The sequence below is a fragment of the Cuculus canorus genome, chromosome 3 (genome assembly GCF_017976375.1).
Source record: "Cuculus canorus isolate bCucCan1 chromosome 3, bCucCan1.pri, whole genome shotgun sequence".
In the NCBI taxonomy this organism is placed as follows: Eukaryota; Metazoa; Chordata; class Aves; order Cuculiformes; family Cuculidae; genus Cuculus; species Cuculus canorus.
Window position 1 is genome coordinate 90,133,387 of NC_071403.1, and position 129,035 is coordinate 90,262,421.

The following is a 129,035-nucleotide window of genomic DNA, read 5'->3' on the forward strand; positions in this document are numbered from 1 at the left end:
AGAATGTGAGGCACTGTTTTCAAAAGTTGTTTGAATAAGTGTTAGTGAACTGCACATGAATAATGACATCTTTTTGTACTTGGATGTGAGTTATAATTTCATTTTAATGTGTGTAATGCTTTAGGTTTTTTAATGCTGCCGTGTATGGCAGCTTTTAAGGTTTTAAACAAATTCTAATTTAAGATAAATGTAGAAATACATCTGCTTTTTGTTTAGTTTGGGTGTTCAAGTTTTGGGTTTTGGTTTTTTTTGCTATTTAATTTTAGACTGAGGAGAGAATGAAGAGAGAGAATCAGCAGCTTGCTAGCTTCTCTCTCACACTGTGAATGCATGTAAGACTGCTTCATAGAGGATGACGTATCCACTTTGCTGTGATAGATCAGATTTGTCAGTGACTGCACCCCAAACAAAACATAAATCCAAGTATTTCATAGAATCATAGAATAGTTTGGATTGGAAAGGGAAATTAAAGATCATCTGGTTTCAAACCCCCTGCCATGGGCAGGACACCTCCCACTAGATCACGCTGCCTAAGGCCCCATCCAACCTGGCCTTGAACCTGTCCCAGTGCCTCATCACTCTCATAGTGAAGAAATTCTTCTTTATCTCTTATACCCATTGCCCCTAGTCCTGTCACTACAAGCCTTTGTAAACAGTGTCTTTCCAAAAGAGAGGGACTGCCAAAAAAGGAAGTTATTCCGTAGCTTGCTGAGTTTTCAATATCAAACTTACCATTCCACAATTGATCTTGTTCATTTTCAAGAGAGACTAAAGCACTTTCAGACTTGTCTCAAGACTTAAGTATTTGTAGAAGAGAATTAATGCAGCAAGCTGATGTCAGAGCTGGTATCTTGGAATCACCTTCCCTGAAGGTGTACAAAAAATAAGTAGACATGGCACTTCTGGACACGGTTTAGTAGGCATGGTGATATTGGGCTGACAACTGGACTTCATGATCTTAGAGGTCTTTTCCAACCTTAATGATTCTATTCTGTGATTCTAAACATGCTTCTGTCTTGTTTTCTTCTTCTGGTAGATCATTTCTATGAAAATAAGCACATAATCATTCCTCCCACAACTTTCCTTCTCATCACAGTCAGACTTTATGAAGAGCATGGAATTTATGCAAGACATAAGCATAAACACTCTAATGTGATTTGGTTTTAATGGATTTCCTCCTTCTACAGTTTGTACAGGATTGTACATTGTTTCTCCTACAAATACTGTACAGTGGTCAAGTATTTCTTCTGTTATGCATAGGAACTTTCAATTTACTGGTGGCTATGCACAGCATTTATCTTACCAATCTGTGATTCTCGGCAGTTGAGCATGATATGCTTTTTAGATGTACTTTTCATGGAAATGTCCACTCATGGATTCTCTGAGCAGGTAGCAGACTCTCAGACTTCCTTGATGGCCTCAATGGCATTGCCCACTGTGTTTCTGCTTTTCTCTTCACAGCTGGAGTCTTCCTGTAGATTCTTAAATAAGTCAATACAACATCATAGAAAAGTAACAGAAAATTAATTATTATAGTCTCTGACAAACAAAGCTAGCAGCAAACTTTCCAGCAGAGAGCAGGACTATTCTAAATACCAAGACAATTAAGCTAGAGAGACACAATATCACAGCATTAATCAGGTTAGTTTCTTAGAATGTAGCAGCTCTTCCGTTGTACAGTTATTGACAATAATTACACCTGAAAACCGAGAGGTAAGAGCTTACAATAACTTCAGGATAATTATCACAGGGGGATATGTAATGTAACAGAGGTGACAGAGATACTGCAGAGGCTGAAAAGAAAGCCACTTAGATCAGAAGACCTATGATGCTGACTTCCAGACACATGCCTAGGACTGTGCTACTTAAAAAGGCAGCCACATATAGCAGGATACAGGGGCATTCTGCTTACAAGTTTCTGTGTTCAGCTTCTCACACTGCAGTTCAAACAGATCTAAACCAACTGATGAGAGCTTAGAAAAAGGCAAAGAAAATGATGAAAGTTCCAGAAAAAATGACCTAACAAGATAATGAAGGAACCAGGAAGATTAAAGTAAGACATTGTAGCAGTCTTCAGTTACTTTGCAGAGAGCAGCTGCAAAGATGGTGGGAATAATCTATTTTCTACAGCCACAGTGAATGGCATAAGCTTCTGCAGGAAGTCACGGAATCACATATCAATGATCCAGAAACCTCTCAGAGGACTTCTTGTAGTTCCTTCCAGCCCTATTTTCTATGATTGCTAGAAGCAATGTGCAGGTGTTTGAGATCATCCTCTTTCCCATCAGTAGTTAGCTACCGTTTTGCCACCTTCAGAGTTGGCTTAATGGTAGTTTTCCATTGGAGTAACTCTAATCCTTTATGGGGAAGTTCCTGATTTGCTGTGCTGTTAGGAAGATCAGAAGCAACTTTGTATTCCTCCTTCTTTAAAGCTATTCAAGACCTTGCTTGATCAGAGTTGAAGTGAAATTGGTGCTGATGTGAGCGAGCAGCACTGTGAATGGGGCTTAGGAAAAGGCTAAGGCTATGAACAACTTTTTTTTTCTCAAAGAACCAAAGTAGACATCAAATTCAGCAGCAGCTAAAACCTTGCTGTTGTACAGTTAAAATTTTAGATCTGTGGGCAGTGTTAAATGGGGGTATCATTCCTTGACAGTTTTAAACAGTATAGCACAACCATGACAATGATGAGATAAGAGGCAGATATGGGTGACAGTCTAGGAACTCAATCTGCTCTAATCTACTTGAGTGTAAATCCACTTATTTCAGCAGCATAGCTCCAGAGAGTGATTCCGGGGTGAGAAAAGAGAATTTCACCCACTGCATTCCTTTTTCTTGTTGTCGTGTCATTTCTATACAATTTGCTACCTCATAAACGCAGCAGAGCACAGATAAGCTGAAACTGTAAATTCTCCATTCTCAGCCAGGACTTTTATGTTCAAAAAGCTGGTATGTGTACTTACCTGTGAACAGGCATAGGAGGTATATTCATCACCATGACCTGTATGAGTACAAACAAGAGCAAGCAGATAGCCTAAAGATTTCAATAAAGATCCTTTAACTACTGAGGTCAAAGATGAATTCCCATGAATTACAAAGTACATGTGATCTTGGTCTCCAGCAGGTGCCTAAAGCAATCATGTCAGACCTGCCTTTGCTTGGATAGCAGTGAGGATAAACAGACTTCTGAAGGCATCAGGAAAATAAAGACTCTGTCCAACAGGACAATTAACCAGATATTTCTTTGTTTGTGCATGCTAGACTTACAGGTAGAGCCCATTGCAAGTTTGGTGTGGCACCAGTGGCAGGGACTGCTGAAGGAGGCAAGAGATGGAATGCCTGGGCTAGGAGGGGATTTGAGGGACTGGATGCAACACTGGTCCCCTGTTCACAGAATAACTTGTCCAATAATTATAACCATTGTATTATATATACTAAATAGCCCAAAAATTCTTATGAATGACATTTCCCTAGTCAGCACTGCAGCATGTTAGCATTAAATCATCGTGGTAGGTAATCCAGAGGGTAAAACCTTTAAATCTTTTGGAATGTTTGCTCTTCTTACTAGTAACTTAACAGTCTTGTAAGATACTCATATAGAAGAGCTTTCTGGCAGACAAATAGAGAAGGCACGGTGAAAAGAAAAGTCACATACTCTTCTAAATCTATTGTAGTGTCTAACTTAATGTTTCTAATGAATTATGAAAGGTGAGATGACGTATCTCTTTTTCATTTAAGCTAACCTGGTACCAGATACTGTGATTAAATCTGTACAGAGCTCTGCTCTCTTCCACCTATTTTCTGTGGGTTTTGCAGGTTTTTTTGGCAGGACAAAACATATATAAAATCAGGGCATTCATATAACACACATGCTTTGTTGCATGTGTTTTCCATGCCCTGTGCATGCTTATGGACATGACTGAATGATTATCATTACTTGATGAGCAAGTTATTTTCAATGCGCCCTTAAGAGTCTCTCTGGCTTTGCTGTTTGGGTTTCTCACTGATTTTGAGGATCATAACCTAAAAGCTTGATCCAAAGCCGAAAGAAATAAATAAGCATATTTCTTTGGCCTTGAACAACTGAAAGACTAGACAACAGGCTAACTCTGTACAGCTCTTGGGTCAGGCAGCTTTTAGTTTTGCTTTTCCTATGCTGATATTTTCCCTCGGGGAATTCAGTAAATGTTGCCTAGAAACATCTGTGCCTCAGAAACATCTGACACACTGCAAAATAGCCATAGAATCAGGTGTGTGAAAAAGCCCATCTGTTCCCATCAAAATGACTTTGGGGAGACAATTCCCATAAATATATTTGTACTAATCAAAATGCTGTTTGACCATTTTTCTCCTCAAAGCTTTTTAAGTATGGCTTGCATCGCCCACAAATTTACTAGTGAGGTTTAAAAATTTAATAAGTTCAGCTTATCAGTATAATATTCTGCTAGCTCCTGAATCAGTATAAGTAAAGGTTTTAATTACTAAAATTATGCAGTTATGAAAAAAATAATGAAATTATCCTTCACATTTGCATTCATGGGCTGCCTGCATTCAGGCATATGAGACGTAAATTGCACTGAACTGTGGTGAAATAATTCTGAATGCTGTAGCTCCACTTGAGGATGGTGCACCTTAATGGTTTCAGCTCCTAGTGAAATCAAACCACACGGAAAAGCATAAGTAAGGAGGATTGAATATAACGTATGTTTTTTGAAACCACCACCCTTTGTGTTTTGTGGATGGACCTATGACCTAGGCATATGTAAATTTATTTCACTGTCATAATCTAAGAGGACCAGTTTCTGCTTTGAGTGAAGTCCTTTGTGTAACGTCTTTTGCTACCATTGGTGCAGAATATGTGCCTTGCAGATGGAAGTTTCTGGATGATGTCTTAAGTAAAGTCTCCTCTCTAATCTGAAATGATATCCGTTTATTTCACAACTAATTACTTCATTCTTTTTTCCTCCGAAAAAAAAAAATCTTTGGTGCCTGAATGAGACTGCAAATGCTTTGGGGCAAAGACCACATATAATGAGATAATATTATGTTTCATAGAATCGCAGAATCATAGAATGGTTTGGGTTGGAAGGGACCTTAAAGGCCATCTGGTTCCAAACCGTCTGCCATAGGCAGGGACATCATTCAGTAGATCGAGTTGCTCGTAGCCTTATCCAATATGGTCTTGAACACCTTCAGAGGTGGGGCATCCACAACATCGCTGGGCAACCTGTTCCAGTACCTCGCCACCCTCAGTAAAAATGTCTTCCTAATATTTAACCTAAATCTTTCTTCTTTCAGCTTAAAACCATTACTCCTCATCAAAATACTGCATCCCTAATAATGTTTGCTAAATAATGTATTAAGAAGGAAGCTTGTGAATAAAATATAGGCTGAAGCTTTGTGATTCAGCTTCAGGTATAGGCAAAATTTTGCAATTTATCCCACATTTGCCATCATAAATAACCTTTTCCCTCGGATTCATACATAAATCATCAGCTGAAATACAACCTGTTACTCAAACAGTCTCAACTGTTAGGAAAATAATTTCTGATTTCACTATGATGGACCAAAATAGGACTCCTGGATTCAAATCAGCTGCAACAAAATTTCGCATACACAATTCCATTTTCTTCACAAGCTTTATGTATGGAAAGAACTACAATATCCTCTAAGACTATTTTGAAGGCACTTTTTCCTAAAACTCACATAGGTAACTGCTTTATTTCAAACACCTACCCTACATCAGATCTGTTCTGGATCCTTCTGTGACAGGTAAATCTGAGTGGGCAACGATGGAACAGTATTCACTGCTTGATAGTATTCAAATAGGGCAAAAAGAGAACAGATTTTTACACATTTTTAGTGTTTCAGAAGGACTAGTTTCTCAAAGATGAAGGAAAAACAGTGAAACTGATAGTGAGAAAAAAAAAAAGCAGAAGGCGCAAATGTGATGGAGAACTGTGAGCTCTTTCAAGAAGAGCTCATTAAACAGCCAAAAAGCTGTGATTCCAGTGCCAAGAAAGATGATAGCATTCCCTGAAAGGCCATCCAGAAACTGTGAAAAAATGAAAGCAGCAAATACCAATAAGCATTGATGTACGATCAATAAGAAAGTGTAATATATAACAATCAATTATAGATGAGAATTTGTGAAATGTGGGGAATAGAGAAGGGACAAAAAGGCTTGATAGTAAATAGTTTCAATTCCTTTCTCAGTAGTCATGGGACAGTTCGATCTTTTCGTTAGGAGCTTTGTAGGGAGTTACCACCGTGTAAGACAGTCATAGCTCCCTGCAAAGCCAGTATTGGGGCTGGTGGCTGTGATCACCCAGGACGGAGTGGTCCCTTTGAAAAGGGTCTTGGGCTACTACAGGCTTCTCAACAGTGAAAGCAAGCCTGAAGTTTTGTGCTCCAAAGAAGAGAAGGAACCGCTTTCCAAGAGACGACTGCCCATTTCTTCCTGCCCTTTCTCCCAGGACTGGGCAAAGCCTTTTAGAGCCCAACACAGGTTTCTCCCTCCCTTGCACAGGAGTTCAGCAGAGCCAAGCCAGAGGCAGTGGCTAGCAAGGGTGGGGACTCAAAAGCCCCCATCTCCTGCTGCTCACAGGGCAAGAGCAAGCTCAGCCAAGACCATCTTTGCCCTTACAGCTACAGCACTGGGGAGCGCAGTGGTGGCTTGAAAAGGTCCAGATTACACGGACCACCAGCTCAAGCAGCTGGAATCATGAAGCTTGGTGTGTCCCTGTCATCTGGGGGTCCTGCCCCTGTTCAGCCTCCCTGTGTTCCAGATGTCCCACACCTTGAATACTGTGTTCAGTTCTGGACCCCTCACCACAAGAAGGATGTTGAGGCTCTGGAGCGTGTCCAGAGAAGAGCAACAAAGCTGGTGAGGGGGCTGGAGAACAAGTCTTACAGGGAGCGGCTGAGAGAGCTGGGGTTGTTTAGCCTGGAGAAGAGGAGGCTGAGGGGAGACCTTATTACTCTCTACAACTACCTGAAAGGAGGTTGTGGAGAGGAAGGAGCTGGCCTCTTCTCCCAGGTGACAGGGGACAGGACAAGAGGGAATGGCCTGAAGCTCCGTCAGGGGAGGTTCAGGTTGGATATCAGAAAAAAATTCTTCACAGTAAGAGTCATTGGGTACTGGAACAGGCTGCCCAGGGAGGTGGTCGAGTCGCCTTCCCTGGAGGTGTTTAAGGAACGGGTGGATGAAGTGCTTAGGGACATGGTTTAGGGAGTGTTAGGAATGGTTGGACTCGATGATCCAATGGGTCCTTTCCAACCTTGTGATTCTGTGATTCTGTGATTCTGTATATAGTGGGACAACTCAAAGAAAAGCAAAGGTTAGAGACACATAGAAGGTCTGATCAGAAGACCTAGCCTGTTAACTGAAGCCCTTGCCATCATCACTACCATACATGGTCCCATCCATGTATATAATAACTGATGTTTTATGCACTAAAACTTTTTTTGACATTGCTATACCAGAGAAATTAGGATTCGTTTCAGTTCGTGTTCTACACTTTAAAGAAAGCAATCACCTCATACAAATAATATAACCTAACACTTTTAAATGGCACTAACCTTAAAAAAAAAAGGAATAATTAATATTATAACAACTAACCTGTTGATGAAGCCTAGACCTGGATGGATTCACTTTTCATTAGCAAGCATGAAGAATTAGATGACTCCCATGGGGAAGTCAATTTACTCAGAAAGAAAAGACAGAACTTCTTCCTCTGTGTAGCTAAGTGATGTTTCAGCCCTTGCTCTGGGGAGTTGTTATGGGAGGGTGCACTAGACCTTGTGTGGAGAATGCAGGAACACGAAGAGGAAGACAGCACTGTTTCAGAGGCTTTCCCGATCCATGCTATTGACATATGCCGTGTCATTGGCAGACTGTAGCCCTCTCTTTCTCCAGATGTAGAAGGCTTGCTCTCTCTCACTCTCATGTCTTCCATTACCAAACAGATTGTCACAGGGTTACTCACCCCAATTCCAGCTATGCCCTTTTACCTCCCTCCTGCCCTGCCGTCCTGCCTTGAGTTGCCCAGTGTTTCTTGACCCACAGACCCTTTTCCATGGACTACAGAAGGGAGGAACAGCCACCAAAGTCACATACCCTGACACATAGCAGCAGGGATAGCGTAGACTTACTGTGGCCGTGTAAGCTGAATGCAGGCAGAGTGCAGGAACAACCACAAAGCCACAGATAAAATGAAAAAGATTTATTTCCATTACCTGACAATCAGGGACAACAATAAAACAGCACCTGGACAGAAGATATGCAAGCAGAAACACAGGCACTGTGGGGCTTGGTCCTTGTTCATGATCCAGGGCACCTCTGAGACAGCGTCCAGGCAGAGGAAATGCAAGTGGGAACACAAGAACCGCAGAGCTCAGTCCTCTCTAGAAAAACTGCATGTGTAGCCTGCCACTTTGCCTGTATTTATCAGGGGAAAGCAGAGTAGTTTTCCACTGTGCTTTGCTCTTTCTCACAGCAAGGCTGGAATCTCAAGCATGTTTTCTAGGATGGCACTGAGTTTCCAGGCCTATCTTACCTAAACACAAAAGGTTCTGCTTGTTAAGCACCCGAGACTAGGCAATTATAATTATTTTTGTGTTTTTCTGCATCCCAGCTGCAAGACCACTAGAGCATGCTCATAGTTCCTCCTTGCCAATCTTTCTGTTATATTCCCACAGAGAACTTCTTGCACACTCCTCCCCCTTTTCAAGAACTGCTGGTATTCTGTTTGTTTGGGGTTTATTTTGTTTTGGGGTTTTTGTTTGTTTCAGGTTTTTTTTTGTTTTGTTTTGGTTTGGTTTTTTTTCCGGGTTTCGTTTGGTTGGTTTTTGCTAAAGGAGAATAACTAATCCAACATAATCTAGTTTAGTTTTCTCTTCAGTTCAAGCTAATTTATTGAAAATAAATTTTCAGGTGGCAACAGTGCATAGTAATGGTGATCATGTTTTTTCTAAACAGCTTTAGACTTTTTATCATTTCACCTGATAAAAACTGACAGATATTCAACTACAGAAATCCAGCATCAAAAAGGAAAAAAAAAAAAAAAAGGATCACATGCAGGAAGAAACCTGAAAGAACCTGAATTGTTGCCTGTGTTGAGAGCCAAATGAACAGCTGATACAATTGGCACAACTCAGTGGTAATGTGGCTACAGCTGAATCAAATTATTTTTGTAGCTATATAAAAAAACTAGAAAATAAACATGGAAATTAGAGATAAGAACAGCTGAAATTCAAATCTCTGCTTCTTCAAAATGTGTTAATGCTGATCACTGTCTAGTAGCTTTTTCTTTTTGATTACTTTTCTATGAATGCGCTAATTCACACTGTATGGCTGTTGCTTGAGGGTTCTTGGAAAAGTTTTGCATCTTGATACAGCGTTTTTTTACTCAGAACACATGCCAAAGTAAGTTGCAAAAATCCTAGTGTAACAATGATGCAACTATACTTTTGTGGCTTTTGCATGTCTTTGCTACAAAATAAAGTTAACACACCTCCATCTGTCAAGAAACAGAAAAAAATGTGTGGAATATATAAGATGCATGTAACTGAGTTCTTACCAAATGCATACTTGACTATGAGTTATGGAGCTAAGGTATTGCATGGCATTTGGTTAGGACCCAGTATTAAAAATCTCAACAACTTAGCCATCATGTAGTGCTGTAAAATGGTGACATTTTATCTTTTTCTGTTATCCTGCTCTCAGGATTGTAAAGGTACAGGTCTTTGCGCTGGAAGGGTTCTCAAACAGCAGTTCTATTCACACCATAGCCTTTCAAAAAATACAGGTAAGCACACGTGCTTCAACTCTTTAATTTTCCTCTCTCACAGGGACTCCACCTGGATTCCTCCTTCTTCTTTCCTTGTGTCCTGAAGGAATATATAAGGCTGCTCTTTATGTGAAGAAAAAGGTAGAAAAGGTAGCACACTTTTCCCCCTCCCTCTCCACTTTTCTACATAGTTATTGAAATGCTTCTAGGCAAACACACTGTGTCTATACAAACCATGCAAATACATGAGATGCAAGGGCCTGAATCTCCTGGGCCATGGAAGCAGATTTATTCTGCACCTGGGTGGAGAGCTCAGCAGCTTGATTTGGACAAGAGAAGGCACGTGCATTCCAGTTTGAAAGAGACCCTTCTTCTGAGAAGCACCTTGCTATCTAACATGGTCCTGTCAATCCAGCACATGGAGGTACAATACTTCCTAGGTAAGCACAAGATCCCTGCTGCCAAGGCTGAGCCCGCACCCAGAAACAAACCTCAAACCCCTGGGATTTTTTTTTAAGAAAGAGTGAAGTTAAATTGCGGCTGAACAGGGGTCTGCAGATTGCAATTTCGAATTTAATTGCCCCTTTGGGGAGCTGAGTCCAAGGGTCTTGCTTATAGCTGTGAGTTCAGGCAGAGATAGGAAGGCATTTGTGTCCCTATGTGGTTCCCTGCATAACAGGCTGTGTGCCCACCCTGAAGGTGCAGTGGCATTCGGATGTGTGCCTCCTCATGCTGCTCTTTGCTGCCTCTGCCAGATGGGTTAAAAGGGCTAGGGAGTGTGACCTGAGAACTTTTCCACTGGGAAAATGGGTGGGGCTGGGCACCTTAGTTTACCCAGGCCAACCCTGGGTGAGTAATGAGCTGGAGGCAAAAGACACAAAGTCCTCTTGTGCAGAGCCTCAGGTATCATAATACAAAGAAAATTAACTCCGTCAAGTGTGCTTTGAACATAGAAAAATTATTAATGAATTTATACTTAAGGGTGATGAACACCATTCATGCTCAAAATGGTGTTGCAAATCAAACCTTGCATATTGCACTTTGTATTTGTTAGCCTCTTCCTATCCAAGGGGATGAAAACAAAAGCACTGATAACTGATTTAAATTATTTCAGGTCCTGGAATTGTTTTTGTTCACATTATTCTGCTAGAAACTGTTGTCTAATGGAAAGCAAGGGCCAAATGTAGTCAAAGGACCAGTGGCAAGTACAATTCAGCTGTAATCAGAAAAGTACAAAAATTTTCACGTATTTCAGCTGAAGAACAGACCTCCCACTAAGGGCAATGTAGTCCAATTCTCCAATTAGCCAAGTATCATTTCTTTTCTGTACTCTTTTCTAAACCGTGTTGATGGAAGTGAAAATAAAGTATACTTTTCTGTTAATTAAAACTTTTCATTAGTTATGTAGGTCATTTGGAAACAAGAAATTAGTTCAAACTCTACCTTCCCTCTGCTGCCAGTTTTTCTAATGAAATGTAATTAGCACTAATGGGTAAAACTACACTGATGGCTGGTTATTAATGTTTGTGTATTTGTCCCAGATGTGGTTTTGTGACTGTCAGTGCTAATGGCTCAGTGAAGGAAAAAAGAATTATTCTTCTGTACTCCTGTCATTCCCTTTCATCTTCTCATGCCCCCTCCCACCCCCCACCCTCCCTCAAACAAGAGTGTTTGGGGAAGGGAAATGTTTATAGAAGAGAAAGCCTCCTCTTAAATTCTGGTTTTCTGAGAAACTGAGTGTCTTCAACTCTCATTTGAATTTGCTAGAAGTTGAAAGCAACCAGCACTTGGCATCTGCAGAATTATTTTAGGGCTGCTTTTCTTTCTTTTCATGGTAATTGTTAGTGGTCCAGTATTTATCAAAATAATTATTCTCCTAATTGCATACCTGTTCTTTAAAGCACACTTATGAGGCAAGCGTCTCTCTAAGCAATCACCTTAAAGTATTTTGTTTAGAATAATTTCTTTCCTGCAATCCCTGTAATTACTGGATGGATGACAATCACCTTCTCCAGGCAGACATTGGCGAGAAAGCTGCGTTTTTAGATGGGCATGAACTGAAGTGATGAAGTCAAGATTTCCAATATAAATCTACCCAGAGAGGTGTAGGGAGTAGCTTCTTGCAGAGTCAAGCAAAGGCAATGTCACAAGGAAGAGGAGGATCACCAGGCATGCTCTGGCAGGAAACAAAGCACACTTAGAAACCAATTGAAAAACACTCGGGAACTCATTCACTTCTGAATCAACATTAACATCTAAGAAGATAAAACCTTTCTTTGAAAAGCATCTTCGTATTCTTAAATGTTTTAGTAAGGTTCCCCTCCCCAGGTCACCCATGCACACCTTATTTTTGTTAAATCTAGGCTTGTTAATATTTCTGAGTTAAAACTGAAATACAGCATACTCTAGGTGTGCTTGAATGGTTTATCTCAATTATAGAGGATAAAATTAGCAGAGTCACGTGTTTGTTTGAAATGTTTGAAGACGTGAGCCTGTTACAAGTAATATCACATATCTTAGGCTGTTATCTGCAGTAAGAATATGACAAGGTCATTATTAAACTTAGCTCTTGATACTTTTGTGCCTATTGTGCAGGACTCCCCTTAGCACTTCCCTGCATTTCATTGGATGGTGACCAAATTATTTTTCTTATTTGTACATACAGAATTGTCTATAATAACATGATACCTGTGGGCTGGAGGTGAAGGGAAGCAATAGTTCTTCCCTGTGGCTGATGAAAAAGAAAGGTGATCTGTAGCCAGGAGGTCTGAAGGATGTATTGCAATGATGTATACATAGAGCCTGGAATGAAGTTCTGGCAGCCAAATCTCAGTGCTAGTCATTGCCATTTTATACTTAAAAATAATGAATTGCAGGCTTCTGCATAAAGCTGTTTTTTCTCCCCTGTGGACTGACCACCCCGAAACTCATTCAACTGCAACTAACCTGTCTTGATGGCTTTTTTTACAGTTTCTCAATGCCACAAACAAATTCTCTCACTACCCTCAACTAAAATCACTACTACACCCTTTTCACCATAGTCAGAATCTAACTAAAGGGGGAAACCTATCGACCCAGCACCTGCATGACTAGGACAACTTTTTTTGACCTTGCTTTTTAGCAGATAAAATCTGGAGAATGAATATCTTAATAGGTTTCATAAAATTAAAAAGTACTTAATCACACAAAGACAGTACCTAATATTTTGGATTACATTTTTGCTAGCAAATTAAAGGTGCCGATGGGATTCTCATGAAGTGAGACTAACTGGCACAGAACAGTTGATGTCTATATGATTCTTTGCTTTTGGAAACTGAGAAGCTGTACAAAAACCACCTAAAAAGAACAGTGTCTGTCCTGTAGCATCTCCTCAGCCAGGCTTAGAAGAGCCTTACGTAGCCCAAGCTAATGGTGTGATAACATTTTAAGAACACAGAGAAATCAGATTTGGTGTCCTAGTACCATTTAATGTATGTACATAGATGGAGCTTCAGCATTTATAGTGTCCGTACACTGACAAAAGCAAAGAGATACAGATTTGAGCTCCTTTGGACTAAGGAATTTGGTTTCCCAATTCCTGGATGAGAGCTCTAACTGTTACATTGTCCAGCAAACGCAGGCAGAACCAGATTACTCCAACCTTGTTTGCAGTGTTTGCTCTGTGGAAAGCCTGAACTGGCTGGTGTGGAGGAGTGCCCTGACAGCGCATGTCACACATAGCCCCGCGTGTGTCTCCTGATCCTGGACAGCCTCAGGTTCTTGAGCTGCTGAGCATAGGACACTGTGGGAATAACTGCAATAGTGGGTGTCTAGAGGCTTCAGGTAAAAAGGGAATAATCTAATGAATTTTGTCATATCCCAGAATACAAAATAGCTGTTTCAGTTACAGGAGTAGAGCTGTATTGCAAATTCTGATTTTAAAGCCTCTTTTCCATCTGACTCCTACCTTACATACTGAGCAGCTCTTTGGGTGTTGTATACTCTGTTTTCACTCACAGATTGTCCATGCTGCACTCATCTGAATACATTCCCTAGCTCTTTTGGGGAGTGAATGGATTTGTTCCCTTTGAAACAATACCTGTCTGCAGTTCTGGAAATAACTCAGTCCAGAGAAGCAGTGGGAATCAGACTACGCCAGATTTGACGGCCCCTGTCCTCCTTTTGTCCTAGCTTTGCATCCTCAAGCATCCTCGAACACCTTTCCACACCACAGCACCAGCTGTGTAACACCTACCATCAGGTTCACACTGCAGGAGTACCATGGGGACTGGCAGCAGTACGATGTGTTGTCTTGGATGCTTTAAACAGCACTTCCTACACACAGAGAGGAAATGATTATATTGTATTAAGGACTCGGGGTAAAGTCATGTGTAGGGTGGGCATGGTCTTCAAGTTCCCTAGTCCTGAGCAGAGTCATTATGACTGCTCTTGTCACTTGGCCTGCAGGGAGGGACTGCTTTTGGGGTTGGATGCATTTAGCTGCATTTTCTAATGCAGCTTCTTCTCCACCATGGATCCCAAAATAAGATAATGAAATAAATGAGTGTGCATGGGAAGACAAAAAAATTAGTGAATAAGATATGTATGGCAAGATAAAAATAAAATCCTGTAACTTCAAATACAAACAAAATTGTTTTACTCGTGAGGAAGATTACAAAGCTTCAGAAGAGAGACACTGTGAGCCCACAAACGGCCAAAATGTAGATGGGAATCCCACCCTACACTTACTAGAAGCAGCCAGGAGCTTGCTGTGCACACCAGCTGGAGGGGAGCTGAATCCCTCTCCCTTTGATGCGGGCGAAGCCAGCTTGAAATGCCTCTCACCACATGGCAGCATCTACGACCTGCTACAGGGAAAGGGAGATCTCCCCCGTTACTGGCAACTCTTTGGTGTTTACATGCCCAGGCAATAGGAACCTGCTTTTGGTGGGTGCAGAGAAGGACTGGTGCTTGTTTTCTTGATTCTGGTGGATGACTGCTTATGTGAGGCAATTTTAGCCACAGAAGCTGTGCAGGGAGATGGAAGCAGCTCTTTGATGACCAATTGAGAAGAAAAAGGTCACATCATATTTCTGACCTGTTTTCACCCCATCTGCGTCAGCGCTGGTGTCTGGAGGCAATTCAGGGTCAGACCCTACAAGTCTGAGGCATGGCTGAAAAACTTGCTTAAAATAAATAGCAGAGAGCTGACCAGGTGTAGGAAGGCACGAAATCACAAATTCTGTGGCTGTGAAACACTGGGGGCTGATCGTTAGGGGACAAATCCTCCTTTATTTAACAGTCTGTATTGTGTAACAGCAGCTCAGTGCTTCAAGTCCAGCCTGTCGATCATTGCTCTGCCCCAGCTTCAGCTTAGGGGTATGCTCTAAAATAGATTACAGATGTCAGTTCTGGTCACTGAGCTGTTGTAGCCTTTCAGGCAATCTACCCCTTCCAGAAAAAAGTACAAACCAAAGTGGAGCAACTCCTTCCCCTCTATCTCTCTGTGGTTGGGCTTGCCTCAGGCTCCATCCTCCTCCACCTCCTCCCGATTCTGACTCAATTTGGGCTTTTCTGGGCTGCAGGAGTCCTTCACTGCTCTTGGCTGACAGGAATGTCCACCAAACTCCTTCATTCCCGGGGAGCCAGCCTCCCTCAGCCCTTTGGCCACCATCTCCATCTTACACCCTACATCCATACACAGCTCAGCAAGAGGTGAATTTTTACAATTCATTAAGATTTTGAAGAAAAGCCACTGCACAAATGAACATTGATTTCCTGGTGTTGTTTGGAGCTGTGGTACTCTGACTCACCCAGGGTGGCTGCTGGACACCCAGAGCGGTTGGTTGTCCTTCCTCAGGCTAAATGGCATCAGGAGCACAGCAAAAAAAAGGGTAAAGAGCAGTAAGGAGGATTAAGTAGTAGCTGTTAACACAGACTAACATTACTTCATCTATCTCTTCCTCCATGGAAGGCCAGCATGTATCTGGGCATAATTCCCCCATCCACATTGAACACAGACTTAGCAGCCAGCCCTTTGCATTTCAAACAGTGTAAAATAGAAACAGTGCTAGCTGACTAGGGACAGCATCCTTTGTTATTTTGATTTAAAAAATTAAAGCTACCAGTGACATCAAAATAAAGATCCCTCTATTACAGAAAACAGGAATTGCTGCATTATTGCTCTGTTCTGCCACTTGTAGTAGCCAGCAGCTTATTGCCTCAGAAGAACCACCTCCATCATGTGATTGGACCTGTACTTGTGCTGCTCATCTTAGAAGAGCTATTACTAACCTAAACTTTCTCTTTGGGCTGGACTGAGAAGTAACTCACCTGGTCAGTAAATGATGCTTGGGTGAAAATATTTTCCAAATTTTCCTCTTTAAAAGAAGCACCAAAGGCACCCCAGAGATAAAACACACTTCTACCTGAAAATTGGCCACACACTTTTCCTTTCTTAATGGAAGACTTGTATTTCACTCTGAGATGCCCATTTTCTCCAGCGAAGAGTAAAAAGATAAAGAATGACACTTCCTACACTGCTCTTTGAACTCATACATGATGAACTGATTTGACCTAAAATCTGTCTTGAATAGCCTTACATTAGAACTGAGAGGAGAAAGCATCAGGTAGGTGAGACACTTGAAAGCAATTTCATCTGTACGCACAGATTTACCAGTACTGACTCTTAACTTTGAAGCATCAGGGTATACTGTTTCCACATGCTGTTAGTAGAAGCCCATGTATATTTGGGTATGGTTTTGCACTGAGACCAGATACGTTTTGTCACAAACATGTCTTCTCTTGTCCCCAGTTTTCTTCCCCTTGTAGTGTCCCAGGAGGGTGCCACACACTTCAGTCTGCTTCACAAACACCATCTCTGCGACCTTCTCAGCTAGAGGACACACTCCATCTGAGTGAGGGAAGGCCTGCAGTGCCCAGCTGAGGGTAAAGGGTAAAGTTGCCCCTAACTCAGTGTACTAAGGAGGAAATATGGAGCTATCCCACAGCTGTTCAAGCCATGAGGCAGTGTCCTATTCAGTGATTAGTTGCAATGAATCTCACAGTTTGACTAAACCCAGCTGAGTGCTGCTTCCTAACAGGCAAATTGCTTCAACTGGCAGGCCAGGGCATCCTCCTGCCTTCCCTCCACAGCAGCTGATGGGCAAGAGTGCTTTGCAATACACCTTCTCACTCCCACAAACTGTGAATAATGTGGCATGGGCATTGGTGTTGATAAACGTATCTCATACATAACGTTATGTGTACCTGATGAAGCACGGGGCATCCTAAAGATCACAGAATCATGGATAGGGTTGGGTTGGAAGGGACCTGAAAGCCCATTTAATTCCAACTCCCCTGTGATGGGCAGGGACAAGTCGCACTAGACCAGGCTGCTTAAGGCCCCATCCATCCTGGCCTTGAACACCTCCAGGGATGGGGCATCATGTTGTCCCTCAGGGGTCCTTATTGGGACTGGTGCTGTTTAGTTTCTTCATCAATAATACTGACAGTGAGATTAAGTGCACCCTCAGCAAGTTTGTGGATGACATCAAGCTGAGTGGTGTCATTGCCACACCAGAAGGATGGGATGTCGTCCAGAGGGACCTGGACAGACTGGAGAAGTGGGCCTCTGAGAACCTCATGAGGTTTAACAAGGCCAAGTATAAGGTTCTACACTTGGATCGGGGCAATCCCTGTTTTCAGTACACGATGGGGGGTGAAGTGATTGAGAGCTGCCCTGCAGAGAAGGACTTGGGGGTGCTGGTCGATGAGAAGCTTGACATGAGCCGGCAATGTGTGCTCGCAGCCTAGAAGGCCAACCGTATCCTGGGCTGCATCAAAAGAAGTGTGGCCAGCAGGTTGAGGGAGGTGATTCTGCCCCTCTATTCTTCTCTTGTAAGACCTCATCTGGAGTACTGTGCCCGTTCTGGAATCCTCAATGTAAGAAGGTGATGGAGCTGTTGGAATGGGACCAGAGAAGGGCTACAAAGATGATCAGAGAGCTGGAGCACCTTCTATATGAGTACAGGCTGAGAGAGTTGGGCTTGTTCAGCCTGGAGAAGAAAAGGCTCAGAGGAGATCTTATAGCAATCTTTCAGTACCTGAAGGGGGCTACAAGAAAGCTGGAGAAGGATTATTCATAAAGGCTTGTGGGGATAGGACAAGGGAGAATGGGTATAAACTGGAGAGAGGCAGATTTAGACTGAGCATTAGGAAGAATTTCTTCACCATGAGAGTGGTGAGACACTGGCACAGGTTGCCCAGGGATGTTGTGGATGCCCCATCCCTGGAGGTGTTCAAGGCCAGGCTGGATGGGGCCTTGGGCAGCTTGGTCTGGTGGGATGTCCCTGCCCATGGCAGGGGGGTTGGCACTTGATTATCTTTAAGGACGCTTCCAATCCAAACTATTCTATGATTCTATGATCCATAACTTCCTTGGGCAACCTGTGCCAGAGCCTCACCACCCTCATCGTGAAGAATTCCTTCCCAATCTCAAGCCTAAATCCTCCCCCCTCTGCCCTCTCTGAGTTGCCCACCCGACCAGAAACAGAGAAAGCCCTGACCTCGCGTTTCTCCCCGTGTGAAGGCTCTCCGTCTCCCCCTCGCAGTGCAGCCGGCTCCCCCCGTCCCCGTCCCCGTCGGGACCCGCCGCGGTGCCGCAGCCCGGTGTGTGCGCGGTGCCGGGGCTGCCGGCGCTCCCGCAGCGCAGGGCTCCCCGCGGGCAGGTGCGCGCTGCGGCTCCGCGCTGCCCCGCTCCCAGGTAGGGCCGCCTGCGCGTGTCTCTGTGTGTGTGCGTGTGCGTGTGCGCGGCTGCCGAGCCGCAGAGGCAGCGGCACCAGCCGCGGAGGTGCCCGCCGGCGCTGGCGGGGGGGGGGGGGAATCCCCGCAGGTATCGGCTGTGAGGGGCGACCCGCGGGGCCGGCGCGGAGCCTGGGGGCAGCGGCCAAGCGGAGCGGCTCGCTCTCTCCCTCTCGTTGCAGGCGGCGGCGAACCGGATGCCTTTGGCGGACAGAAGATGTGTCATGGGAAGCGGGCGAGCGGCGGCGGTGCCCTCCCGGCGGGCGCTGGCCGCGGCGCTGTGGCTGCCGCTGGCGCTCAGCCTCGGCCCGGGGTCGGCGGCGGGCGGTGAGTGAGCAGACACGGGCACGGATTCTCCCTCCGACCCGGCCGAGACACCCCCTCCCCCGGCAGCGGGGAGCGAACTCCATACCCCTGCGTACGGCGCCCTGCGAGGGGTGCGAAGCGCCGCTCCGTCCCGGCTCACCGCAGCCCCCAGCTCGCCCACCCCTCGCCCTCCCGTTCGCCCACCCTTCGCTACCCCAGCTCGCCCACCCCTCGTCCCTTGCTCACCCACCCTCAGCTCCCCCAGCTCGCCCACCCTTCGCCTCCCCCAGCTCGCCCACCCTTCGTCCCCAGCTCGCCCACCCTTCTCTGCTCCGGCTCGTCCACCCCTCGCCCCCAGCTCTCGCCCCCGCCTCGCCTGCCGCGGGGTCGCGCAGCCTCCAGCACCCTGCGTGGGGACCCCGGGAGCGGAGACCCTCGCCCCGGCTAGGGAACAGTGGTCCCGTGTAAGTACAGCGTGATTTTGACACGGTGTCTCTCCCTTTTTTTTTTTTTAAATAAAAACAAAAAAAGAAGCCTTCCCCCTTCTGCGGTCCAGTCAAACATCTCTCAGCTGACTCTTAGTGCTAAATCCCCCTGCAGCTGGGGAAAGCAGACGATTTGGGGCTGAAAATGCAGTGTCCTTCAGCCCTCTCCTCGCCTTATTTGGCATTTTTCATTTTAATTACATTTTTTACACTATCGTTTTAAATTATTGAGGCTGTGAGATATTTTCAGCAGGTACATTTAATTACAAAATTGCTTTAAATTGATTCCATAATTAGACTTGGATTGCTGGAAAAGTCTTAAAGTAAACTGTGTTGCTGTAAAATTAACTTAGATGTGATGATGAGAGCAGCTTCATGTTTCTGCTCCGGCATGGTATAATGTTGGGGGAATAGCCATTTTATGATTGAATTGCATCACTAAGGCAGAGAGAGTCCAATGTAAAAATGGCCTGGGCTTCTTCTCATGCCAAAGACTTACGGCAAAATTTTCTAACTTGAATACCTAAGCCCAAGCAGCTCCGATATAGATGTGTTTTCTGTCACTGAAGATAGACTTAGAGGAATACCGCTGGAGAGTACCTCAAAAGGTCATCTTTTCCAACCTCCTCCTGCTGTGATTCAGTCCTAATTTTCTATCTGGAGATGATAACGCTGTTTTCCAGTAGAAATTCTGTGACTGCCAATGTGATTCCAGCTTAACAAGCTTTTAAACTGTTCCAGTCTCTACGAACCCCTCTTTAGGAATCAATGGCTTTTCTTTTCCTGCAACTGCGTTACACTCAGTCCCTGGACAGCTCACGTTTCAGCGTGATGATGCCATTCTGCCTCTCCTGTGCCTTCCTTACAACTGGAGTTGAGTGAGCTCCTGTCCTTCTCTACCCTCCTTCCTATGGCTCCATTCATAAAAATGAGGCTGTTCCAAGGCCCTCTTCTCCCTGAGGCTGTGTATGCCCTGCAGTTTGGTTGTTGGCATTTATTTAGCTTATTAGTGCAAGAGGTTCTTCAAAATATGGTTTATGTCTTCCTTGAACACTGTAGTCTTCATCACAGCCTGCAATAAATTCCTGTGTGATGTTGATCGTTATTAACACCACTGCTTTTCATCTTGGTATAACTAAATCTATATAAAATTCCATTCATAAGGCATTTTAGGATCTTTCAAGAACTTTTTTTTTGGTCCATAGTCTAGGAAACAGTAACACACTGAACAACTATGCATTGGTAAAATAGCCAGCAAAAGGTATTTATTGCTGGTCTTAAGTTCTTATTGCTGTTATTTTCTACTGTGGTTGTGCCTGTAAGTTAGGCACTATATAGATACCTGTAATAGCTCTTTCGTGTGGTATAGTACATGGATGTTGGGGTTTTTTTTTCGCCCTGAGTAATTTGAGTGGAGAAAAATAATGAGCTTTGTAATTAGAGCAGAGGACTGTAAATTAGGATCTCTCCTATTTTGGGCTCTTTGTATCTCTGAGAGAGCGTACTGTGCTTACACAGCTTGTGACCCAGAGTTTGAGAACTTGTAAGCAGCTGTTGACATGGACCAGAACTGTGGTTTCCTGGGACCTTTGAAAGTATTGTTTCTGTGGGACTCTTGTCTTATGGGTTTTTATATCCAGACAAAAGTCACGTGGCGCTACTGATTGCTTTGGAAAATGTAGCCCCAATCTCTTTCTATCTTCTCATTATCTGTTAAATAAGGATAATCATACTTCTCTCAGAGACGTGAAAAGGGCTTTGATGACATTTAATGAAAATACTATGGAGGTGGAAAGAATTTGTTTCAAAAGCGTTAGAAAAACAGCAGTAACAATATGCTGAAATAGAAACTACCTTATTAAAAATGAAAAGGAATAGTTTAAGGGTTATTTTTTCTATAAAACTATCCACAGCTTACATCTTGGATCTCATTTATAGCTTCTTCCCTTCCTTAGCTAATAGCAGGATTTGGCCCTTGTAATAATCCTGTCATGACTTGTGTGACTCCTATTTTATATCTGACTAAGCTCTATTGATTATCATGTTCTACCATTTCACCCCAAATCAATACTACTTATAACTTTTTTTTTTCTTGTCAATAACCCTACAGAGAATAACTCTGTTTATTACATTCTGACTTTCTCAGAAGTGGATCTAGCAGAAAATTTGCTGTAGAGGTGAACTCAAATGAACAAACCTTTCAGTTATCCATATCCCTCATTCCTCCCTGATGTATTTAACTCTGCTGACACCAAGGATAAAATAAATCTCTCATACTTTAGGTTGTGGCTTTCATCTAATCATCTTTGTTTATCTTGCTTTTCACTATAATTCCTCAGTGTAGGGAGAAAAAAAAGAAAGAAAATAAGAAAGTAGAAGCAGGGTGGGAAGGCTAGTAAGAGGAAAAATGAAATGTGCAAGTGGATGGAGCCGATGACAAGTTATTTCAGAGTTTTAAGGCAATGTACAGTTCACTATCGAACCTGTAGTATTGAGATAATAGCTCTAAGAATATAGTTTTACATACACATCAAATTCCTGGAATTATATTAAAATTGTGGAGGGGGAGGGAATCTAAAAGGAAAGGGAGAAAAGAATTTTGGTAAGCTTCTAGTTTTGAAGTTGGTTATGTGGCCACCATTGTACTCGGATGTCTACTGTGCTCATATCTGCTTTATTGTCCTCGGTCGGTTGGGTAATCTCTGTTCTTCTGCAGTGTCTACTGTACGGCCCAATGGAGAGCCTCAGAGCTACAACATGCATCTCCATTTGATGGGGACATGGGCTGTCACTTCATCTTGCCTCCTGACCTCAAGCAGGGTCAGGTGTACTCCTGTTCCTCTTGCATTTAATCTTCTTCTTAAAAATTCTCCACCTCTCCTTTAAGGACCCTCTGCCAGTGCTTCATCACATCAGCCTTCATACTGGAAATTTTTTACTAAGATCTAACCTGAAGCATCCTTGCTGCTGTTTAAGTCTACCATTTCTCATCTTGTTCATGGCGGATGCCCAGCAGAGCTGCTGCTCCTCAGCTTTCTGGCTGCCGTTCATGTTCTGTTACTTGTCTTCGGTCTTGTGCTGCAGAAATGCAGACTCCAGTTCCTCCAAAGACTCCAGTTTCTTCAAACTTTTTGTAAGTCTATATCACGTTTTGTAGGTTTCTTGTCATTCAGACCATGAGCTTGCTCCCGTGAAGTCGTGTCTTTGTGGAGTACGCTGCCCAGCAGCCTCACCAGCACTGAACAGAGCTGAGGGATAACTGTCCGTGCATTAGAGGCTCCATGGATATAGTGGCTACCCAAAACACATCTCTCATGTTTCTGAGGATGGTGGACTAGTTTCTTTGGGGTTTTCATGTGTGCTGATGGTGCGGGCCTACCATTATGCTTATTTTTTGTTAATCAGCAGTTGTTTTTGCAAGAGAAGACAGCCAAAGATTCCCCCCAATTGCCTTGCATACACTTTTGAGATTATAAAATTTTTCTGAATCATCAAAATGTTTTCTGATACCCTCTTGCTAAATTTGTAGTTATTTTCCTCACACCCTCTGTGTGTCTGCTTCACTTGTCAAGCAAAACAGACATTTCAGCCTCGAGTTCTGATATGGTCAGTTGTTTTGCAGGATTGTTGTTAACCTCCAGGTTATTGGAGAAACTCAGTATTTTGGAAGGAACAGATTTTCCCCACCGCGACACGATCTTATTCTCAATCCCAGATCTGCCTCATACAACCTCTGTTCCACTCTCTGCAGACTTGAGATAGCAGTTAAGTACCATTTTGTAACATTTCTGACTGCAAGTGGCAAGGCCAATGACATCTTAGGATGGCAGCTTGTCATTTGTCTTAGTGGCACATCATTCTTTAATTGGTTTCTTAGCACCCTGCAGGAAGCAGGTTTATCCCTCATTTGCCTTGTGATTTGGAGACTGCAGTTAACTTTCCTTCTCTGTTTTGCTCCCTTACTCCCAGAATTACAGTCGAGTATCTTTGATCTCTGTAATAGGGATGATTACAACTTTAGAAGAATGAATTAATTACGCTTTGCTTGATTTTCTCATCTGTAAAGTAGATAAGCAATGTATTTCACGGGCATGTTATAAGGTAGTTTGAGAACCTCCCAAAGAAAATGTTACAGGAGTGAGAAACAGGGATTTTAAGAAAGTATAAACGGAAGTTTACCAAAGTAGTACATCCTTGAACATTCGTTTTTATTGTCGTTGTGTGGGTTAATAATTAAACATTATCTCCAGACTAGGAAGATGTAATTAATTTTTTTTTTTTACTTTCACAGTTTATGGATTTTTGCTATAATGTTCATCATGTACTCTATTTTTTCCCAAGTATTGCCTACCTCTGATTGTGATCCATGGTTTTTATAACAAAACACGTTATTATAAGAAGAAAAACTTGCACTAATGCTGTGAATTTCAGTGATGTTTTAAACATGAAAAGGACAAGAAAGTGTAGCCTGAATTCATATTTGCTATGTGCTGGTGCACATGTGAATGAAAAATGGGCTGCATTTAGTGGTAAACGTAACTTAGTCAGAAAATGAGCTCGAGGGATAAAGCAGTGTACAATTTCATTCAGTAAGTGTAAAAATTAGCTTTGCTAACATATTAAGGAGATTGAAGGTACATGTATCTTACCAAATTCAGCAATTTAACTGTGAAACCAACATCTCCTCACTTGGTTTTACATCTTCTCAGCTACTTTCTTCGATGTGGCACAAGCATAGCACGATGAAACCAATTACAGGCTGTACATCTACTAGATTTCACAGTGAAGAAGTTTATAGCAGCAGTTTTAACATCCATGCTTATCTTCTGACTCTCTTAGCCCATTGCTTCTGTTGACAGAGTTTGGCTGTCTCTTTTCCAGAGGGGGCTCCCAATGGCTTTTTCTGAACAGCTGCGCTGCTGATGGGATTTATCTGAATCGCGATCTTTCTGTCTCTGCATACTGAAAACAGTGGAAGAAGTTGTTGGTGCCAACTGTGCTAACTAAGCTCCCCTGGGAACAATGTGTTGGATGTGTTTACACACTTGTAACACATGGGTGACTCCTGAATCATATCAACTTTTAATTTCGGTAGTGTCCATACTCGGTTGCTTTTCTGCTTGATACTAAGGGGTTATACAAAGCTTTTTCACTGCCAGGAAGTTCCAGGTGAAGATAACCAGGTGATCAGGCCCAGTGAATATGGGTTTATGAAAGGCAGGTCCTGCCAAACTAACTTGTTTGCTTTCTATGACAAGGTCACCTGCTTAATGGATGAGGGAAGGGCTGTGGATGTGGTGTACTTGGACTTCAGTAAAGCCTTTGAAACCATTTTTCACAGTATTCTGCTTGAGAAATTGACTGCCATTGTCCTGGACGGGCATACCCTCTGCTAGGTAAAAAACTGGCTGGATGACCGGGCACAAAGAGTGATGGTAAATAGAGTTAAATCCGGTTGAAGACAAGTGGTGTCCCCCAAGGCTCGGTATTGGATCCAGTTCTGTTCATATCTTTATCCATGATATGGATGAGGGGATTGAGTGTACCCTGAGTAAGTTCGCAGATGACACTAAACTGGGCGGAAGTGTTGATCTGCTTGAGAACCGGAAAGCTCTGCCCTGAGACCAAGAGGAGGAGGTTCATCAACGCTAAGTGCTGAGTCCTGCACTTGGGACACAACAACCCCGTGCAGAGCTATAGGCTTGGGGAGAGTGGCTGGAAAGCTGCCTGACAGAGAAGGACCTGAGGGTGTAGGCTGACAGTCAGCTGAACATGAGCCAGCAGTGGCCCAGGTGGCCAAGAAGGCCAAGGGCATCCTGGCCTTTTTCAGAAACAGCGTGGCCAGGAGGACCACAGAAGTGGTTGTGCCCCTGTACTGGGTGTTGGTGAGGCTGCACTTCAAATACTGGGTTCAGTTTTGGGCCTCTCACCACAAGAAAGACATTTAGGTGCCAGAGTGTGTGCAGAGAAGGGCAAGAAAGATAGTGAAGTGGCTGGAGAACAAATCTTATGAGGAGCAGCTGAGGGAACTGGGACTGTCTAGCCTAGAGAAGGGGAGGCTGAGGGGAGACCTTATCACTGTCTACAGCTACCTGAAAGGAGATTGTAGTGAGGTGGGTGTTGTTCTCTTCTCCCAAGTGACAGGTGATGGGACAGGAGGGAACGGCCTCAAGTTGCACCAGGGAAGGTTCAGATTAGACAGGAAAACTTTATTCACTGAAAAGGTTATCAGGCAAAAGAACTGAGGCTGCTGAGGAGGGTGTTTGAGTATATACAAGAAATATTTTACCAGGGTCTAACCTGGAGCATCCTTGCTGCTGTTTAAGTCTACTATTTCTCATCTTGTTCATGGCAGATGTTAAGCAGAGCTGCTGCTCCTCAGCTTTCTGGCTGCCTTTCATGTTCTGTTCCTTGTCTTTGGTCTTGTGCTGCAGAAATGCAGACTCCAGTTCCTCCACAGACTGGATGGTTCCAGTTTCTTCAAACTTTTCCCTAAGTAAGCATCATGCGTCCCTGGACGTGTTTAAAACATGGGTAGATGAAGTGCTTAGAGATATGATTTAGTAGTGGACAGGTATGGTTGATCTTGGTGATCTCAGAGGTTTTTTCTTAATCAAGCAATTCTCTGATTCCAGAATTTATCAGCAGGGGCATTTCTGTGTTAAACAAGCCTTGTATTTCTCAGTATGATGAACTTTAGGAACTAGAATATGGAGCTTTTTTCCCAGTGTTGCTACTTACTTTTGATAAGCATGAAACCCATCACTTGTCAAATATTCTTGCTTGTGTTGGTTTAATAGTAACAATGGTGACAAAAATGTGAGTTTTTTTTAAATACAGCCCTTCTCATGTATAGAGTTCAGAGCACTTCATAAAGAAAAAGTAAGTTTTATTATGTCCCTTTGTAGATGGGGAAATCACTATGGAAAGATTAAATACTTGAAGACGTTTCACACAAGAAAGAGATTTCAGCATAGACTGGGAAGAGATGCTCTGAATCTTTGTCCAGTATTTTATTCTGTAAATAGAATTTAGGGAAATTCCTAATCCACATTTGTATGATACGGCCTTCATTATAGGATTTTTGGCTGTAACTCTCTCCTGACTGAAATGAGCAGAAGATTTCTATTCACATAAATTGCCAGTCCAATCACAGAGGGAGTTTTTCCAGTATAGTTTATTTGCTTTACTCCCTTATGTCTGAGACAGCACGTGGCATGTTTCCAGACACTGAAAACATCATCCTCTGAATAATGAAAAAAATAAGAAAATGTTATAAGTTAGAGTTGAGCCCTGAAAAACAGTATCATGCAGTTTCTCATAGTGCAAAGCACGTATGAACAGGACTGATATTTCTGCCTTGCTTGATCACATGGTCCGTGATTATAGTTTACATGAAAGGGAAACATTAGAATAGTATTGCATGTGATTTTTAAATAATTCTAACATACTTACGCAGTTAGAAAGAAGAGCATTACATGAGCAGGTAGCTCCATGCAGGCTGTAGCATGAGTGCCGTTGCCTTATACCACCCATCACAGTTTAGAAATCAGTGCATTTAATGCGGTCTTGTAAAAAAATAGTTCAGCTTACAACTTGTTGTTCATAAAAACATAAGGTGTAGTGTAAACGACATAGAAGGATGAAATGGGTACCGTGTCTTGTCCTTAGCTGTTTTATTTGCTTCCTGCAGGTGGTAAAACAGTGCTAAATGCAGAGCTGAGAAGCCTCTCAGGGCTAGGGGTGCAGCAGAGTTTCTGTGTAATGCCAAATTCCTTAGTAAAAATTTACAAAAACTGAAAAAAAAAGAATTGCTTAGAAACTGTAAAAAGGATACAGGGCTTACAACAGGCTAGAGAAGAAAATAGGTTAGAGTTACTAAGGGTTAGATTATGTAGAAGCTGGGTTATCAAGGTTATCATGAGATAGTATCCTAAAAATAAACTCTCTTGTAGACTGCTAAAGGAAAAGCAGGGTACAGCATGCACATGAATTGGGGGAATCATTATATCACTGGACTCCCATTCTGGAGACCTAGAGAATACACTAAAAAGAAGAGGTTGTCTTTGAAAGTGCAAAGTCTTCAGATCTTTTTCTGGTACTGCAGAAAGGCAGCAGCACACATAGCTGTTGATCTGTCAGGAGACTGGAGAGCACCATACAGATTCAAGAGAAAAGCTCCCATACATGCTGGGAGGGAGAAGAACAATCTCAGAAGTGGAAGCCTGCATCCTGTTCTCACTTCCATCATTAGCACCTAAGGATGTGTAAACTGAAAAAAACATAGAATAAAACATTCATGTCCACCTGTCTGGAGATGGGACAATAGACTTGAGAGCAGAGTCACAGGACTGGAAAAGACCTCAGAAGCACCTGTAGTTCATCCTTTTGCCCAGAACAGGACTCTCGACCATACCTCAGGGAAGTTGATATCCAAGACCTTATGATGGAAACTCTACAGTAGTTTCCCTGAGTATCTGTTCCAGTGCGTCCCTCTCTTAACCATTAAAGAGGTTTTTCTGAAGTTTAATTTGAATCTTCCTCACTGTAACAAAGGGCTCTGCAAGGATTTATGTCTCTAGCGTGGGATTCCCAAATGTTATGTTCTCCGTGGTGCTGCCTGTCTGTGCAAATCTACCAGTGCTGTGTCTTTGACCATCCTGATTGCTGCTACCTCTTCCCTGGATCTGGGTGGGAAGAATCCTGGCTACTCCCACTCAGGAAAGTGTTCCTGAAAAGTGAGATATTAGTTAACAGCTAGAGAACTAAGGTTTAGCTATAACTGCCTCACGTTCATAAGTTGCTGACAATACAGAGGGAGTCTTTGTGATTCTTCGTGGTGGAACTTATATTTTTCTAGTTTACTTAAGGTCACAACTGAGTTTGTATTTAACACAAAATCAGATATCTTAGCAGCAATCAAAAAAACTCAGCTTTGCCCTGCTAGTTTGGAAGGGCTTGCAAGGATTTTCCAAAGTCACAATCAGAAAGAATCAGGAAAAAATCTCAGAGCGTTCTTATAAAAGATCCTTATTTACACTCTGTTCTCCTTGGGGATATTAGATCAACTCTTTGTACTTGATCGTGATATAAACGGTATGGTTATTGCCACTCTAAATTGCACCCAAGTGAATTTGTGTTTTAATTCTGTAGACTGAGTGAAGTTGTATATATTGAATAGCCCTGTGGTAATAGATTGCATCCACACAAAAGCCAGTCAGTAACTTAAGAATTCTGTGTGTGTGTATGCAAACAAACAATTTTAACAGGAATTTTTAGAAGCAGCTACTTACGGCTGTCACTTCCAGTACCTGAATCCCATTCCCAGTAAGATGGGTGCTAGGGGTGGATATCCAGAAAGATTGTGTCATTCAGGAATCTGGAGTGGCACAGGGAGAGGTGGGAGATGTTAGAACATGTGTGGGGAAAATTTGCTTTTCTAGGCTAAAAATGGAATTTTGAGAGTTTTAGAGCAATGCTAAGCTGAATTAGCAGGAGGAGAACTGTGATTGTGTGGGGATTGCTGTCAAAAGAATACTTGTTTAAGTAGTTTTTGTGGCTATAGCCTTCATGGCATAGTGTATGTCTTTTATTTATTTCCAATAGTCTTTGTAAGCCTTCTATGCTATTCCCGTGTTTGTGTGATAATGATTTGCATTCTGAAGGCCATTGGTACTTATGAGATAGACAGTCATTATTCTGCATCTCTCCACTTAGTTGTCATTTTTAGGGATATTTTGTACACATCATATTACTCAGAGAAAACACAAATGATCTACTTAGAACTGAAAATAAATAATAAATAATTTTATCTCCTGTAAATTGGACTTCTAAAATAGCTTGATTGCAATTACCAGCTTTGCAGTAATCTTGAAGGAATTAAGATAAAATGGCCTTATCATGAGCAACAGTAAAAATGAGAATACACAAACATTTGTCTTGGTCTTGTAAAATCCAGAACATCCTCCTCTCCTCCGAAGGAGGACCATGACTCCTAAGAAGAACAGTCACAGCTGTTCTGTGGAAGCATTAAGCATTACACTGCTGCAACTACAACACCAGCTCCCCCTCCTTAGCTTCAGACGTAACCATCCTGGGCAGTTCTAACCATTGCTGACTTGTATAAGCACATGCTCTCATTTTTGCATTCTTTTTTTTTTTTTATTTCTCTGAGACCTGAGGCTTTAATGTGAGTCTAGGAAAGAAGTATGGAGGATACAGCCTCTCTTTTCATTAAATGTAACTCCAGGTTAATAGCCCAGAGGTGCAGGCATTCAGTATCCCACCCCTTTGGGCTCCTCAGTAAGCCCTTCAGTCATGGAAGAAAGCAAGAAGCAATCCCAGTTCCAATAAATGATTGGGACCTTGGATTAAAAAATCAGTTATGATAGGTTTTACGATTTTACTTGGGTTTTTTTGTAGTATATTGATTTTTGTGCCTTGCTTAATCAAATTAGTGCAAAGCTTGATTGATAGAGCATTAAGACAAATATTAGTAATTCATGAAAACCAAAAAGGGGGAGATGTTGGAAGAGATGGTGAGCAAGAAATGGCCACGAGTGTTGTTAAGCCTCTGGAGCAGGAGTACAGAACATTTAATATCCAGCAAGCCATGGGCCTGAGAAGAATAAACATCGCTGGCAGTAACAAGAAGGCATGAAAATAATAACAGTGGTCACAAGGAGGTTGGAATGAGAAAAACATACTGTGGAAATTTTTATGAGGGACTTGTGGGAGTGCTGTTGACATTTTTCGTAAGGTATAAATATGAGCTTGTAACAATAAGCTAGGTCTTAGCTTGAAACGAAAGCTGAGTCTGTGCATGGTAATAAGCCTTGACACCCCTCTTTTAAGTCTTACAATTTTTTCTGCTGTAGTCTGGTCTGTCGGCAGCATTTGGATACCTCTCCCATTGCAGTGTCCACATTTTAAAACCTTCCTTCTCTGTTACATGATTCATATCTCAAAGAGTGGGGTCGTTGTGTCAGGCTTTAGCCCCTTCTCTTTTTAGAAGAATAACACTCAGACCATTTCTGACCAATTGCACAAATGGAAGAATCCATCTTTCAAATCTAGCAGAGGCATACTGATAGCCTGTGCGTCATCTGTCACTGTTGCACTTATCCCGTAAATTTATCTCAGAGACTAGCACAAAAATGGTATTGTCTAGGACTGATTTTGTCAAGACTAGGCTTGTTTGCAGAAGCTAGGATATTTTAGTCCAAAGGGAATATCCAGTGGAAATGTTCACCAAAAAAAATATACGAATTATTATGAAATGTGTGTAGATGAAGCCCAACTCCGTTATACATATGATCTCTGAAAATGAGTCAGGGTGAGACACACCACTGCACACCAGCTGTAAGAGCTGCAGGGGAAGAAATTGCAGGAAAGGGCACAGGGACCGGAAGGGGCATCTGGTGATAAAGAAGAGGTACATAACTATCTTTGTATGCACCCATGCAATAATGCACTTAAGTGTGCCCTTATTAACCTTATAGATCGATCGATAGATAGATGACAGACAGACAGACAGTGCATACACGCAGGATAAGATTAAGAAACTAAAAAAGACTCTAGCAGTGAAATTGTAGAAAATATGCTATTCTCATTGACTGTAATTCTAAGGTTCTTGTGGTTGTACTTAATATTTACAGGGTTGCTATTTACACTGCAAAATGGATAAGTGTTGCATCTAAGGCTTCTGTTTGGGTGCAAGAATGATATTAGATTCATATGAGAGATGGAGAACACAATTATGTTTGGTGTATTTAGATTCTATTTCAATTTTTTCATACACAGTAACATTACAGAGAAGGACTTCATTCCTCACTTAAAAGAGAAATCCATCAGATAAATTGCATTACTGTACAGAGAGGGATTTTGTCAAAACCAGGATGAAAGATGCCTTTTTGCAGTAGCCTTGATGTGATGGGAGGTGTTTTCAGCTCTGGTTTCTGCATGTGGTGGAGTTTTCTCAGTTCTTCCAACAGGCTATCTGAGAGATGTTGTAGAGCAAGTAGATCAGAAAGTTAGTATGTTGGCTAGGCCAGATTTGCCAGATTTACAAGGATCTAACTTGATAAATCATGCTGAAAAAATTCTATTTATTTAAAACATTTCTTTTAGAATGCTAGCATTATTAGTATATAAAGAAAATACAAGGGGACATTCATTTAAATTCTCTCAGGATTACGTCCACTAAAGAGATTATGCCACAGGGCATTAGTATCGCCGGTAAATGATTCATTACATTTGCTGTTCTGTCCTGTTTAAAGATGTGATTTAAAAATGCAGACTTTCAGAGGAAAGAGTTAGAAATCTGATCTGAAGTCTGATAATTATTTTTGTCAGGGAAACAATGTAACAGCTCCCAGTTGTGACTATGTACTCATCTTAGCATTTGCTTTTTGGTGTACTAGAATTCAGTTTAATTCTTTGGTTGTTGGATAGGAAAAAGTCCTTTGATAGTGTATCTATGCATATGTTGTTAGAAAAAAGAATTATCTATATGCTAATTTTTTCTGTCTTTGCGGTTGAGTGATTTGATTATCATAAAATTTCCTCTGGAGTACAAAAGCAAAGCAGTATGGGGAGCTGCAGCAGAGTTTCAAGAGCCAATGAGACTGGCAGCTTGCTGTGAGTGTTAACATGCTATTGCTGTTTGTTAGTTTGGAAATACCATTTCCTGGTTTTCCCCTGATCTGAATGTCTTTGGAAATAGGATGATGCAGGGGTTTTCCTATTCGTCAACTTTCCATATCTCCTTCTTGCTCCGAGGCAGTCGTTAAGGCCATGGAGGTTCTGATTGCCAGCAGTGCTGCAAGATTTCCTAGAAGAGCAAATTTAGATCCTCTATTTTATCTTCTACACTCGACCTTGGGAATGAAGGAGGTAGGGATGAGTGGAGGTTATATGAGACAAAGAGATTTGACCTTATGAAACAATTCTAAAACAGTGCCTCACCTCACTATACATGCAGGGATGAAGAAAATCTCGTGTTTCTAGAACACAAGATGATGACAGTCCTTCTGGTTGGATAAACAGCCTCTTCTTTTAGCATCTAAAGACCACTCATTCTTGCTTCCTTATACTCTTGTTAACCCATATTATCTCCTCCTCTGACCTATTTTCAAAAATATGTAACTGAAAATAAAACAAATAGGTGGATTGATGTGTTTTCAGGGAGATTCTCTGGGAAGCAGAAAGGCACTTTAAACATGCTTAATATGTTTCTTTTGTAATTTGTCTCCTGCTCAGCCTTCTGCAGATCATCTGGTCTAACTGTCTAGATCAGCCAGCTTTAAAAAAAATACAACACTAACATTTTATAACCATTTGACTTGATACCAAAAGAAGGATAGGAAAAAAAAAAAAGACAGGATGTAGTAGATAGGGAAGAATGGAGATTGAGTGATGTACTATTCAGAGGTTTATGTATAACTTCCCTTTTCTTCCTGGTTGTAATGGTAATTTCAGCTTTGACTCTCTTATTGAACTTGACTGTATTGATTTGGTTTGTTCCTGGACTATCGTACTAAGTTTTGAAACCAAGTGCTGGTTGGTGCCCAGTTCCTGAGTGCTCATGTCCTTACACTCATTTCATGATTCATGGTGGGAAGGGAATTATTCTGTGCATATAAGCCTAATGACCTGAATTTGTAAAGCTAAATAGCAACACTTCTACTGGCATGACTGCTCTGAAGGGGAGACAGTGGAGCAAAGGTTCGTCTTTCTGTACCAGCTGCGTCTTTGTTGTACAATCTGATCTAACTGAGAGGTTTAACTTTCATGTTTCTGTTTTTAATCAGACTTCTGCAAGATGTTACGCATCTGTTTGGTTTCTTGTCATAATAGCCTTGCTTTCTACTTTAGAGAATGGCTTTCTGCTCTTTTGGTTTGATATGGGTCCATGTTTAGTACTTCTAAGGACAGAGACTTTGCAACTTGAACTGTTGCTGGAAACAGCCAGATTAGAAAAGGTAACTGATTTAACTGAAACAGGGACACAGAAATCTTTGGATCGGGTTTGTGCTAGTCAAAGCATAAGTATTTTCTCCATTTCCCTTCAGAATGCTAATTATTTTATGTTTAAAGGATAATTTTCAGAGGTGAAACATTTTGTAGTACTGATACAGTAAAGGAAGAATCATGTTTTCCTGCAGGATAACTGATTCAGATTCAGTTTGTAAAATTACACTGACTGCTGAAGCTTTTGCTCCTCATCTTGTAGAGTGCTGCAAAGCCTGGCAGGTTGCATGCCCTCTGCATTTCTGCCAGGTTTACTTGAGAAATTAACTGGTCATTAAATTCCCTGTGGCACCCAAACAGTTCCAGTTTCTAACACTGAATCTCTATGTAAAGATGAGTGGTGGTACTGTCAGATTTGGAAGAGAAAAACATGCTTACATCTTAAAAAAATTGGTTAAGTGACTTTGCTGCTTGAGAATTGGCTTAGGCGCTGCAGTAAACTTAAGGTCTATAAACTTTCAGTGAAAAAAAAAGCCCTGAGCTACTGTGAAGGTGCAGAATAGACCAGAGAGGTGCTACTGCCTTTGAGATACTTGCTAAGAGTATGACCAGAGCAAAAGCATGCATTCAGATTACATGGATAATGTAGGTCTTAGAGTGTAGCTCATGGTGGTGATGCAGCATACTTGATAAGAAGACTGCTTGTACATTAGGTTGAAGAATAGATTTTTATTCTTAAATCACAGTAGGAAACTGCACACACCTTTTCTTGGAAAAAAAACCCCTTACCAGTATTATATCTAATTTGAAATATTTCTTAAGAAGGACATATGGTGGTGAATGTCAACTGAGCAGTACTAGTATGTTCTCTGTAATCAAGCCTCATTCTGCTACATATGGAAGATTTATCTGAGGCAAAAAAGGAAGTAAGGGCAGAGAATAAGGAATATGGGGGAAGAATGTGCCTTGCATTATCAGGGGATTGCAAACTCAGATATAATAAGGCACAGACATTTTGTCAAAGAAGTTGAATATGTAAGTTTAAAGCTTGCTCTAGGCACTTTTGACTTGGCCAGCACTTCCAGCAGCTGATAACCTAAAGTGACACTGACCTTGGCAGACCTACAAGGGTAAGCTTTGCACAGGGATGAATTATTTCTTGATCAGTTGCGCAAGTATATGAGGCACAGTTGAGGATTCCTTCTGTATTGATTATGGATGCTTGTTTTTTCCCAGAACAAACATATGGATTGCAGATAGTGGAAGTAGAATCAGTACCTCTGTGTATTTGAGCTCTTCTGTATCCATTACATGATATCGCAGGGCACAGTGATGCCACTGAGCTTATGCTATGCCTCCCTCTCCTTGCTTTTTTGACTCATTCCATTTTAAAACTGAAATGCGTGGAATAGGAAATATTGGTTTTGTTCAGTAACTCCTTGCACAGCTGGGTTTTTTTTTGCCGGGCTGCCTTTTCCTGGCCTTGTTGCGTTTATGTCCAGTGGATGCTTCATAACCTGTGCTTGTGGACACACAATTGCAATTCCACGGGTAATTTCCAAGCATCGTAAGTGTCTGCGTAGTGGTTGTCAATGTTTAGAGACATAGTGGTGGCAATTTAGCCGCAATGTCGCTATTTTTAATCCATCCTCTGTGTACTGAATCACTGTATCTTTTGCTAAATCAGTCAGGGTCTGTGGGTGTTAAATGCAGCTAGGATGTAAATCCTTTTTCTTGTGAGCAGCTACCCAGATTCAGGAAATAAAATGCCACAGTGAGAAGAGAGCCCAGTTGTACTCTTCCCATGCTAATTGTAGTGGTTTCTATTAGTGGAATTGGGCAATTCTGGATGCACAGCAAAATCCAAGCCCTATTCTGGAAGGTCACAAATTTTGACCCAGTGGACAGAGCTTTTTGATTTCTTGGACTAACAGAATGCTGTCAATGCCAGAAGTCCCACACATATTCTCATTTTAGGCTTAATATATGAAAATTCTTGTGATTAAGAAAAAGATACTCAACAAAAAAACAGCACCAAAAATGTTATCTGATACCTTAGGGAATGTGACAGCTGAAATGTCCCTTCTAGGTCTTCTGTTGAGTGACTTGCCAGGTTCAGAGATACATTTGCACATGCTACTTTGCCCATCTGTTCTCCCTGTTTTACCAGATCCCCTGAGCAGGCAGAGAAGCAAAGCTCAGAAGACTTTTGTTCTCACTGCTCTTCAGAGAAAAGAAAATTTGTCAACTGCAGTACACTGCTTGGACAGAAAAATCCCTAGCTGGCAGGAAAAAAACTGATATAGAATCCCTAACGTGGTTGCAGAAGGGCTCCCAGCCACCTTTCTTTTAGCAATGGTCATTGAGCTACAGACCTGGATTCCAATATTCTTGGGCAGCTGTGGTTTTTGTTTGTTTGTTCCTCTGACAGACATTTAAATTATAGACATTTAAATTGACAGATGACATGAAATCGGGGGGAGCTGTTGACACTCCTGAGGGCAGAGAGACCCTGCAGAGGGATCTAGACAAATTAGAGAGCTGGGCAGTCACCAGCCACGTGAAGTTCAACATGGGCAAGTGCCAAATTTTGCACCTCGGACACGGCAACCCTGGATGTACGTACAGACTGGGGAGTGAGAAGCTGGAGAGCACCCCTGCAGAAAGGGATCTGGGGGTTCTGGTTGATGGCAAGTTGAACACGAGCCAACAGCATGCCCTGGCAGCCAAGAGGTCAACCGTGTCCTGAGGTGCATCAGGCACTGCACTGCTAGCTGATTGAGGCAGGTGATTGTCAAGCTGTACTCCACACTGGTGTGGTCCAGCTTTCTGCCACCCACTGTGTGCAGTTTTGGGCACCATGGTATAAAAAGGATATAAAGCTACTGAAGAGTCCAGAGGAGGCCACAAAGTGGCCCTCCTGTTAGGAGAGGTGACTGAGGTTGTTTAGCCTGGAGAAAAGGAGGCTAAGGGGAGACCTTATCACTGTCTACAACTGCCTGAAAGGATGCTGTGGTGAGGTGGGTGTTGGTCTGTTCTCCCAAGTAACAGGCAATAGGACAAGAGGAAACAGCCTCAAGGTGCACCAGGGAAGGTTCAGATTAGACATCAGGAAAAATTTCTTTGGCCTGGAGGAGGCAGATGAGAGACCTCATTGCAGTGTGCAGCTTCCTCACAAGGGAAGGAGGAGGAGCAGGAGCAGGTGCTGATCCCTTCCCTCTGGTGACCAATGATAGGACCTGAGGGAACAGCAGGGACATGTGCCGGGGGGACATTTAAGGTGGATGTTAGGGAAAGATTCTTCACCCAGAGAGTGGTGGAGCACTGAAACAGGCTTCCTAGGGATGTTGTCGTGGCACCAAGCCTGAATATATTCAAGAAGCATTTGGACAACACCCTTAGATGCATGGTGTGAATGTTGGGGTTGTCCTGTGCGATGATCCTTTTGGGTCCCTTCCAACTCAGGACATTCTATGATAAAGGATGTAATACTGTGGTGAGAAATGGCTTAATTTATGTAATTTTCTTTAATACCATGGCCTTTAAGGTAATAACATGTTGTAAGACTCAAGCTCTGTGTGAGCTAAATCTCTGTTGACAGCACTTGATTGATTCAGTTTTGCAGATGGGACGGATACCCTTGTTGTATCTCAACCTGTCTTTTGATTGCTTGCACACAGACCTTGCCACTGACAAACCAAAAATGTTAATATGGATGAATGCTCACACATACGCCTTACACATATGTGAACACCCACTCCTTTATGCATTGCTTGAGGAAAAAATATACTTGTACACAATAATCCTGTTCTTGGTACACATGTAATAAGAATGCAAAGTTATATGGTCAGAAATAGGAGCAGGTGTTTGAAAAGTTGACTTGTAAAAAAATAAAAAATGAATATTGAATGTTTGTGTGTTCAGGAGGGGTGACTACAACAGGGATTTGTACTTGATCATTGATCCTGCTCCCTTCAATTGGTCATCACTTGTTAGCTCCAAATCTGAAGTTGCTTTCATCTGAAGGCCTTCTTTTACTGTATCCTTATGGAAAACTTTATCTGCCTCATAGCCCCAGGTCACTTGACAGTAATTCCTAATAAGTGCTGTCAGTTTTAAAGGAAAATTCAGTACTGAAAAGTCAAATTATTCTCCTGTCCTTGAAAGTTTTGTATTTAACAATTAACTGTCACACAAGACTCTGTGTGGTCTCTCCTGTGTAAGTTCTGGGTTTACCTGAATCAGTGAAGACCACAGGAGTTATTCTTTAGGTTGCATCAGAAGTAAGGTGTCATAATTAGTTAAAGTAATTCAATTTACAAATTTTCTTTGTGGGATCATTCATCTAGATATACTGTATAGGCACTGAAAGCACTTTAAAATATAAAATTTACCTCACTTTTCAATTTTTTTTTAATCTTAATGCCTGTTTAGAAATTGATATTTCTGTTCGATAGACTTCAGTTGTAGAAGGCTAACGACTACGCAGCAAAATTTTTCTGCCTTACGTGATCCTCTAACTTCTAAAACTGAGCAGGGAGATCCTTGGTCTCTCTGAAGACTATATTTTGACTATAGTTTATTTGCACAACTGATGGCTTGTGTTTCTTTTAGGTTGCAGAGTTTATCCTCTAAGCATTTATTTTCCTATTTAATGCAAAAAGACCGTGAAAGGTGTGATTTTATACCATCTTTTGAAACAGGATCCTGGGCTAAGACACCTTATTTGTATTGCACTATTAATGGGGAATGACTTCCAGCCACTATACTGAAATCTCTTTAAAACATGACCATCTGCCTAGTGTTCTGCAAAGGTAGGAAATGTTAATTACAGAATATTATGGCATCTCTGGGTTTATAATGCAGCTGAATTTGGCCCATTATGTTTATAAAATTGATGTTGATTCAAATTTATGTAGATAAAGAACTACATAGTAACACTATTGCTTTGTTTTCTGAACCGTTTTACCTTTGTATTAAAAGATTAGACTAAAAGGGCGTATTTTAAAGAGACATCCAGTAAGAATTTGCATGAAAACAGTACTGTTGCTATAGGGTTTATTATGAACTGTTACATAAGTAATCTGCTTTTAAACAGACTTTAAATATCTGTTTATGCAATGTAGCAGTTAGAAAAGTTAGCATATATTTTAAGACTAACAGTAGCTGAGTGTCTTCAACATCTTAGGTTTGTACAACAGAACATTTTTTTGCTTAACAACATACTTTAAAAAAATAAAGCAAATACCAAGAGAAATACCGTATATACACACTGTCTTTAAATGTAAAGTTCAAGTTGTATAATGAGTCATTTACAACCACGAAAACATTAAATCTGACAGTTTGTTAGTAAATGTTCTCCTATGTCTATATCTTATACAGGTTATTTGTCAATAGATAATGCTTTGTATGCTATGAATTGAATGAACTAAGACAAAAACGGTTCTAAAAGGATAAATTTTAAAAACCGGAACTACACATCAGAGCCATAGGCTCATCCCATTAGCTAACCTCATGAGGAGACTCCTCTTCAGCCAGAGTTCAGTTCTGCTTACTCTGTAGGCAAAACTGCTCACAGACTTGAGTTCCTGCTGAACAAGGGCAGTCTTGCTGTCGTAACAGTTATGGCTCTTAATATTGCTCTCTTGCTCTTGGGTCCAGCTCCTGATGCTTGGTTTTGTCCTCTGGGTGCTGACTCTGAACTGAGAGCTTCTACCACAGCCTCTGGGTGAGGTCATGTATCACTTGCTAGTGAAAACAAATGCACCATATGAGTGGATTCACCTCTTGTTAGGCCATTAACGACTCTTGCTTCAAACTTCAAATTTAACAGCAAAATTACAGGTTTTTACTAGGCAGTGAAATAATCTTAACATTGCTCAGGCTTGAATTTGTTGAGTTTTCATGCAGTGTACTTCTGAAATGCAATCGAATATTGTATTCTACCTACTCATTTTTCAGTTCTTCATGTACTTCTATACTCAAATGTTCGCTGGAGGCAGTGACTGCTTAAACAAGTTTTATTTATTTAAGCACGGATCTCCTATCCACACCACTAGAGCAGGTGACGGTTCCTAAGACTGATTGTTCAGGATGAATACCTCTCCCTTACTCAGTGACTAAGTGAGTGTGTCTTCTGCATGTGCAGGAAAGCATTCCTCTCAATCTGAAGTGGTCACCACTCTTGCTCACGGATACTTTCACTGCTGTAGCCTTGCCACATGGCTTCTTCAGGCACTGCTTGTGCCTACAGGTACCCTTAGAATTAATAGCCGTAGAATTGGCTTTGTTGTCTTCTGCAGCTTGTATGACAACATTGGAAAGCTGCTGTGTGAAATAAAGGCAATGCCTGTCCGTAGTGTATCTCATCTGAGCTGAGCCACTGCAATTCCACTGCATGTTGCACTTGTCATACAAAAGCAGCTGAGATGCCTTGGTTCACCTTGGTTCACTGGGACAGCATGGTGAGAGCCCCACCCATATCCCTCCTGCAGTGGAGTTTATTTCAAGGGTGGAAAGCTGTGGCTTCATGCTTAAAATCTGCAGGAATAAATAAGTGATATAATTGTTGCCAAGTTGTATTTGTATTTAGTTTTGAAATGGATATATGATTTTTCAGTGATGTGTTATCACTGGCAACTGTGAATGCTACTTAGGCAAAAGGTCTGACTGTTTCAAAATTACAATCATACAGAATGGATGTCACATGAAGAGGATGATAGTTTCATTCTTTGGGCATATGTCTGTGTAGGCTGAAAAAATTAGTGGAGCTGGTCTCCTGCCTCAATTTCCTTAATGTCCTGTATGTATTTTGTACAACATTTTTGTTTTGTGAATGATCATTCACACATCTGGTTTCTTTCTGTTCTATTTCTGACTCTGGGAACTTCTGCTGTGTGTAATGGGTCTGGAGTTGATGGCACATTGAAGTTAGAGATTTAAATTGTTAAATATCTGAAATAAAGTACATTTTTCTTTAGAAGCTTCGTCAAAACTTAAGACTCAAGCTATTCTTTGTTTTGAGCACCTCTTGAAGACAAACCCTCTCTATGTCACTGTCTTCTAAATCTCCTGGAAGGAGGACCTGATCACTTGTAGCTTCCAGTCTAGTCTTGTTCTAGATACAGCCTTTGAAATGCATTGAGGTAATCGCAATCAATCCTGCGTTCATTTTTCTTATGAAAAAATCTGACTGATTTTCAGTAGAATTTTGCTTTGAGAGAACTGCAGAAGTAATGTGAACCATGCACTTTGACTTTCACAGTTTTAACCTCTGTTTGCCCTTGTGCATCTGTCTAATCTGTAAACATGTCCAATACTAGAGCCTTCTGTGAAAAAAAAAAAGCAATAACTGGTCATATATATACCCGCTTTCCGCTGTAGTGCATTAAGAGTGCAACATAGCTGATTTCTTGATGCTTTTTCCACTTCTCATTGAGAAAACTTCTACAGAACAAGCTGGAAGGTGACATGAGCCTTTTGTTTCATTCTGGTAACAGTAAGTTTTGAGATTTCAATCATATTCCATACAAAAGAGTTCTGCAGAAGTAATATTTGGCCACCTGCAGCTGTTGTAGTTACAAGTTGCGACAAGTTTGAAACTTGTCTTTGGCATCCTGGTCTTACGAATACTGAGAGATTGCAGCTCCTGTGGCCATAAAGGGGCAGTTGCAGGAGAGGGCAGAACTTTCTTTCTTTAAGATTTGGAAGATAAATTTTATTTTGGGTCCTGATCAGATGTGGCGTGCTGGGTCTTTGGGAATGTGGTTTTCTTTCCCTTAGTTATAAATTCTGTTATAGCTTCCTTGTCTGTCTCCATGTATACTGTCGTCATGGTAGTTGAGCCAGAAGATGAGAAAGATGTAGTGTGTGTTGGCTATGACTTCAAGTCATAAGTGACTTAACAGTGGGAGAAGTATTTATAATTACAAAAGCCATGTGGATGTCAAGTGAAGAATCCAGAAGACACTCCAGACTGCAACAGACTACCTATCACTTGCCTTTGATTGAAAGCAATCTTAACAATGTAGCAAATTCTTTAAAATATTTTTGTTTTCAAGGATTCACTCTTCTTTGGCCAGACCTGGGAATCAAGATAGCTCTGTGCAAGTTTCATCTGTGTGTTTGAAACGATGGATGTACAGAGTAGAGGATCAGTTGTGTTTCATAGGAGACATAAAACCTCCCAGTGTTCACTGGAAATTTATCTTCTCTTGTTGTACAGAAGAGAATTGAATATTATCAGACTACACCAGGGAGATGTTTTCAAAGCAGAAGACTAGCTCTCTGTTCTGACTTTACATGAATGTCTGAGAGGAATGCTTTAAGTCAGTGTGGTGCAAGCTGAGCTGTGTGCTTTTAAGTCTCGTGTTTGACTCATCAACACTTTATAGTCAGCTGTAACAAATTTCATTGACTGGACCAGGTGCAAGTACCTTTTTTTGCTATTTGCACATCTACATCCAATCTTTACGTTATGCAGGCATGAATTTTAAAGAGGAGTTCATTTGCAGACATTTACAAACCCGTCTGGTCAGCTTGAGGCCAACTCAATGGAAAGTGGCTCTGTAGGCATGAATTTTAAAGAGGAGTTCATTTGCAGACATTTACAAACCCATCTGGTCAGCTTGGGGCCAACTCAATGGAAAGTGGCTCTGTAGAGAAGGAGCTTGGGATCCTGCTGGGCAACAAGCTGACCATGAGCCATCAATTTGCCCTTGCAGCAAAGAAGGTCAATAGCATCTGGGCTACAGTAGCAAGAGAGAGAGACTAGGTGTGTTTCATGTGAGGAGAAGCTGAGTAAGCTGAGACTGCTCAGCCTGGAGAAAGCTCAGAGGAGATCTTATTGATGAATAAAAATAACCTGAAGGGAGAGGGCCAAGAAGACAGCCAGGCTCTTTTCAGTGGTGCCTGGTGGCAGCACAAGAGGCAATGGGCAAAAACTGAAACACAAGAGGTTCTCTCTAAACATCAGGAAACACTTTTCCACTGTGAGAGTGATTGAGCACTTGTTCTCCAGGGAGGTGGTGAAATCACCATCTGTGGACATATTTAAAACCTGACTGGACACAGTCCAGGGCAGTCTGTTCTAGCTGCTCCTGCTTGAGCTGGGGCATTGGACTGGATGATCAGAAGGTCCCTTACAATCTCAACAATTCTGTTATTATGTGATATACTGCATATCAATACACAGGAAGCCTCCCTATCAGACTTGTCTATCAGTCATATCAAGGACACAGGAAGTGTGTGAGACACAGTGCGTTATACAGACATTATATAGTTGTGGAGTGACTGAATAGGATGTACAGGTCATGGCCAAAGCACATGGACTTGTGGCAAGTTGAGTGGAAGGCTGATGTATGTTCCTAACATAAAGAAGACTTGCTATTTGAATTTTTTAGTGTATTTAACAAGATTTCTGTCTGTTACACTTCTGTGGGCATTTTTGCTCGTGTTCAAGAGACTGCATAATTCCAGCTTGAATATATGGCCTAAAAATACTTAATTCTGGCAGCACGTAAACTATCTTTTCTCCACTTTCTTTCATGGCTTGTCTATGCAGAATGAATGTAGTGCTTGATGAAGGTGAAACAATTTAGCAACTCTTTCAGTACAGAGTTAAAAGGCCTTTTGTGCAATGTAAGTAAAGGGAATGATCATTAGAATATAAAAAAATGTTGAGACATTAACCATGCAGTGCATTTGTGGTCTGTTATTACTATTATCATCACTGTTATTGCTCTTATGACTGACATAATTGTTTTTAATATGGTCTGGCTACTATTCTTTGCTGAAATTAAGAAGAATTTGTCTTATTGGTGTTTTTATGTACACACAACATGACCGTATGCTTCCTTGGCGCAAGTAGGACCAAACTGGTAAGGCATAGTTCACATTCTCTGACGTCCTTGTATTGCTGCTTTCTTTATAGGAACAGATGGTGTAGCAGGAGTGTTCCTGGGCTTGGTTAAAACAAAGATGCAGAAGGTCATATGAACTGGCTTTTATTGGAATATGTTGGCTATTACAGTTAGGTGTTGTTTAACGATCAATCCTAGATGTACTTCTCTTCCATTGCACAGATAGGATCAAAGGTCTCTGAAGTATGGAAGGTGTATACGACATAGAAATGAATTGAATGATTTTAAGAAGTAAGACGCAAAACGACTGATCTCGTAGACACTTATGTATTTTGAGCCATTTCTTCCCATATCTGATTCTGAACATGTAGAGACAACATTTTTGTTGTGTAGCAATAAAATCAATGCTCTATTGGCAGCATCTTAAAAGTAAGCAGTTGCTTACTTAAAAGCTACGATGGCCTTAAAACCTTGAATTTGGACGGAGGGATAAACTAACAGCTGTATTTTAAACTTCTGATTCAGTGACTTTAGTTCAACAGCGACAAAAGATCGCTGCCACCTAAGTAGCTATTAAATGACCTCACAAATATAAAATTGATTTTTCAATTGCTCAGGTGTCTGCATCACACATGGTCCATGCCCATTTGGGTTGACATCTTGGAAGTTGAACTGTGTTTGGTTGTAGAAATTACCTGCTTGTTGGTGGAGAGGTGCTGCTAGGGCCATGGAAGAAATTTGCAATCCTGCTTGACTAAGCGTACTATTATTCTGCTTTCTAGCATTTTACATCCATGCCCAAAGGAAAATCCTTTTTATGTACTTCAGACCATATTTACTGATGCTTACTCACTGGTTTTGGCCTTGTATATATTCTACCAGATGTAGGCTAATTTAGGTTGGCATATGATTGCTGGCTGTACTTGCACTTGAAACTGGGTGAGGGGAATGGCAGGAACAAACCTGCAAAGTGATTTTATCTCATTTTCTCCTTTATTTATTTTTTTTTTTTTTTTTGCATTAAGTTGATCTGGATTATTTTCTTTGTTCTGACGTGCATTTCCTGGTAGCTTCATTTTCTGTATAAAACTTCAAATTGTTTCTTGCTGATCCATATATATATCAAAAGGTGAACAAGGTCAGTAAAGAGACTAATGATGAGAGGAAGAGGAAAGGTGCTTTTCAAAAAATGTTTCTAGTTTGACTAGATTTAACCCTGGTTCCAAGTACAATATCTTTGCAAACTTTTAACTCCTGCAACCTTGTTAGGTTAGACTCCCAGTTGATTGAATCTTCTGGTCAGTATGCCATTAAATGGACATTTTTGAGTTCATAATTGTAGTAGAAACGATACAGCATATTTCGTGAGGAAGACTTTATGTTGCAGCATGGCGGTCCATTTTTTATGATTATCTTAATTGGTTTAGCAAAATATGTTTATTTTCCCTTGAAATACTGCCTTGGTGTGTCCTGCAGGCAATCACAGCTGAAAGTCACAGCTGACTATGTCAGTGGGAGTCAAAGTAAAAGGTGCAATAGAAATGTTATGAATTATTATTAAGATACATGAGAAAGCTTTGCAGGGAGCTTTCTTGGAACATCTTGGGAAATGGTCTGCTGTCAGCCAGCTGGGAAAGCTGGAGACAGAATGCTAATAGAAATGTTGTTTTTATACCAAGTGCCTTGTGCTGGAGCTGGTTGTATAACCATGATTATATTAGGTGTGATGAGCGGCTGTGTAGTTGAGAACTGTTAGAACAAGATTTTTTAAACACATAATTGTGCGCATTTTATTACTTTTTGCATTAATTAATTGTCAGAGTATGCAAAGGCTCAAAAGGTTTGTGAAAGTATCTCAGTATTCCTATGCTGCATGTTATCCTGCCCCATGTATTTGAAGCTTCAGGTTGCAGGATGAAAGTGTAGTCTCCCCTTTGTAACCGAAGGGAAGGAGTTTCTGGCTTGAGTCAGAGGCAGGAGCTACGCTTTTGCCCAAAAGTGTGTTGGTCACAGCAGAGCCACGTGAAGGATAGGATTAGTTTGCCTTCTTAAAGTAATACTCAGTTAAAGACATACTAGAAGAGGTTGAAAGGACATTGGACTGCAAAAACCCTCAGGTTACAAAATGCTGAAGTTAGGCTTGCTCATATGGCCATTCTTCCAGTCTTCTTGCATCTGAGGCCATTATAGAAATTTGTGATCTTTCCCAAGACTATTACTTATTTTCACCCAGGATGCCTCTGTAGAGTTATTTCAGGTATGTGGAAGAAAGGTTGCTTCAAATGATCAGTGTCACCACTATGGGTGCCTGTAGGACGTTTACTTCAGATATGGAAAAGAAAAATCCAGAGCTTAAGTCCTGTAGCATACAAGAGAAACATCTTGAGAGAGTATGACAGGGACCACATATCATCTAGCAATCAGTCTGGTGTTTGCTTTGCAACGTTTTCCTCCATTAGTAAGATAAAGGGACACATCCGAGTTCCAGACCAAGTAAACTGAATCATAAGTTCTTGCCATTGTGAAGTAAAGCCCCTCTGGCAAAATTTCTTGGTGAGAAGGGGTGACAGTTAAGAATAACAACATATAAAGTCTTTGTATGGCAAGCGTCTTCTTAAAAATGGCATAAGCAATTCAGAAGTAGTTCAGAGAGTAGAACAAGTGATGAATATTTCAATAACTGTACTCTTGGAGATACCAGAAAGAAACATACTATATCCTTTTTCATCCTTTGAGCAATATATACTTTAAGGCAGATTTCTTCTGAAGAGCGAAGAAAAGGAGTAGGTTATAAAACACAGATGGTACTCTGTAGTAGTGGATTTTTAATTTTTCATATTTTTAATGCCATTTTGAAGGTCAACTGTCTAGGGATCTTGAGGGGGGTTGTGCAAGATGTTGAGAGGTCTGAGAAAGCTCTGTTTTCTTTTCTGAAGGAACTCTGCTTTCATCCATCCACTCAGCGAGGCAGCCGTGATGCATATAAAACTTGTGTACAGGCAGACTTCATAAATAGGAAACAAGCTGAATCACAGAATCACAGAATCACACAAGGTTGGAAAGGACCCATTGGATCATCGAGTCCAACCGTTCCTAACACTCCCTAAACCATGTCCCTAAGTACTTCATCCACCCGTTCCTTAAACACCTCCAGGGAAGGCGACTCGACCACCTCCCTGGGCAGCCTGTTCCAGTACCCAATGACTCTTACTGTGAAGAATTTTTTTCTGATATCCAACCTGAACCTCCCCTGACGGAGCTTCAGGCCATTCCCTCTAGTCCTGTCCCCTGTCACTTGGGAGAAGAGGCCAGCTCCCTCCTCTCCACAACCTCCTTTCAGGTAGTTGTAGAGAGTAATAAGGTCTCCCCTCAGCCTCCTCTTCTCCAGGCTAAACAACCCCAGCTCTCTCAGCCGCTCCTCATAAGACTTGTTCTCCAGCCCCCTCACCAGCTTTGTTGCTCTTCTCTGGACACGCTCCAGAGCCTCAACATCCTTCTTGTGGTGAGGGGCCCAGAACTGAACACAGTATTCGAGGTGCGGTCTCACCAGTGCCGAGTACAGAGGGAGAATAACCTCCCTGGACCTGCTGGTGACCCCATTTCTGATACAAGCCAAGATGCCATTGGCCTTCTTGGCCACCTGGGCACACTGCTGGCTCATGTTCAGTCGGCTGTCAACCAGCACCCCCAGGTCCTTCTCTTCTGTGCAGCTCTCCAGCCATTCTTCCCCCAGTCTGTAGCGCTGCATAGGGTTGTTGTGCCCCAAGTGCAGGACCCGGCATTTGGTCTTGTTAAACCTCATCCCATTGGTCTCGGCCCAGCAGTCCAGCCTGTTCAGATCCCTTTGCAGAGCCTCCCTACCCTCCAGCAGGTCGACACTTCCTCCCAGCTTAGTGTCATCTGCAAACTTGCTGAGGGTGCACTCAATGCCTTCATCCAGGTCATTGATAAAGACATTGAACAGAGCTGGACAAATGTTTTCTTTTGCGAAGTCTGTTAAAATGTTTATGTCTAGGTAGTGAAAATTTGATACTATTCTACCACCTTAGTGATATTAATATCTGACTGCAAAAGGCTGGCTCTCTTGAGTAATCTGAATTGCTTCTAGTTACTCAGTGAGACTGAAGAGTCGCTGCATTTTTTAGATGAGGCAATTGTTAATCAAAGTTGTTCTTATCCCAGTATGATTCTTGTCCTTCTCCTGCGTGCTTGTTATATTGAAAGGAACCAGTTATGCCATAAATTACATCTTTTTACAAAACCTTACACTGAAATAGAATTTGGTCTTAAGGCAAAGCTGCTGCTTCTTGGAACTCAATTTCTCCACTGTAATTTTTTTCATCAATTTCTCTATCACTTTCAATAACTTTTTCTTTAGAATGATATCAGAGGCTCCCCCTGGTGGCTATGTTAACTTAATTGGGTTTTATTTTTTTAAAAAAAAGATGGAAAAAAAGCAGAATACTCTGTAAGATTGAAAACCCAAACAAAAGGAAACAATAATAATCATAGCACAGCTGTTGTACAGGAGCAGCAAGGTAGATTCATACTGAAGAGGGAAAAGGTAATTTCTTGCAGGGACAGCTGAAGGATCTACAGCAAAATATGAGCTTAAATTTAGCATATTTGTATGCTGTTGCTATTCAGCAGTATGCTGAGATAGCAACAGGACATGACATCTGTTGAGTGAAAACACAGCCTCTATTTTAGATTATCTAAAAAATTAGACCTGTTATCTCACTTAGCATGGGAAACTGCTTCAACTCGACTTTTTTTTCTCAATTAGAATTGTAATGTATAGAGGTTTCCTGAAACAGAGATGGAGTCTGTTGTGCCCCAAACCTCATCACTTGGTTCCCATTAGTAACTTCTATATTTATTTATCAGGTGCAATTGATAACATTGCCAGTTGGCATTTTTTTCAGAGAAACTCCCTTTTCAACTGAGTTTAAGAAGTTTAGTTTAAGCTTGCAGTATAAGGTAATTAGCTAGCCACAAATAAGAGTGAAGTCCCTAGAAGTATACTTCAACTCTCTGTTTCGATTGAAGCTAAAGCTCAGAGTATGTTTGTGTGTGTGAAAGTATATCTGCGCATCTGGTATCTAGGCTCTGTCCTTCATCACAGCTCCTTTGTGAGTGGTACATGGAGTATGGAGAGTTGTGCTTACTGTCATAGAATCATAGAATAGTTAGGGTTGGAAGGGACCTTAAAGGTCATCTAGTTCCAACCCCCCTGCCACGGGCAGGGACATCCCACTGAATCAGGCAGCCCAAGGCCACGTCCAACCTGGCCTTGAACACCTCCAGGGATGGGGCATCCACAACTTACCTGGGCAACCTGTTCCAGTGTCTCACCACTCTCATGGTGAAGAAATTCTTCCTAACACCCAGTCTAAATCTACCCCTCTCCAGTTTATACACGTTCCCCCTCGTCCTATCACCACAAGCTTTTATGAATAGCCCCTCTCCAGCTTTCCTGTAGGCCCCCTTCAGGTACTGAAAGGTCGCTATAAGATCTCCTCTGAGCCTTCTCTTCTCCAGGCTGAACAAGCTCAACTCTTTCAGCCTGTCCTCATAGGGAAGGTGCTCCAGCCCTCCCATCATCTTCGTAGCCCTCCTCTGGACCCTTTCCCAGTATATCAAGCATAATCCTAGCATAACAAAATATTCACACTGCTCCTCTGGGAGACCACTTTGACAAGGAATCTTAAATGGCATTAGTCCTTCTCTTAATGGCTGAGTAATATCTGGGCTAAAGGGGGAACTGCCTGTCTCATGTTAAGACAGCTACTGAACACGAGGTTGGCATTTATCCCTTTATACTACTGTATGTTTGTCCTTTAGCCTTTCATTACAATATGAAGTTATTCCTCTAACTATGCCAAGTTTCAACATGATCCTAATAGGGCACAAGACACCTCATTTTACGAGAGCAGTAGGTCTAAATGCATGGAGTACAGGCATGCTTTGTGAGTGGGAAAGATCTTTAGGTCAAGCCATATGCTTCACACCATGTAGCGATATCTCAGTGTGGGAACTTGTAGCTACCTGTGGAGGTCACTTCTGCCTGATCTATGATCATTGATGTGTCTTCGGTGTGCAGCACATGGGCTGCGATGTGGTTTGAGTCATAAATTAGGAGCACAGATACTTCTTTTCATACTGGGAGCAAGTGTTTCTTAACAATAAGACAGATCAGATCAATGGAGGACTCTGGTTTTAGGTACAGCAACCTGTTCACGAAAAAATTAATGGCAGGTGAAGAAATTCCAGAAGGTGATGGTGTTTTTTTTCAGGAACACAAAAAACTAATTAAAAGATGAAAATTTTCAGGCCACAGTTAGGGCAGACTATGTAAGGGACCACGAAGTGTGGGAAGATGCTTTCTTGTCTTTGGGTTTTATAGCTCAAAGACCTCATGGAGAACAACTGTTAAAGTGGAAAGAAGCTGGGCCTGGCAAAGGATAAATGAAGTAAGTGAGGCTTTGAAAAGGAGTTTAAAAGACAACAGAATATGAATGGAGAAAAATGAGTGGACAGGGAGGGGGCATAAAATGATAAATTCAAGCCTGAGAAAAAAATAAAGCAGCTAGAAGTGTATTGCAGGGAGAATGCAGAAGAAAGGTAGGGCTCAAAAAGAACCAAGAATAGGGATATATTCTTGTCTTGAGGAGAGCAATGAAGGGGGTTATGTGTGACCTGGCTGAAGCATCAGGGAGCAGCAGGAGCAGGACTGTTCAACAGAGGAGGACCAGCCAGGAGCCAAGGGTGACCCCAGCATGGCTGTGTTCTCACTGACGATCTGGCAGTCCCACAGGATATCAGCAGAGCTGCGTGCTGGCAGTGGGGTCCATCAACAGCTCCAGACATAGCCAGGGGATGAATGGCAACCCAGTTCGGAGAAGCAGGAGATGGGTCTACAACATGTGTCCAAGATCTTCCAAGAAGATGGGGTTATTGGTGGAGACCGCAGTTCACCAAACACTGGAAGGCGGGCTTGAAAATCTGTGCAGTTTATTACTACACGGAAATGGCCGAGCCAAATATTTTGTAAAAATAAAGTATGATTTGAAAGCAGAGACCCTGAATTAAATCAGGCAACCTATTATGTCCATGACTGGAGTCTATGGTGTAAGAAGGAAGCCAGACTCCTGCATTTATTTAAGTCTGCTTACTATATAATTCAGAGTAGTGAGGTGAACTAGGGATGAAGCATTAACTTCAGCATACAATTTTTATTCTGATCACTGGAGCCTAAAGTTATTAAAAGAACAAACACAATTATGACATCCTAAGGGACTGACACATGTATAAATCTGGATATGCTGCCTGTTTCTAGCAAAACATATGTATGGATCTGTGTACTGCCTGCTTTTTATTTTAACTTGGTTTGCTGCAGCTGTCACTCTGAAAAGAACCATTTTACACTCTGGGGAAAGAGAAGCTGCAAAAATCTTCAAATTAATAACTACTACAAAAAAAAGGTTTTAAATAAATTGCTTGTTTATGTTGTTAAAGCTCTTTTCCCTTGAATAAGAACAAAGGACCATCATTTTGCTAGTTCTAGACTTTTCCTAGCTCCCAGCTAATCAACTTACAGTACCATAAAAAATTAATAACAACTTATTCTTCCTCTAGTGCTTCAAAGTGATGAGAATCTGTTTTCATGATAGCTAGGGATGTGAATACTTCCTGAAGAATAGAAGCCCATAGTCTGTATATCTAACCAGTATATGTGATTTACAGATTGGCTTCTATGAAAATATTTTGAGCATTAGGTAGCTCAGCATTACATACACATGAATGTCAGAACCCTCAATCCTTCAACTAATAGTAATGTGTATGTATTCTAATAAAGCGTATTAGATTTTGTCTGATGGTCTCAACTTCACTGATGTCAATGCAGACTACATTACAGACTTTGTAGTTTTTAGTGGTGTCAGCAGAAAAAAAAGTAGATCAGGTTCTTCTGGTCCAAAAGAATAGGCCATTAACCTCTGGGAAGGCTCTCAGCATATATTGCTAGCCCCCAAGCTGCCCTGCCATACACCTTCCTGGAACTGATGCCCTGTTCTTGTATCAGGCACTGCCCACCCTCTTAGCTCTACTGCCTCCACAGGGTTTCCTCCTCTTTTCCCTCTAGTCCCCCTCCAGCTCCCTGTTTTAGCCTACTGGGTACCCTGTTGGGCTTTGTTTCTTGTTCCCATTTCCTCCTCTGTTATGTTGTAGTGGTATCCAAACAGCTGTCAGTCAGCTTCCAGGATGAAATAGTTTTGTATGTCACTACATTTGCTACGTCGCTCTGGCTGTTCCTGCTCCAGTTTCTTTGGTTTCTCTTCCTCCCTCATCTTCCCCCTCTTCTACAAAAGTTCACTGCCACATCCATAACTGAAAGAGAGCAACTTCCAGTAGTGATCTGGGCAGTCAGGAACTTAGTTCTCTCACTTCAATAATTCACAAGATTTCAGATTTTTTTTAAGATCGAGAGAGTAGAAGTCTTGGAGGTATGGTGTAAAATAAAGCTCAGATGTATTAAAGAAAGGTTGTGTCAGACTAGTCTGTTAATCTTCTCGGACAACATAATCTTGCATAAACTGACACTGGGGAAGGTATATGTGAAGATCTGGATTAACAGAAGAATTGCAGAATTGATAGGAAACTGGCTAGAGAGGAAGCAGATTGTGTTGAAAGGGGAAATACTGAGCCAGAGAGGGCTCTACACATTGATGGTTTCTTCATGATGCCACAAAAATTGAGAGTGTGCCAGTGAAATTTGTCAGTGACATTTTGCTGGATTTGTCTGTTTTTTTAGATTACATATGATGGTTCTGAAGTGCTACAATGTTTTAATTATAAATGTTTCCATCTGGCTCACTGGCTTTTCTGTGACTTGGCTCCTTGAGTTGCTTGTTCTGATGCTGCGAACAGCCTGTCATTGCTTTCCAGCCATTGGGAAGTCCTCAAATAGAACTGCACCAGAGAAATGGGCACATGAGGATTTTTAGTGGAGACAGCCCCACAACTGGATTTATCTGCTGCTATGTGTTATCTGCTGCTCCTAACCAGCTGTTTAAACACAGTCTGGAACAAACTTGGGGGTGGGGATGGGGGAGTGGGATACCTTATACTGAGGAATTAAATTGAACACAATTAGTCAAAAAGAAGGGGGAAAAAGTACGCTTCTGCATCATCTTAACCTACTACCATTTCTTCCAGTCTTTTCAGCACAGACAGAATAACTCATAGGACCGAGCATTCAGAATGAATAATTTAAGTAACAAATGTTTTGGTATCATGACAATGCTCCACTGTCTGTGCCCAGCTGGATTCCTGATTCCTTTCTCTATAGTTTTGTGGGTTTGTCTCATTCTTGGAAAACAAGAAGTCAACTTTGTTTCATTTTTCTTCAGTGAATGCATTCTCATGGAGGGAAATAGCAGACTAAAACCTATGTTTAATGCTAACAGTACTAGCAAAACATAGGAACATAAAGTCACTTTTCAATGTAGAAGGAAATCAGAAGCTCTCTTTGGGTTCAGATTAGGACGAAAATCAATCAGGGTATTTTATTCCAGGAGATATTACCTGCTTTTTTTGAAAAAGCTTTATTTGAGTAGAAGTGCTTTGCAGTGTGATCTGAAGCAGATGTGAAAGGCACAATGGCTGTTGTCATGTGGAAAATACCTGGTAAACCAGCAAAACCGCCTGTCTTCTTTTACATCTTCTAGACCTGTAGGTAAATAATGCCCCTACTTTGCAAGGCTAACCAAATAAGTACCAAGGAGCAAAACATGCACAGAGGAAAAAGTGAATAAAAAACTGATGGCTGTGATGAGGTCCCCATCTAAGAGAAAAGGTCATGGTTTTATGGGTAGGTGCATATAGAGAAAAACCACTGTAGGGCATAAGAGCTGTCAGAGTATCCCGAAGCATCAGAAGATTCATAGTAAGGAACCAAGTGCAAAAGATGGAAACAGTGTCTCTCTGCTATCCTGCTTTAAGTACCTACTTTTTAGCTCTCTCAGTCTTCTCTAGTGTGCACTTCATTTAGAAGTTTAATATTCTAATAGTCACATATTAACCCTAATCACCCCCCATATCCAATTCTGCCTGTTCTTGGGAAAGCATAGAATCAATTTCTATAGTACAGCTGAAAACCAAAAAAACTTAGAGCATAAATATCAATTCCCCAACTCATACCTCTGAGTATGAGATTCCTGCATTTTATAGAAACAGGGATCTCTGCTGAACAGTGTGACATTTCATTACTGTGGATTTGCTGTGATGAATCATATTATATGCTATTAGTCTAGAAGAAAGATTACTATAGTAATTAGCTCATGATTAATTTTTTATGATTTTTTGCTCTATTTCCTAAGGGATGTCTGTCTAGACTAAAAATGTTTAAACTAACTCTTGGTAATAGTAATTATTTTTTTCTAGAGTGCTGAAAATATGGTACAAATAAACAACAATACTCAGACACTGCTTTTTAAAAATACAGCAGGCCCATAACACTCTTGAAATTATGAGACTATAGTTTTACTTTATTTGACACTTTTTTATTAGTAGCTTTCTGTGCTGTCATTAATCTAGTTTAGTAACCTAAGGCTGGATTCCCAAATCAACAGTAATGCAATTCTAATGAAATCCTTAGACAAATAATGTATAAAATGTTACATGTGAGGTTGAAAATATAAGTAGGGTGGGTTGATTTAAATCACAGTACTGAGCTCATTTATTCATTTAAAACTGTAAAAAGGAAATCTTGGTATAGCTGCTATAGTCATATTTTATATTTTGTATTTGTGCATATTTAATTCCTTATTTGTGTGGGTCACCAGTCAACAAGCACATGTTGGCAAATATCATCTTTAATACAGTGTCTTATCAGCATAGGAAATAGGACGATGTATTAGGTATGTGCCCATTTGTTGAATCATATATAGAGCTAATGTGCACTCACTGCGTCCTTGTTTTTATCGAGGTAAAAGATGTTGTTTCATTTTTCTTTTTAATTAGATGAGTTTTTGAAACAATCTATGTCGAAGCGTATTTGTCTGCAATTAGAATTTGTAGATACACAGGATTCAGATAAGAAGCATGGAACTACTATTTTAAAGAAGAGCCATTTTAAAGTAGTTAAAATTATCTTAAGTATAATAAATACATAAAGCAGGCGGATTTAAGCACTTTTTATGTTGAAAATGAACTTAGAAAGGTGAAATATTAGCTATAACAAGAAAATTGAGGAAGACATTCATTCTTATCTGATTCTTTTTCACAGAATGGAAAAAAAATAGGTTTACGCTATTTAAATTCCTGGTAGAGTTTGCAGCTTGAATATTAGTCATTAAACTAAAATAGCTGAATAAATGGAAATGAAGAAATCATTCACCTTATTTTTGCTGAAAGCTGAACAAACTCTGGCTTCAGGTTTTTATTTATTTCTGCCTGATGCTTGATTTCAATTGGCCTTACTTTAGGCCTCGGCACGCAAGTGTTATCAGTTTCAATGGCTTTGTTTGAAAACTAAATATCTAGTTTAAATGTTTAGGAACTGGGAGGAGGTTGTGGGCTTTCTTGTGTGATAAACTAGCAGTTAGAATTGTTGGATTACAAAAGGTTGGAAGCAATAAGTGATTCTTGCATTATAAATGGAATGGCTTATTTACAGAGATAACATAGCTATATTAATTGTGATAATTTATGATTAAAGGGACAAGCCTATGCTGTTTCAGAAGTTAATTAGAAGAAACTAATTTTCAAGGAGAAACAAGTGCATCTTTCTAGTTTTCTGTGGGTTTACTGAAGTGCTCTGCTGACTGAATTCTACACTGTACTACTTTTCCAGCAATTTCAAGCGGGGTTTGCTCATACATTAGCCTAATGTCAAAGCAATAAAAGAATCCTGTATCAAAGTTCACATTCAAAATTAAAAATGGTGATCACCCTCTCATGGGTAGAAAATTCAGCTTCTTCCATGCTGTCTGACATTGGTTAAGCACTGACTGGGGCAGACAGTCATCCCTGAGTGTGAATGGTAATTGGAGTAACTACTGGAGCCATGACCTCTGAAATGAAGATGCTGTTATTACATCTGAAAACATCTATGCAGGGCCCTCAAACCTGCCCTGCTGACTGCCGCTTTTCCCACATTCTTGTGAGGTTTCCAGGCAGAAGCAGCTCCAGTGTGGCTCCTAAAAGACCCCTTTTGACCTCCATGGGCACTTTGTCCTTCTCACAGCTCCTCACATTCCCTTGCCTGTGCCGACTCTGGAGGAAGCAGCAATCTTTAGGCTTTCCAGGGAGAAGTCAATTTGATTTAGCATGGAAGTGCCCAGGGACTTGCTGTACTTGCGTAGTGATTCTAAGGTTGAGCTAACCATCACTCTTTGGAGCATCTCAGAGCGACTGCTCCTTTCCAACTGTGCATTGAGAGGATGAGAAAAAGAGGTGGTGAGTGTGATGGTGGGCAAGATTTTGGAGGGTAGAGTTCTTAATAGGGGGGTGCAAGGGCAGGTGGTGAGTTGTCTTGGAGTGATTTGGGGTGAAGGAGGATGGAGAACACAGGTGGAAGGCCAGGGTTATGGGAGAAGAGGATGTGAAATGGAAAGATAAGAAAAATTCAGAACTGCAAATAAGACGGCCTTTTCAGCTTTTTGAATTATCAGTTGCCTCTTGGGGCCTGTTGTTCTTTGTGCAGGTCTTGCATGTTCATTTTTTGTTGCATATAGGTGGTTTTGGTGCTCATGAACTGCATTATACACTGATTTTCTTGTTTTTCTGTTATGACATTCTTGGGTTATATGAAGGACAATGAAGCCTGATGATGTTCTTGATTTTACAGATCAGCTTGTGGCTTAAGCAAATTACCCATCCTCTGCAGGTCTTATTTGCTGTTCTGTGTCTCCTACAAAATAATTTGAACTTTTCTCTTTCTTCCAGTGGCTTGTTAGGCTGCCCTGGATAAGGCTTAGCTGAGTGAGGAAGGATATCCAACAGCGCTGGGAGTGTGTTCTGCAAGGATAGCAAAAGAGGTTGTGATTCACATTTTAAACAGGGCAGGGATTTACAAAGCTGCTGAAGTCTCAGGGAAGCTTAGGCATTAGTGACCCTTAAGGGATTAAAGAGACTTTTGATTTTAGCAGGCATTTCACTAATGAAATCACAGGTTTATAATTTCATTTCACTTCCAAGTCTAGATTCTAATCGAAGCACATCCTTCCTTTTTGTGTTACAGGGGTATGTAGATAGTTCAATTAATGTCATCAGTAGTGAGGAAGCATAAACAGCCAAAGGCACAAAATGCTGTGCCTGTGTGGCTTTCACAGAAACGGAGCAGAAACTCTTATAGAGATGAAAATTACTTTTCCTTTGTACAAGACAAGGATGGATGCCCTTGTGGCCCTTCTGCTTTAGTTCTAATGTGGCTTTTATACTAAGAGCTGGCCTAAGATAACCTGCTTCTGCATTGTTTACAGACTCCTTATAAAATGTGTATGCAGGCAGTCTAGTCCTGCCACAACCTGTGAACCTCTGCCTCCCTCTACCCTGAATAAGATAGAAAGGACATGCTGATTTAGTGAACCCAAATACAGGTGTTCCTGTATGAGAAGCCCATTCTTCATCATACTGAAGACGAATACTGAAAATACTCTATGTCTTTAATATCATTACACATTATATGTCTCCTTCTCCTCCTGTCTCCTTCAGACATTTCTGAGCTAACATGCATCAGCAGTGTGCCAATGAAATGCTGTATAGCAGTTTTGGAGGCAAAGTCCATCTAGATTAGAAATCACCTCACCAGCAACATGAATTTACAAGGAACTGTAAGATATGGAAGTGAGAGTAAGAAGGAAACAAGGAAAATAAAAGAGAAAACTGAGAAAAAAGGTGTAGAGAAATAAGAGAATGATGGAAAGAGCTGGGGGATTCTTCCTCCTGCCTTTTTTCTGGCATGTCTGAAGTTCAGTTGTGTCTATCATGATTCCTTGTCATTCCAAATATGTAATTTTCCCCTGGCTTCTGATTTTTCAAGCTTTTCGTCGGGGACAAGGTAGATAATTATATGTTTGAGAATGTATAACACAGAATCATAGGAATACAGTCTGCCCAAATGAATTATAATGATTCATTTTACACCACAAGAAAGGCGTTGCTTACTTTTTCACCTTCTGACTGATTTTTCCATAATTTTTATCTGACTGACAATACCAAGTAACTTTGGTAAAATAGGCACTCATATAAACTGCTTCTGTTTTATCCAGGTTAACAGCATTACTATTTTATGATGAACTCTTGTTGGTTCATCAGTAGAAATATTATAAATACAGCAACCAAATTATGTTCTGTATCAAGTGCATATTTTACTGGTAATGATGATCTTAAGTACTCATGAACCTCACCAGAAGGTATTAGTTTGCATTATATTTTACACAATATCCCCTAAAAGTTGCTGTGAAACAGAAAATCTTTAAATTAGATTGAGTATTTAGCTGGTTTTATTACTGAAACAGTCGGTTTCAGCAGTAATTATGTAGTCTTTGCTTTAGAAATTTAAAGCCATACAATAGCATCCCATAAAGTTGTTGCTTGTGATGCAGTGTTAATTGTGATGATGTCTGCTGACCTTACTAATTTTTTACTATAAAGGTAACATGAAAATTTACTACTTTATTTGGCAAAAGTGTTTTATATAGTTTTTACTATTAGGTGCTAGTGTTCATTCTTTGCAACCATGAGAAAATGTCCAGTAGTCAAAGTAAAATTTTATTCTTTTCCTTAAAGACTCATTAAAGGGTTTATAAAGAAACAGAATCCATTGTAGTTCTAAGTTATTTTTTATCTTATTTGACATACTCTTTCCTGCACGGCAATACCTTTCTATTATAACCAGAAGACTGGCTTTCCCATTTATTTAAACTTTATGGCTCTTTCCAAAGACTTATCTGATGGCTTTGGATGAAGACTGCTTTGGCTGTTTGGGTTCTAAAGGGACAAAAGTTGTCCCATCTACATTACGTGAGATTACTCCTGACATTGTAAAAATGCTGCGTCACAACTTTTAGTAGCTGCTCTTAAATGCATAGTTTTGAAAACGAAAGAAACTAAAATCCGAGAGTTGGGAGGGGGGAAAGACTTAATGTTCCAAGCTGTGTTTTGAGACGTATGTTTACTCATTTTTGACAAGATAGGGTGGAGTTTAAGTAAATGACACCATATGAAAAGACACTATGTGTAAAGGCTCCAAGTCTAATCTCATTAAGGACCACTGGAAGACGGCAATTCTTAGGGAAGTTTGCAGCATTGTTGTTCTTGAATATTGTACCAGAAGTTTTATACTTAAATTGAAAAGCAGCTCTCAGCTAAATAAGTTATTGAAATAATTGGCACACCTCTTGTGCAAGAGAGGAGCAACCCTGACAAAAATCAGGGCACTTCCCGACTTCTGCAGATTGTAATGGCCCCTTCAAAACATCTGTGTTGCCCTCTGTTTGCAGGGAGATCCTTAGTACAGCAGCCAGCCTTGCTGTTCCTCCCTCACACACGTTCTTGCCTCTTCCTCATCCAAAGTGCAGGCAGAGGTGATGCACTGCTGACTTCACTGCTTTGTTACTCGTACACATCTTCAAAAAGATTACTACACAAGTGACTTCCACTGATTTAAGTAGGACCAAGATTTGGGCAGAGTCTGTTGTTGATAACTGTGGAGAGAAGTTGGGGCTGAGGCTTTGTTTGCTTTGCCTTTTTAGTCTTACCATGAGAGTTTACCATGAGAGTTTATCTGCCTGTCTGTTCCCTGAGGCTTTTTCCTTCTTCCTTGCTTCAGGAACAAGCAATGGAAATGCTGCAAGGAAGCAGTAATCCTTTGCTGATTCCCCGTGTCATCTCTTATTCAGTAGCTGAATAACAGCTGGCTACTGGTTTTGTAGAAGGCAGAGAGTACTTAATTCAGTTTTTCCATTTGTGTACTAGTTCCTTCTTGGGAATTCACCTCGGGGATAGTTTTGTCTCCTCACAAACAACACTTGAGAAAAAAAACCTAAGAGATCAACCTGTTGCAAAATCATCCCTGGGAGGAATGAAACTCTTTCCTTGTGAAAGGTCACCAGAAAAGTGGCAGCAAAGTCCCGGAATGAGGCTGCACCAGGGAGAATAACATTCTTGCTTTGTATGTTGTTTTTTGTGCTGATGGTCCCAAAATCTCTAACTTTGCATATTTGCATGAAACCTGAGAAATGAGCATACCTCGCTTTTTTACCAGTCAAATTGTATGTGACCTCAGAACCTTTCTTTTTTCTGTTGTTGCAGAAACATAGTAGTAGAGAGTTGTGTACTATTCCCTGGTGATGCTAAGAGAAGGACATATATTTCAAGCTGGGTTATGGTATTCCTTGCCTGACTGCAAATTCTGAGATTACCAAAGTAAAAAATTGAGCTAAATGTCATGTTATCCCTCGGCATAATGAAAGATAATTAAGATCATCACTGACTTATTGAAGGATGTGGGTTTGCTGCTTCAAGCGTAAGAAGTTTCTTTTTCATCTCCAGTTAAAATGGACAGCCCTCTCTGTTATTAAGTATTGCCTACAGTATGTAATCCCATGAACATAATGACTGTATTTCTTCTTGCTCATCACGCTAGCAAATGAGAGTGTCTTGGGCCATTTGCACTGCAGGTCTTGAGCCATGTGGCAAATAAGCGGTCATGAAATTCAGAGATTTGTTTGAGTTGACTGCTGCACTGGTTTTTGTGATAAACTTCACTGGACAGGGGAGTAAAACCGCGTAAGAGCAGATGCTCTGCTGCTCTTCTGCTGCTACAGTGCAAAGAGAGGGAACAACAGTGAAATCTCCTTAGGTGAAGCGCCCCAGATATCAAAGCACTGCAGGGGGGCAGAGGCTGGGTGTAGGTGATGGGTTTCTCTAGCACGCATGGCATGTTAGGTATTCAGGCTGTACCCTGGGTGTCAGGTCACCTCCTGGAAATTATAGCCTGATTGGTGAGTTCAGCACAGTGACATGGAGCCACATAAAATCAGGGGATCCCCGTGTGGAGTCAGGGGAAAGCCATCCTCTCTGTTAACCCGATGATATGCCCTGCCTCTACTAGCAGGAGCAGGTAATTGGACATAAAACACAGTGGCTTGGCTTCTTGTGTTCTCCACTAGCAGCCTTCAAACAGGGATCTGAAGGGAGAAATTCAGCTTTCAAATGCAAGAGCCGTTTATCACCTTCAGTGCTCTCTGTATGGCTGCCACAGCATCGCACTGAGCCCTTCAGGGGAGGGAATGATTTGGTCTCAGGAAATGGAGGTTTATTTTGAAAAGTCTTCTACTGTAATATCTTCCTTGTCTCTGACTGTACTGCAGAAGCACTTCATCCTTATTATGCAGCAAATAGCTGAGGCTTTCTGATACTATTCTTTTAAAATCAAAACATTAAAGCTACAACATGATGATTTTCAGATTTTCAAGGTATACCTCCCACTGGCATTAATTGCCCCCCTGCTGTTCCTGTTGCAAAGCTGTTTGCTCTTTCAGTATTCAGTATTTGTTCAGTGCTGTGCTAAACCTTTGTTGCTTTGCAGTAAAAAAAAAAAAAAAAAAGTTTATGCAAAGTTTATTCAGTTTATGCAAATTACATCAAAATTAGTTAAATAATGTGATAACAGTCACATTTATGATTGCAACTGCTGGATTTTTGCTTGTTATTTTACAGTTAATTTTGTGGAAGTAAAGGGCTTCACAAATTCCTTCCTGGTGTCACTGCAGTAGGACAGCACTCCCATACCAGCATTTTAAGGATTTGGTAGGGCCACCAGGCCAATGTGATAGAGGGATCACATACATCCAGTGTTGCAGTGTCACGTCAGTAGAACTCCCTCCTACCTCAAAATCTCCCTGTACCTAGCAGCTCATCTTCTGCTTTAGTTACTATGTCTTTAGATGGCAGGTTTCATGCCCTTATCTTTATTTCCTCTTCCTCTCTGCTTCTGACAAACTATTATACTTTACAGTAACTGTAACAGTCCTCCAAAATCCCTTAGTCTCCAAGAGTAATTACAGATATGTTACTATGCAATCGCCTCTGGTAGATTGGGTCAAGTGCTTTACTTTTATCCAGGTTAGCTACCGAGGAGTGTGATTGACTTTGCTTCCTCAGTAGCTGTATGACAAGAGGGGAGTATTTCTGACACCTGAGTATTTCTTCTTGTAGCTGGAAGTCAGTCCTCTCCTGAATTTGGAGTACCCAGTAGCCAAGTGTAGGGTTGCTAGTGGTCACTAGCAGAAGGTATGAGGCCCCCACAAAGATTAAGCATCAAATCGAAAAACCGCAAATAGAAATATAATTCTAATAAAAAAGCATGACTACAGCTGCAAGTGAAGTAAATGAACATAGTTTGATTGTATCTTTGTTTGGCATAGGGTTTGATGACCTACATGCTTGTGCTGATCCTGGAGCTCCTGAACATGGATACAAGACACCCAGTGCAGGTGTTTTCTTTGAAAGTGTGGTGGTCCGGTTCCATTGCCAAGAAGGATACAGACTTAATGGTACTTCAAAAAGACTTTGTGTGAGACACTTTAATGGCTCTCTGAGCTGGAAACCAAGTGATAAACCTGTGTGCCTACAAGAAGGTAAGTCAGTTTTCTTAAAGCAGTTCACCATTGTCAGTTGTTCTCACTTGTCCATGTACCATGTCTGTGTGTGTCAGGACAAAATACCCAAGACTTGAGTCCATTTCACTGTGGCTTATTTGATACATACTTCAGTTTCCTATCCATCCCATTCATAATCCCTGTTTGTCAGTTAAGTTTATAGTGTGAGAAGCTGTGTGTGCGCACGTGTGTATTGAAAGGGACATAAAGAAATCTGAAGAAAACAAGATAATGCATTTCTCCTTTTAACTAGTTATAAATTGATGCAGAGATTAGAAACAACATCCCATATAAATAAGCAGTTTGTAACTATTTATTAAACTGCCTACTTGGTAGTCCTTTCTGCAATATTTTACTAGGAAAATATAATGAATCTCCAGTCCTACTGCTCCTGCTAATCAGGAGTTTTAAAGAATTGTATTTTATGGCATGTGCATGATTCAAGTAGGAATATCAAATACACATGGAGTGCATAAGTTTAAAGACACAGTAGAAGTTTACTTTGAGATAATTCATACTATTATGGCATAAACCAATTTTTTTTAATTGTTTTTTTTTTTTTTCAATTGCATTTGGATTTAAATAATTAGGACATCAAATAACTTTTTTCTCTTTCTAGGAGTTAGAGACACAATTAATTTGAATATCAGAAGTGTAACTTTTGGTCAAAATACATCCAAGCAGCATGGACTGTTTATTTCACCAAATATATTGAAGATATAACTTGTTCTTTTTGTGGATCTATTTTTCGTCAACAAAGCTATTAAAACCAACAGATATGATAAGTGTTAGTTAAATCAAGTGTGTACATTTCAGTGTGGTGACTTCTCCACTGGAGTCATTACCTGTTCCCTCATTGTCTTCAAGGTGGAGATAGATAAATTCTGTTTCAGGATGCCTTCATCATTTAAATCTTACAAATACATGGACTTCGTTCAAACATAGTCAAATATTTATGTGGCTCACAAATGCACTTACTACATAGAATCATGCACCATTCAACATGTATAAAAACTGCAAGTAACTGTTTATGCTAGCAGGTGGGTGGGTATGAGGCTCCTTTGCCAGGACAGGCGTGCAAGAAGGGACGTGCCACAACAGGAATCAGCAGGGCCTGGGAGGACCGTGCTCAGGAGATACCAGTGAAGGGAGCAACCCTCTACAGTGGTCTGTGTGAAAGTGGCATGTGAGGTATGGGAAGAGTAGCCAGAGGCAGCTGTTTAGTAGCCCGTGGTCTTTAAGGCAGGAGAGGTCTTGGTAAAATATGGGCTCCTGGACAAGTGTAAGGCCACAGTCTACAGAATTGTGAGGGGCATGGTTGTGAGCTGACTCATAGCATGCACTGAGATGACAGCTGTTATGTAGAACATAGCCATAATGGTGCCATTGGTCAGCTTCAAAGAAACAACCTGATGCCTTTAAAAAGAATCTGTATGAAAATCACACCCTCTCCTGTTACAGCCACCTCTCATAAATGGCCTTGTCTCTCATCTCATGGTTATTTATGAAAAAATACATGTAGACTGACAGCAAACTGTGTCTAAACTGCATATTCAATCTACCGGAAAAAGCTGTAATGCTTGGAAAATCTATTTTCTTAACCGTTGCCAGTAGCTTCTAGGAATTTTGATGTGCGTCTTTGAATAGTACCTCTGTCATCCACTGCAGTTGTTAAAATAAGCATTAACATGTTTTATTGAATATTCAAACCTCTTCCCAGGCCTCCTAGTCCAGTGGAAATCTGTGGGGAAAGTTTCTGATCACGATGCCATCAACAGCAAAACCTCCACTGATTTCAGTGTGAGCAACACTCAAGCCAGGTGTTTTCAAAAAAGGAAATGCTTGGAAAATAAGACTGTGATGGATGATGTGAAAACAGTTGTTGAAGAGAATCATTACTTCACAGCACAAAACACTTAAAAAAGATTGCAAGCCAATGCTCTGATCAGGCAAAGCACTTAAGCTTGAGCATAACTTATGTATGTAATTATGTGATTAGTCTTCTTAAAGTTCTGTGCTCAAAATTAGGCATTCACAAAAACTGAAGACTGAAGTGTAGGACCCTGATTTAGGATTTAGTGAAGCAAGTGCTTAATTACTTTCCTGATTAACAATGGATATTTAATAATACCCCAGGTATTATTGAACCAATCCTAGGTTTTAGCAATAGGAAAAAAAAAATAGATTGTGGAATTAATTCTGCCTTTTAATACACAATATAACCACTGATTCAGAACAAATACCAAGCTAAGGTTCAGTAGTGATCCATGAGACCTAAGCATTTGCTTAAGTGCTTTTAGAGTGATCCTTTTGTGTATTGGGAGCAGAATGACGAGAGAGGGGCACCACAGGGAGGAGGGCAGTGTAGGAACATGGAGCATCTGGAGAGCAGTTAAGGAGGAATTATAACAGGGCTTGTAGTTCTTAGCTGTTTAATGACATACATAAAAGTCCTCATTGCAGAAATTCTGTAATGGTATATAAAAAGGAAATTGAAATTTTTAGCAGCTGCTGGAGAAGTAAGAAGTTAATTATCATTAGCTATCACAAGGTGAAATAAACTTTATATTGCATTTACTCATTTCAGGCAGGGGCTGATTGCCATGAGCGCTGTGGTATTGCTATACATGCCTCTCACCTCAGAATATGCAAATGTCAGATATTGCCAGCTGAGACTGAACAGTAAAGACACTCAGTACTACAGTTCATTTTAAGTTAATCTCAGAACTTTGAATTCCACTAAAGGTGGTTGCATATAATTTTATGTCTGCAAGTTATATACATTTAATTGTACTTGCGTGTCAACTAGAACAATCTCTAATCACAAATGGATGCTATTTACCGAAGGAAGCAAAGCAACCTATTTCAGAATGTAATTAATTTTAAAACTAAAACATTTGCCTGGAGCTCTTCATCCAATCAATTTGATTTTATAGGTCTGTCATTTCTCGTTAAGAGGCAGGAGATGTTAACTGTCAGTATGAGAATGAAGTTGCATGACTAGGTGCCCAATAAATGCCCAGTCAAAAATCTGTGTGCGTAGATTTATTTGATCTGCAGCATTTTGTGACTCTAACTTCCATCAATTCTAATACAGTTACGCACATAAAATACCAGAGCTCTAAGGCAGGAATTTTGTATTTACTGTTTAAGAGCAATATGTCATGTTGTTCACACTTTAATCTAATCTTCTCCTACTGTGATAATGTGGCTGCAGAGACTGTTGCGCTACTTGGAACAAATGCTACCTCTTCCCTCTGAGATTGAATCTAAATTTACAGTTTATGTGGGTCTGGCAACCAAGCAAAGAGCTGTACCCTTCTCTCCCAGTGCTTCTGCAGACAGATGCCATCCAGATGTCCTCATTGCCTCATTCTCCCACTGACAGGGATGATAAACCTGCAGTAAAAGTAGTGGATTAGAGCATAGTTTGGCTACAGTTTTCCTGTATGACATTCAGCACTTATTTCTCTTTGCGTTTGTCTCTGGGTCTGTGAGTTGACTGAAATATTTTTATTTCTCCTTCTCTTATCCGTTTTGCCCAGTGTTTGCCAATTCTTAAGCCTGGTTACAAGCATTATATGATGTTTGTAACCTGCGCTTAGCACAATGGCCACAGATCTTAGTCGAAGTCTCTGTGCTCTGTCATAATACAAGCAAAGACAATAAAAAGTGTTATTTAATATGCACTGAAATACCGTGTTTACCAGCTACAGAATGACACTACTTAACATGGTGCTATGGATTTAACACTAGTGAAAAACAAGAGACATTATTGATCTTCCATGTTTGCTTTTAAGAGGACAGGGTACATATGAGCTGTTGCTGCCTTCAACCCATTCTTCATTATGTTCCTTTCATCACTTCTCCCTCTCTACTGCAGCCTGTTAATGTGGCTAGATGTAGTCAAGGCTAATTCAGAGACCACTCCACAGTGAGATACATAGCAGCACTAGTCCTCTACCTTTGAGTTTACATACAAACTAGAAAACAAAACAGTGTCAGAGCATGGGGCCGGGGTGCTGTTCTTCAATTGCACATACTGTTAGAGTGTTAGAAAAGCCTCTGGCATGGTTTTGGCCGGTGTCAAGTAGTACTCCCCAAATAATTCCTACAAGCACCTTCTGGATTAGCATGGACCAGGGACAATTTTTGGAGGGTAAGAGTTCACCTACAATTGGTGAAAGCCATGTCAAACCAGCTGGTATCCATGGATGTTGTGGCTGTCTCCACAGTGTCCAGATTATGCCTTCCTTCTGAGTTGCCTTTATGCTTCAGGTGATCTTGGGAGGAAGGAGGGTGGTCCTCCTTCCCCACAGGTTGGAAGAAACATTTCTGAGACATGATACATAGTTTGCCCATAAACTAAAGCACTATGACTATAGTGTTTAACAAATGTTATTCTTCAGACTAGTCTTTCTGTGATGGGGGACACACTTGGTTTGCTAAAACCAGGAACTCTTAATGTACAAAGCTGCATCTTCATGAAAGTTAGGTCAAGATGCACCCTCACACCTAGCAGGCTGTTGACCCTGCTGGCTGCACCCTACTTTGAACCTCTGCAAGATAAGAAATGTGTTCCTAACTGGTGTGTTCTTTTGGCTGACCCATTTTAATATTCATATGGTAGATATAAGCAGGCCATGTAGAACTGCCAGAAAGGAGCGTAAATCATAGCCATTGCTATTTGATGCTGGTTAAAGACCACCTGTTTCCTTAAATGGTTTAGCAGCTTCTATGGATTTACTGAGGAGTGCTTAGAATATAGCAGGTTATTTTCTAGGACAGGACATTTTAAAACCCAGTCACTTATTCTGAGCTTTTCCAAGCAGAATTTGTGCCAGCTAATCCAGTTGTTTGCGAAGAGGTGGCTACTGCTATTTATGCCTGACTAAGCGCTAAATAGTACAAATTCAGCCGGGGGGGAAGCATTTGCTCACAAGGCATCAGGGAAAAGAGCTGCAATACTGTGGTCCATTGGTCTCGCACTTAGCTGGGGCTTGTAATAGGCGTGTTATCAAAGTCAGCCAGGATGTTGCAGGCGAAGGATGGTACCATAAGCAACTTTTCACTGTTCTCTGCCAACATCTAGCCGATTAAAATGAGCTGATCTATAGCTGTTATTTGGAATAATGGGGATGAAGTTGCTGTAATAGATCATTGTTACAGAATCAATTTCCCCCCCTTCGAAAGAGAAATGTCATATTTTACTGCAATGTATGTATACACACATCTTTTTATTTGTATAGCAACACAAAGCTGTTATGCCAAGAGAGTGAGCTGTTCATTGACATTATCTTCTGGCATCCAGCTCCGACCCCCTCCTGCATGGCTGCAGAGCAGCCCCATCTATCTCATCCCATCCTCCGTGGTGCCCAAGGCAGCTTCTTTGTCACAGCATTCAAGGCTTAGCACCAGGTGTTTCTGATGAGGCATCATCTGCTGATTAACTTGCCAGAGCGAGAGATTGTTATTCAGTCTTTGAAGGTGGTGTCTGCATCCTCATCACAGTGCATTTTATATCCTTCTGTTAGAGTATGCATCCTCCCAGACTTGGACATTTATAAATGAATAAATTCTGATAAAGCTTCTTGCAGCAGGTTCTCAGCCCACCTGGAAGACTGCCAGCCCCTCCTGTTGCAGGCAGCCAAGGAGCTAACAGTAACAAGAGACCTGGGGGAATTTTTGACCAATATATCCATGACCCATAATAAAAGTTAGCCAAGTACAATGTATTTTGGAAAACATCTCTATAATGGAAAGGTACAAAGGAAAACATGTTTTGTCTGGGGAAGCAACACTCTTCCACTTCGTATTAGTAAAATTCGGTGATGGAGTCTCAGAATAATAGATTCCCTAGTTTGCCTAAATAGATAAATACATTATGAAATACATTAGCTCATAGCAGTTTGTGTGCTATGCTAAATGACGATTTACCTCACTTCTACTTGCCCTTTAAAGCAAACAGGCAAGCTGTTGCTATTTCTTTACTTTGTGCATGCTCGTAATTAATTTCTAAATACAAATTTAGAGTTACCTCTTCCTCTTCAGCAAGAATAACCCATGAAAATGGCAGAAACTTTCTCATTTATGCAAGTCGCAAGGGAATTCTATCTTTTTTTTGTTTTTATAAATATTGCTTCATTCCTAAATGAAGGTAATTGTTTGTTGTGGTAGGAATGTTGGGAAAAATCAGAGCATAAAACAGGCTTATAATTTTTTTACTTTCTTGCTTTTATTTAAAGCACTTTGTGGATTTTGATGCCTGGAAACTTTTATTGTCATTCCTGTCATGGATTGCCTGCTGGCAGACAAGCAGATAATTTTGATTATATTTTTCCAGTATTTAATCTTTTCCTCTCTTCTGTTTAATATTGCTTTGCATTTATGAGGAGGATGAACTTTGAATCACCTGGACTATTCCTTCATATCCTCTTGGCTTTTCTGTGAATTATTCAGTTTTAGCAGAGGGGTTTTTACCCTGCCTCACCTTTTCCTTCCACCTTCCATGACATCTTTCACTTTTCAGTCTTCTAGGTTATATTTTATATTTTGGTGTCTTTGGCACTGTTCTGTACAGTGAGATATGAGACTGTTCAAAAATGGATCACAGACAGTTAATAGAGCCCATGCCCATATGTCACTTGAGGTTTGTGGTCATTTCCCTTGTTTAGAGTCTTCTACAAGTATTTAAGATGTCACTCAGGGCCTTAAAAATCCTGCCCCCTAAAAGGCATATGAATTCAGGCACATAATATCTGATTTAAAACAATCACAGAGATACAAGTGAAGACATTTTCTGTGTAATGGAGCTGGATAAACCCTTGTTAATGTACCTGATTTTCATCTGTCTCTCTGTTAAAACTGCGGTTTTTCTGTGTTCCTCATACCATTTCTGTATTTTATCTTTCTTTCGTCCTGTCCTTAGTGCCGTCAAAGAGTCTGCCTTCACATGAAACCTTGGGATACTTTGACTGTGTGATGTAATTTGACACACAATGAATGGATGGGCAAAATTTAAAATGGTCTTCCTAAACACTCTTAATTTTGTTTGTTTAGAACAGTCTGGGGGAATGATACATTACTGCAGCACATCAGATTCTATTACAGTGTTATAGACTTTCTAATCGATGGTTAACTAGGGAAAGGACATAGTTACTGAAATGCATGTATTTTCCAAACGGTTTAAGCAGAGGACTACATTAACTGATAACTTTTGTTTAAGAGCTTTATTACTGAATAGCTAGCCATGTTTTTTTAATGAAGTTACTATTTTTGTTTTTTCATGAAGTCACAGATTGCCTTGTTCCACATGTTGAAGATGCAGAGATTCATAACAAGACATACAGGACTGGCGATAAGTTAATAATCAGCTGTCATGAAGGATTCCAGATCCGTTATCCTGACTTAGACAACATGGTTTCAATATGTCAAGACGATGGAACATGGGATAATCTGCCCATTTGTCAAGGTTTAGTACACCAGCATATCCTATTTATAGCTCATGCACCTTGTGATAGTTTGCCAATATTTTTTCTAGAGTTGTAAGGATATCAGTGATCTGATAAGTTCCACTGTACAGTATTTGAATAGTGCTGCTCTTCAGACTTCTAAATTTCTTTTGCCTGTTGCTCACTGCAGGAAAGATGATGCCACTTTCTGGACATACCATACTTAAAACACTATTTTAAATATTGCTTTTTTGTTTAGTAGTCTAAAATCTGACACAGATGCATTGCATTTAAAGAACTAGGGTTAAATCAGTCAGAATTTCACCAACAGATCTGATGGGCAACTGCCATTTTTGCATCAAATAATTTCTGAAAAGATTTAAGCTTCTAACTACAATTTGCCTTTCTTTGCCTTGTGCAGCAGGCAGTGATAGAGGATGGAAGCTGGAACCTCTTCTTCTATCAGAGTTTTCAGCAGAGTTGTTCATCAGGTTCACAGTCCATTGAAGCTGTAGGTATTGACTAAAAATTCATGGTGTGCACAGGAATGATTTTGGCCAGAAAAGCCATTAGCAGTAGAACTAGCAGTGTTAGTAGCATGGGATCCCAGCTTTGCTTAGACTGAGATAAATGGCTGGGGATGAGCCAGCTTTAGTGAATGGAAATAACCCTGGGCTGCTATTTCCTTTGCATTTGGTTTTCACAAGCCTGACCAGACAAAAAAGCACCAAGAAATTTTAGCTGTCTGGGCTAAGAAGAAGACTACGTTAGTATTAACTTTTCTCAAACCTATCGATCATCTCCTAACATTGATGGTTCTCTGTAGCAATTTAATTACACTGTCACATCAATTTGCAGAGTAAAGGCAGGCAAGGAAACTGGGACACTTCTCAGCAGTGGCGGTGGCAGGGTGAGACATGAAAGTCAGGACTTGGTGTTTCTGCTGTAAAGTGATGACATTGATGGGCACTGGACTCCAAAGTTACGGGAGCATATTTGCATGGATCTCCGTAGCTGGGATCCTCAGTTTGGAGCACACCAAACAGTGTCAAGGTATTGTTGTAGACTATGGTATGGGCATGTGGAAATTTAGACACATTACAAGCCTAGCTCATTGTATCTGAAGAGGGCCAACAGAAAAGGAGAGTTTTCCCAAACCCATAAAAAAGTGGGCAATAGTTTCAGGGTATCATATTAGCAATGGCATCCTGTGTGGCAGTGTGGAGTATAGAACCCATTTTGAAAGTGAGTGGAGCTCACATCTAATTAAGGTAGATTAAGACTTTTGCAGTTAGGTGAGATACTCAAAAGATTAATTTGCAGGTACTATTTATTTGCCAAAGACCCAGGTGGGAATTTTGTCACAGCCAGTATTAACTGGCAAATGTACCCCAAGCACCCCTTGGCTTGTTACTTCCTTCTGTTGCTGTATTTATGCTATGAAACACAATTAACTGCTGCTGCTCAACATTTGGTATTAGCTAATTTTCAAAATAAAAGCAGTCCTAGTAAAAGTTAAGAAATCAATTGCACAACAGCCAAGTGGTGAAGCTACCACACAAGTAGAAAACAGGCAATTCAGATTGAAGTACCTGCCATATTTTGCCAAATTCCTCAAACCTGTTCTAAGGGTGTCTCCAGAATTTTCTTTTTGCTATGTCAAGCACTAATAATATCAAAGGCACTTGTCTGCTTGCGCTAGGTAGGCTGTCAATTACACTTCTATGGCCCTTTGATTGTAACAGGCAGGGGAATCTCGTGACACTGAGGTGCCTTTTTTTCTAGCAAAACAGTGGGAAAGGATTGTAGAGCATAAAAGAATCCAACCTCAAACTATCTTTGCTACAAGATAATAATGGTAATTACTGACCTGGAATGATGTGAATTACTTAGCAAAAAAATGTCAAAATTAAGTTTTCAAGGAGCTTGAGGTGTTTGGAGACCTAAAAGTTTTCACAAACACTTGGCTGTCATACAAATTCAAGTAAATCTCTGTCCTGCATTACAAGGAACCCAATAAGAATTAAAATTCTGAGCCAGCAGGACAAAATTTTTGCTGATACAGATCAGAGAAGAGAAAGCTTGGTCTTGCTTGGGCAGTTTGTACTCTTTCTTTCTGTTGCACTGAAGACTGCTTATATTGTCCTGCTCAGTGGGCTGGTTGGTTTGCAGGAACCAGTGCACGATGTGCAGGCAATACTTGATCAGGGGCTTATCAATAGCATGCGAACAGGATGCTCGAAGCTTTCTTTGAGCAGGGAGATAAACAGCTAGTAAAACAGCTATCAAAACCGTTGCTCTGGTACTACAGTGTGCTGTAAAAGGCTTTCAGGCTTTTTCTGTCATTTTCTTTTGGTTTTATCCCTCTCCCTTAAATGATGACTGCAAGGTAAAATACTTGAAGTGCTGCTGAGACCTTTGCTTTTAGAAGCCAGCATCTTACAAGAAGTTCTCAGACTGATTGTTGTTTCTCCCTCAGGCTTAACATTGAACAGTCTAAACAAATCCCTAGTAATGGCAAGAGACGTATTCATGGATTGCCATAATACAGCTCCCATTAGTCTCATAACTTTATAATATTATTTTCCATTTGCTGATTACTATATAACATTTTTCATTCCTTGATTACTAATCATCTTTCGTCTGCATTACTGCAAATTTAAAAATCAACTGTATTATGGATTACAGAGAGGGTCATTTCTAAGGCCAAGAGGAATTATTTTTATTTTTCAGGTGCAAATTGTTATTAAATACCAGCTCAAAACAGACTCTTGAATGTATGTGAATGACATGTTCTGAAGTCATGTTGTCTATTAAATTCACTGCTCTTTCTTGCACCTAATATTTTTGGTGACCGTTAAACTGTCACAGCTCAGTACTATCCATGGTACAAAGCCCTCAGGTGTAATTCCAGAAGTAGAATGTAGTCTCTGACTACATTCACAGTTTCTGGTGATAACAGGTACGTTAACTTTTTGATAACCTCTTCTGAGACCTTGTTCACTGATTGTCATGGGACTGCTCATAGGAAGTCACATCTGGTTAGGCTTTCTCAGACTGGAATTTCAAAATCATTAATTCTGTCTCCAAATCTTTTACGGTTGTGTGCATTTTGTCATAGGAGCAGTTTTAATATTAAAGATCATTTACTTGCCTGACAGTTTTTAGAGGAGGAATAAACCTCATGGTTTATATAAACGACAACCTTTATTTATTAAAAATTCTACCTCAAAAAGAAATTGCCATCTGCTAAACCAGTGAATGTTTGTGAAACAAAATGCTGCCATTTTCAGTAAACCTTTCCTGGATTTGCTGAGAGTGAATCCCACACTAGACTAGTGTGTGGGCTAAACAATGAAAGGGTTTGAAACAGGATAATGAGGCATATGTATCTGAAGGAGATCATGCAGACATGCGATTCATAGTAGAGAAGATGAAAAATACCTCACTCCTCAATTTAGGAATTATAACTAAGATGTGTGAAGATAACTGAGATAAGCATGTTATAATAAAAAATACCTCCCTCTTCTTAATTTGCAGGTTGCCTGAGGCCATTGGTTCTTCCTCATAGTTACATTAATATATCTGAGTTCGAGTCCTCCTTCCCCGTAGGAACAGTGGTGTATTATCAATGCTTTCCTGGATATAAACTAGAAGGGGCAGAGTTCCTTGAGTGCATGTATAACCTTATCTGGTCAGATAGCCCACCTAGGTGCCTTGATGTGGAAGGTAAATGTCTTATTGTTTGTTTATGTTTCAATTTTGCAAAAGCAGTATGCTCTATATGATTTTAACTCAGGGCTATAACCGTGGTTGTGTTATATGTAATGTTTCTGCAGGCCATGCAGAGTGTATCTGGGTTTTGTTGTGTGCAAACTACTGTGGTTCACTTCAGCATCAGGTCTTTATGTTCCCTAACTAAAGTTTGCTGTCTTGGTGTCCGAAGTGCAATAGGGGGTGCTCTTAATGTTGATTGCTTTGCCCTTAAAGTGTAAATTCTTTGCTGCTTTTCAAATGAAAATACTGAAGAAAGTATACAATTCACATTTGCATGCAGATGGTCTACATTTCTACAGATATAAATGGATTTCCATGAGAAACTAATAAATACCCCATAGAAACTCTTAGTTTGGACTGTGTGAGTTGCAGATTATTCAGGGCTACATGATGCTGCATGCTTTAATTTTTATTGTCTCTCGTAGTAGTTAACCTTAAAGAAAATTTGCAACCAAAGTGACTGACCTAATTTATTGATTTGGAACATAAAAGCTTTGATCACTCAGTGTGAAACAGAGGTAAATCTTACCGAGCCAAAAGGAATAACCTGTGACTATAGCTGCAGCACTGGAATAAAGGATATTGTAGTGCATTTATATTTGCATCCCATACATTTAAAACAGACACCAAATGGATTGTTCTGTTCACTGTCAAAACCTCGTGAACTACCTTCCTCCACCTTCTTACTGCATCTTGAATGAAACATCTTTGGAAGTCATGAGAATCCAAATATATCTTCTACATTTCATTCCCCGAAAAGGACTACATTTTTGCTCTATTCCAAGCCTGTAAGGAAGCTATCTATATGTAGAATTTAGCTAAAAGCAATTACAGGAATTCATATGCGATGCTTATGTCACTGAGCTAAATGCTAAGCTGGAAGTGCAAAAATTTGCCAATAGCATCAACAAAGTGACATACTGCACAAAAATAATAAAAAGATCCTTCTTTTTAACTGACAATTCAAGTTCCAAAATTAAAAAATGCCTTGCAGTTTGGACATAACAAAATGATTTATTTTTTTTAGCACATCATGAAAAATTAATCCCAAATCAGCTCTATGTAAGCCATTTTTGGATGGTTTGTTTGTTGTTGTTTATAGCACAGAAAATAAGTTTAAAAAGTCAGATGGGCCATGTTCAGCTTAATCCAAACAGAAGAACTTTTTTGATAAAAATGACAATTCTCCAGTCAGCAGCATGAGAGCATTAAAATACAGAAACTGAAGTGCATGAAACAGAAAAAGTTCTGCCGTACCCTAACTTAAGGCTGGTGAGCATTCCAGCTCCTATCAGAATACCTGGGAAAACTCATGTGCTCATTGTTGATTACTTGTATTATAAAGTCAGAGAGAGGCTTCTTTTTCTTGATTAAAATATGGGATAAGGACTGCTGCCCTGAAAGTTCTACATTTTAAATAACATGTTAAAAGTGATCATTCCCAGTCAACTATGATGATCTGTGATAGAAGGGATCAGTGTGTACTAGCCTCTGGGTCAAGACTATCTAGGAGGCCTCACGAGCTTTGATTTAGATCCAGCCTCCCTTTTAATTGCTTTTTTATTATTAATTTTTAACTTTCCGTGGTGATTTCATGTTGGTGTCCCTGTACACTGTGCATGTGTTGAGTGAGCTACAGGAGACCAAACTCTGGAGCATAACGCTTACAAGACCAGGCTCTCCTGAGCTTTGGGACTGTCCCTGCTTCTGATAGGATAGAAGAGGGAGCAGCATCACTAAAAAGTGACCCCAACAGCTCCCATGGTGAACCCTGTTGCAGCTGGTACGCTGCAAACTTCAAAATTAAATCCTGATGGGCTAAATCAACTTGAGATGCCCTTGTTTGAAAGCGTTTCTTTAAGTGATTTATTCAAGAAGTGTCAGTCTCCAGGAATCTTATTACAATCCACTACTTTTAATTAGTGGTCAAAACTCACTCCCTGAATGTTTTCATTCTGCACCTTGCATACTGATGTCAAGCTCATTTTTTAGCATTCTTCTTATATGTGACACACAATCTCACCAAGCAGTACTTTTCACAGAGCAAATCTGCAAATAACAAATTAATTACATTTATTTATTTCCATGATCAATTCAAAATATATTCTAATGAAATTTCCTGCTCAGTATTTTAATATGATGATTAAAAGCAAGTGGTTGCTAGGAAGCTATAGTAAACCATTTTTAGCACTTTTATTTTGCTATCAACAAGGCTGCTTACACCTTTCTCGTTTTAATATATGTTCTTGAAGACTTCACACAAGGAATTTCTTAAATATGTGTGCAATCACACAAATACTACAAGTCAACCTCATTAATTTTTCCCTGTTAGCCAAATAAATTCTGAATGAAGGGTTTGTAGCCCCATTTAAAGCAACAGTTACACCAGTGACCAATCAGCTCCCATCATACAACATGCTTTCTAGCGCTCAGTCCAGTCTTACTCCCAGTATTGCGAAGAGCAGAGCTTCCACAAACTGGCAAGAGACTAATTTTTGCTCATATGGGAGAAGATTTTTCCAGGCATTAAAATCACTGTTGCGTTACTCGCAGTAGTGGAAAAAAATGGTGTTATCTGGTACTGAAGTGCAGCCAACGCTGCAGAGTTATGCAGCGGCTTCTTAGAAAAAAACTGTTTGCATCTTATCAGAGAAGTCAATTTAGCTCAGATTGCCAAGTATTTACTGGTACGAGATCCTCTTCTAAAACTGCTTGTACTTTTGCGAAATTTAAAACATTTGGGTTGATTTTTGAGTATCTGCCTCAAGCTGAATCATTTGGGAAGCTTCAGTTGAAATGGTTCAGCTATATCTGAGAATGACAGTAGAGGAAATGGTGTTGTTTTACTAGAGCTAGAAAATTCTACAGTCATTTAGAGGATGAAAAGAAGCATCTTAACGCTGAATTTTCTTCTCTTTTAAGCCCTCAATTTACATCTTTAACTTGCTTAATATTCCTTTTTCTAGTGGAATTCCATAATTGTGTAGAAGATTTTTAAACTTCTTCTGTATTGAAACTGACTCGACACTTCGAAGGATATATGAAAACCTAAGGAAAATATTTTTTTTTGTTTATATGATTTTTAAATTACCAATTTGGGCTTAATTATCCATCTGTAGAAATGGATGTAAGTCAATGATTGCCTTCTGTAAAATCGGATATGCAAAAGATAGTGGAAAAACCCCTGAAATGAAGATTACCACATGGGGTATAAACATATATTTTAAAATTATACGGCTCCTAAAAGCACTGGAAGAAAGCAAACACTTGAAAACATACCATTATGGAACTCTGTGAAATGAAATGGATAGAACTAGGAAATGTTTATGATATGATACTTAAAGGTGAATAAAGACATTACACGAGATTTGGAGAATTTAATCCCCCCTCCACGAAAAAAACAAAAAAACCCGACAGGCTGGCCGTTCGTAATTACGGAACATGATCTGCATATGATTACACATTTTGCCATCTGGACATTTAATCTCTCATGCCTTTTTGAAAACTTCTAAGAAGATGTAAAGAATTGTTCTTATAAAAACTAGGGGGGAAACCAGACAAAGAGTGGAAAGCCTGGAAGAATTTGTTTATAGTGCTAATGCTAGAATACAAAGCCGTTGTATGGATAGTGGAATTGGGGCTTCCCAGCCTTGTATTTAAAAGTAAAAGGGGAAATAGGTTGATTGAATTTGCAAACAACAGACATGATCCTATTATCCAGACTGTCTGGTTTCAGCAGCGTCCCATCTGAACCAAAATGTGGTCCTGTGGATAATTAGATATATTGCAATATCAAAACTTCATTTCTACATGCTGGAATCAACAGATTCTCCAGCTGTGGTTAAGCTTGTAAGAATGTGAAACAGAAAATATGTCAAATTTTTGTCAGTGGGATCAAAATGTGAAACAGCATGAGGAAAAGTCTTCAAAGCAGAGAGTTGATTAGTAGAAGAAAGGAAAAACATAGAAGAAAACTGAAGGCATTTCAGAAATCTGGTGTATAAAACCATTCCATTGTGAGGGAAGGTGAAAAGATACTATGCTATCCAACCACCAGTTACAGAAAGGATCCTGAAAATTCAAGAAACTATGAAAGAAATATAGGAAAAGGAAGGAATTAAGAAAATTGCACTACAAAGCCAGAAGAAGTGCAAGGGAGCCTCAAAAAACCTACCTGTAGGAATCAGGAAATTTCTGAAGAATAAAAGGGGGTTAGTTGTATGAAAATTAAAACCAGTGAAGTATGTGAGAGATAGTAAAAATGTTCTGGAAAAGCAGTCAAGAATATAAACAGAGCTTTAAAATGGTTACTTTCATAACCCTGAGGACAGACACTCACAGAGATGGTCTGATAATTCTGACAAAGAACCTAGACAGTAAAGAGCGTGAAAGAGCACTGGAGGGGGGTAATATTACAGGTGAAATGCCATAGCCACTTCATATTTCAAAGCAAAGTAGCTTAAAGTTTCTAACCAATTACATGCAGGATACTTTGAAGGAAGTCTTCAAAAACCTTCATTCTTATCTAACGATTGCTAATGCCATTAACAGTGATTAATGCCGAGCTATAGGTTTGATAAACTATGCCCTTAAGATGTTTTAAATTCTTGGTGGAACATACAGTAATACACTGAGAAATAAAAGATACGTCAGGCTGTAATCAGTTTACGTGCAGGAGTCAGAATAAAGTAAGCAATCTTAGGCCTGAAATACTGTACATTGGTATGAATGGATTTCTCTCTCTGTTTCTTTGCTGACATGGAGAAGGCTTTAAATTAATTCCAACATGACAAACTGATGCATATCCTCAGGGAAGATAATGTTGATGCAGCAGATCTCCAGCAGCTAAAAATCCTGTAGAGGAAGCAGAGGGTAGCAGTATTCACATTGTGAAATACTATGGTACTAAGAAATCAAGAGAGGTAGGTACCAGGATTCTCTTGTATGCTTACATCTACTCAGATTGCAAGCAGGAGGGAAAATAAATTAAATATTGCTCAACTGCCAAAGGGATCATCCAGGTTAACTGAGTTAATGTTAACATCAGAGGCACGGATAGCCGTGTTTTTAATAGCTCTGACTGAAGTGGTGTTTCAGAATGTATTCCCTGCCTACAGCAACACTTCTTGCAACTCACGAATGACAGCCAGCAGTAGATGCTCAAATAGCAGCAGCCAAAAATATTTGTAAGCACCTTTACTTCGGCAATGCCTTTATGTTGGTGAGACCTTAAGCCTGATGTCCAAAGGATGAAGTAGGCTGATAGTGTTTCACCCTGGGGGTGATTAAGTCGTAGAAAGCAAGTGTGATGAAGACATTTAAAAGGATAGTTTTCTTTAAAAGAAGTCATTCAGTAATTCTACATGTTTCAACAATGTAGGCAGTCAATTCATTCGTCACCCAGGATATGCAGAAACGATGTGCACCTGGTCACCCTGTATGGATGTGGAACACTTTAAGGATCTACCTCACAGTGACTTGGAATATCTGAATTTTTGTGCTGTTGAAGAATGCTGAAAATCACCTGTACACCTTTACCCACAGCTGAAGAGGTGTGCAAAAGAATTGGATTCAGAAAGAGCACAGTGACATGAAATATTAGGCAGACAAATCACCTTCTTCTGTGGACGTACTGCTTAATAATCATCAAATCAAAGTGTATTGCAAAGTGAGGCAAAAAAAAGCAAAACCCCATTTCAAGATGGAATGATACACAAAAGTGAGCTTTTTACAGCTCTTGTTATGAGGGATGAGAGGCTTAGAAAACAGTCCCCAAGTTGAAGGCAGTGTCTGGAGAAGATAAATACCATAATGTTTTGAAGTGACTGGTCCTTTTTTTCGCATTGCAGAATTTTTCTTTGATCTTGCCTGTGATTGAAATAGACGCCTTCTCCACTCTTCACAGTTTTTCAAGAAAGCAACAGAAGATCAAATTGTAATCTCTTTCTTTTATGTCTTCTGTTTCTGTTTGATGCACAGGACTGTCACAGTAGATCATTGTTTTATGCCTGCTCTATCATCTGTGTACTTTTTGGAAACTCCTTAGCATTTCCAGGATCAGCCAGACATCCCAACTTTTTTATGGAGCTATAATTTCTGCCCTGAAGTTCCATGTTAGCTGCCAGATGCATGTAGTGTTTTATCCACAGTGCTTTAAATATGCTGAGGATTAGGTAGGGGAAAGCAGACAAAATTTCTCCCTGAAGGCTGTTCCATAATATTAGTCCTTAGCTTTCTTTGACAAGGCTCCTCAGAAAGGAAAAGCACACTACATTATGTCAAAATCAAGTATCTTTGTGCTATATGGACATATTTGTTAAATTTGACTTTACAGTGCAATCACAGAACATCTGCCACACATGGAGGGAGCTGTAGCTACAGACTGTGCATTAAGAGGTTTACTTGCTGTGTAGTTTTTTTCCAGAGATGAAAAACAACCTTTAAAGTGTGGCAGTTTCACAAATCAGTGTAGGCAGGCACTGGATAACTAAATAGAAGTAACAGAGAGTGATACTCTTCCACACCTTCCTAGTCTTTTAAGACGGTTTGTGGTATTGCAGTGCTAAGATCACCTGCTGTTTTTCCTCCCTGATATTTCTTTGCTGGTAGCACTCCATGGGGAATGGGACCTTGTGCTTTTCTTTCTCCCAGATGGTATAGCTTGATTTCCTCAGCCTTCAGCTAAGCCCTGCAATACAGCTTTTCTGTTCCGACATTCCTTCTCTCTGTCAATACCTGATGACTGGTGTAGGTGATACCACACAGGCTCAAGGGATTTTTGCATATAAACAAAGAGGAAAAAGCTAATAAAGAAAGAGGGATCAAATTAACATGAAAATACTGATATGTCCTGCTCACAGTGATTACTTACTTCTTCAGACATTTCTGTCAGGTGCTTTTCTCTATCTGGTTTACTTAGCCAGCTTCCAAACAGCTCTCTGCCTCTCCTCCACCTCCATTCTATGTCTAAGCACTTTGACCTTTTCCAGGTCTGGGATTGTCCTGTTGTGAAATGCATTTGAAACTAAAGACTTTTGGCATTAAGATCAATGTTTCACAGGCTGCTGTGCTGGGAACAGGATGTGTGAATTTGGGTGCTTCTGTAGGAGCTCAGCTGACTGGAACTGCAAAACATGCTCTGTAACGTGGAACTCTAGTAACAAGGAAGCTCTGTGTACAATAAGTGATTGTAAATCACCCTGTGCATTTAGGAATTAGCTAATGTTAAACTATTTTTAAAATAGGCTTGAAACTAGTTTTGAACTGCTTCATTCAAGCTCATACAGCTGGTATCAACGATAGCAAGTTTCAGCAAGATGGTGTTTGTCAAAGCTAGGCCAGAGAAGCAACTTTTCATTAAAAACTTAATTACTGAATTCATTTCACACTTGGTAGAAGATGAAAAGTGCTTCTCACCCTGTGCATTGAAAGGGTTACCTTACTATTGTAACTGGTGCAGAATTACCCAGGGATGATTGCCTGGGGTAGAACGAGCAGCTTGGAGCCATGAGACCTGGAGTATGTCCATAGCTGCTTGAAGACTGACTTGCTAAATGGTCAAGAAGTTGCTTAACTGTTAGGTGTCTTTTCAGAAGAAGACATGTGAGTGGCATTGTGAAGATTAAGTAATTGAGAAAAGTTAAGACTGAAAAGAATTTGGAAATTACTGGCTAAGAATACAATATTTTTAATAATTCTTGCCATAGGCTTTGAAGAAATAATTTCCTGGCAACTGTAGAGTTCAAAATAAGTATCTTGTAACTTTGTTACTTTCAGTCATGTCTACTCTCAGGCTTAATAAGGGTTACTTTATATATTAAGTGGTCACTTAGTTGTATCCACTAAACTTCCTATTCTGCTATTGCTATTGGTGCTGCTGGTTTGCTGTGAGAATGAGTAACCAGAAGAGTTCCTCGAGGCATTTCTTCACTTTCAATACTCAAAAATGGCCTCTAAGTTTTTCTCACTTGTTCCAGTAGAGCTATAATGCACCGTTTCCCTTCACAATGCCAGCACCATTTGTTGTAGGAATGTATCATCAGGTATTGTTAAGCTGATCTTCATGAGAAATGAAGAGGGTCATTCTAATAATGCTTCCTGTTCTGCTTACATTTCCAAAGACTGTCATTAGAAATAAACTCTCATTAAGCAGTTGTTCTAGAATGATATTTTGACAAGGCTTATTTTAAAGCCACTGGGTTTGCTACTTCCTTCCTTTTACAAACCTTTTAATTTCTTCTTCAAGCTCTCAACTGCATATGAGTGTTTGAATCCAACAGTTTTTCTTCCATCCTACTTAGAATACTAGAAAATTTTATGGGAATTTTTGTTCTGCAATTTTGCAAATAAAATATTTTAGGGGTTTTTTTCATTACTATAAATTAAAATCTAAGTATAGAAGATATATTTAAAGAGCAGATGTAATTTCTTTGCCTCTTCTTCTTCTGTTGGCCATCCACTACCCTCCCCCTCACGCATTTCTCTATTTGATATTGCGCTAGAAATACCAATTTTTTCTACCAGTTTTTGTTGAAATCTTTTTGGCTAACAACTAAATTGGTAAATTCTCTAAACAGTAGCGTGTCTTTAGAGTTTAAAAATCCACAGCTAACAGGTACTTTTTCAAGAACTCCACTGACTTATTTTCATTCTTTTTGTAGTTTTTACAAACTCGCAACTACTAAGAAACATTTTCCTTTATAAAAGGTGCTAATACTGGTGTTCTATCGACTGACTACAGGATATAGGCATTACATTTTTCATACTGACAATCTTGGAAGATGTTGTTATGTGTATGTGAGAGTATGAGGAGCTTGAAATTAGGGCTCTGTCCTGTGCATTACAAGGGTGATTCATGTGCTGGTAACACCTACGGAAATGACCAGGTCTGCTAGGGGAACTAGACAGGAAATGTTGAGGTATGTGAGAGAAAGGCTTCTGGGTTGAGTATTTATTTTTTGCTGAAGGACTGAAGGGTGATGGCAGAAGTAACCAAGGAACCAAGTTTTATTCACTCGGTGTTCATAAAGAAGCAAGAAAAGGAACAAACATAATCTTAATCTTCTATGTTCCTGTAAAAAAAGAGTTTTCAGATCCTACATTACCAAACGTGTTTTTATGAAAGCAATATATGGAAAATGATCCTTACTGAAGCATCAAAATCCAGCCAGTAAAGCCTCGGGTGGGGACTAGGCCACCCTAGATAGGAAGAGTCAGACCTACTTGCATGTATGCTGCTGCAGATTCCTGGAGTAAATCATGGCTTGAATCATTGGTTGAAATGCAGTAGCCAGATGACAGGTGTTCAGATTTCTGGTGTTAATTAGTGTCCTAATACATGCAAGAATGACAAGTGAGGGTCAGGAGAAGATCTTTTATCTTCCAGTTTCTGTACAAACCAAACAGTGCGTCCACCTCTCTTATTACTATCTAGCCAGATACAACAGTGTTTTCCCTGCGTGTTGTAACTGGCAGGTTTTTATCTGTGTCTTTCTTATAATGAATTTTCATCTTAATCTTTTCTCACTCTTTGCATAATGAGCAAGAATTCGCAGTGTGTTTGGAATAAGCATTATTTTTTATGAGGTCCAAATGTCACTAACCCTGTCCATCCCTGTGTCCAAAAAGAAAATGGTTGGCCTTATATTGAATTTTTTCTGCTAAACCAGCTAACCAAGCAATTAATCTCCTACATGAAAGGCAGACTAGTAGCTAGAGAAAAACACATACTATGCAAAAAACTCAAAGGTGGAAAATAAGCTTCTTCCTTATTCCTACCCCTTTTTTATAAGGACCCTGTACTCCAAGATTTTTTTGCTTTCATTTTTTGGCTTACATACAAAAGCTGGCAAAATCTGAATAATTTACCTGCCATTCTACTTTGACCAAAGACTAAACTGATTAGCCATTGAACTAATTGACTAAAAAGAAGGTTTTCAGCACTCTAAATGTCTGTAACTGCACTGTTATCTCTCTACAAGTTGCTTTTAAAAAGTGATGTGACATCTTTGTTCAGTGCCGTCATTAGCACAATTGAGAATATGCTAATACCAAAACATCTTCCTTCTCTCCAACAGTGCAGAATTACTGCCTCATCCTCTGGGCAGAGTTTTAAAAGCTTTTTGACCAGAATGAAGATTAAAAATTACTGGATGAACCCCATTTATTTCGACAGCGTCTGGGCAGTAAGCATCCATAGCCTGTGCTACCCTCACTGTGACCACGGTCCAAGAGATGCAGATGTTGCTCTGCAGAGGCTGTGATGGAGAGGGCATGCCTTGGGGCAGACTTGCCTTTGCCTCTGCTCCAAGCCAGTATATAACAGTGTTTGTAACGTAAGGCCTGACTCCCCATATTTTAAGCTCTTCCCAATCTTTCACTAAAATCAGTCAGAGCAGAAAGCCCATAGCTGATCTCACAGGAGAGCCCTCAACTCCAGCAGGTCCTAAGAGCAGGCAGAGAAGTCAATCAAATCAAATCACGAATTCCTCTCTTCAACTTCCCTGAGTAATAGCCATTTTGAGCATCCCAGAAGGGATTTGTTTGCCATATAAACACAACAGTTCTTTCTTTTTGATGAACGATTCAGATTTTCAGCTAAGAATGCTGAGCTGTAAAGTTCCTGTAAATCCCTTTACAGTCTGTGGCCAGTTGCTTTACAAAGACAGATCTGGAGACCCAGCATTACGTGCTGCAGAACCACCAGCAGACACTGCCTGAATTATGTCCATACCTCTGACAAACTCCAAAGTTAAGGACACATGCATGTGGTCTTCTAATGTTGGTTGTCAGGAAATACTACTGGATTATCCATACAGAATGTTGCAATTAGCGCATAAAAGTCTCAAAAGCCTTATAAAGTGAAGATGCTGAAAGCTATTGGTCATAAAGATTTGGTGTCATATTTAAAAACAACATCCAGGGCTTTTTTTAAACTGTGAGAACTTGCTAAAGAAGAATCCACTTTTTTCTATAATTATTTATCATTCATACTGCTGTCAGCTTTGACAATAAAAATGTACATGTCAAACACATTTTTACTTTAATCGGTCTGTGGCTATTTTCTTTCTGTGTGTTTGATGCATTTGTCTGAAGTCTATAGTTTGTAATTCCAAAATACAATTAGGATTTATCACTGGGGATACTAGAATTTTAACTTTTCTAGAAAAATTCAGTGGGCTTAGGCTTGCCACCTGAGTTTTCCTCCATATTTGATCTGGCACATTCCTTTAATCTGTGTAACCAGTATCCCACACTGCTATCCAGCATGAATAAGGGATCTGACCCTGTAAGACGACTAGCTCTGAACTAAAAATCTTCTGTCTTTGGGAGCCAAGAATGTTCAGCAGCCCTCCAGACATTCATAATCTTGCTTTTCTGTGGTCAAAACTAAGGATGCTTCATGGTTGTCCTGCCACTGGCTTTAAAGGATCTTAGGTCAGGATGACCATAGGAATGGGGTGAGTATGCCTAACTGCCCAGAGCTCAAAATTAATTCATTTTTGGTTGTGATGAACCTCATTTGATTTGATTTGGAAAAAAAGGCTCCGAACCTGTGGATTACTGATTGTACAGGGACATCAGTTTGCCCATGCAGATATCGAGGGATCCTGAAACTGGATGAACAGAAAATTGACAGGAGGTGGGGAGGGATACCCCAAGCAAGTGAAAAACCCTGACTCTGAGAATCAAGCTGACATAAGAATAAAACACTGTTTCAATTCAGCTAAAATCTCTCATTTTCAAACAAGCTCCATTGCATCTGCTGTTTTTAAAAGTGTTTAATACAAGCCCTGTTGGTAGGTACGACTTCATAAAAATTGACTGTAATTCAAGATTACTCTGCAGGGCATTAGAGAAATATTTGCAGAAGTTTCCAGGCAGCAACAACACTAAAGCATTTCCCTTGAAATACGAAGGATGTCAGAAGAAGGGATGGCCCCCACTCTTGGCACTGAGGACATACCTTACATAAAGACTGATGCTCTTTTTTTCAAGTTTTATAGAATAATTTCCATTTGTAAACAGATTGACAGCTCTGTATCTGTGTTTTTCTCACAGTTTACTGTTTTTAATCTGCCTGGAAATGTGTCGTTCCTGAGCTGATGCACATAGCTGGGACACCAGCACTGAGGCTTTTTTTTTATTCAGCAGGCTGCTTTGGCTCTTGATAACATTAAGATGCTAGGGATGAGGCAGCAGGTACATTGCTGGAGAAATTTGTTTCTCTGAGTGGCAAGATGTGCTCTGAGTGGCTCTCTGTGGCAAGATGTGCTCTACTTTGTTTGTTGCTGAAAGGTATTAGGCATCTACACATCTCTTACAGCCTGTTGTAGCTTAGAAAACTCAGTTGCAAAGAAGTTTCAATTACTGTCTTCCTTTGTTCTAGTGTAGATAATAAAAATATACCAGGTTTCCTCATGGCAGACCAGAATCCTTGCTTTCACTGATAATTTTCTTTTTAATAGAAGAATGTTCCCTAATATGGACAAAAGGTGCTTTCCTACTATCTCAGTCTGATGCCTGTGCCCTAGTCTTAAGAAAAATTATTTTCAATCATGAGTTGACTTGCCAGTAAAATCTTTATCATGGACCCAGAGAATTTGGAAAGTAAGCAGAGTGTTGAGGATGTGAATTTTTATGTGAATTACTTGCTCTGATTTCAAGTTATTATTAAGCCTTGCCAGTGAAAATGCAAACAAAACCATGTCTCTAGGGGATGGGGAATACACATTGCTGCACATTGTAATCAGTCTCTCTTGAAGATTCATTTAATATCTTGTGTATTTTTTTTTTATTAAATGCATTATTCATGTAGCAAGATTCACAGAGAGAAGCAGCTGAATTGTAATTTCTGGGAAGATTCTTCTTCCAAGAGATGGCATTTTCATTATTTAAATCAATGCAGTAGGTCTTGCCTGCATGAGGGAAGCATGGAGGGAAGGCAACAGACTGTAGATGGGGCATTGAGCCAGTTAGTTACTGCCTCTGAAGGAAAATAAAACAACCCACCCCGTAATTTAAGCCCTTTTGGGGTCAGTGTGCAGCCATTTGAGACATCGTTACACTTTGTAGAGCTTTTTCCCTCTGCGTTAGCAGCACTTAAGAAAATAGTGATCAAATAACGCTCAGTGGAAAAGTTTCCCTGCTGCTGTTTCCTAGAGAGTGCTCCCTTGGCTCTCTGTTGAGTTCATCTGCCCAGCCATGTGCGAGGACATTTCTTTTCATTTCAGGGCCTACAATAAAAGTTCCATGTGTTTATATTGCAGTTTGCTCCTATTTACATAACCTTTTGTAAACCACTGTACTTAACACAGGCTCAGCCTCTGTTATATTTAAGGCCTCACTCCACCACTGATCCCACTGAGATCAGTATGGCTGCTCAAAGATAACAAAACACAAGTAACACCAGCAGAGTTTAAGCTCAACTTAATGATATTACAGAGGTAGAGACTGTAATTGCTTAAGTTACATCACGTGCCATGTATCTCTTGCAGCACAGTTGATAAACTTCTTTTTAAAAATGAGTATTTATTAATCTAATTAGTGCATATAACCATTTAATCATCTTAATGAAACAAAAAACAGGATGTTGTTACATGTGAATTTGAGATGCTTCATAAGGAGAGGGATTATCCTTATTTTTAGTGTCCCCCTCCATCCCCATATAGACATCTTGTTGGCCTATGTGTGCACTTTTGTCTTCTTCACACCCTCGCCTTCCCCCAGAGAATGGGAAGCTTCCCAGATCCCATCTTTCAGGCCTCTAAACAAGCAAGTGGCAGCAGAGCTTGCTGTTGTTGTTGAGAGATGAAAGCAACCCCAGTGTGTGTTGTCCCACAGAAGGTGTCTGCATCCATCTGCTGGTGTGGATGGGCACCTGGCCTCCCAACAGCAGTGGTCTGGCACTGCTGAGACAAACCCAAAACTGAAAGGGAGCCTGAGAGGGAGCCTGAAGTGCGCCGTGTGCGTTTTGACACACTGAAGCTACCCAGCAGTGGGTTGCTGGCATGAACGTCCTTCTCCTTTTCTTTGTTTATTTGCCCAAGTTTGTCCACTACCTCCAATGGTGAGTCACGGAGACTACATCTGCCACCCACGGCCTTGTGAGCGCTACAACCACGGGACAGTGGTGGAGTTTTACTGTGATCCTGGTTACACCCTTACCAATGACTACAAGTACATCACCTGCCAGTATGGAGAGTGGTTCCCCTCCTACCAAGTATACTGTGTCAAAACAGGTAAGAGAGCAGCAATGGCATCACTCCTCTTTTCTTATAGGCACTCTGTCTTAGAGCAAATTTGTTGGTGGGTGATGCTTGGCGAACTTCACCTGCTTAATGCCAGAGCGATGATTGATTTTAAGATGTTATTGAATATAGTACATTGCCAGGACCCTGTATTATCCTAAACCATTTCAATCGTTAGTTCTTCAAATGTATTTCTTAACATGTTCTGGATATTTTTATATGTAGGTAACCTAAGGTTATGATTGTGTGTATAAAAAAAGGTCAAGAGGAAAAAGCAAGGTCCGGCCCCTGTGGCAGCTTAATGTTAAGGTTGATTTGGGATTATGGCATTGAGTTCGTGTCTGTTTTTACATACATTATTTGGTCACTTGGAAGAGCTGTAATAGAAGATCAGGTTGGATGGGGCTTTGAGCAGCCTGGTCTAGTGGGACATGTCCCTGCCCATTCCAGGGGGGTTGGAATTAGTTGATCTTTAAGGTCTCTTCCAACTAAAACCATTCTATGATTCTGTGATTCTATAATAAAAGATGTCTTGTCCTAATTAGCACTTCTGAGTATTGTTGAAGTATTACTACAAAATAAAACCAGTAATAACTGAGCACAAAACTTGTATTGCTTTTTTATTACAGAACAAACCTGGCCAAATACACAAGAAACCCTCCTGACTACATGGAAAATAGTGGCATTTACAGCTACCAGCGTTTTATTGGTACTGCTACTGGTTATTTTAGCCAGGATGTTCCAGACCAAATTTAAGACACGTTTCCTTCCAAGGTTTGTACTGTTTTCTATTTGTTGGGGGTTTTTTTGAAGATGCAGGGCTTGATTCTGTTTTCGCATTCAGCATTCCTTGCTGGGGAGCTGAAGCATCTCACAAGTCTTGCACATACCTTCTGCTCTGAGCAGAAGTTTCTGAACCATCAGTGTGGAACGGCATGCCCCAAAACCTGCAGTAGTCCTTTCTTTAGCTAATATAAAAAGCAAAGTTTGTCATGTTCACTTTGGGAGTAATTACAGCTCTGCTACTGAGAATTGCTGCTTCTGCTTGTAAAAATAGCTGACAATATTTTTAAATACTCATTTTCAGGTGCTAAGGGAATTAATTTTTAACTACTGTAGACTTAGTAATGTTTAGTAATTTAACAAAGAATTTCTTTTTTCTCTATGGACAAATATATATTAAAAATTTGCTTTCCCTTAATGAGTATTATTTTCACTACAATTCATAAATATCTTCATTTATTTCCATAAAATTCCATGCAGCTATGAGCATTTATCATTGTTTCTCACAGTTTTTCTCATGAGACAGGTAAGTTGGCATATTATTGTCACCTTACAACTGGAAAAACAAAGGCAGGCATGCTCAGTTTTAGGCAAAGCTAGTGCTGTATTGGAGTTTAGACTTGTTTCTACTTTTCCATCTGCTTGGTTTGATATGGACCTTGATTGTGTGACTTCTCTCCTGCACTTGCTTTTTCTCATATCTTTTTTCTGCCATGTGCAGAAGGAGGAGGTGAAAAAACTCTATGTCGGTAGATATGTTCTCATGCCAATGCAGCAGAAAGGACTTGATGATCTTAATGTTAAATAAATATATATATGTAAAAGTATACATATTATATAAGTAATGTGTAAATTTTTGTGTATATATATGTCTGTGCATATATACAGATTATGTGGAGTCATGTAGGTATAGATATATGTATACAACTAGGGAGATCTTTGGGGTAGTGGGTTGCACTATAGATAGCTTTATAGCTCATATTTGTCTGGCTTGTTGAAATGGCTTTCTGTCCTCCCCTTTTCAGAAGTTTTCATGTCCTAAAGGTACCTGGGACCAATTCCCTCCTACTAGAACTGTTCCGTGATTTAATTGGTTACTAACAGATACTTCAGGGTTCTTCCCAATGAGTAGAAATGTCTCGCTTAAAAAGGAAACCAGCTTAGTACTGGCTAAGGAAGCCTTCATCCTTTGAAAGTGAGACCTGAAGCAGGCCGCAAATCTGGCCATCAAAGCCCTGTCATCTGGCAGTAGTCATCTCAGTGCCTGTTTACATGGTCTGTAAACACTTTGTGGTCTTGCACACATCTTTCCAGGGTTCAGGCACTTTTGACTGGTGAACATGTCTATAATATAATATCCATGATACCTACTGTGCACAGCACAGCAAATGTTGCTCCTTATCTCTTCCACGCACTTGGTTTTGTTCCTGTCTTGAAATTGTTTTTCACATTACTAGTTTCATTTTTCCAATTGTAACAGATGCCACCTGACTATCAACCTTACAAGAGTTTTGAAAACCCATAAACATTTCAGTGAATGTAAATGACTCTGTAGCTTCATTTTGAAAGACTAGAAATTGTTGTATTTACTTAAGTTCAGCAGTTGCTCCATGATGCTTCTGACATGCTCCTGCTCTCTGTGATAACTCATCTGTGTTTGATGTAGAGGCAACCAGGAGGGCTCCACGGGTGACCCCGACTTTGTGGTGGTGGATGGTGTTCCTGTCATGCTGCCTTCCTACGATGAAGCTGTAAGCAGTGGCTTGAGTGCTGTAGCACCTGGATACTCAGCTACCACAGACCAGGGGCATATTTTGCAGACAGAAGATCAAAATCCTCCTGCTTACCCTGGCCCCAGGATTACAGGCATGCTGCCTAGTGAATTTGAGACCTCTGATAGTAGGTCGGGCTCCTCTGAAGTGTTCCAAAGCTTGTACCCATCCCTGCCATGCCAAGCAGCAGCACTTCCTGGCTCAGATCAAACTGACGTACCCCATAGCAGTGCCGGGGAGGCTGCATCCACAAGTCCACGGATTGATATTGCAGATGGTGAGTCTTGTGTAGGTACAATAGGTGAGTCTGTAAACAGAAGCCATCATTAGTTTGTTCTGTCACAGCAGGAATAAACCCAGCTGACTTGCTCATGCTTTCTCCATGTTTTTGTCCACATCTTAATTTGGATATTTTTTAAACCATACCACTCCATGGTCGTAGAGCTTCATGTCTGCAATACGCCCTTGCTAGTTGTGGTTCAAGTGATTTGAATCCCAGGCCAGAAGGTTTCTGTCCAGACTCCATACCAGTGGTCTCATCAACAGGGATGGCATGCCAGCGAGCACCTTTGTACAGCAGTGAAGCTAACCATCATCTTGCCTGTGTTGGTCTGTTCATCTGCTCCTCAACTCCTGCTTTACAACTCCCTCACACACCATGGCTCTCAGCAAAAAAAAGGGGGTTTCTCCTTAAAGTGGAAAGCAAATTATGTTTTCACACTCAGCCAAAATTAGCAGCCTCTATTAACAAACTCATCATGTCTATGCATACGTCAGAATGTTCAGTCTGAAGCCTGTAAACATTAAGACATGGACACGGGAGTCACAGCATAAAGACTGTGCCCACAGGACCATGTATGAGAAGGCAGATTGCCACGTATTATTGTCTGCATTTAAATCAAACATGAGCATGCATTGATACCACTTCATTGAGTTCTAATGGAATTGTATGGTGTGCTGCTCAGCATGTTAAGGAAAGTAGATATCTTTCCTTGGAGTCATTTAGAAGGAATGGCTCTGATCCTGCTCTTCACAGTCACTGAGAGTCACTAGGCAAAGACCAGTGTCTTATATTCAGTGTGGGTGAAGGTCTGGGTGAAGGAAGTCTTCCTGCTTCATTTGGGTTTGGGCAAACTTTTAATGGTATCACAAGGGGAAGAGGACAGCTAGTAAAAGGAGGGAGAATTTATACTACTGCCAGTAAAAGTCCCTGTGTACTCTGAATGCTGTTTCAGTGATTAATGTAGTAGAAAGGATGCTTGCATTTACTTTTTTGTGGGCGTAACTTGTTTTAGAAAATCTGGGCAGTTTTAGTAGGTTAATTTTCTTCTAGGTTTTAGAGCGTAGGCGCGTCTAGAATTGGTGGTATTGTATGTCTGTTCCAGATTTTTGCAATGTCCATTTCTGCTTTTTTTTTTTAGATTTACTGATATTAATATTCTGCAAAAGTATATAGTCAGCAATCAATGCTATTTCTTTTTTCCCCCTAGAGATTCCTTTGATGGAAGAAGACCCTTAGCCTGCACAGAGATTTGTCTTCATTGCATTGCTGGGTGACATGAATCATGAGGATTTAGAGATAGAAAAGACTATCTGTGGATTTGGGGAGGGTATTTTGCTATTACCAATCTTCCACGTGATGATGTCACCAAACTGGGTGTACATCTTAATCCACAGCAGGGATAACAGCATCAGCATTTGGAACAGCAGCAGTTCTATGAATGAATCCTGGGGATTTGATGAGAGCAGATGTAGAAAAAGAACTGTGGCTTTTTAGAAATTAAATGTATATCTGCGTTGCAGAAAGTCATATGGTTCTGTAAGAAATGCTATTGGATTTTGATACTAACTGTCTCACAAAAGCATGTCAAAGTATGTAAATTTGCTTATAAAGACTGCTTTAAATGATTTATGGACCTCTAGTTTATGAACCATCCTTAACAAGTCTGAAGAAATACTAGTACTGAAACACAGAAAAAGAGAGAAGATCCTCTTTGACTTTCCTATGATAACCAGGAAGCTTTTGATTTAGTTGTTGGTGATTTTGTTTCAGACCATGTCTGCAGAAAATATAACAGAAATGATGGGATTCATATATACTTCAATGTATGATAGCAAATATATATAAATATATATATTTAAAAACTCCTAAAATGAAAGAGAAGGAAAGACTCCAAGGTCATATATGATCTGGAGATTTTTTTTTAAAGGTAAGGCAGAATTTATATCATATATGACATTCAAGGTAAAGTATAATATTTGTATTTATGCAAGACTTCTGTGATTACATTGCAATTGATAAATCCTGCTATAATATGAGAGATCTATAAAATGTTAAGATTATTAAACATGTGCTTAAGAAATGTTGAACTGTCCTGCCTCAACATTTCTCAAGCTCTTACAAATATATATCCAGTAGAGTAATCTACAGTCATAGCTCAGAGCACTGCCTTGTCCCTGTACACTGCGGTAGTATTCTGAGCCATTATTGTAGAATACTTAAAAAAAATAAATAAATAAAGTTCTGTTTCAGTTCTTTTGACTTATCTGACTGTGTGCGGCTGGCCTTTTTTTCCCTTCCTTAGTTCTTTCACCAGCTCCCACCTGAAGGCTGAGATGGCAGCAGAACACCTGCTCTGTCACATTTTCAGCTTTCTGTTCATTATCCAGCTACAACAGGAGAGAGTGGTTTTGGTTGAGCAGAGCACATGAAATGGGTGCAGCGTGGCACAGCTTCTGCAGATGCTACACAGCTTCTATAGAAGCTTTTCTCTCCTCTGCCTGCTACACCAGAGCATTGTGCTAAAGCCTGTAGGGTCTGTTCACCTTTGTGGTGGTAAGCTTTTTCTTATTTGTCAGGAAAATTCGTGGCTCTTTCATATAGTTATTGAAAGCTAAGCAGATTTTCTTGTCTTATTTTTGGGCACTGCACAAACAAAACATATGTTAAACTGGCATCATTTGAAGAACTCACTACATGTTAATGACAAAGATTTCCCTCATGTGGGCTTATCTAAACCAAAGGAAAAAATGAGACAGAGTTCCGATTTTGTACACAAAGAAAATCAATAGTATCTCTACTGCTCTAAATAGAGGATTGTGACACATTGCCCTGTTATTTTTCATAAGTGTTTCATTATTTATTTGTATTGTGGTAGCATTTAGTGGTCCCACTCATGAGTCAGGCTAGTAGAATGATAAGAAGTACTGCAACTGTTGAAGAAAGTGTTGATTAGCATCCTACAGTCAGTCGTCAAATATCTATTAGATCAAGAAGCAAATGGAGATAAAAAACCTTTGTAATGAAGAGGTAATTACAATAATCTCAATTATTCCACAGTATCATTGATCAGGAGGTAGTGATTGGTATCAAAAGGTAAGGCATAGTCCACATTATTCTCTTTTCTTGCTTCTGTAAAATTTTCAATTTTTTCCACTGAAATTGTCTCAATCGCAATCATATCTTCAGATTTATCCCAAAGCCACATCTATTGTATCCTGGGCTGCATCAAAAGAAGCATAAGAATATAAGAATGTAAGAAGGATATGGAACTGTTGGAACAGGTGCAAAGGAGGGCTACAAGGATGATCAGAGGGCTGGAGCACCTCCCACAGGAGGACAAACTGAGAGAGTTGGGTTTGTTCAACCTGGAGAAGTCTCCGAGGAGACCTTACAGCGACCTTCCAGTACCTGAAGGGGCTACCAGAAAGCTGGGGAGGGACATTTTACAAAGACTTGTAGTGATAGGACTAGGGGTAACGGGTATAAACTGGAGAAGGACAGATTTAAACTACACATGAGGAATTTCTTAACAATGAGGGTGAGGCACTGGCACAGGTTGCCCAGGGAGGCTGTGGATGCCCCATCCCTGGAGGCATTCAAGGCCAGGTTGGATGGGGCCTTGGGCAGCCTGGTGTAGTGGGAGGTGTCCCTGCCCATGGCAGGCGTTTGGAATTAGATGATCTTTAAGGTCCTGTCCAACCCAAACCATTCTATGATTCTATGATTGTGTATTAGCACTTTCTTTGCCAACTGTTTCTTTTTAGGTCCCATGCTTTCCAGAGGTGTTTGCACTACCAACTGAAGTTCAGGATTGTCACCCCAGCAAACAAGACAAGAGCACTGTAATACCAACCTTGAACTGAAGCACATCTCAAGCCTACAGTCAGTTAAGTGATTTTTGTTTCATAATATCATTGAAAAATATTGAGCTTACTTTAGATGCCCTAAAAAATTTTATAATATCTGTCCTTGCTGGTCTTTTAACAGCTTGTGAAATTTCATTCCTTATTAAATTTTTCATTTATTAATCTCTTTTATGAAAGCTTCAGATTAATATTTCGAACTCTATGGTTTTACAGATTTACACTGCTCTGTGTATTGTATTGCAGTCACTTTGTTAAGAGAGCCAGACAGGGTAACTTAAGAAATGTAAATTTATGGCTTATTGGACCATTTTTACTTTAAAAAGTGCAAAACTGCAAATACACTAGAAAACACTGATGTATTAGTATTGCTTTATAGTCCGGTAATAGCACCGTGCTAGATATAATTTGCAGAAGGTAAAAGAGAGGGTTTTACCATTTTTTGCTTATAACGTATAACACTTCCTGGAAGGGTGTTTTGGGAGGATCATTTCAGTAGTTGATTTTGGAGGTTTTGAGTGCCTTAATATTTGGGGGCAAACAGAGGACTGTTTCTGCTGGTTTTTTTTTCCACATGGTGGTTGAATTCTCATGAGAGGTCTGCTGGGCCTGAGATATGCACCCATGCCCCAACCCCTGCGCTGATGCCCTGGCGGAGGGCTGCCCCAAGCTGCTCCCTGGGCCTGCCCAGCTCCTCAGATGCTCTGCCACACTGGAAACTTCCACAGCTCCTTGGCCTGAGACTCCAGGTCACCTCAAACCCCAAGTCCCAGCAGCCAAACCTTCAGGAGGGTGGATGCTCTTAGGGCCATTAGAAACTGGAGATCTGATAAGATAATGACAGTATGTTTGCTGTGCAAATGAAACCAGATGGGAGGATGAGCATATTTTATGCAGATTGTAAGCTGTTTCTGCTTGAGCTAACTGGATGTGAATAGACACAAACCCAGGAAGATCCTTACTTGTGGGGAGAGAAGCAGGATGTTAGTCAAGATGGACAACTCATGTGCCTTTGGCAGAGGGAAGAAAGGGTATGTACTGAGAACTCCAGGAAAGGAAAACAAGAACTGGCTTCAGCCTGCCAATATTTCTAAAGATTAAGAAGGAGGAGGAGGAGGAATGAGCAAAGTGTTAGCCTTCAACACTGACTTATGAACAAGGGCTTGAATGGCAGAGTGCTGGGGGCAGGGTGGAGATCCAAGGTCTCAAAGCAGCTCTGCAGGGAGTGGATCACAACCTAGTGTGAGTCAACAGGACCTGGCTGCTGTGAAAATGTTAAATGTCAATACAGGGATGTTTACACAGAACCGTGACTTATAAAATGCTTGAAGCAATCCTTAAGCTCCACTCAGCACTCAGCTTGAGCAATGTGTCAAATGTTGAGCAATTTTTTTTCCTTTTCAAGGAAGTTGTGAAGTAGCTGGAGGGAAGCTAAGCAGAGAATTATTAGAATTATTAGAATCAAGAATTATTAGAAGTTTCAAAGAGCCTGTCCTCACAAGTCACATTAGACTTGTGCAAACAAGTTACACACAAACAATGGAAGACCAGCAGGGGCACAGAAATTTGGTTTTCTGTAAGAAGCATATTTTGCAAAGAAGAAGGGAATTATCCATATAAGTAGGTAAAGAATAATGGGCTTAATTGAAGCATGAGAGAATTAGGCTGAATGTTAGGAAAAACTTTCTAGCCATAGGGATGATTACAAGCAGGGAGAGATGGTCTGAGAAAGCTATCAAACAACAGTGTGAGGGAAGATTTTTAAGACTGTTTAAAGAAAGGCCAGAAGAACACTGGGACAGCATGTAGTATGTAAGCTTTAGGGCCCCTTCTCATTTTGTTTCTGTGTGATTCCCAGCTTGTGAGAGCTAAACTTGGCTGATGCACAGTTTTCCTCATTTGGACTAATTCCACACTGATGTGGACTGGGCAAACTGGTCAGCAGCTGTCAAAATCACAGTCAGAAATATTCTCTGTTCCACCAACAGAAGCTTTTTGTGTAGTGTGGGCTGAACTCCAGTAAAATCCTGTATATTAAACGGTGTTGGATTAAAGTGACATTGATTTCAGAATTTTGCTCTGTGACAAATCCAAATTCGGGATTTTCTTGTCTTCGTGTCTATCTTAGGCAGTTAAATGAATGCAGCCCTTCTAATACTCCCTGTGCATTAGGTGAAGTAAATCCTCTCTCAGCAATTATCTAAACACACCTATTGAGTTCAAGGGAAAACAGCAGCTCTGGCACTGGAGCACTGAGACTATTGTCATGTTTATGCAAAATTTGCTTTCCATGTGCCCAGAGCTGTTTGTTCCTCTCTGTGCTGTGCTGCAGATGGTAGCATAGCTTACCACATCAGCTGTTGGAGGAGACTAGCACAGATGAGAGAAGCACATCTCAAACTCCTGCTCTTCATCTCCTGTGGATTCTCAGGGAGGCCTCAGGGGCAGGAAGAACTAGAAGCATGTAAACAGCTGAACTAATCCAGGAGCATCTTCCATTGTCAAGGGCATGTCTGGTCCCTTTGGCACAGTTCACGAAGAAATTGCACTATGGCAGAAGGGAAACAGCCCCTGCTTTGTCTATCACCTTCCCAGTCCAGGGCATTCAGCTAGAACAGACAGACAAATTCTCCTCCCCCAGAACAATGTATACATCTTCTTTCATGCATTATAGATTTCTCTTGTCACTACCATTACGTAGCAGGGTACAGCCCATTCTTCCAGCCCTGCCTTTTCCAGGACTGTAAGATATGTTATTTAACAATAACAGAAAGGGTGTTAGTTTGAGATTAAGTCATTTGCTGTCCATGTATCAGAGCAGACTTTTAATAAATTACATAGGTGAAATACAGAAACTGGACAGCTAGGGCTGATTTTGATTCTTGAGGTAGCTTTCCTCAGCAAGGGACTGTCCGGCAAGACAGAGGGAGCTTATACATGGGGATATTTTGTAACCTAGGAAAACTGGATTCACCTAATAAAATATATCAAACAGAAACTTGGAGAAGGAAGAAAAGCCACTTTAATTTTAATGAAGTCTAGGAGGTACATGTGTAAGTTCCACATGTTCTCCAGTAAGAACAGAGGGAGCTGTTTTCTTAATAAAACTAGTTCAAAGGAAGTCAAGAATCAGGGAAGGACAAGTTTCCTGGATTGGGAGTCCAGTAGCTCTTTCCCATCACCTCTGCATTTCAGTGGTCAGGTTGGTTCTGCTTGCAATAAGGGCCTTGGCTTTGGTTTGGATCCACTTTTTTCATTTTACTGTGTTTGCTTTCTGTTTCCTCTCTGCTCATCCATACAAGCTCTTTCTCCTTCTTTTCCCTTTTGTTCAAACTAATACTGTGGTTCCAGTTTCACACTGCCACCAAAGCCATGCTGGGAAGTGAAACAACTTGCTTAATTGCAGTGCAGTACCCTGCAGGACATGTCCCTTCCTTTATGAGAGGTTGTTCTTATTTGCCTTACTCATTTACATTCTCAGCAGAGAGGACAAGAAGGGACATGGACCTCCCCACTCTGCCAACAAATGATGTGTGGAAATGTTTAGGGAGCGACACTGAGGGGAACCCACATTCCTACATACATGATGTATCTATCTGTCTTGGTCACAAGCTATCTTTCATTGGCCCAGAATTCACAGGCACACATGAATGGTCCTATACAAACACAGTAACTAAGATTTTTTAAGAATCAGCTAATATTTCAGGGTCTTTCAAGGTAAGACATTTTAAAGAGACCTTCCTTTCTAAAACTGATGAGCCCACAGCTTCAGAAAATGGGCAGTGATATGGTCCAGTTAAGGAGCAGAGGGTGCACAGCAGGTCACTTCATCTATCCAGTTCCTTGTGCTACAGTATGAATTTCGGGTCCCCAGGATAACTGCTTGAACTAAACAGTTGGCAGTTGCTGAGCTGTCAGGTTCAGATAGGGTTTTTTTTTAACCTAATTAGGCTAGATTTATTTTTAACACTCTGTATTACCATCCGCTTCTGACTTCCATCCATCTACTGCTGAGTACATGCTGCTCTTGCCAAAGCGAATGTACTTCAGCAGCTATCTCAGCCCCCTGGAAATTTACCACCCCGCAGGAGATCACACTTGCCACTGTTGTCCTTTCTAATAATTCCATGGCAGCACATGCTGTTCATCTGACTTGTTCAGTGCTCTAACTGTGCAACTGTTGTTATTTCTTTCATAATCATTACCATAGCTGCCGTTGTTGATAATTCAGGGTTAATTACTTGCTAAAAAGTGTAGCAGAACAATTTAGCACGGCTTAGTCTGTTCATTGATTAAGTTTACAAATGTCTGCAGTCTATCACTGATACAAATGTTACTGGAGTTTTATATAATTGGCTTTTACTGAAGGGCTGCAGCAAAAATGAGGCTTAGTCCAACCGGCAAAGTCAGCTGATTGTACTTCCATTGCGTGGTTTTTCATTGGGTTTTGGGCAACCATGTGGGAGGAGAACTGCCATAGTGAGTTACTGGGTTAACTTATGTATTCATTCACATTGCAGCAGCATGCAGCTTAGATACAGCTACAGATGTGCTGAAGCCTGGCATTGAAAAGGATGTCATGGCAGCTGCAAAGAGTCTAGCATTTCAGTTACGCTTACTGCACCGGGCTGGCCTGTCACAATATATCTTACTGTATTGGTATTCATGAGGCTACATCTCAAATCCTGTGTAAAGTTTTGGGCCCCTCACTACAAGAAAGACTTTGACATTCTGGAGTGTGTCCAGAGGAGGGCAACAAAGCTGGTGAAGGGGCTGGAGAACAAGTCTTATGAGGAGCGGCTGAGGGACCTGGGGCTGTTTAGTCTGGAGAAAAGGAGGCTGAGGGGAGACCTTATTGCTGTCTACAACTACCTGAAAAGAGGTTGTAGTGAGGTGGGTGCTGGCCTCTTCTCCCAAGTAACAAGCGATAGGACAAGAGGAAACTGTCTCAAGTCACACTCGGGGGAGGTTTAGTTTGGATATTAGGAAAAATTTCTTTACCAAAAGAGTGGTCAAGCTTTGGAATGGGCTGCCCAGGGAAGTTGTGTAGTCACCATCCCTGGAGATGTTCACAAAACATGTAGGAGTGGCACTTCAGGACACGGTTTAGTAGGCATGGTGGTCTTCAGCTGATGGTGAGACCTGATGATCTTAGACATCTTTTCCAGCCTTTATGATTCTCCTGGAGATAGACATATTTATGTCAACACTTATATCATAATGTTCTCTCTGCTTTATGGAAAAAAGTGAGGAAAGAATTGCAAAGAAGCGTCATTAAAGGTAAGGATGACTCTCCAGCTGGTTTTCTCTATTCTGGCAGTCTCCTGTTACATGAAATTTTGAATCTGTTACAAATAGAAGGCTCTGGATGTATGCATAGTTTCCAGTGAAAAGGGTGGGAACTAGGACCACTGAGCGTCTTTCAGCAATGAGCTCTTTCTACTATCCAGTCAGGATCTCCCATCTCCTGATTCCAAGAAGCAGAAAAAAACCCATGTGCTACTATCCAAGAGAAGGTGAGTTTTAGAATTACACTCCTTTAGAGGGCAACTGGACCCTGGAAACTCCACACAGCTCTCTGATTTTACTTGTATTACACTGTTTGCAGTGAATTAAGCCTGACTGGATGCATTGTGGTATTCTGCATTCATTTAAGCCTACACAACATAGGGTCATGCAACATGTCATCAAAAGCCTTTGGCCGCTTTACACACTGACAAGCAAGTGAAAGCAAGACAGGTCCCCTCTTGGATACCTTTTAGATCCAGCACAGTGCTGTCTTCATCTTTGGATGCCTAAGTATCCTAAATATTCCTAATTATCTTAATATTAAATTTGAGCAAGAGAGTGATTAATTGTTCCATTACCTTCAGTCTCTTCATTGATACTGTGTCATCAAACCATATTTTACATCACTTAGGAGACAACACATGCAAATCAATTATCTGCCTGCTCTAGAAGATTTAACAAGGGAAGGAATTACTTCCATCCAGTAATGCACACAGATTTTCTTGGGAGGATTTTTTCTGCCTTACAAATTCAGTTTTAAAATATGATTTCATCCTTACAAGTCTACCTGTTGGTTTCCAGCACAAGGGGCATTGCAAACCCAGCAAGAACAACAACCTACTACGCTGTCTCATCTTCTAAATGCCTTTTTTTTTCCCTGCTACACAATTTTAAAACTATAAATAATTTATTAGGAAAACAAAACCCGCCCAAGATAAATGTAGATTTAAAGTTTCTTCAGAAGGAAAGGTAGTGGATATCCTTTCTCAAGAAATTAAATGACAATTTAATTAGCCACAAAGAAAATTGACCTTTTACTTTACTTCCATGGTCCAAGATCGAACACACAATAATTAGAAAGGGGACTTTTTTATCCAAATAATCATCAAGAAATGAGATTGGGGTTTGGGTCTCTGACAGCACCTATGCTTGCTGAACACATCATCTGCACATCCTGTAGCCACATCTGTAGAGCACATGAGAACCGGGAGGCTGATGCTTTTGCATGTAAGGGGGAGAGAGCAGTGCTCTGGCACCAGTGCCATCTTGTGCTGCCCATGTAGCTGCTCCTGCTCACTCAGGTATGCTGGGCACTGCAGCCCCCATTGAACCTCATATATTCACCAGTCTCTGGCAGAAAGGGCCTTCCCCTGCAGCAGTGCTTTATCATTTCTTTTCCTTGGTTTATCCTCTTAGGCTCTTGCATCAGCAGCATACAGCACTATCAGATCATTGTATCAGCATGTTCTTGAGACACAGCTGTTGGAGGCAGGGAGTTATTTTGAACGTATACAGGCTCCAAAGCAACTGCCATTGAAGACAAAACAAATTTAAAAAAGCCTTAAACAAAAAATCAAGCTTAGGAGTAACCTCATTGTTGTGTTATGTGTTGTGTCCCTGTGCAGTCATTCTTCTGTTCAGATTAGTCATGTACTTGAAGAACAGGAAGTTCACAAGAGGGCAGCCAAATCTCATGTGGAGAATTAGGACCCTGGAAGGAACAAATAGCATGCAAACCATAAAAATACTAGCCTATGATTGCTTTGAAATCTCAAAGCTTCATGCAAGATGTTTTCAAAAGTGCTTTTGCAGAACAAAACAGCCTCTGCCATGCAATTACATACTCAATTTCCATGGAAAAGATTTGTTTACTGAGTGTGAAAGACATACAGCCCAGGCTGCTGGCCAGAGTCTTGTGTAATCATTACAGGCTGCAACACGAACACAACAGTTTGAACACCTTTAACATATGATTAATACTTTTCTCTTTTACAGAGTGAAGAGAGCTTGGACCTTTAAAGGAAGTTGAGGGCTTTAATTAGTCAGGCCATAGAGAAAGAACTGGACAACAATTGTGGAGAGCAATGAATGTATGCTGAAAACTCACAGGGAAACTGATGGCAAGCTGATTGCGATAGATTTTGAATTCCAAATGTAGATGGACTTTCATGTGTGGATGCCAAAACCACAAGTGTTCCTATATAATTCGAAGAAGATAGGAAATGCAAAAAAATTCAAAAGCACGTATCTGTGATTATTGGGAAATGCTGTACTTGTGCAACTGCTTTATCCCTTGGCATGGTCTCAGAGAATTGATTCTGCTTTCTTAACACCAGCTACTTACTGCTGCTGAAGGCTCTTTGTTGATTTGCACCATATACACTAGTGCTAAAGAGACACGAGTTTATGCTATTGTAGCCTATCTGTACCACATCTTCACCCACACAGCTCTGTCAATGTAATACTGACACACTGACCAGGAAAACCAGCAGCAAAGGCGACTACACACAAAATTCTCTCAAATGTACAAAGCAAACAAAAAATATCAGGCAATCTGTGAGGTTACTGAAAATGACACGTATGCTATTTTCAGAGAAACTTGATTTGTGAGGTGATGGTTGCTTCACAGGCAATCAGTCACGAAGTTTAGCCTCTGCTGTATCTTTCTTTCCCATAGGCAGCACTTACCATGGCCAGAACAGGTGTAGATAAGAGCAGTGTTTTAGAGCTTGAGCTGATAGCATAAAATGAGCAGAAAATGCTGCCAAGTGAAAACAGGTTGGAAAAACACAGGAAGAGGCCATAAAAAAGTGAAAAATATTTCATGTTGGGAAGACTGGAGTCTCGGATGTGGATGTAAGTGATGTGACATCTGCTGAGCCACCTCTCTCCCGGAGCCCTTTCTCCAGTTACTTCTGGCTGGTAGCATGCTGTCGGCATAAAAGCAGAGGCACAAGCAGCACTGGCTGGAGCTTGGCTAAACCCAGCACCAAGTGAGGCGCAGCACAACTGCTGTAATTTTCTGTCCTGCAGGTGAGACCCCAGCTGATATGCTCACAGGAGGCTGAGTGTCAGGTCACCTCTCTGGACAGGGCTGTGGTGTCAGGATGCCACCAAGAAGCACAGCCTCTGGCACAGCTGCGTGGTGGGCACCACTCTCTGCACTTTCAGCTCTCTGCACCACTCCGAGATCTCTCCTGCCCTGGGCATAGGTGCCAGAGGCAGCAGCAGCAGAGGGGCTGCCAGCCAGCCTGGGGACTTGAGTGACCTGCCCTGCAGTTTCTCCTTTTGAAGCTGTGTAGAAGATCACTTCCTCCTGATTCTTGGTAAAAATGTCATCTAGTATAGAGATTTCACATTGTTATTCTGGTGCCTGCAGGCACCTTTCCATGTGAAACAAATGTTAAGGACCTTTTCTCTAGGATATTATATGCTTTGTTAATAAACCACTTTGGAGATCCTTAAAAGAATAATGTTCCTGGGAGTGCAGGAAATGATGTGCTGGTTTTATGCTGTCTTCAGCTTTTGTGGTTTTGAGTGGCACAACATGACACGTTGCAATTTGTCATTTTCACTTTTGGAGAAGCAGTTAGAATGGAGCAATCCAGCCATCCCAGCTGAATATGCTGTTGTTAACTGACAGAGGTCTGGAGTGCAACAGGATTCACGAGGCTGTGGTGGAGGTGCTGACTTTCAAATCCCAATTGCTCACAGAAATACAACATATTGTCAGCATGTACAATATTCAATTTCATGGGACATTTCCTTTAGTGTTACCTATGGATGTTTGTTTAACCTTCATCTTCCCTTTTTGTGAACACTGCAGGAATTATTTCTTGTGGCTCTCCTGCTTTACCGGATACTATGTGCACTCTGTGATTCCCAGGGGTTTCTGAGGGCACAGACCTGAGCTTGCCCAAGCGCATGCATATGTACACTCACATACAAATGCTGGACAATTCAATACCATGAAAGCTGTCACAGGCCAATTTACTACAGGTTAGTATAAAACCAGATTTCATCTCTGGTCAGCTTTTCTTTGCAGAATACAGATGTCTATCTGGCTGGTGCTGCCTAAACAACAGTGTCCTTCTACTCCAAACGGTCACAGGAGGAAGCTCCTGCTACATCTGTCTGGCCTGGCAGCAGGACCCAAAATAGGGATTTACCCTGTACAGCTGTGGAGGTCAGACAATCTGTGGCTATCATTATATATATTTATTTTATTTTATTTTATTTTATTTTATTTTATTTTATTTTATTTTATTTTATTTTATTTTATTTTATTTTATTTTTAAGTGTGGGAGAAATTCTACTCCTACACCAGAAAGAAAAGCAGAGTGGGCTGAATCAGTTCCTCAGACACTACTGTTTCACATATTTTTACCTTATTTTTAAGAATCCTAAGCAGCCTAAGCACAGCTCTGAACTTTTTTGCTACAATCTGACCACACTAATTTTAACAGATGAAACCTGGGTTTCAATGTGTGTTAAAATGAATAGGCATTTTCAAATTAAAATGCAATGCGCTGAATTATTCTTATGTTGAGACTGATAAAGCAATTTCATCAATTGATCAAAACCTTGCTCAGTTAGGCTTCACTGACCTTGCTTTTCTCTTCTTTGCTCAAATTAACATTCTTATTTATAACTGAACTCAGTGGCAGTCAAGGTTATAAAGGCGCATAAAGGAAAAAACCTGACACTCCAAAGTCTTCAGCCTCACTAAGATGAAGTTCATAGAAGCACATTCAGATAAAAATCAATGCTACCCAAATCAGGAAAACAATTCACCTGTAGAGGCTCAATTTGGATCCTTCTACATGCATAAAGGAGAATAATTATCATTGTACATGCAGAAATTCTTTTTTCTTATTCAATCCATTCTGTGGACAAACTGTTGAGTTGACTACTTTGATAAAGCACTTCTAAATCACTTTAATAATTCCCCAAACACTCAACACAAACCATACTGTGGTTTGAGGGTTTTCTTGAAGCTGGAGGTTTACTGAGGTGTTCACAGATTTTCCCACGTTTGTTGTGATATCCAGGTGGAAAAAAAAAATCAAATTATTCTTGATATTTAATATGATAATTCTAACTGCGACTCATAGGTAGAGGAATGTCATGTCACTAGCTATGCAAGATATGAAAAGGTGTGCATCCAGAAGTAATGACCTTATTTCAGTGTTGGTCTTGTGTTAGTGGAAGCCTGCTTTAGAAGAAGCCTGTGGGAAATGATCATGTAATTCATCTGCCTATTGTACACTACAGGTGAGCCCAGAGGTACAATAAGATACACACTCGGTAAGTGTTTTACATGTAAAAAATCAGTAATTTAATGCATTAGAGTGCAATTATAGACCTTAATTTAGAAAGTGTTACTCATTCACCATAGATAACCTTCAGTGGCTATTAGAATTTCGTGGCCTGAGTTCATTACAACTGGCAAATGTCGTTTGTACAGCCAGCACACACAAGGGCCTGTTCTTTGGCTGGAAGCACATTTTTTCAGTATTAAATCCACTCTATTAAATACCAGAGAGAACACCTGATTGGGTCTTAATAAAGATTACATCCTAGTTGCATTTTAAGGGAGGTTATGAAGATTGCACATTATTAATGTATTTAATAGCATGTTTAAAACAGAGTGGAATACAACAGAAATATTACAAGCACATCAGTATAACACATCATAGCTGGTGATAAACCATGGCAATAAACAGCCTATTAACTTGCTTTAGTCGTTGTCAAAATACAAGACAAATTACTATTTGTTACAAAAATCTTTTAAAGCATTTACTCACCTTTTATAAATGAACCTTCATATATGGCATTTTCTTGAAATTAGTAATATGCTTAAAATTATGTACCTCAGTGCTTAATTTCAAGAAGCTGCATAGAACTAGGACATGGTAAAATTCTGTAAATAATTACTCTTAATTTTTGATGCTTTCATGTGTATAGTGGAGTGGATATATTTTCGTTTTCCCTGTTTTCTAATCTTTTATGGTGCCTGCTAGGTGTCTAGCTTTCTATGTGTATGTGACTTGCATGAGGCAAAGGAGGAGCAAAAGACATATCTCTACTTAACACAGACACCTTGGCAGAAGGACAACTTTTGTTTTAGTTTCCATCATTTTTTGCAAGTGACAGAACAACACGAGATGGTTGTGTAGGTGTGCCTTTGGTCATCAAAATACAACAGGCTCATCTGCATCGTTTGGAACTGCATTACCTCCTCTGTGCAAGAAGGCGTTGAAAGATGTCAGCACAGTGCTATAGAATGTACAGCTGCAGTAACAGACAACTTAGCTATTTCTCTTCTCTGAATTATACAATATGCTATATTGGCATCTTTTTTTCAGAGCCCTGTGATTTTCACATTTCAAACTTGGAGGTGTTTAATAACTGAATCAAAAGGACTTAGTCCACAAGCAAGTCTGCAGTTGTAATAATAGTGTGTGAGCACTGTTCAGTGATACACCAAATGCACCAAACTAAAAAAAAAGTTCCAGGTTGGATTTTCAACTATAACTTCGCAAGAGCTGTTGCGAAAAACACTTCAGTAACTTTGTGGCCTGTTGTTTGCAGCAGTTTGTGCTACAAGCAGCAGTGAATACCTTGCTTTCATGATGAAATGTATATTATATATTAAAAACACATTCAAAGACAAAGTTGGGAAAGAATACCAGTTCTGCTTACTGCTGCTTCAGCCACTTCTGAAGTTTATATTCACCACCTGAAAACTGGCTTAGCTGGCACCCAGACTGTGTCTAGGTTCTAGACACTGCTTCAGTATCTTCAATATAAAACGTGTCAACCAGGGAGATCTTATAGAAGCTTCCAGTACTTAAAGGAGGCCTGTAGGAAAGATGGGGAGGCACTCTTTATCAAGGATTGCAAGAAAAAGACAAGGGGTAATGATTTGAAGCTGAAAGAGGGGAGATTTAGATTAGATGTCAGGAAGAATTTTTTTCCTGTGAGGATAGTGACGCACTGGAACACGTTGTCCAGAATGGATGCTCCATCTTTGGAGGTGTTCAGGATCAGGTTGGATGAGGCTTTGAGCAACCTGATCCAGGAGAAGGTGCCCCTGGCCGTGGCAGGGGAATCAATTGTGTTCCGTTTTGGGCCCCTCATTACAAGAAAGACATTGAGGTCCTGGAGCATGTACAGAGAAGGGAAACGAAGCTGGTGGGGGGCTGCAGAACAAGTCTTATGAGGAGCAGCTGAGGGAACTGGGGCTGTTTAGTCTTGAGAAGAGGAAGCTGCAGGGAGACCTTATCACTGTTTATAGCTGTCTGAAAGAGGTTGTAGCGAGGTGGGTGCTGGTCTTTTCTCCCAAGTGATAGAACAAGAGGAAATGGCCTCAAGTTGCACCAGGGCAGGTTCAGATTGGACATTAAGAAAAATTTCTTCACCAAAGGGGTTATCAGGCACTGGAAGGGGCTGCCCAGGGAGGTGGTTGAGTCCTCATCCCTGGAGGTGTTTGAAAGATGGGTGGATATAGTGTTTAGGGATCTGGTTTATTAGTGGACCGGTACGGTTGGGCTTGATGATCTCAAAGGTCTTTTCCAACCTAGTGCTTCTATGATTCTATGATCTTTTAGGTCCCTTTGAATTCAAACCATTCTATGATCCTTTTATGTGGACAAACAGTTAGAGGCCCAAGCAGACAGGATCCACCAAACCCCTAGGTGTTTCCCACAAGCTACAACAAGATTAGAAGTGAAGTTACCCACGTTAAGCGACTGGCGGCACATGTGTAAACCTCGTAAAAAAAAACCGTGTAAACACAAAACCTGGAGCAAAGCCGCAGGTGTAACCTTCGGCAACGCTCCACGAGGCCGGGGAGGGAGGGAAGGGCGAGCAGGGAGGCGCAGCTCCGCAGGCGCTGGGACCGCCCGGTCTCCGCCCCGTCTCCGCCCCGGTGCGGGCTGTGCGCGGCGGCGGCACCCGGGCAGGAGGTGAGTGGGGGGACGGAGTTGTTCAAAATAGTGTCTTATTGGGCAATATTTTTGCTCCCAGGGCAAACGGGGATTGTTAAACCCATTTTAAGGGTGGGAAAAAAAAGGATCATAGAATCATGGAATAGTTTGAGTTGGAAGGGACCTTAGAGATCATGTAGTTCCAACCCCCCTGCTGTGGGCAGGGACACGTCGCACCAGATCAGGCTGCCCAAGGCCCCATCCAACCTGGCCTTGAACACCACCAGGGATGGGGCATCCACAACTTCCCTGGGCAACCTGAGCCAGTGTCTCACTAGTCTCATGGTGAAGAAATTCTTCCTTATGTCCAGTCTAAATCTGCCCCTCTTATTCCCCCTCGTCCTATCACTACAAGTCTTTGTGAACAATCCCTCCCCAGCTTTCTTGTAGGCCCCTTTCGGGTACTGGAAGGCTGCTTTCAGTACCTGAAATGATGCATAGGGTATAAAATTCCTAAAAGGTAGGAAGGCATCTGAAGTGGGACAGGACGAGGTACAGCCTCACCTGCACCCGATCTTGGGAGAGTCCAGCTTGCTGGATGTCAGTGGGGTTCGCATCTGATCTTGGAAGAGTCCAGCTTGCTGGATGTCAGCAGGTTTAGCACCCAGTCCTGGAAAAGGCTGGCTTGCCGTATGTCAGCAGCGTTCACACCTGATCTTGAAAGAATCCAGCTTGCTGGATGTCAGCAGGGTTCTCCCTCTCTTCAGTATTCCAGCACGGAATTTGTTTCTGCAGACCCCCACCAATGCCTCGGTCTGACAAGGCAGACCAGTCAGCATCTAACCTTGCTACGTTGTATGGGTAGATGTAGGCATGCTTCTAGCTCAGATGGAGCCCAGAATGAAGCAGTGGCTGCTGCTTTGTTTTAAAATGGAATGGTGAATTGTTACTATACTGTCCTGGCTCATGGCTAGGAGCATTTGCCCCAGTCATGGGAGAGTTAATTCAACTCCATTGCCTGAAGGCAAGTGAGACGATCTTGGTCCTAATGGTCAACAGGCACTTTTTGGCACTCTTCAGCTTCCTTTTGAAGGTGTGACACTATGCAAGAACTTCTAGAAGTTGATCAAGATAGTAAGAGGCAGGAACTAGAGGGGAAAGCAAGAAAGGCATCAAAGATGTTCTCTAAGGATGGTTTCTGGATTGAACATGTACACAGTCAGAATATGGGAACTGCTCAGAGCAGTTCTCTTCCCTCCCATTTCTTGGCCCCATGCAAAGCATCCCCTAAACCATCATTATGCTGAAAAACATCTTCGATGTGGTGACTTCTGAACATTACTCAGTCAGTTGGAAGAGGTGCAATAGAAGGCCAGGTTGGATGGAGTCTTGAGCAGCATGGTCTACTGGGAGGTGGCCCTGCCCAAGGCAGAGGGTTAGAACTAGATGATCTGTAAGGTCCCTTCCAACCCAAACCATTAAGTTTCTATGAGAAGAGGTGAGCATTTGTGAGGTGAAAGGGTTTGGTATTGCATCACGCAGAAAACAGAATTGAGTGTAGCTGTTTTACATAATAGGTTAAGTTGCTAAATGAAGACACTGCTGGCTTTCTCTCCAGAAAGAGCTGAGTAGGGATGGAATTTCAAATTTATCTTGCACAGGGATTTCTGTTTTGGCAGTCACTAGGTGTAAGACTACAGGTGTAGAAAGACTACATATCTTTCTACATATACTGCATGGAGTGTATAAATCAAACTCCTGCTTCCACTCTAAATGCCTTTCAGGCGGGTTAGCCTGTGTGACAGCTAGTCTTGGTTGGGTTGGGGCCATCTTGTATAAGGATATCAGTAGATGAGCACTCAAGCTGGGATATATATGCAAGTGAGCAGTAGGACTTCACTACCATACTGTGAATCAATTAAATAGCTAACTCACCAACAGCCTCACATAAGAACTGTTTCAGAAAGGCTTCTAGATACTTGTACCTTCTTCACTTGTTAGGTCTTCTTTGCACAACAGGTTCTGCAGTACAAAGTTTTGTCAGCTGTACTGATAAATTGTGACTGTGAGTGTAATTTTTCTCTTACACTGACAAGTTAGAACTAACTCAAGTTTCTTCTGATCTATGCCTATTTCAAAGGAACTCGGAAAGTATCCTTTCAACACCTCCATTCCAGGAAAGAGTGGGGCAGGTTTCTAACTTCACTTAAATGCTGGGAGAATTGGCTGTCTGTCTCTCTTTTGTACTACATTTATGGTCCTCCTGTCATTGGGCATTTGCAGCTTATTTTCTTGTGATTACTTTTCTTAAAACGATGTGCAAAAAACATACTTGAAAAAGTAATTAAAAAAAATCCCTTCATTATCAGTTGTTCCATTTGGCCCTACATATTTAGGCACCTATCTCCATGGTCTTTTAGCCGTTCCTTAACAAATAACATGCTCAGATTGGGTCCTAGCAGTGCAGATCTGGCAACCATGCCATTCCCCTTCCAGCTAACCATGTAGTCATCTTTGCTGATTTGAGCTACTGAAACAGTACCACTGTTTTATGCCTGACCCCTGTTTCACCGGTATGACAGTACTTATGAGCTTTATTAAAAAGTTAGCTTTGCAGGTAACGCTGTGAGCTCTACCTGTGACCTGAGGAGTTACAGTCTGAATGCTACTTCCTTAAGTATTTCTGTCCCATCTGTGAAGCTGGTCTGTAAATTAAAAACTTGGCTGTCATTCTTGCGAGTCATTTTCCTATTATCTCTTTGATCTTTTCCTGGTGAGATTTTTAATCCTGGCTGCTTCTAATTATACTGTGAGCACAATAAAGGACCTTTTGTTCCTGGACTCAATCTACTTTGTGAAAAATGTAGTTCAAAATCATAGATAAGAGGGAAGGAAAACTAACAGGAGGGAAACATTACTTTCCTGGAGTGGCTTCCAGTCTAGACTAGGCAGTTATCCCATGATAGTGTTCAGATTAAAATTAAGTCAACATGGATTTAGGGAGGTGACTGTGACCATCCAGGGTAGGTTTGTACAGTTTTGAACCAGCATCTCTGCATCTCTGCTGAGAGACAACTGTAGCACCAAACTGAAAAGAAAAAAAAAAAAACAAACAAAAAAAAAACAAACAGAAAACAAACAAAAAAAAACCCCAAACCAAACAAAACAGGAATTTTCACTGTCGTTAGTGAAGCCTTGTGAAGTTCATTTCCTCAGGACCTGGAAAGTAATAAGAAACCTTGTTTGTCCTTATCTCAAGCCTAGCTGAGGCTCTCTGCCTTCATAATCCCCTATGAGACACAGGGGCAGAGGAGCCTGGGATGCCCCAGGCTAGCAGATGGATCTGTGCCCAGTGCTGGAGCACTGTGACTGCAACAGCCAGCCCAGCTGGCTGCTCAGGTAAGGAAAAGAGCAGGCTGGCACTGCCTGGGAGGAAGACTCTCAAAATGGTGCCAGAGGCTAAAAAAAAATGAGTAGGGCCAGGGGCTGGAGTCTGGGACTACAGCACCCTCCCTGGTGCCTATCCAGTTTACTCCTGTCTCTCAGAGAAATAGCCCAGAGCATGTTTTACCCTATACTTTGAAGTTTATTTCCCCATCCTTCTGGAGACTATTTTCTTTTAAAGAACTGTAATAATATAATAAGAATAGAAGAATCACACTGTCTTTGAAGTGCGTGTGTCCACATCTTGTCATATAATCTGAGGGGATATCAAACCAAATAAATCTAGATGACAAACAGGAATGAGATAATTACATTCCATAGGCAGCTTGTGATTACCCAAACCAGTGGCTGGTTTTCATGGTCCTTCTTTGTCAGGTCATTAAATGCTTTATTGTCTTAGGTTTTCCCAGTTAGTGACAAGAACTATCACAGTACTCACTTGCTGTTAAGTTGGAAAATGCTGTATTTAACTTAAGCATCCTAGCAACTTAAGGGAGAGGCAGAGGAGGTGAAACTGGACACCTTCTGTAATCTGATGAATGAAATTGGATTGTAATTGTCTAGAGAGGTCCCATGAAGAAAAGTTTGTTTACACTGCACAGCTTTTTCTGAGCATAAATGCATGTGTTATGATGGCTTACACGCTGGGTGAAAGCTTGGAGCTTTATTTTTATTTCAGTAAGTACATTTGACCTAATCAGATAACAGCAGCAATACAAATTTTCACAATAGCAGTTGGTCTTTTTCTGGCCAGTCTAAGAACAAAAGCTTACTGTTTGTGATATATAATTTAAGAACATTTTTATGGCCTACATAAATATTACAAACTCCTTGTCAGTAGGTTTACAACTTGTTAGATTAAAAGAAAAAGGGTGCTCTTTGAAGGTCTTTGGGTTTTTTCTGAGAAATTTTACCAAGTGCCAAATACGAATAATTCTTCACAATCAGTGTGTATCACCAGCCTCTGGGAGAGATGCCTGTAATTGTTGCCAGAGTGACTAATGATATTGGGGTATGAGAGCATATTTTGCTTGTTCTGTGCTTTCTCTCAGAAATAAGAATGACTCCAGTTCCCTCAGCTGCTCCTCCTCATAAGACGTGCTCCAGACCCTTCACCTGCTCAGTTGCCCTTTTCTGAACATGCTCCAGCCCCTCAATGTCCTTCTAGTAGTGAGGAGTTCAAAACCAACCACAGGATTCAAGGTGCGGCCTGACCAGTACTGAGTACAGGGGCACAATCACTTCCCTGGTCCTGCTGGCCACACCATTTCTGATATAAGCCAGGATGCTGTTGACCTTCTTGTGCACATGAGCACACTGTTGGCTCTTGTTCAGCCAGCTGTCGACCAGCACTCCTAGGTCCTTTTCCACCGGGCAGCTTTCCAGCCACTCTTTCCCAAACTTGTATTGTTGCGTGGGGTTCTTGTGACTGGAGTGCAAGACTGTGCACTTAGCTCATGCTTTAGGCAAAGTATAATGAAAAGAGAAAGAGACTGAAGATAAGGAGATGGAGATAGGAACTAAGATTATTCATTAACATGTGAAGTCTCAGGTCAGGAGTAGAGTCTTGCATAGGTTCCTACGGCACTTCTGTGTTTGCTCAGCGTTCCCACACTGCTGAATTGTGAGAGATCATTTCAGCCCTAACTGCCAACAAGCTGTATGTGTGTTTCATTGTGTCTTACAGCTCAGCTTTGTCCTGTCAGCATGGCTGAGTGGTAACAGACTGTTGTGTCTGCCACAAATCCTTTCCTGGAGCCCTTCCAAGCACCTTATATGCAATATGGCCAAAGATCAGTTACAGATGTACACAGATCAGGTATTTAAACTTCAGTACTGTTAGTACTTGAACTTTTCCTAACATTTGTTCTCAAAAGTAAACTCGGTTTGAAAGAGGAAGGAGGAGAGAAGAAAGGAAGGATTTCTTTGACTTTTTCAGGTTTGTCGTTCCAGAACTCGTGGACTGAATCAAGAAGCCTTTGAAATCTCAGAGCTATCTGAGATTATCTATAGTGACTAGGGTGTAACCTGAAACAAAGCAAAAATGTCCAGAGGTTCCTAACTCTTCCTGTTCATTGTTTCCCTTTGGCTCTTTCATGCCCATGAGCTTTGTACTTGCAGCAGGTTTCTTTATTGATACTGTTTATGAGTGCTGCACTTTGCCAGCTTCTGGCAGAAAGATCTGGGGTAAACTAACTCTTCTAGGAACTGGTTAATCCCTTGTCCCAAAAGGATTTAACAATTGACTGTTGTTTCTGGTCTGGGAAAGACAGCCTGCAACCTTTGTCAGTAATGTTGGATGCCAGGGGGAGGCATGGTTTGCTGGAACAGTTTCAGAGTAAGACCATAACTACTTCAAGTAGAATTCAGAAACCCTTAATCCTAAAGCAGGCTTGTGGCAATTAGAGATGAAATTCTCACACACTCATCAAAATATACTGCTACCTTTATTTATGTATATGCTACTCATCTGCGGTTCAGTGACTACAGAAAATGGCATGGATGTTTTTGTGAAAGTTAGCATGAAAATGCATGCTTTTTTTTTTTTTGGTGTAGGTAATGAAAAATGTACCAGCTTTACCTATGTCTTTACCTTTTTATCCACAGGCAACATCCCAAACACCTAAGTGACTGGTATTCTTGATCAGAAGACTTCATCGCTATGGAATTATTTCAAACAATGTGTTCTCATGGTGGGCGCACAATTCCTCTGGCTAACTGAGGTCACTGCAATAGGTTAGTGAGAAGATTTTAAAACTCTTTAAATCTTACAGATAGTTATATCAGACAAGTCTTCTCTGGAGTCCACACCACTTGGTTCCCTAAAACCCGTGGCTGAAAATTGAGAACCATTTAGGCCTGCTGCTCATTTTCATAAACACATACGATACATGTCTATTCACTTCCATTCATATTTGACGTAGGGTTGTGTGGCAGAAGCAGCAGAGGCTGCTGAAGAGAGTAAGCATTCTACTGAATGCTGCACAAAGCCACTTCTGAGAACAAATTTTTCCTTCGGTATCACTGTTAAAAAGCAAGCAAATGCTCTCAACCATCAGCAAGGACAAAAATAGATGTAACCCATTCTTAATTTATGTGGAATTCAGTGTATTTTTGTTAGGGGTATGGAAAGGGGAATGGCAAATCCTTTCTAATTCTCGATGGAACAGTTATTGTTCTAATGTCTTTCCTCACTTGTGTACATCAAAAAGATGACAGTGTTAGCCCTCCTCTTCAGCTATGCTTCAGGGTTTGCTTACTGAAAGCCCCTGTGGATGTCCTAAGGTGTGTGAGTTTCAGCACAAAAGAACCCGATACTAGCCCTATAGCTCAGGAACCAAGAGTGGGAGTTGAGAGACAAGGAGATGGCTATAGAACATGTTCTAACCTGTCACAGTGAGACAAGCCTCAACGCAGTCAATTCACTCTGTATGAGTGGATGTGTGTTGAAATATAGATTTTTTTTTTTTCACCCTTAGTTGGTAAATGTCGGTATGCAAGAATTAACATCAAGACAACATGCCGACCCACAGTGCTTTGTCAGTGAAGCAGTTTATAGCCAAAAACTACCTTTTTCCAAAGATCATGTCGGTGGTCACTTTTTGTCAGTAGAAAATGTGAAAGCAAACCTCAACAGCCTTTCAGAAAACCTTCTGCAGAAATGCTTTGAACATTGGCAACATGGTATGCAGCTGTGTGTCAACTCAAAGGGAGCTATTTTGAAGGTTATAGTGCTTGATTTCTTAATTTGTTACATAAAAAGAGTTACAAGCAGTGTTTTGGGTTTTTTGTGTCCAACCTTATACACAGCTGTGCTGATATGGACAGGCACTACTACAACATCTACTGTTGGGTACTGTCACTTCCCTTCCTTCTTTTGCTATGCTGGTGAAGGTTTCTACGTAATGTAAAACCAACATAGAACTGAGTTTTAAAAAAGTTAGGACAGTATTGTAGGTCAGTTGCATCTGTGTTGGCCTTCCCTGATCCAAACACACACTGCCTGAGGGGGCTGAGACCAGAGCGAGAGTATTTGTATTTTGTATGCACTCACTTGCTACCTTTTGATCTAGGTAGACTATCCACCCTGCATTGTAGTTCTTCTCATTGCTCATAAACACACCCTGCTTAGGACTTTCCATCCCAAATGCACTTGCTGCATTTTTTCTACCCCTCTTACTTTCCCCCCCTATCTTTTAACTGTTTACCTCTTCTGACAGCAATGCAGTAGAATGAACAAAATCCCAAATGCTGAGCTCTGTTTCTTTGAAGTTCATTGCTCCAGTTTTAATAACAAATGAAGCATTTATACATCCCTTCATCTCCATGCACAGACACATAACTGAATGGAATGATGATCATTTTTTTTTTGAAGAATATTCTTCCCAAGAGATTTTAGGTGCTAATGTACAGTGGTGGAGGGTTGTATAAAGTAATACGTGGAGGGATTCTGTTAAATTAAAAGTATTTGCTGTCCTCATGAAAGCAGTAAGAGGCATTACTTACTGCTAGCATCCTCCTCCTGCTTATGGAGGGCCAAGATTCAAAGGAAAAAGTAGTAACCTGTCCAGAAAAAATTGAGGGAGCAAGAAGTTTACAAATGTCAAATGAGCAAAGGGTTTCCAAATGTTCCTTGTCACTAAACCATAGTGGAGGTGGAGTTTAACAACTGTTAAGAGATTTTTAGAGACTTCCTTAAGTTACAAAGAAATGGAAAAGTGTGAAAGCAAAAGTGGCTAGAAATATTTCACCATGTTAATATTTTCTAGTATTAAAAATAAAATTGCATTTTTAAATTAAAAAAAAATTAAAAGTAAAACCAATGTTTTCTAATTCTTCCACTCTGAACATTTTGCACTTTTTATTGTAGTAAGTTCATACACATGTCTATTAAAATTAGACTTCCAAAATACTTTTTATTTGTCACTGCTTTTGGTAATGCTGTGATTTTACGCATACTTTAAAAAACAGCCATAACATCTAGACAAATACAGGGAATGAAAATGGAAATGTCTGAAAGATAAATGTAATTTATAACTATTTGTGCTAAATATCTTACATTATGATGTCAGCTAGAACCATTGTAATAGTTAACAAGTAATAACAGGGAAACTTGGTGTTTTGTTTTCATGGTTCAAGGAAAGAGAAAAAGTATAAAGTAAACAAGATCTTGTATGAGTGGTTGTTTGTTTAGTTGTGTCTTTTTTAATAATCTACAACATTTCGTAGTCACAAAGGCTAACATTATATAGTTTACTTTTTATAATGTCCCCTTTTAGCAGTGCATGCTGGGTCAAAAAATGGGATAGAAAACACAATTACTTTCTAGTACTAGGAATTATTCCCCATAGATTCAGTTAAAGTCTCTTAACAGAATTTTTATATTTGTTTCCTACAATTTGTTTTTCATTGCAGATCATCCTAAATTCCGTAGTGAGACAAAATGTGAATGAAAGTTGAGTGCCAGGAATTCAGAATTTAGCACTTTCCTATATTCATAATCTCTTTTACTTTCACGCATCAGCTCTTGTACCAAAACCATGAAATTGTCTTAAAAAATGACAGGATTAGTATTTTTAGTTGCAAGGTACGTGTGTTTCCCAGCTGGTGTTTGAGCCTTAAGATTTGCAGGCTCACCCTAGAAGTCATAGCTGTTGCAAGTTAAGATTTTAGCATCATTAGATCACTTTGAGAACATCAAGAAAAACGTTAGGTACAGTGATATTGTGCCAATCATGAGATTCGATGGTAGTATAATATGCTTGTAATTCGTATTTAGTAGATAGTTTCTAAAAAATGGCTGGGTTTTTCACTGGTTATTTACAATGACAATATCATAGGGGTTTCTACTGACATACTTTTTCATTTCCCAGGAATCACTTTGATGAGAGCAACAAGCGTAAGGTGATTTTAGTTCAAGTGCAATATTCTGCATAGAGTTTTGTACTTGTGTTTTAAAGATACAGTGTGCTCAAATCATCATAATAATTACTGTGGTTTACCTCTTTTTAATTACTAGCTTAAAGCCCAGCTTTTCCTTTCTGAAGGAGGTTTACTTTGCAGCCATTAGGTGGTCATTGGGTTTTGTTCCGCAAGGATTTACACTTGCCAATTTTTAATCAGATTGTGGTGGAAGTCACAAAAATTCTTCCATTGGTTGTCATTTCATTTCAATAAATGCTTCTTAGTTAGAAGGTTTATTAAAGCTACAGTACATAAGAAACTACTTCAGGGCTAATAATTTGGTCTGTTCTTTACCATGCTCAGTAAAAAAAAGACCTTTCTTTCTTTGAAGAGGCTTTTGTCTTAGATAAAGAGACAGGCGGATGGATGGCATAATGCAAGGAAAATCCAGAATGGGAATAAATAAGTAAATGGATTCATTAGTAAGTTGCATAAATTAATTTATGCAGCTTTTTGTATAACTTAAGAATTTACAGTTCAGGAAATGTAGTTTTTCCAAAATATAAAATCTTGCTGTACAGTTTCAGGCTACTACATTTTTCTTCCTTTTTCTTCATTGTTAGCATTGTTCCTGCCTATACTTTCAAAACTATTTTACAACCGTTTCAAGAACAATTTCACATTGTAGGATTAATCTGAGGATCAAGGAGCCCCAAAAGAGGTCCCCCTTTTAAAAATCCATGGCTGTTAGGCACTTCTGCGTGACAACAATCTGAACGCCAAATAGCTTGATTGCCCTCACAAAGAGAGCACTCAGAGAAGGAGCAGCATTGGCCTCCTCCGTTGGGATGACTGGATGACTGCACTTTATTTCCGTAATTCATACTCTTTAAACCTGTTTGTATAACTGATTAAGGAATTACACCAGCATGATACAAGTGTTCCATGATGAAAATTAAATAGCTAGGCCAAGATTTTCATACTTCTGTAATGGGGTTTTGGTGCCTCCCTTAGGGTACCTAAAGGAAGGTTACTTTTCAGGTCATAGGAGGTGCTCACATCTCTTTGAGAATCATCTTCTGATCAGCCAGCCTATCAAATGATGACTGTTAGACTTCAGAGAAAGGATAAATCCCAAATCACTAGTCATTTACTATAACGTTAGTCTTTTTTTCTGCAACTATTAAAAGTGTTCTACAACTTACTGCATAGACAGCCAACTGCAGAATTAATGCTTACTTTTTTTCTTTTTTTTTTTCACTTAGATTCATGATGTTACGTCAACAGCTAATACTTGTCTTTGGAATATCACTAGTTAGTTGTATATGTGCACTTAGGAAATGTTATTCAGAAGCCCAAGTCTCCCATTATTATTTCTGCAACCTCACGGATATTCCACTTGTGCCAAAGGATACAGTAAAGCTTTTGCTAACTTTCAACTATATCAGACAAGTGACTGCAACTTCATTTCCCCTGCTGGAGCACTTGTTGGTATTGGAAATCGGAACACAATATGTCTATCCTGTTACCATAGGAAAAGAAGCTTTCAGGAACCTGCCAAACCTTCGTGTCTTAGACTTGGGATTCAATAAGATTCTTGAACTTGATCTTGATGCTTTTGTGGGCTTGTCACGTCTGACTGTACTCCGTCTATTTCAGAACTGCCTTGGAGATTCCATCTTGGAGGAGCATTACTTTCAAGATTTAAGCTCATTAGAAGAATTGGATCTTTCAGGGAACGAAATCACGAAACTTCAGCCTCATCCCTTATTTTATAATCTAACAGTCTTGAAAACTGTGAACCTGAAATTCAACAAGATATCCAACCTGTGCGAAAGCAATCTTACCAGCTTCCAAGGAAAACACTTTTTATTTTTTAGCCTCAGTTCTAATCATTTGTACAAGACAGATGAAGTGGTCTGGGCCAAATGCCCAAATCCTTTCAGAAATATTACATTTATCTCACTAGATCTTAGTGTAAATGGCTGGAACACAGAAAAAGTCCAGTATTTCTGTACAGCCATTAGAGGGACTCAAATTGGTACTTTAATATTTAGCTCTCATGTAATGGGCTCGGGATTTGGCTTTAATAACCTTAAAAATCCAGATAATGATACATTTGTGGGACTAGCAAGAAGTGATCTTCGTTTGCTTGATATCTCAAAGGGTTACATTTTCTCTCTCAATTCGTTAATCTTTCAAAGCCTTGGTAATCTGGAATTGCTAAACCTTTTCAAAAACAAGATTAATCAAATCCAAAGGCAAGCATTTTTTGGCTTGGAAAATCTAAAAATTCTTAATCTCTCAAGTAATCTTTTAGGTGAGTTGTATGATTATACTTTTGAGGGTCTACATAGTGTAATGTATGTTGATTTACAACAAAATCATATTGGGATGATTGGTGAAAAATCATTCAGTAGGTTACTAAGTCTGAAAATAATTGATCTCCGAGACAACGCCATTAAAAAGCTCCCTTCCTTTCCACATCTGATTTCTGTTTTTTTAGGTGACAATAAGATAACATCTGTAGCTCACACAGCAATAGCAGCAACACATTTTGAATTAGAAAGAAATTGGTTGGCCAACCTGGGTGACCTGTATATTCTTTTCCAAGTTCCAGATTTGCAGTATATCTTCTTAAAACAGAATCGCTTGTCTTACTGTGTAAAAAGTGATAACGTTACAGGAAACAGTCAGTTAATCTATATGGATCTAGGGGAAAATATGTTACAGCTTGTGTGGGAAAGAGATTTATGTTTGGATGTGTTTGGGGCACTGTCCAAACTTCAAGTCCTACATCTGAATAACAACTACCTTAGAGCTCTTCCACAGGAGATTTTTAGAGATTTAACATCTCTAAAAAGACTTAATCTAGCTTCCAACCTATTGTCCCATCTTTCTCCTGGGCTTTTTCCGCAAAGCCTGGAAAACCTAAATTTATCTGGAAACCAGCTTTTTTCCCCTAAGCCTGAAGTCTTTATGACTTTGAGTATTCTGGATATTACACATAATAAGTACGTCTGTGATTGCACTTTAAAGAGTTTACTAGTGTGGCTAAATGAAACCAATGTAACCCTAGCTGGCTCACAATCTGACAGGTACTGTGTATACCCACCTGCATTTGCAGGGGTGCCACTGTCATCTCTGATCTATGATGATTGCGATGAAGAAGAACTCCAGCAGGCACTCAGTTTCTCAGTATTCATCCTCACCTCTGTCACTCTTCTAATGTTTCTGATGGCAGTCGTCATTTTCACTCGCTGCCGGGGGATTTGTTTTGTCTGGTATAAAACTATCACCAAAAAAATGATAGACAGCCATCCACAATTAGCAGATAACAGTGAATACAGATATGATGCATATCTGTGCTACAGCAAAAATGACTTTGAATGGGTCCAGAATTCTTTGCTAAAGCATCTGGATTCACAGTATTTTGATAAAAATTGGTTTAACTTGTGCTTTGAGGAAAGAGATTTCTTGCCTGGAGAAGAACATATCAACAATATTCGTGATGCCATTTGGAACAGCAGAAAAACAATTTGCATTGTGACCAGACAGTTTCTCAAAGATGGGTGGTGTTTAGAAGCCTTCAATTTTGCCCAGAGCAGGTACTTCTGTGATCTGAAAGATGTCCTCATTATGGTAGTGGTTGGGTCGCTTTCTCAATATCAACTGATGAAACATAAACCAATTAGAAACTTTTTACAAAGGAGTCGATATTTGCGGTGGCCTGAAGATTACCAGGATGTAGACTGGTTTTTAAATAACCTTTCTTGCCAAATTCTGAAGGAAAAAAAAGTGCGAAGGGAAGCCAGTGGTATAGAGCTGCAAACTGTAGCAACAGTCTCGTCTTGATAGTATATGGGTTGCTGGCTTTTTAAGTACCCCGTTTCCAGCTGTGCTATCGCAGGAATAAACAGAATTTTACTTTCTTTCTTCGAAAAAGCGGGTAGAAGGATAACTGTTTCACTATAAATCCTATGAAACATGGAGACAGCTTGAAAGGAACCAGCAAATATCTGAAAATGCAGATAGTTTGTGGACTATGAGACACATTTTCAGAAGAATTAAATGAATCGCAGATGTTTCACATTTTGGGTGCTCAGCTTCAGGCACTTTATTCCTGGGTTTTTTTGGACTTACCTAAGGTACTTACTACTTACATAAGGTCTGTTTCCATTTGAGAAGAATGCCCACAGTTGTTTTGTCCAAAAAGAGCCCATGGTGCTGTATGGAAGTGACCAGGTATGCTTTCATGTATGGCCTAGTCCAACTATTGGATTATTATACTTATGGATTCATGGATTATTATACTTACTCCTGTGCTTTCTGAACTCTTAACTTTTAATGCTCTGTTTCAACATAGAATCAGTGCTTTGCACCTTTATGCTTTAAATCAGTGTAACACAGATTTCATTTATTTGTTTTCTACTCAATTAACCCCAGCTTCACAGCTGGAATGTGCAAACTTAGATCTTCATTCATCCTCTTCCCCTCTCCAACTTCTCTGCTTGGTGGTAAAACTAGTCACTGGTTTACTTTATTTGCTGCTGTTTCAGCCTGGTGCTTTTTTAGTTGAACTGCTTCCTGCCCTATAGAGAGGAGCAGGTATCCCCTTTGGATCTGAAGCAAGCCTGGGCTTGGAAAGCCAACAAGAAACTACCTCAGCAGCCATGTGGGCTGTACACCGGTGACGCGGCCAATGGCCCAGTGACTGCCAGACAGCTTTCACATTCTGAGATTGGAAAGTACAGAAAACTGGTGTGTTATTTAGGTTGTTCTCTGTACATCCTGTTCCTGTTCAATTCAAAGACGTTTTTCTGCTTCTAATGAAATATTTTGCTAGAGTCATAATGCTTGGTACTGTCTTACCTCTCTAATCATTTTACCTCTGCTTGTTCAGGTATGTGTCTTCAAGGGGTTGTTCAGGGTCATTTTAATAAAAGTCTGACTCAGTGTTCACTTTTACAGAGCCTGCATCTCTTATTTCAATGGCGACACACTCCTTGCATGAACTGTTCATCTGGTTTACACATTTATTCAACAAAAACTTACAAAAATAATTTTAGGATGGCCTTAGTGAGTTTTTCATTGTAATGAGGAAGCAGAAGTGGGAGGTTTTATAAATTGTCTGTCTTCACCTTAGCTGCAAACAAATAATACCATCTGAACTATTTTGATAGAGATGAAAATGTACAATCCACTTCATGTGAATGCAATTTTTTTAATATAGATGTCCCTGTGGCTGATCTAATTTACTCTCAGTGCACCACTATACAGGATTTCTGTTGATGAAATTACTACAGCAAAGTATTACTTTCTTCTCAGTCAATGTAGTCATTCAGGAACAGAAAAGGGCTAAAATTTGGAAATTTTTCAAGGGTGTAGGGGAGCAGATTTAAAAAAGGAATTGACTATGGTGATGAAGCCCTGGGTGTCGCTGTTGGATCGCGTAACAGCTAGGACTCCCCAGACTCCCCCTGCCTCCCGGCCACTGCAGCTGCTGGCAATGGGGACAAAATACTAGTGCAGAAGGGAGGGCTGAAAAAGAACCAGCAGCCCTGGCTTCCCTAAGCCTCTGTGGGCTGTCAGAAAAGCCACCGTCTGCATTACAACGCTCAGCATTTCTTACAATTCTCTTAAAATGTCCAATTCTTTTTCTTTTTTTTTTTTTTCCCCCCTGAACCAGCGCAAATATTTATAGGCAACCTTTCAAGTCAGAGGCTGAACCAGAGAGTATTTCACACTGAAAATCACTGACAGGTAACCAAAGCAAAAATGAACCACATTGCAGATGGAGGCTGTCAGCCTATGGATCTGTATGTGGTGTAAGAGATAGGAATTTTGAAAGCATGCTTCAGAAATTATCTTTAAATGAACGTCACAAAATATTTTTGATCAAATGTGAATTGAGAGCCCTCTTCCACTTAGGACTTCCTTGTGTACTTACAAGACACTCCTATCACTTCAGATACTTAAAACTTCAGCCAGTCTGTGTAAGCAGAAACAAGTTGATACAGATGGTGTAAAGCAAGTCTTTTTTTATTTGTTTGAAAAGCTTCTGTCTACTTCATGCTTGTGCCACTGGTGGGAGGTGGCTACGTAAAACTTGCATTTACTTCAGTGTATGAAAAAGTCTGACTTTTTATGTAAAGTTTAAATAAAACCTTTGGGTGGAATTTCATTGTCTGCTTCTGTGCTCAAATACCATTTTTGAAACTTAAAGAGAAGCGTGAATTGTGTTAGAAGCAGCTGGAAAAACTTATTCCTACTGCAGAGGCAGCCCCCTTCCAAATTCCATTGCAAGATGTCTACAAAAGGCAGTAATAGGATTTTTTGAAAACATGCTACTGAACACCAGTCCTGATTGTGGAGTGGTTTGCAGGCATATGAATAACTGCAATGTCAAATTTTAAAGAGATCTGAAATAACTTTCTTTTTTACTCACTGTGAAACCACTCCAAGCCTGAGACTCTCAGTCTTCCCAGTTGGTATACGCTGTTCTATACCATGAAAAATTGACTTCAAATAGATCATAAGACCCTGATCACCACCTCTGCAGTCACTGGTTCTTAAATGACAAAGCCTGGGGAATTGTCAAGAAAGAGCTTGTGCAGACTTCATACTCCACTGCTCAGCAGGAACTGCAAAAGCATCCTGTACAAAAATGGAGAATGACTATGCTTGATGAATTAAGGCCATAAATCGAGCCTCAACCTCATAACTATTGATCAAATTGCCTTCAGGCTCACTAGGAACATTACTGCTCTATTAGAATTTTATGGCTCTTTAGTTAAGGATACTCTCATCAGTTTTACTCACCTTCCTCAATGAAAGACATTAACTTGTTGGAGAGTGTCCAGAATAGACAGTGAAGTGTGACACTGGCTCTAAAGCAAGCTATTAAGACAGAAGTTGGTGAATTTATTAGCAGTAGCAGCACAGGGACTATTCAGAGGACAGTGACCCAATGCCACACAGTATCAGCTCAGAATTTTAATAGTAAAAGCTTACCCCCACTTTTGCAACATATATTGTAAACATGAACTGGTCAAGCAGGCAGTGGTGTTCAACAGCAACAGCTAGCCAACCTATCAGAGTCCAAAGATTACATGCATTACTACTTGAAATCAAGGCACTCAGGACCAGATCCCAGATTCTACAAGCGTATTCCTGTGGAGGATAACAAAGGCCAACAATGATATACCCACATATTATCTCACATTTTACCTGATTGTTATTTCATGTACTGTGAAATGAGGCTTCTCCTCCCTCTCCCATCTGACATGCATACTAGTCTCAGCAAAGTGTTGTCCATTTGTTTGCTAATCCCAAATGCTATTCTCTCCTCAGAGACTGTTCAACATGCTGGTAGATCTGTAACCTTATTAATTTACAGTTAGTATCCATTATTGTTTCTACTCCAATAGCTGTCTCTTGAGTGGGCACTCCTATGTATGTTGCTCAGAATCACTCTGCCTTTCATTTTCTTGTATCACATCGTTAACTCAGCTCATTTGCTGACTTCTAGGTCTTTTTCAGCATGACAAAGACTGCTTCTCACTGCCAGAGACCATCTGGGTTTCAGATTATTGGATCCCACCTTCTCAATTTCATGTGCTGTTGATTACCTTACAATGGCTTTAACGTGTTCTCTTTTTGCTGGAACTGTGAATTGCAGCAGTCCAGTTAAATCACAAAGCAAGGCCCATACCTGGCAAAGTAGTTACTGATGAAGAGCAATGCACAACTGAGTAGCAGGAGTGAGTGGTGAAGATGCTGCAAATGGAGCAGAAGCAGAACGTGGGAATCTCTGGGAGATGAGCAAAGTCAGGAAGGGTACGTATGGTGGTCTAAGCATCTTGCCATCGAAAGGGGACTTGGGTTCCATGAGAAGTGCACACTCAAAGCAAGCAAAGACAAAGGACAAGATATGTATTTAGGGTCTGGCTCTACAAACATGATCAAAAATAATCTCCTAGTACACTAAGCAGATAGTTTAGGCAAAAGCAGAACATGTTCTCTGACTTTTCAGCTAAAATTCTTTCAAAACTTCAACTGGTGAAGCTTACCAATATAGTTTTTCAGACAGTGCCCGCCTCTAGAAGTGATAAGCCTGTTATCACCAAGGCAATGCACCACTGGTGTGCAGAAAGGCCACTGCTCACACTTATTCCTGTGTTAATTAAGGCCATCCCAAAGTTGGTGGCAAAGGAGGTTGAACTTGCTGTGAGGAGCCAACTGGACAGGTGATCCAAGCCTGACACATGAAGTATTTCATGCCATACACATCATGCTCAGTATAAAAGCTTAGAAAACACGAGGGTCAGCCCTCTTTTTTGATGGCTGAAGTTTAGGGAGGATCTTGCTGGTCTCCCTGCCCCTGAAACCCTACATCCAGTTCCTGGATCAAGGTCCTGAGTCCAGCTCTTGCCTGCCATTTAGTGTGCTCCAGGATTTTCCCCATGCCTGCCCTGCAGTGTATCATCATCCAGGGAGTTTGAATTGCTTTTGTATGCTTGTATATGTTTTATTATTTTCTTATTAATATTATTATTATCTTCCTTTTATTATTATTGTTTCATTACAGCTGTTTTAGTGTTAGTTTCCAGCACACAAGTCTCTCTTATTTCCCTTTTCCCTTTCCTGTTGGCAGGGAGACTGGGGCTAAAAGCTGCCCAGTTTTCCCTACTGACCTGGCAGCAATGGTTTTAAATTGGGACAGCAGATTAACTTAAAATAGGATTAGCACTAGTAAATAGTTGCAAAGTTGCTTTGCACTATAAAGTACTGCCAAGAGCAAGCATACAGTTATGTGAAATGAGGCTTCCAAAATCAGAAGACTGGTATATAAAACCCCAAAAGATTAGAAGAGAATGATATATGTCTCATACTTGATCCTGTAAGACCACACTTGTACATTTCCTCCATGATTGTAAGAAGAATATTGATGCAGTCCATTAATACAAGAGCCGAGCCAAGGGTTTAACAAGCAATCCAGGTATTTCAAGACTTCTGCTTCACTGTGAAGTGTGCCTAAATTAATCAGGCCTTGGATAAAGAATAGCTTTAGGAAGATGGTGAAGAAAAGACAGGCTGGCCTTTCCATCTTCCAAGCCTGCTCTGGATGATGGTTCTTGCATCACTATGACCTCCTTCATTCTTGCAAGATTTTGTACCTATTGCTGATAAATAGGACCAGCAAAACTACGGCCTTGACTGCAATGAAATAACCTGAAGCAGAAGTGATGATGTGAAGAGTTACCACACAGACAAATCTACATCAGTTGTCTTTCCAAAACCTCTTCTGGTGATTGTTCCTTTAGGCTGCTTGTCAGTCTCCAAGAAGACATCAAACACATTTGGGATGCCAGAGAGCTTGTTCTTCTTTGGATACAAGCACTTTTTCATACATAGCTTTTTGTTATCTGTTTTCTGGTTTTTCCCTCACAAAGATGAGCTGTGCATCTTGATCTTCAGTCTCACTGTGCTGCTCCAGGCAGCCATCAAGGATTCCATATACCTGGAATGGAACTACAGGTGCTGCTCCACAGTATTTCCTTCAACTAAACAAAAGCTTCAAAAGCAAAGTTTAGAAGCTGAGATTTACCCAGACAGCCACTGTGAGCACAGACACAAATCACATGGAATGCTGCATGCCAACCTGGTACCAGAAGTTTTAAATTTAGCCTTGTTAGTGAACCTTGCATCACATCTAGGCACTACTGCTGGACAAATCCAATAGAGACTGACATAGACTCTGACAAGGGGTTTGCCTTCCCTTTCTAACCTTACCTTTGCTTTCTGTATTGTCTACATACAGTGTAGTGGGTGCAAAAAAAAAGTCTACATTTCTTTTTACAGTATGCAAAAGTCAGTATATAGGTATGACATGAATTATTTCATAGCGTAAAGACTATCTATTCATAGCTGACTCTGTTTGTTTTGTACATGCAGTTTTCCTTCCTTTTAGATAGCCTATTATTTGTCTTTTCCATTTGTATTAAAAATAAAATCTTTGAAAACTGCAAGTAAGAAAGAAAAATATATTTCTTCTGAAACTAACAATTCTCCAAACAGGAGGTTAGCTTTTTCCTGTTTAGACATTATGTTCAAAGAAAGGAAGTTGGGATTTTCAATGATAATAATAATTACATGGCATGTAAACATCAGTAAGTATCAAAAAAAGGCTTCATTCTTTATTTAGTGTCCCCAAATGCTACACTGCTGTTTAGAGTATCTTTATCTTTACCAGTTCACCAGCTTCTTGTAAAAATTGATTAATGAGTAGTCATTCACTGGGCTGATCACCTGTCTGCTTGCTTCTCAAAAGCTTCTACTGGATAAGAATGTATTATCAGGCTGCTTCAAGCTTCCATGGAGGGCAGTGAGGCAAAGAGGCAAACCTGATACCAAGAAATAATTTGATGTGGCACGGGATTTTTTGCATCAGGATTACACACCAGTAACATAGATATTTGGTACATATGGCACCTTGTAACATTGAAACTAGAAGTGTTTTATAAAGAAAAGTGCGTTTATTATTTTCTTTTTAAAGATAGAGGTTTTAAGGCAGAGAAAATGAAGTTGACTACCTTTCATCATGGGCAGGACTGGGAAGAGAACTCAGGTTTGACAAAGCATAAGCTGTTAAGTCTGTTTGCTCTGTTTTGTAGGAGTTTTACAACATGCATTTTTATTACCTTGGAAAAGAAAGTTTGCTATTTATCTGCAGAACTAATTAACAGTGTAAGGCTTCCACTTAATGTGCCAGCAGTTTGCCCATGTGAGGCAGAACCAGTTTTACAGGGAGGTAGATGAAGATCCAGTGAGTGTTGCCAAGTTGAGTGCCGGTGATTTTGAGTTGATCTGGGCCTATTCAGAATAGGAGCAAGAATTCAGTGGGCATTTAATTGTGAGTTGCTAACACTTTACAGGTAGCCACATGGACTGGTATTTCTGACGAGGGCTGGCAAATTAAGAACAGTAGGGAAACCAGTGAAGGGTGTATGGCTAGTTCAGGTGAAGATGCACCTGGGGGAATGCCAGCAACGGAGCAGGGACAACAGGGAGAAGGCAAAGTATTTTTAAACACATAAACTCTCTTTTCAGAGCTCTATGCTACTATAATAAAATTTTATCTTATCAGAAAAACACTTTGGAATGAGCCATTTGAATATGTTGTTTCAAATCAATGAAGCCTAAGAATTTAATGTGACTAAAAAAAAAAAAATAGGTGAGACAACTAATGGCTGAAAGTATAAGAAATTAACAAACATATTCCAACTATAGCATCCTTTTTCTCCAAAGATCTGATGTACTGGAATATACTCCCACAACTGCTCATCAGAAAGGAAAAACCCAGGCCTGTGTACTCAGCCTTCCTTTCGGGATAGTGAGAATGCCAGGGTGAATCACTTATTTTGCTATAGGAGTGTTAGCACCTGCAGCCCTCCTGACATAAATGTTCAAGACTCCTGTAAAGCAGGCCTTGTATTTCTCATTGTTTTTCTATGGAGAATAGCCTTCAAGCTGCAAAGTCAGAGCATTCCAGCTGCTCTTATTGGAAGAATCTTGTAATTCTCAGTGTCAGATTCTTTCATTTCAAACTTCAATGGCTTTATGACTCCTTTTTTTAACTTCCCTAGTTCCATATTGCCAAACATCCCTGGACCATCTTTTGTTGCAAATGCATTTGCACCCAGCCAGGAAAGGACCATCTTCTGCTGTAAGTCAGGACTGGCAACAGCTGACACGCATGTTGCATGGCAGGATTGGGTGTGCAATTAAATATGAGCTACGAAAGATGTACAAACCATTTAATTGGGTATGTCTACCATACCCAGATTTCTGAGAAAGCTCATGGACTAATCATAGACCTTCCTCAGGTCTCAGCTGGGAGTTTCTGAAGTCTGGACTGTGCTTTTCCTGCCAGAGACCCAGCTATTTTAAGAAGATGCTAGCTCAGCCTTCAGCTGTAGCAGCCAGTGCAGCTCCTGATAGACCTCATGACACAAGGAGAAATACGAACTCATGTGGAAGAAAGAAAAATCTAGAACTTAGTGTCTTCACAAAATTCCCTGAGTACTCTGCAGGGCCACATCCAGCAAGAGGAAAATATAGGCTGTCGGTTAATACAAAGCTAGTGGAATTTTACTCAGTTCTGTCTTTACAATTCTTTTACAGGAGTAATTTGGAATCTGACTTGATGGAGAACAGACCCTAGCTGGGAACGTCGGAGCTTGGTTAGTTTAAATAATGACGGAATCTCTTTTTTCTTCCCAAAACATGAGACAGGCTTTAAAAAAGCCCAGTTATTTTGCTGCCCTGTTTTCTATTTTTGTGCAATTCTCCTAGTCTAGGTTCTGGCCAAAGATGGAAACAAATAATTTCATAAAAGAAAAGACAGATTTGGAGAAGACCTGTA

At 40.5% G+C, this 129,035-nt stretch overlaps 2 protein-coding genes across 9 annotated transcripts; both read left to right on the forward strand.

Moving 5' to 3' along the window:
- Positions 1 to 18,401: 18,401 nt before the first annotated feature.
- Positions 18,402 to 92,361, forward strand: SUSD4 (sushi domain containing 4). Of its 4 annotated transcripts, none has more exons than XM_054063693.1 (9): positions 18,402 to 18,534; positions 18,755 to 18,899; positions 61,629 to 61,841; positions 69,154 to 69,333; positions 72,854 to 73,042; positions 87,139 to 87,330; positions 87,969 to 88,113; positions 89,789 to 90,195; positions 91,385 to 92,361. In XM_054063693.1, the coding sequence occupies exons 2-9, from the start codon at positions 18,770 to 18,772 to the stop codon at positions 91,411 to 91,413; spliced, it is 1,485 nt and encodes a 494-aa protein (XP_053919668.1). In that variant the 5' UTR covers positions 18,402 to 18,534; positions 18,755 to 18,769; the 3' UTR covers positions 91,414 to 92,361. The 4 variants fall into 4 exon arrangements, with proteins under 4 accessions (XP_053919668.1, XP_053919670.1, XP_053919669.1 ...); XM_054063695.1 differs by having other exon boundaries at positions 89,789 to 90,171; XM_054063694.1 differs by lacking the exon at positions 18,402 to 18,534 and adding an exon at positions 18,564 to 18,663.
- A 5,863-nt stretch (positions 92,362 to 98,224) lies between these two features.
- TLR5 (toll like receptor 5) lies at positions 98,225 to 122,646 on the forward strand. Of its 5 annotated transcripts, XM_054063194.1 has the most exons (5): positions 107,276 to 107,299; positions 110,520 to 110,659; positions 112,392 to 112,523; positions 113,312 to 113,440; positions 117,874 to 122,646. In XM_054063194.1, the coding sequence occupies exon 5, from the start codon at positions 117,878 to 117,880 to the stop codon at positions 120,461 to 120,463; it is 2,586 nt and encodes an 861-aa protein (XP_053919169.1). In that variant the 5' UTR covers positions 107,276 to 107,299; positions 110,520 to 110,659; positions 112,392 to 112,523; positions 113,312 to 113,440; positions 117,874 to 117,877; the 3' UTR covers positions 120,464 to 122,646. The 5 variants fall into 5 exon arrangements, with proteins under 5 accessions (XP_053919173.1, XP_053919170.1, XP_053919169.1 ...); XM_054063198.1 differs by lacking the exons at positions 107,276 to 107,299; positions 110,520 to 110,659 and adding an exon at positions 98,225 to 103,328; XM_054063196.1 differs by lacking the exon at positions 110,520 to 110,659 and having other exon boundaries at positions 107,281 to 107,299.
- The last annotated feature ends 6,389 nt before the right edge of the window (positions 122,647 to 129,035 follow it).

Bases quoted from the DNA above. Each gene is read 5' to 3' on its own strand.
- TLR5 (XM_054063198.1), top strand. From the start codon at position 117,878: ATGATGTTACGTCAACAGCTAATACTTGTCTTTGGAATATCACTAGTT.
- SUSD4 (XM_054063693.1), top strand. From the start codon at position 18,770: ATGCCTTTGGCGGACAGAAGATGTGTCATGGGAAGCGGGCGAGCGGCG. The intron at 18,900-61,628 runs GTGAGTGAGCAG...TGTTTGGCATAG, and splicing joins CCCGGGGTCGGCGGCGGGCG to GGTTTGATGACCTACATGCT. The intron at 69,334-72,853 runs GTTTAGTACACC...CTTAATTTGCAG, and splicing joins TAATCTGCCCATTTGTCAAG to GTTGCCTGAGGCCATTGGTT.